Consider the following 144,179-nt stretch of genomic DNA (forward strand, 5'->3'; position numbering starts at 1 on the left):
TCTGGGGGCTTCTTTTCTTTTTTCGGGGTGGTGTCTGGTAAGAGGAGGGTCCCGCCACTGGAGAAGTTCTTCTCTTTGGGGACCTTGTCTTTTTCTTCTTGGGGCTTCGTTGAACTTTTGTCTTAGGGATAACTTTGGGGGCATTAGGATCCCATCTTAAGAGTGAGCGAATGATGACCCCTCCTAGAGTACCGCTCCCTCCAGGTTTCAAAATGATTTGTTTTTTGGTTTGAGTGTCGATGCGGGGATCGGCCAGTTGGACCAAAGCAACTTTGTTTCGATCGAAAAAGCGTTGGGTTTGATGAGGAATCTGAATGATTCCTTGGAGTAATTGACGTGCCGTCACCGTAAACCATCGTAAGACTTCTTTGAGACTAGCTTCTAAGACACGAGCTCGTGTTTGTGGATCTTTTTCTCGACTGATGCCATACAAGGCACGAATCAATTTGACGGGAAGATGCGACTGAAGGGACGTCATGTTCGCACTGAGTGTGAGACAGACGAAAAAGGGTCTGAGTTTTTTATAGATTTTTTGATGGGGAGTGAAATGAAGTCGAGGACGGAGACGAGTACAGGACAGGCCCTCCGTCTTGGCACCAGTGGTGAAACAAGTGGGTACGAAATCGCAAATCCTCGGGAGTGGTAGGTTTCAAATCGACGAGTAAATAGGCGTGTGGCGTTTGAGTGGCATCGTCGTACGCCTGAGTCAGCCAAGGCATTCCTAACTGTTTGGCTAAGACTTGCACTTGCAATTTATCTCGAGGGCTTTTAAACAAGACCACGTAATGCGCATTGAGACTGATGGTGCGATGGGCTTTACTTTGTTGAAACAAATTTTGGGTGATGTAAACGACACTGGCATTACGGTGATGCTCTTTGCGCGTGAACCACAATTTAATTTCTTCTTCGTCTTCTCCTAACATGTCGTCGAAAATGACCAAATGGGTTTGACGGGAGTCAGAGACGATGCCGTCGTCTTCTTTAGGAATGCCTTCCACAAACACGATGGAATTGCCTTGACTTTCTCGCAAGAGGCTGTACGCCGATTGCCACTCTTTGTAACACCACACGATCCGTTGAGGGGGTCGATCGATCAAATGATGTTTATGTTCGATCAAACGTTTGACGAATTCGGTTTTGCCTGAACCGCTAGGTCCAGCAATGAGCATGTTAAAGGGATGGCGAAGATACAAAGCCTCCCAACTGGCACGATCTAAGTGTTCGTCGATGACTTTGACAGTAGAGGAAGAGGGAGCAGAGACAGTAGAGGTAGCCATGGTGTGAGAAATGTCACTTGTGACACGAAAACGAACAAGACAAGAGTTTATATACTTTTTCAGAACACGTTTATTGAATGTTTTTTTCAAACATGAATACGAAAGACAAAAATACATAAAAGCCAAAGGCTTAAGTACAAGGATAAAAGGCACATGATAACGATGAACGTGGAATAAACACAAGTGTCTGTACAACATGTTTTGGGTAATGTTCTAACCAGTTCTATAGTAGGGGGTAAGGTCACACAAGTGTCCTCCCGAAAGGGTCTTTCAGGTCTGTCCACGACAGTCCTGTCCTGGGTGACGGGTTCTTCTGGCACCGTCACTAACACGGGTTGAAAAGTAACTTTTTTCCTTGAACAACTCTCGTGCATACTGGGCCACTTCTTGGGTCCAAGTCTCAAAATCCCATTCTTTCCAGGCACGGACATCTGTCCAATGGGGATGTAAGTCACAAGCTACACACACATCGTCATACACGTCTTGGGTAGCTAAAAGTTGACGAATCTTTTTTTCCCGTAGAGGTCGAGAAGTATCCAGATGAAAACGCAAGGCTTTGAGCAAAAGGAGTTTTTCGTGACCATTTAAGGCCATTGAGGTGGTAAGTACTGATCGTAAAGAGTCCACAAAGAATCGGCTGGTAAACGAAATCCCAGAAAACAAGTCACTAAGACACACACCACTTGTCGTCCCAAATTGAATGGATACAGTTGTTGTAATAATTGATGGTAATGATCCACGGTTTGAATATGGTCATTGAGTTCCTTCCACGGAATCTGTTGGATGACATGTGACATAAGTCGTGGCATGGCAGCCTGTTTTTATAGTCTCTTTGTTTCGGAAACAATACACGTACTTTCTAGCCAGAGATCTTCGTTCTCCAGTAGGGAATCTAAATCTTGCATACTGTAACCGAAACTTCAGAGTTCGTTTAGCAGTTTCCTCTTCCGCTAAGTAGATTCCACGTAAAATATGTTGATAATCCTTTAACTTGTCTTCCTCAATGTATTGCTGTAGGTGAATCTCGAAGTAACCAAAATAATGAACATTTCGATCATTCACTAACTCAAAGTGTTGAACAAGGTCTGACCACTGAAACAATTTCTGACGAATCAGTTCTCTTATACCATTCAGGTACCAGTGGTTAAAGATCTGGTGACGTAACGGATGCAATTGTTCTTTACGTTTGACTTGTATTTTCACCAGCTCTCGGTAAATGCGTTCTCTCAACTCCACAGGCAAAGTACGAATGTTCTCTAGCAAAGTATCCATGAATAGGTCATACTAAATCCTCTTTGGTCTGACACAAGAAATGTACTCTTTGCACAAACATGGTTTCACTTCAGTGTCAAATTTAAATCGTTGAGTCACTAATCTACACATTACAATTCGTTCAGAAGTTTCCTCTTTCACTAAGTTGACATTGTGTTCAAGATGTTGGTAATTCGTTAACTCTTCCTCTGGAATTCGATGCAGTACGTTTACAATGATGTAACTACAATCGTCCATACCAAACCAATCCTTTTTAAAACTAGAGGATCGTTGATCAATGTCCGTCCGATGGAACACTTTCAATTGAATCAATCCTTGTATAGCCTTCAGGTACCAGTGGTTCAAACACCGGTGACGTAACGGATGCAATTGTTCTTTACGTTTCACTTGTATTTTGACCAGCTCTCGGTAAATGCGTTCTCTCAACTCCACAGGCAAAGCACGAATGTTCTCTTGTAAAGTATCCATGAACAGATTATTATAGTAAGAAGTTACTTCAATGTCTCGGTCCCACTAAGGGTAAGTAATGGCAATTCGGTGACCATCGAGCATGTTCAACGTAGGCCGAATCTTGCGGTTCCCAGTGGTGAAGTGTCACATCGCAACTGAAGCACCTGACTTTATCTCCTTCGCCCAAGTAGAAAAATCCGGCTCTGGCTAATTCTTCGGGGGTCGGTCCTCCCAGATACTTAGGCCATTTTCCTTTGAACGATTGAAGACGATTTTCAAAGTCGCAGTATTCCGACAAACGCACAGGAAACGAATATTCGTCTTTCACAGGTTCGTTTCGATGAGGGTTGAGTGACATGGGCAGGAGTTTGCTCAGGGCTGGATGACATCCGTAGGGAGGTAAACGTGAAGGTCGACATTCCCCTTTAAACCCGGTAAAATGTCTAAGAGGACGAGCGGCATCGCTTTCGCATCCCTCAGGTTTGACACGCACAGCATCACTTTCCATGACAGGGGCAGTGAGAACAAAGTTCCCATGATGCTTTACGGCATCGCTCAGGTCACAAGGTACAGCATCGTATCCATCGCAAGGCTCACAATCGCACTCGTCTGCAAACTCCGTTACGCAATTACAATGGTAACCACATGGACAATCGCAGTTTCCTTCCGGACATTTTCCGTCGCAATGCCTGGGTCTTATCCATCCAGTATTAGTCACACTAGAGGAAGATACAACTTTTTTACAATCGCCAAACTGGAACGATGTCTCTTTCAAAGTATTCATCTTGTTCGTTCGGTCTTGGTAGTCCCAATGAACTATCGATCTTGTCTAGGGTTCCTTTTTATATACAGACCAATACCGACGTGACCGTACGGTAAGGTGAAATGATTGGGAAGACGCACTCGCTTCTGGTACACGATTTGATAGACTTTTTCCAAGGGTCGACTGACGATGTGGTGAGTGGGTAAACGTACAATCTTGTTCGGTTGATAGGTGGTCACTTTAAAGTTTCCATCCTCTCGCGATTGCAAGGCTTCTTTCAATACCCCAAAGTTGACCACTCGACTGGTACGATAATTCAGAGTCAGTCCTTTCACTTTGCACGTCGTGTGCACTTCTCCTTGTTTGTCCCGGTATTCGTAGCCGTAATTTTTGGGACCGCCACTGACGAAACTTAGAATCTTGTCGTCGGGATGCTCGTCTGTCCAGGCTCCTAAACGGTCTCCTTCGATGTTAGGGTGATGTTGAATCGGGTGATGGATGTAAATGCAACTGTCCGTGTCAAAGTACAGGACGCGTTCTTCTAACAGTTCTAAAGCTTCGTACAATTTTAAGCGAGCATGAGCTGTCACGTAAGCCGCAATGATGACATTTCCAAAAGGGTCGTCTTGTACAAACTCCAGATCTTCTTCGTAATTGACCAAGATTAAATTCTCTCGAACGACGTCCACGTATTTCATGTATTTGGTTTTGTCGTGAATCATCTGGAAGTAGCGGGAAGGTTCTGTCAAATATTCCGTCTTGGGTAAACACGGTCGTTGTGCCATTTTACCCCACAAGCAATTTAACATCACTTTGGCAAACGATCGCCTGCCTTCGTTTTTCTCGATGTGGTCTAAAGTGATGCCTTCTTGTTCGTAGTATTTCTCTTTGAATTTTATTTGGTGTTCGGGAGTGTGACACCAGGAAGGATAGCCGCTGGCTTCTTGCTTCAGTTTCAAAAAGGCATCCACGTAGTCTGCGAAAATTCCTTTCTGCGTCGGGTCACCCTTGTGGTATTGTTGTGTCTTGGGAAAGTGGCAAATTTCGTACACTTCTAACAGTTGGTATCCCATGTCCATAGCTTTGAACAATTCTACGCTGACCCAGGTTCCCGTCAAGGCCCGTTCTTCCTGGCTGTGATAGCAAGGTTGGTCTTGGTTGCACGTTTCGGCACAAGTACGGCACAAAGGAAACATCAGTTTGCCTTGACAATGGTGAGGTAAGACGGGATGGTATAGGTTCGTGGGAGGCAAAACTTTACACTTGATCAAGCCTTCGTATTGTCGAATGTTTTTCAGGTCGATGTGTTCCGTCAGCAATTGCGGGTGCCCTACAGGAAAGCGACAATATTTGCACACGTAGGGATACAGCGAACACACGTCCAAGTATTTGATTTCTTCTCCTTTCTCTTCGTCGGCTTGGTACAGCAAACAGGTGGCATTGGTCCTTCCTCCGTACAAACTATCCCTCGGGTTCAACGGGTCCATGAACTGGTAACTTTCCACGAGGCGTTTAAACTCGGGATCGGTTTTCATACGGTGATCGTACTCGTGTTCCCACATTTCCACCACTTGGTATCCTTGCTGTTCTAACTTTAGGCGTCGCTGACAAGTGTCCTGGTACAAGTCTTCCATGGTTCGTTGCAAAAACTGATTTTTAGTGCCACGGTCAGGGTAACAAACAGGACATCCGTGAAATAAGCAACCGTTAAACTCGTACACGATCTTGGGGTTTTCTAAGTCCCAGCCATCGACCGAATACGTTCCGATGGTCTTTTCGCCCCCTCCGTTGCGGGCATGCTGAATCCACTTGTCTTCCTTGTCGCACAAGTAATGTAACCAACGTAGGGCTTTGACCGAGTATTGACGTTTGACAAAGTGGGTCGTTTGAGGACTGATGACAGCCACGGTCTTTTCAGGCATGAATCGTTGTCGATACACTAAGGAACACGCTTTGGCAATGGTGCAAGCTTCTTTCAAAGGATCGACCCCTCCGTGTTCCATGAACAGTTCTCGAAATTTTCCACAGCAACGCCGTAAAATGTCCACGTCGGAACGACAATACTTTAGCATTTCTTCCTGAAAGTCGAAAGGGTCCGAGGCGTGAATCTGGTACCAAGCGTAGAAAGCTTCTCGTTGTTCGGTACGCATGTTGTCGGGGTCGTAATAGTGAGCCTCGGGCAAATGGGGTAGAACGGCATGTTGATTGACTTCCGTATTGAAAAAGTGTGGAAAGTACCCTTTAGCCATTTCTGTCATTCCAAACGTTTTAGGCATTCGACTCAAAGGCATGGCCAAGTAACTCATCGAATCTTTAAACTGCACTTGTCCCACTTGCATGAAAATGATTTTGGCTCCGTTCAAAGTCACTTTAGGACGCTCGGTACCTTGTTCCGTATAGTATCTGAGAAGAAACTGTCCATCGTATCCGGAGAAATTGTGAGCCATCACCGTGGCATGACGATGACAATCTCGGTAACGCTCGATGTCCTCTTGGCTCCACGTCTTGTCGATGGGGTCTAAGACCCATTGGGCAAAATCGGCTAACGTGTTCGGTCCCCAAAAGATTTTTTCACGTCCTCCAGGAATCTTGCTGCAGTGAGGGCAATGACTGAAGATAGGTTCTTGAATGCACTTCTCGCACGCTCGATGAGCCACGCAGAAATTAGGAGTGTGAATGCCGGTCTCTTGCATGCATTCGAAATCGAAAAAGATGAAATTGCCTGTCTTCTTGTGACCGTCCTCTTTCTCTGGTGGGGGTTGGTATTTTTGCACGTAACATTCGTGTTCCAAGTCCACGATGTGGTGACAAATGTGACATTTTTTCTTTCCTGAACATATGTGTGCCTTGGTATTATTGGTACGTATGCCTTGTCCACACACCGGGCACAATCTCAGCAGTTGACAAGCGCATTTTTTCTGTGAACCTTGCGTCTTCAAATGTTGTTGGTAACAGGTAGGGCTGACAAACGTGCGCAGACAAGTTGAACAAGGCACTGGTTCTTCGCTCAGACAGGGTTGAGAGGCCAAACATCCTGAGCATTTCCATCCATAATGTTTGTGTTGCTCTCGATTATTATAACCATAGTCACATTTCTCACAGTAATATCTGTATCCCAGGAATCCAGTGATACTGGTAATGGTATCGAAATGGTCATCGTGATGATAAAGGTGAATGTATTTTCCGTCCTTAAAATCTTGGCCTCGAAACAATAGAGGCCCGCGCATTTCTTGAGGGTGCACTTTCAAGGTGTAGCGTGGAGCTAGGACATCTTGCAATTTTTGCATCTCGGGAATGCCACAGGGTGTGTCTTTGGGCAATCCGGCTTGTTGTAACAGGAGTTCTGCTTCGTTTAGTTGTTTGGCTCGCTCGGAACGTTGAATAGTGTTCCAGGTTCTTTTCCATTCTACCGTGTCGTTCTTGTTGGCATAGGTTCGTCCCACCACGATGGCACGGGCTAAACACATCTGGTCATGAGGGTTGTTAATTCGGACGAGACTCGTTTTGGTGTTGCGAAGATCGTCCACCAATAACATCTTTTTGCGTCCTGTCCCTTGAGGAGGAGAGACGTGGGTCATGTCCAGTGTGGCTTTACCATCGGTGATGTCAAACTGATCATTAGATTGTTGTACGTGTTGAATCTTGTCCATGACTTTGGAAGCAGTCAATTCTGCAGGGGTGCTAAACTCGATCCAAACAGGGGATTTCAAACCGTCGTGTTGTATGGAAAGTCTCAAGCGATCGTCTTCTTTGGGTTGACATTGTCGCTTGAGTGCAGTGAGCAAAGAATCCCACACCTCAGTGATGAACACTTCTGCTTTCTCTAACGGTACTTCAGCCTTGAAATCTTTAAACTTCACCGTGTATTTGTAAGCCGTGGTTCTAAATTTTCTAGAGGAGCGCTTTTCTGTCTCTCGAATGGAATAGTATTTTTCAGGGTTAACTAAGGGTGGTGAACTTGGTTTAGAGGTTTCGGATTCTGGTTCACTCATGTCCTCTTCAAAATCACTGGCATGAATTTGTGCCAAGATTTCAGCCCTGGCACGAGGCGATAGATCACGTTTCTGCCTCTTACTTTCTTCTTCTTTCTTCTCGAATGAATGGGATCGTTTCATCTTGAAAGCAAAAAGTCAAATGACTCAAGTTCAAACACCATAAACTACTTTATAGTCATAGCAGACCAGCGTATATAAAAGGGTGTGTGTCTTGTCCTTTCACTATTCATTTCACTCTCAAGCCGAGCACAACGATGGAAGAGACTAACCAGATGGAACGTTTCGTCAGAGCTTTGCGAGGGGTCATTAGAAAATTCTCTTCAGACCAGCCTACGGACTACTCTCCTTCCTTTAGAGATAAAAGTCAAGATACTTGCTATATCTGTCAGAAGAAAGGGCATTGGTCTTCAGAGTGTCCAGACCGTCAAAAAAGAACAAAAACAGGGACTAAAAAAGACAAAAGTCAAGATACCTGTTATTATTGTAAAGAAAAAGGACATTGGTCTCCAGATTGCCCAAAAAAGAAACAAGAGGAGTCAGAAGAAAAGAGGAATTCTTCAGAAGAGAGGGATTCTTCGGAGGAAAAGAAGGATTCTTTGAGGAAGAAAGAAGACAGGTGAAGAAAAAGAAACAGGAGAAAAAAAGAAGAAGGGAAGAAAGCGAGGAGGAAGAAGAAGAGGAAAAGAGTGTGACGGTGAAGAAATTCAAAAAACAGAGAGACTAAACAAGGAGAAAGAAGAAGTCAATGAACTTTTTATTAAAGTGTTGTGTTGTGAATTGTGAATTGGATTGTAAAAAATGGAGAAAAGAATAAATTAATGATATAAGGTAAGTGTCTTTGAGTTTTGATTTTAAAATAAGAAGCTACACTCACGCACTCATACACAGACACGTACTATAAGGTAAAATGGGTGGGATTTTTTGAGTTATTGGCAAATTGAAATTGTATTTCTTTTCGAGAAATGTGGGTGGCCCTGAAAAGGGCCTTTTTTCTTTATGGTGCAGGGGTGAGTTTAAGCAATCAACTTTAACTGCCTTATGCCTTTGCCACGGCCAAGGCCTACTTCTGGACTGCGTAATGTTGATGATGATGATAATGATTGGGTTGAAATCACTAAGGGTGGTACGGTAGGCTTAGTCACAGGGTTGACGTGTTTAGCTCGGGAAGGTCGTATTCTCTTCGGTCGTGATAAAGAAGTCTGATACATTTGTTTCAGACTTCTTAACTCCGCTAAAATGTCCAACAGTACCGTGACCGTTTGATTTTCACCCTCTTGTTTCTTTGCTGCTGCTGCTGCTACTTCTTCTTGCTGTTGCTGCTGTTGTTTTTTTCTTACCTCTTCTTCTTGTTGCTGTTGCTGCAGGAGAAAAGCCTGTTCCGCTTCCTTTTGTCGTTGTATAAATTTCTCCAATTCTTCTTTCTGTCTCTGTCTAAAATTTTCCACTTGCGGTAATGAAGAAGGTAACGAAGGTTCCGGAACAAATTCTTGCGAGGAGAGAAAATCCACAAAATCCCAATTCACCTCTTCTGAAAGTAAGTCCGGGTTCCCTTGGGCGGTCTCCCCTGTTTGTGCACCCCATTGGATCGTTTTCTGAGTTTCCGTCATGTTGAATCACTGTCGCATAGATTGACTGCACACAAGCGCTAGCGAATCTATATAGACTAAGTGACGTCACAGACTGCTCTCTTCGGATTGGATGCGGGCTGACTGAATTCTGTAACGCGTGTTCGGATTGGTGAATGAACTCAATCCGTTTCAATCCTTTCTGTCCCTATAAATAAGCGCAGTTCACTGCATTGATTCACCTATTGTCGGAGCCTCAACATGTGGACCGACGTTGAATCTTCAACCCTTGTGTCAACAATGATGTTCAGGACGGACATGCTCATGTATGTCCGATCCAAGTGGACCGTTGTCCACAGGACCAACAGCAGCCTGTGGATAAGAAGAGTCTATATAGAGAGACAAGGTTGCCTCAAGAGGACTCTGATGTATGGCCCTGCTGTAAGACGAAGTTTGAGGAAAAGAAGATGTCGCAAATGCCCTTTATGCTAAGGGCATATTAACATAAACCAAAGGCCCTTTTCAGGGCCAGCCATATATCTCGAAAAGAGATAGCCTTTGAATTGCCTACCCCTTTTTTTAAAAAAAATTTTTAAAAAAAATCCCATGTTCCATTCCCTTTGTCCCTAAACAAGCCCAAACTCTATTCCCCATGTTAAATTCCCCTTGTACGTAGAGTGGCCCACGATTTATTGCCATGTTAAATTCCCCTTGTACGTAGAGTGGCCCACGATTTTTTGCCATGTTAAATTTCCATTGTACGTAGAGTGGCCCAGGGGTCCCTGTAATGCTAATTCCCATTGTACGTAGGGTGGCCCCTTTCACTACTACCCTCCCTTTCCTTTCATTTATAATAAGAACACTGTGACCTTGAGACTGTTCATGCACAATATGGCTGTTGGAAAGAATATGGAATTTGTCTCCTGAGTCTAGTTGAAGGCGTTCGCTGGAAGATAAATGAATATAGCGTTTGATGTAGTGCATGAGCCCTGGCATAGGTGTGGTTGATTCCATACGTGGAGGACGAAGATTCATTATGATTCTTTGCTGTGATCAGGATCACTAACGATAGAAAATGAGTGAAAACAGTGTTTGCCGGTGTTATCACCACAGCGTTTGTCCGGGTATTTATATTACTCTCCTGTAAAATTTGTATTGATTAAGTCTGGGTCTAAACATTAAAAGCTACGCTCATTGTACATACACATTTACTAATGCATCAAGCACCATTCGGCTATCCACTGGTTTGCAAATGACGACCTCTCTTTTTGACCGTGACTGAAATGTATTTTTGGAAGAATTTTTTTTTTATAAAGCTAACAATTAAGATAAAATTAATCTAATTATATCAACTTATTTTGCTAGATGTTCGTAATGCTATTGGATGTTGAGTAACAAATCAGGGTCAATTTAAGATCTTTCGTAATTTTCGGCGTTGGTGGGTATATTAATCAGTTTGTGATAAGAAACTGTACCCTTTCTCCCACATTCCCTTTCAGTGAATAAGTTCACCAATACCTTACTTAATACTGTAAACCCTTTTCCAGAAAGAGTTATTTTGTCATATATAAATATATCTCATGTACTAACTGCTTGTTTATCATGACAAAACATAATATTAACGCTTTGAATTGGTGTTTATCACCTACCAGCGTATCAGTTGGTTTCAGTTTCATTATGAAAAAAAACCCAAAGAAATCATATCTCAAAGTTTTCCTCAAAACCAGTGTTCAATTCACACAGTTGCAGCAATGGTAGAAGCAGCGACCCATTCAACCAATCCACAAAGCAATGAATCATGGCAGACGTTGCTTGGTGAATCGCAAGTAAGGAATCATTCCCCAATTCTCTACATCGTCTATTATTTTAGAGAACAAAGACGATTCCCAAATTTTGTACCATATGAAATAAATGAGTACGTGTTTTTTTTTCATGAAAAGAGATTTTGAGATTCTGAAACTAAAATCAGAAGTCTCTTTGATGAAGTTGGAACAATAGACAAGGGCATCATACTCAGATTAAAGGGTGTATGAGAAAGCGTGCATACGTTTGAAAAGGTCAAACGCTGCAAGAGAACATGACGATCGAATATATTTAATGAAGATCATGCAGCTAAGAGCCGACGAAAGGCTTCTTATGTAAGCGGTCAGGAAAAGCGATGCACATATTTCAGAGGTTACTATTTGGGATATAGTGATTTCAGATGCACATTGCCAGTCACCATGCTATAAGAAGCCTCAACAAGTTTAAACGAAAAGTTGAAGAGAAAGCAAGTAGAAGGAGAGACGATCTAATCTGATGCTTACTACGAAATCATGGAAAAGTGAACTTGAATTGCTTCAGTACATTATAACTGCTATCTTCCTTAACCAAGAGGTTGTAAAGGTAACTAACCTGACAGAAATGCTTGAAACGCTCATGAAATCTAGAGGGATCCTAGGACTGAAAGCATCAGCCAAGAATCATGTCTTTGGAAAACAGAAATCTGGGCTAGGTTACAGCCTTCACATATTCCCAGACATAAAGACAACATATTAAACAAAGTGTTCATTTGCACTCTTACAATAAGGGGTATCTTCTGGTATTATTACCAACACACATGTTTACAATGTAACAATAAGGGGTATGATATGATATGATTACCAACACAAATGTTTACAATGTAACAATAAAGGGTATGATATGATATGATTACCAACACAAATGTTTACAATGTAACAATAAGGGGTATGATGTGATATGATTATCAACACACATGTTTACAATGTAACAAAAAGGGGTATGATATGATATGATTACCAAAACACATGTTTACGATGTAACAATAAGGAGTATGATGTGATATGATTACCAAAACACGTTTACAATGTAACAATAAGGAGTATGATATGATATGATTACTAACACACATGTTTACAATGTAACAAAAAGGGGTATGATATGATATGATTACCAACACACATGTTTACAATGTAACAATAAGAGGTATGATATAATATGATTACCAACACACATGTTTACAATTTAACAATAAGGGGTATGATGTGATATGATTATCAACACAAATGTTTACAATATAACAATAAGGGGTATGATGTGATATGATTATCAACACACATGTTTACAATGTAACAATAAGGAGTATGATGTGATATGATTACCAAAACACGTTTACAATGTAACAATAAGGGGTATGATCTGATTACCAATACACATGTTTACAATGTAACAATAAAGGGTATGATATGCTATGATTACCAACACAAATGTTTACAATGTAACAATAAGGGGTATGATATGATATGATTACCAACACACATGTTTACGATGTAACAATAAGGAGTATGATGTGATATGATTACCAAAACATGTTTACAATGTAACAATAAGGGGTATGATCTGATTACCAATACACATGTTTACAATGTAACAATAAAGGGTATGCTATGATTTGATTACCAACACACATATTTACAATGTATCAATAAAGGGTATGATATGCTATGATTACCAACACACAAGTTTACAGTGTAACAAAAAGGGGTATGATGTGATAACTAACACTTATGCTTACAAATCAACACTCACAGTCTTAAAACGTAATGTTAACGTTCAAATTAATAAGATAATCACAGCAGTTGTCGTTATCATTTCATGTCACTATTATTAAAGCGCCACACTTGTCACTCACAACACTCACAAACTCACAAAATCACTAACAAACATGGATGAATGAGGAAAATGGAAACTAATCAGACAATGTATGAATATGAGGTTTATTAGTATAGTGACACATTTTCTATAGCCTATGTATCGAGTCAATTTTTGCTATTGTTGTGGATGAACATGCTCCTGTCTATTTAGATATTGGTCTGTTCGAATGAGTGTTGATGTGCATGTGTCGGTTTGTAGGAACCAGTTTTCTTCACCATATCATATCCATTGCTTTATAAAGTAATCTCTAAGAATGGTTGTTGAAATATAAATGTTTGTTTTGTAGCAATCATCATGCCACTTTTAACGTCAACACACTGTATGTATTTTTGTGTATGTGTTTGGTTTTAACAATGTGTGTTAGTACTCGTACCATAAAATAACCCTTGAACTCTTTACAATAGTTTTTTTTTAAGTTTGTGTGTGCGTGTGTGTGTGTGTGTGTGTGTGTGTGTGTGTGTGTAATTACGAATCTGTGTTAACATCAAGCGATATAACTTTCCTTGGTAATATACATTAGCTTGTAACAATGAATGTTGGATTAATTGCATGGGTATTTGTTTATTATTTTGTAAGAGTTGGCTTAGCAATTTTATTCCGATCCCGTTTGAGAGTGTTTATTTGAAAGAATGCGTGTTAGTCCTTATAACATAACATATCATGCTCTACCTATCCATAACTATTCGCTGTATTAAAGCTAATCAGTCCAATCGTCCTATCACTATATACATATTGTCAATGCGGAATTCCAGAGTAGAGTCCTCGTATCATGAAACAGTAAATGTTGAGAATGCGTGATTCTGTAAAGAAATGAATTCAAATCATAGATGTGACTAAAAACGAGATAATGTTTTTATTTAAAAACTGCAGGTACTTTACTCTAGGTTTATAAATATATATACTATAGAGGACATAATTCCCCTTACGTTCTAAAATATTTTTAGAGTCCATTGTTGTGCATCAGTAAGCAAGCTGACGTATACAGCAGTCAAATGGCGATATTAATTAGTGATATTTGAACATGCGTAGTGTCTATACAGACAATGATGTATGCACATGTGCAATAATTAAAACTGATTACGATTCTATGTGCTTTTATCGTGACGTCTAGGCGTCCAATTTGTCATGCCTATGAACGGAGTCATAATCATCGCAGTCTTGGCACTGGTCATACTAGTTATCCTCATCATCGTCGTTTTCGATAAATCTGCTCCGTCTACTGCGTTTTTGATTCAGTTTCGAATTATGTACATTAAAATATTGCCGTCTATATACTTTTTGTTTGTCGTATTTTGCACTCAGTTTGTTTATAGTGAGACAGCGCGGAACTGCTACACCATTGGGCCAAAGGTTTCGCTTTCTATTATTTGTGTTTCTTATTTACCCTTGCTATTAAATTTCGTCCATTCCTAATATATAAAGATTATTTGTGAAACAAAATTCTGGTATGGACGAGCTGTTAACTACGAAAACTGGGCTCTTGAGAGGAGTATCAGTTTGATCTTGTACTTTCTCGCTCTGTGGTAAATGCGTTTGTCGTTTAGTTGATGTTTGTTACACGTTGTCAACTTTGTGGCATTGGCTTCAGTAGCATCGAGTCGAGACATTATCAAAATTGTCAGTAGTGTGAATTCTGCTTGATGCAAACATTTAAAAAGCTTCAAGCACCATGAATTAAGCTTCAACATCCGAAACAAGTATTTTTTTAGAGTAGATTGCAAGGTGGTGTTTTTCTTTTCTTGTTTATCAAATTTATCATCTTTCAACTGAAATAGTTCGATCTTTATTTCGTTAACGTTTGTTGTTATGTTGTGCATATCAGCTTTGCATTTCGGCCAATGTAAATTAATTTGAAGTGGCATCACCACTGTCTTTACGCATCGGCTTGAAGTAGCATCACCGCTGTCTTAACACATCGGCTTGAAGTAGCATCACCACTGTCTTTACACATCGGCTTGAAGTAGCATCACCACTGTCTTTACACATCGGCTTGAAGTAGCATCACCACTGTCTTAACACATCGGCTTGAAGTAGCATCACCACTGTTTTTACACATCGGCTTGAAGTGGCATCACCACTGTCTTTGCACATCGGAGTAATGGTGTTCTTGCTGTTGTTGATCTACAGAAAATGTGTTCTATTTCAGATCGATCTCCATTAGTAGTGAAGTGGGATACTATAGGGTCTATGGGATTTATCATTAAAAAGACCCCTGGGACAATATAGGGTCTATGTAAATTTAACATGGAGAAAAATCGTGGGACAATATAGGGTCTATGGGAATTAACATGGCCAAAAAACCCTGGGACTATATAGGGTCTATGTAATTTTAACATTAACCACCCTGGGACAATATAGGGTCTATGTAAATTTAACATGGCCAAAAAACCCTGGGACTATATAGGGTCTATGTAATTTTAACATTAACCACCCTGGGACAATATAGGGTCTATGTAAATTTAACATGGTCAAAAACCCCTGGGACTATATAGGGTCTATGTAAAATTGAAACAGGGAGGGTCTCTATTTTTTTAAAATAAAAAATAAAATATAAGAAGGGGTAGGCAATGGAAAGACTATCTCTTTTCGAGAAATATGGCTGGCCCTGAAAAGGGCCTTTGGTTTATGTTAATATGCCCTTAACATAAAGGGCATTTGCGACATCTTCTTGTCCTCAAACTTCGTCTTACAGCAGGGCCATACATCAGAGTCCTCTTGAGGCAACCTTGTCTCTCTATATAGACTCTTCTTATCCACAGGCTGCTGTTGGTCCTGTGGACAACGGTCCACTTGGATCGGACATACATGAGCATGTCCGTCCTGAACATCATTGTTGACACAAGGGTTGAAGATTCAACGTCTGTCCACATGTTGAGGCTCCGACAATAGGTGAATCAATGCAGTGAACTGCGCTTATTTATAGGGACAGAAAGGATTGAAACGGATTGAGTTCATTCACCAATCCGAACACGCGTTACAGAATTCAGTCAGCCCGCATCCAATCCGAAGAGAGCAGTCTGTGACGTCACGTAGTCTATATAGATTCGCTAGCGCTTGTGTGCAGTCAATCTATGCGACAGTGATTCAACATGACGGAAACTCAGAAAACGATCCAATGGGGTGCACAAACAGGGGAGACCGCCCAAGGGAACCCGGACTTACTTTCAGAAGAGGTGAATTGGGATTTTGTGGATTTTCTCTCCTCGCAAGAATTTGTTCCGGAACCTTCGTTACCTTCTTCATTACCGCAAGTGGAAAATTTTAGACAGAGACAGAAAGAAGAATTGGAGAAATTTATACAACGACAAAAGGAAGTGGAACAGGCTTTTCTCCTACAGCAACAGCAACAAGAAGAAGAGGTAAGAAAAAAACAACAGCAGCAACAGCAAGAAGAAGTAGCAGCAAAGAAACAAGAGGGTGAGAATCAAACGGTCACGGTACTGTTGGACATTTTAGCGGAGTTAAGAAGTCTGAAACAAATGTATCAGACTTCTTTATCACGACCGAAGAGAATACGACCTTCCCGAGCTAAACACGTCAACCCTGTGACTAAGCCTACCGTACCACCCTTAGTGATTTCAACCCAATCATTATCATCATCATCAACATTACGCAGTCCAGAAGTAGGCCTTGGCCGTGGCAAAGGCATAAGGCAGTTAAAGTTGATTGCTTAAACTCACCCCTACACCAAAAAAGGCCCTTTTCAGGGCCACCCACATTTCTCGAAAAGAAATACAATTTCAATTTGCCAATAACTCAAAAAACCCCACCCATTTTACCTTATAGTACGTGTCTGTGTATGAGTGCGTGAGTGTAGCTTCTTATTTTAAAATCAAAACTCAAAGACACTTACCTTATATCATTAATTTATTCTTTTCTCCATTTTTTACAATCCAATTCACAATTCACAACACAACACTTTAATAAAAAGTTCATTGACTTCTTCTTTCTCCTTGTTTAGTCTCTCTGTTTTTTGAATTTCTTCACCGTCACACTCTTTTCCTCTTCTTCCTCCTCTCTTTCTTCCCTTCTTCTTTTTTTCTCCTGTTTCTTTTTCTTCACCTGTCTTCTTTCTTCCTCACAAGAATCCCTCTCTTCCTCTGAAGAATCCCTCTCTTCTTCTGAAGAATCCCTCTTTTCTTCTGACTCCTCTTGTTTCTTTTTGGGGCAATCTGGAGACCAATGTCCTTTTTCTTTACAATAATAACAGGTATCTTGACTTTTGTCTCTTTTAGTCCCTGTTTTTGTTCTTGTTTGACGGTCTGGACACTCTGAAGACCAATGCCCTTTCTTCTGACAGATATAGCAAGTATCTTGACTTTTATCTCTAAAGGAAGGAGAGTAGTCCGTAGGCTGGTCTGAAGAGAATTTTCTAATGACCCCTCGCAAAGCTCTGACGAAACGTTCCATCTGGTTAGTCTCTTCCATCGTTGTACTCGGCTTGAGAGTGAAATGAATAGTGAAAGGACAAGACACGCACCCTTTTATATACGCTGGTCTGCTATGACTATAAAGAAGCTCATGGTGTTTGAACTTGAGTCATTTGACTTTTTACTTTCAAGATGAAACGATCTAATTCATTCGAGAAGAAAGAAGAAGAAAGTAAGAGGCAGAAACGTGATCTATCGCCTCGAACCAGGGCTGAAATCTTGGCACAAATTCATGCCAGTGATTTTGAAGAGGACATGAGTGAACCAGAATTTGAAACCTCTAAACCAATTTCACCACCCTTAGTCAACCCTGAAAAATACTATTCCATTCGAGAGACAGAAAAGCGCTCCTCTAGAAAATTTAGAACCACGGCTTACAAATATACAGTGAAGTTTAAAGATTTCAAGTCCGAAGTACCGTTAGAGAAAGCAGAAGGGTTCATCACCGGAGTGTGGGATTCTCTGCTCACTGCACTCAAGCGACAATGTCAACCCAAAGAAGACGATCGCTTGAGACTTTCCATACAACACGACGGTTTGAAATCCCCTGTTTGGATCGAGTTTAGCACCCCTGCAGAATTGACCGCTTCCAAAGTCATGGACAAGATTCAACACGTGCAACAATCTAATGACCAGTTTGACATCACCGATGGAAAAGCCACATTGGACATGACCCACGTCTCTCCTCCTCAAGGGACCGGACGCAAAAAGATGTTATTGGTGAACGACCTCCGCAGCATTAAGCGTAGCCTTGTCCAAATTCACAATCCTCATGACCAGATGTGTTTAGCCCGTGCCATCGTGGTGGGACGAACCTATGCCAACAAGAACGACACGACAGAATGGAAAAGAGACTGGGAGAACATTCGACAATCGGACCGAGCCAAACAACGAAGTGAAGCAGAACTCCTGTTACGACAAGCTGGCATGTCCAAAGACACACCCTGTGGCATTCCTGAGATGCAAAAATTGCAAGATGCCCTAGCTCCAGGCAACACTTTGAAAGTGCACCCTCAAGAAATGCGCGGGTTTCTGTTGTTTCGAGGCCAATACTTTAAGGACGGAAAATACATTCATGTCTATCATCACGATGACCATTTCGATACCATTACCAGTATCACTGGATTCCTGGGATACGGTTATTATTGTGAGAAATGTGATTATGGTTATAACAATCGAGAGCAACACAAGCATTGTGGATTGAAATGCCCAGGATGTTTGGCCTCTCCACCCTGTCTGAGCGAAGAACCAGTGCCTTGTTCGACTTGTCTGCGCACGTTTGTCAGCCCTACCTGTTACCAGCAACATCTGAAGACGCAAGGTTCACAGCAGAAATGTGCTTGCCAACTCTTGAGATTGTGCCCTACCTGTGGACAAGGCATACTTACCAACAATGCCAAGGCACACGTATGTCGAGGAAAGAAAAAATGTCACATTTGTCACCACATCGTGGACTTGGAACACAAATGCTACGTGCAAAAATACCAACCCCCACCAGAGAAAGAGGACGGTCACAAGAAGAAAGGCAATTTCATCTTTTTCGATTTCGAATGCATGCAAGAGACTGGCATTCACATCCCTAATTTCTGCGTGGCTCATCGAGCGTGCGAGAAGTGCATTCAAGAACCTATCTTCAGTCATTGCCCTCATTGCAGCAAGATTCCTGGGGGACGAACACGTTAGCCGATTTTGCCCAATGGGTCTTAGACCCCGTCGACAAGACGTGGAGCCAAGAGGATATCGAACGTTAAGGAGATTGTCATCGTCATGCCACGGTGATGGCTCACAATTTCTCCGGATACGATGGACAGTTTCTTTTGAGGTATTATACGGAACAAGGCACCGAGCGTCCTAAAGTGACTTTGAACGGAGCCAAAATCATTTTCATGCAAGTGGGACAAGTACAGTTTAAAGATTCGATGAGTTACTTGGCCATGCCTTTGAGTCGAATGCCTAAAACGTTTGGAATGACAGAAATGGCTAAAGGGTACTTTCCACACTTTTTCAATACGGAAGCCAATCAACACGCCGTTCTACCCCATTTGCCTGAGGCTCACTATTACGACCCCGACAACATGCGTACCGAACAACGAGAAGCTTTCTAAGCTTGGTACCAGGCTCACGCCTCGGACCCTTTTGACTTTCAGGAAGAAATGCTAAAGTATTGTCGTTCCGACGTGGACATTTTACGGCGTTGCTGTGGAAAATTTCGAGAACTGTTCATGGAACACGGAGGGGTCGATCCTTTGAAAGAAGCTTGCACCATTGCCAAAGCGTGTTCCTTAGTGTATCGACAACGATTCATGCCTGAAAACACCGTGGCTGTCATCAGTCCTCAAACGACCCACTTTGTCAAACGTCAATACTCAGTCAAAGCCCTACGTTGGTTACATTACTTGTGCGACAAGGAAGACAAGTGGATTCAACATGCCCGCAACGGAGGGGGCGAAAAGACCATCGGAACGTATTCGGTCGATGGCTGGGACTTAGAAAACCCCAAGATCGTGTACGAGTTTAACGGTTGCTTATTTCACGGATGTCCCGTCTGTTGCCCTGACCGTGGCACCAAGAATCAGTTTTTGCAACGAACCATGGAAGACTTGTACCAGGACACTTGTCAGCGACGCCTAAAGTTAGAACAGGAAGGATACCAAGTGGTGGAAATGTGGGAACACGAGTACGATCACCGTATGAAAACCGATCCCGAGTTTAAACGCCTCGTGGAAAGTTACCAGTTCATGGACCCGCTGAACCCGAGGGATAGTTTGTACGGAGGAAGGACCAATGCCACCTGTTTGCTGTACCAAGCCGACGAAGAGAAAGGAGAAGAAATCAAATACTTGGACGTGTGTTCGCTGTATCCCTACGTGTGCAAATATTGTCGCTTTCCTGTAGGGTACCCGCAATTGTTCACGGAACACATCGACCTGAAAAACATTCGACAATACGAAGGCTTGATCAAGTGTAAAGTTTTGCCTCCCACGAACCTATACCATCCCGTCTTACCTCACCATTCTCAAGGCAAACTGATGTTTCCCTTGTGCCGTACTTGTGCCGAAACGTGCAACCAAGACCAACCTTGTCAGCACAGCCAGGAAGAACGGGCCTTGACGGGAACCTGGGTCAGCGTAGAATTGTTCAAAGCTCTGGACATGGGATACCAACTGTTAGAAGTGTACGAAGTTTGCCACTTTCCCAAGACACAACAATACCACAAGGGTGACCCTACTCAGAAAGGCATTTTCGCCGACTACGTGGATGCCTTTTTGAAACTGAAGCAAGAAGCCAGCGGCTATCCTTCCTGGTGTCACACTCCCGAAGACCAAATACAATTCAAAGAGAAATATTACGAACAAGAAGGCATCACTTTAGACCACATCGAGAAAAACGAAGGCAGGCGATCGTTTGCCAAAGTGATGTTAAATTGCTTGTGGGGTAAAATGGCACAACGGCCGTGTTTACCCAAGACGGAATATTTGACAGAACCTTCCCGCTACTTCCAGATGATTCACGACAAAACCAAATACATGAAACACGTGGACGTCGTTCGAGAGAATTTAATCTTGGTCAATTACGAAGAAGATCTGGACTTTGCACAAGACGACCCTTTTGGAAATGTCATCATTGCGGCTTACGTGACAGCCCATGCTCGCTTAAAATTGTACGAAGCTTTAGAACTGTTAGAAGAACGCGTCCTGTACTTTGACACGGACAGTTGCATTTACATCCATCACCCGATTCAACATCACCCTAACATCGAAGGAGACCGTTTAGGAGCCTGGACAGACGAGCATCCCGACGACAAGATTCTAAGTTTCGTCAGTGGCGGTCCCAAAAATTACGGCAACGAATACCGGGACAAACAAGGAGAAGTGCACACGACGTGCAAAGTGAAAGGACTGACTCTGAATTATCGTACCAGTCGAGTGGTCAACTTTGGGGTATTGAAAGAAGCCTTGCAATCGGGAGAGGATGGAAACTTTAAAGTGACCACCTATCAACCGAACAAGATTGTACGTTTACCCACTCACCACATCGTCAGTCGACCCTTGGAAAAAGTCTATCAAATCGTGTACCAGAAGCGAGTGCGACTTCCCAATCATTTCACCTTACCGTACGGTCACGTTGGTATTGGTCTGTATATAAAAAGGAACCCTAGGCAAGATCGATAGTTCATTGGGACTACCAAGACCGAGCGAACAAGATGAATACTTTGAAAGAGACATCGTTCCAGTTTGGCGATTGTAAAAAAGTTGTATCTTCCTCTAGTGTGACTAATACTGGATGGATAAGACCCAGGCATTGCGACGGAAAATGTCCGGAAGGAAACTGCGATTGTCCATGTGGTTACCATTGTAATTGCGTAACGGAGTTTGCAGACGAGTGCGATTGTGAGCCTTGCGATGTGTACGATGCTGTACGTTGTGACCTGAGCGATGCCGTAAAGCATCATGGGAACTTTAGTGTCCCTACCCCTATCATGGAAAGCGATGCTGTGCGTGTCAAACCTGTGGGATGCGAAAGTGATGCCGCTCGTCCTCTTGGACATTTTACTGGGTTTCGTTTTAAAGGGGAATGTCCACCTTCACGTCTACCCCCCTACGGATGTCATCCAGCCCTGAGCAAACTCCTACCTATGTCACTTAACCCTCATCGAAACGAACCTGTGAAAGACGAATATTCGTTCCCTGTGCGTTTGTCGGAATACTGCGACTTTGAAAATCGTCTTCAATCGTTCAAAGGAAAATGGCCAAAGTATCTGGGAGGACCGACCCCCGAAGAATTAGCCAGAGCCGGATTTTTCTACTTGGGTGAAGGAGATAAAGTCAAGTGCTTCAGTTGCGGTGTGTCACTTCACCACTGGGAACCGCAAGATTCGGCCTACGTAGAACATGCTCGATGGTCACCGAATTGTCATTACTTACCCTTAGTGGGACCGAGACATTGAAGTAACTTCTTACCATAATAATCTGTTCATGGATACTTTACAAGAGAACATTTCTGCTTTGCCTGTGGAGTTGAGAGAACGCATTTACCGAGAACTAGTTAAAATACAAGTGAAACGTAAAGAACAATTGCATCCGTTACGTCACCGGTGTTTGAACCACTGGTACCTGAAGGCTATACAAGGACTGATTCAATTGAAAGTGTTCCATCGGACGGACATTGATCAACGATCCTCTAGTTTTAAAAAGGATTGGTTTGGTATGGACGATTCTATCTACTACATCACTGTAAACTTACTGCATCGAATTCCAGAGGAAGAGTTAACGAATTACCAACATCTTGAACACAATGTGAACTTATTGAAAGAGGAAACTTCTGAACGAATTGTAATGTGTAGATTAGTGACTCAACGATTTAAATTCGACACTGAAGTAAAACCATGTTTGTGCAAAGAGTACATTTCTTGTGTCAGACCAAAGAGGATTTAGTATGACCTATTCATGGATACTTTGCTAGAGAACATTCGTGCTTTGCCTGTGGAGTTGAGAGAACGTATTTACCGAGAGCTAGTAAAAATACAAGTGAAACGTAAAGAACAATTGCATCCGTTACGTCACCAGATCTTTAACCACTGGTACCTGAATGGTATAAGAGAACTGATTCGTCAGAAATTCTTTCAATGGTCAGACATTGTTCGAAACTTTGAGGTCGCTAATGATCGACATGTTCATGATTATGGTTACTTCGAGATTCACCTAGTGCAACGCATTGAGGAAGACAAGTTAAAGGATTACAAACATATTTTACGTGGAATCTGCTTAGCGGAAGAGGAAACACCTAATCGAACTCTGACGTTTCGGTTACAGTATGCAAGATTTAGATTCCCTACTGGAGAACGAAGATCTCTGGCTAGAAAGTACGTGTATTGCATCCGAAAAAAAGAGAATATAAAAACAGGCTGCCATGCCACGGTTTATGTCACATGTCATCCAACAGATTCCGTGGAAGGAACTCAATGACCATATTCAAACCGTGGATCATTACCATCGATTATTACAAGAACTGTATCCATTCAATTTGGGACGACAAGTGGTGTGTGTCTTAGTGACTTGTTTTCTGGGATTTCGTTTACCAGCCGATTCTTTGTAGACTCTTTACGATCAGTACTTACCACCTCCATGGCCTTAAATGGTCACGAAAAACTCCTTTTGCTCAAAGCCTTGCGGTTTCATCTGGATACTTCTCGACCTCAACAGGAAAAAAAGATTCGTCAACTTTTAGCTACCCAAGACGTGTATGACGATGTGTGTGTAGCTTGTGACTTACACCCTCATTGGACAGATGTTCGTGACTGGAAAAAGGGGGGTTTTGAGGCTTGGACCCAAGAAGTGGCCCAGTATGCACAAGAGTTGTTCAAGGAAAAAAGTTACTTTTCAACCTGTGTTAGTGACGGTGCCAGAAGAACCCGTCACCGAGAACAACCACTCGCTTCAGGACAGGACTGTCATGGACATTCCTGAAAGGTCATTCCGGGAGGACACTTGTGTGACAATACCTCATGTAGAGACTGTAAGAACATTACACACTGTCCCTAGGACATCTTGGTTACACAAAACATGTTGTACATACACTTGTTTATATTCCACTTTGATCGCTTTGCTGTGTTTTATATTCCTGTACATCACTATTTGGGTTGTATGTATTTTTGTCTTTCGTGCTCATATTTGAAACATTCAATAAACGTGTTCTGAAAAAAGTATATAAACTCTTGTCTTGTTTGTTTTTCGTGTCACAAGTGACATTTCTCACACCATGGCTACCTCTGCTGTCTCTGCTCCCTCTTCCTCTACTGTCAAAGTCATCGACGAACACTTAGATCGTGCCAGTTGGGAGGCTTTGTATCTTCGCCATCCCTTTAACATGCTCATTGCTGGACCTAGCGGTTCAGGCAAAACCGAATTCGTCAAACGTTTGATCGAACATAAACATCATTTGATCGATCGACCCCCTCAACGGATCGTGTGGTGTTACAAAGAGTGGCAATCGGCGTACAGCCTCTTGCGAGAAAGTCAAGGCGATTCCATCGTGTTTGTGGAAGGCATTCCTAAAGAACACGACGGCATCGTCTCTGACTCCCGTCAAACCCATTTGGTCATTTTCGACGACATGTTAGGAGAAGACGAAGAAGAAATTAAATTGTGGTTCACGCGCAAAGGGCATCACCGTAATGCCAGTGTCGTTTACATCACCCAAAATTTGTTTCAACAAAGTAAAGCCCATCGCACCATCAGTCTCAATGCACATTACGTGGTCTTGTTTAAAAGCCCTCGAGATAAATCGCAAGTGCAAGTCTTAGCCAAACAGTTAGGAACACCTTGGCTGACTCAGGCGTACGACGATGCCACTCAAACGCCACACGCCTATTTACTCGTCGATTTGAAACCTACGACCCCCGAGGATTTGCGATTTTGTACCCACTTGTTTCACCACTGGTGCCAAGACGGAGGGCCTGTCCTGTACACGTCTCCGTCCTCGACTTCATTTCACTCCCCATGAAAAAATCTATAAAAACCTCAGACCCTTTTTCGTCTGTCTCACACAGTGTGAACATGACGTCCCTTCAGTCGCATCTTCCCGTCAAATTGATTCGTGCCTTGTATGGCATCAGTCGAGAAAAAGATCCGCAAACACGAGCTCGTGTCTTAGAAGCTAGTCTCAAAGAAGTCTTACGATGGTTTACGGTGACGGCACGTCAATTACTCCAAGGAATCATTCAGATTCCTCATCAAACCCAACGCTTTTTCGATCGAAACAAAGTCGCTTTGGTCCAACTGGCCGATCCCCGCATCGACACTCAAACCAAAAAACAAATCATTTTGAAACCTGGAGGGAGCGGTACTCTAGGAGGGGTCATCATTCGCTCACTCTTAAGATGGGATCCTAATGCCCCCCAAAGTTATCCCTAAGACAAAAGTTCAACGAAGCCCCAAGAAGAAAAAGAAAAAGACCAGGTCCCCAAAGAGAAGAACTTCTCCAGTGGCGCGACCCTCCTCTTACCAGACACCACCCCGAAAAAAGAAAAGAAGCCCCCAGAAAAAGAAACAGAGAAAAAGTCCTCAGAAAAAGAAAAGTCCACAGAAGAAAACTAGTTGCAAGAGAGGCACTGCGGCCAGGACGCAGCCTTACACTCGCAAACCACGACCTGCCACAGCGGTGACTGTGTCTCCGACAGCCTCACGTTTATCCACTTCTCCGTTGATGTCACCAGGAACTGAAGAGTACTTGGAGACGTTAATCACACCAAGAACTTCTCCGTTGATGACCCCCAAAAGAACTTCCCCAGTGGCAGGACCTTCCAATTTAGCGGCAGTGGCTGCTGCTCACAAATTACCTTCTCCCAAAATCAAAGTCCATGAAAGATCGGGCATGTTACAAAGTTTACTGGATTTGTCCAAGCAAGAACTGACTCGATTTAGTCCGTTACGTACCCCTGCACGACGTGTCATGCCTGTCATGAAGTTGATACTCCGTAAAGACAATCAGTGGCGACGCGTTCCAGTATAAAAAAGGCCTGTGACCAAGTAGGGTATCAGTGTTCTTTTGGTGCTCCTAAAGACTCAAAGATGTCACCCTCCAGAAAACCCCAAGGAAAGAAAAGGAAAGGACTGCCACCACGTTTAGCCAAACATGGGGACCTGTTATCTGTCCTGTCCAAAGCTTCTCCACCCCTACGAAAAAAACTCATTCAAACGGCCTCCAAAGAGGTCATCGATACCGTGTGCGAATGTTGTTTGAACGTTTTGAAAGGCACGATTCCTTTGTCCAAACACCAGAAACAATACTTAAGCAAACATCGTCACGTTCTTCGCCAAATGGTTCGAAAGAAAATTCCCATTCGTCAAAAAAAGAAGATGTTAGTGCAACGTGGAGGCATTTTGCCTCTCTTGTTAGGCCCCATACTGAAAGGAGTCTTGGGAACCATGTTGGGAGGACTGATGGGAGCAAGATAAAAAGGCCTTCGAAAGTCCCAAGATCTCAGAATCGACCCCTGACAACCCCATGGAAGGACGAAAACTAGCTTTAGTGCCTTACAAACGATGGATGGAATACCATCGGTGGCAAGAACAACGCAGCCCGCATTTACCTCCCAATCCCAATTTGAGCGAGATGTCCCAGTTACAACACGAATTGCAGTCCTTGATGGATCGCCAAGATTTGTCCGAAACAGAAAAATCGCAAAAGTACGGTCAACTCTTGCAACGACTGCAACTCTTTCACCAGAAAGCTTTAGACGAAACAGCTTTACCCACTCTAAAAGATTTTAAGACCTTGATGAAAAGTCCAGCACCATCACCAGTACCAGTACCAGTGACCAAGACAGAAAAAGGAAAAGAAGAAGAAGAAGAAGGGTTTCAAACTCCACCAGGAAAAGTACGCAAGTTAACAACACCACCTACCTCCAGAATTGGATGGATTAAAAAGATGATGGCCACCCCTTCTTCATCACAAGAGAAAAAGAAAGTGAAGACAGAAGTGAAGACAGAAGTGAAACAAGAACCGATATCCCCCGCTCAGACATCCTTCTCCTCTTCGACACCTATTGCTGGCCGCACACGCAAAGCATTGCAATCCAAGAAAATACCCCAAGAGAAAAAGAGTAGCATCCTCCAAGACTGGGTGTCTTATTAACACATCAACCAACACAAAAAATAAAAAATGGAAAAAGTCTTAGCCAGCATTTACTACGATCCCTCCCATCCTGCAGGTTACGCAGGAGTTCAAAAATTGTATCGTGCTGCCAAAACGCGACTGAAAAGTCTCCGTTTACCTCAAGTGCAACGATGGTTACAAGAACAAGCTACCTACACTTTACACAAACCCATTCGACGCAAGTTTGCCAGAAGTCGCACCCGAGTGGAAGGCATCGATCATCAATGGCAAGCCGATTTAGCCGATGTCTCTCATTTGGCCAGCTACAATCGTGGCTACAAATATTTGTTTTGTGTCATCGACGTCTTTTCCAAATTTGCCTGGGTCGTGCCCTTGACTTCCAAATCCAGCAGCGAGTTAGTGCGAGCCCTGCAACGGGTGTTGAAACAAAGCGGTCGTCACCCTCTTCGATGGCAAACGGACAAAGGCACCGAATTTCTAAACCAAGCTATCCAAAAAGAATTAAAGAAACGTGACATTCATTTTTTTACCACCGAGAATCCCGAAACCAAAGCCAGCATCGTGGAACGTTTTCAACGCACTTTGAAAGAACGCATGTGGAAATATTTTACGCATCACCACACTCTGAAGTACATCGACATCTTACCACACCTGGTGCAAGCGTACAACCAATCTTACCATCGAAGCATCCGACGTGCCCCGCAGGACGTGACTCCCGACAACGAAGTGCTGGTGTTTGAACGCCTGTTCGGTACGTCCCCGACGAGGGCTGTCCCCAAGAAAAGTGGAGAGTTGGCCGTAGGAGATTGGGTGCGCATTGGCAAAACCAAACGCACTTTCGACAAAGGTTACTTACCTAACTGGACGACCGAATTGTTTCGCGTCACTGGACGAGTGCATGGCCGTCATCCTGCCGTCTATAAATTGAAAGACATGAACGGAGAAGTACTCAAAGGAACGTTTTATTTGCCCGAGTTACAACGTGTCACCAAAAAAGAAGACGACGTGTACGACATCGAAAGCATTCTCGAACGCAGAACCCGTAAAGTGGGCAAACGACGTGTCAAAGAAGTCAAAGTACGTTGGAAAGGATATCCACCCAGTTTCGATTCTTGGATCGACGCTTCGCAAGTCATCGACTATAAAAAGAAGAAGTGACCATCATGCCCTTTCACACAGCAGACGCAGCTACGTCGACCAGTACTTCTTCACCCAGTTCTTCTGTGCAAGATTTACAAAAACAACCCTTGTGGGTGTGGTGTGGAGAACGTGTGCCTAAAACGCAAATCGTCTTTTTCTGCCAAATCTTCGTGGTGTATTGTGTCATCGGGGCAGCCATTGCCAATTTGAGTTTGCAACAAGGAGACAAACAATTGTGGACCATTTTATTGAGCAGTTGCATCGGTTACCTGCTTCCCAATCCCTCCCTGAAATTCTCCTCGAACGGGAACGTTGTGTCCAGTGCCAGTGCCAGTCACCACTCCAACCACAATCAGGACCCCATTTTGGGCGGAGACACGCCTCTGACGTCCATTAATAACCCCTCGGACAGCCACAGAACTCTGGAATTATGAGTCACCAAAACCAATTTTACTTAACCTTACCCAGTGACAGTTCCATGGAGGTGTTTCCCCACAACACCTTGTGCTGTTACACGGCCAAATTACCTCAGACCATCCCCTTAGATCACGAAGCCCATTGGGAAGTGGCTTTAGTGGAAATGATTCACCCGACCCAAGTCCTCAATGTCCTTCCCAATCAAAATGTTTTTGATGTGGAAGTTCATGACGAACAATTGCAACAGTACTTGGATACCCATAGCAAATATGACAAGAAAACCCCTGGCACAAAAAATCAAAAGTACACCACCTATCACTTGTTCATTCCCCCAGGGTATTATTTTAGTGGTCAACATTTGGTGAGCACCATTACCTCCAGGTTTAATGTCGTGTTTCTGAAAGCTTTGGAAAGTGTCAAAAAAAGTGTCACCATGGAATACCACAAAACAGCTCGTCGCTTCTTGATGAAATTTGACGGGAGTAAAATCCTGTCCATTTTATTTTGTCCTGAATTGTTTGACATGTTGGGCGGAGACATGGACATGAGAATGGTGATGATGAAGAAAAACGAATCACCCATCGTTTACGACAACGAGTCTTTTAGCAAGTTATTTCGTGCCCCGGTAGAACTGAACCAAGGACTGAATTTGATGTTCGTGTACTCCGATGTGGTGGAGTATAACGTGGTGGGACACACCGCTGTACCGTTACTGCGTGTCATTCCTTTCAAAGTGGATTCTGCCACGAACGCTGACGAGGAAGGTGGAAACACTATTTGCCTGTCAGCAAGTCGTATTTGGACACGGTCAACATTACTATAAAAGGAGATTTGGGACAAAATATTCCATTCACCAAAGGAAAAGTCACGGTGAAACTCCATTTTCGAAAACGGTTCTCTCACGATTCGTAAGTAAGTCATGTATCCAGTGTACCGAGGGGTTGCACGACAGCGAGGACACGGTTTAGGAGACATGCTGAAATCGGCCTTTCGTTCGGTGGCTCCAGTGTTGAAACCGATGGCGACACGCGGATTGCACGCCTTGAAAGATGCGGCACTGACGCAAGGCAAAGAATTTCTCCAAAATGTCATCATCGACAAACAAAACCCTAAAGAAGCCTTCATGAGGGCAGGCAAAAATGTCTTGCTGCAAACGGGCAAAGACATTTTGGGCCGACGAGACACACCTATAAATGCCCTGCACGCTACCGAGTCAGGCATTCAGCAAGGACAAGGCAGAAAGAGACGACGAAGAAAACACCCTTTCACCAGACTTCAAGCGAGAAAGGCCAAGAAAAGAAGAACCGTTCGAGACTTAGACGTTTTCGATTATTGAGAAAGAGAAAAAAATGATGCACCGAGAGTCTTGCGCTTGTTCCAAGACGGAACTGGACCTGTTTGCCATGCCCCCCACCATGATGACCATGCAAGAATCCCAGTGGGTGGAATTTCATCCCGTCTCCTCTTTGACGGAATCAGCTCCCATCGAGTTTGAAATCAAAGGACAACCCGAAGATTACATCGATCTGAATAGCAGTTACCTGTATTTGAAAGTGAAAGTGATCAAAACGGACAACACCAATCCAGGAGGCGATGCTAGAGTAGCTCCTGTCAACAATTTCATGCATTCCTTATTGAGCGAAGTGGACTTGTACTTGAATAACAAACTGGTCAGCAGCAGCATGGATACTTACCCATATCGTGCCTACTTGGAAAATCTCTTGACGTACGGAAAAGAAGCCAAGAATACTCATCTGGATGCTTGCGTGGTATGGAAACCTGACACAGCAGGTGTAGGCACGTTTAGCGACACAGTCCTGACAGAAGATGACAATCCTCACAATGTGGGTGTTTAACGACCGTCGTAAGAAAATTCTGCAAGGGCGAAGTTTAGAACTGATGGATCGTTTGCATTTGGACATGTGGTTACAAGAAAAGTATTTGCTCAACGGGGTGGATATCCGTCTGAGACTGAATCGTAGCAGTGCCACTTTCCATTTGATGGCCCATGCCAACGAATACAAAACTATCATTCAAGAAGCCCGACTTTACGTGCGTCGTGTGGAAGTGTTACCTAAAGTGGGAAACGACGTCAGTCAGACGTTGAGCAGAACGACTGCCAAGTATCCGATACGACGCGTAGAAGTGAAAACGTTCACCATTCCTGCTGGACAGCGATCTATGATCGAAGATCATCTGTTCCAAGGACAGTTACCCAAACGTTTGATTGTTGGTATCGTCAGGAATTCAGCCTTCAACGGAACCCACGATCAAAATCCTTTTGAGTTTCAACATTACAATGTGTCCAAGATCGAAGTCAGTCGCGACTGCAAGACCTTGTGTACCCGACCCTTTGAGCCCAACTTTGGTGTCGCAAAGAATTATTTGAGATCGTACTTGTCCCTGTACGAAGCCACGGGGCAGTTAGGAACCAACACCAGTCACGGTATTTCGTACGACGATTATGCAGGAGGCTATGCTTTGTGGGGTTTTGATTTCACTCCAGTCCAAGGCAGCGACGAGGGACATTTCCACCCTATAAAATCAGGCCAGATTCGTGTGGAACTTCAGTTTGCAAATCCACCTCCAGATCACACAGTGAACGTCATCCTGTATGCAGAATTTGACAATACCATAGAAATCAACAGTTTGAGAGAAGTTATTCTAGATTACTAGAAGTCATGGAAGACTGTTATCCCTCTTTACCTAGTGGAGAAACTTTGGACATGAAATGTGAGGAGACTGTGGAAGAAGAAGTGATCATAATGAAGTCGAGATGGCCAGAACAAGAAGCCCATTTAGTCTCCTGTTTTGCCAAACACTTGGTCGATAAAATGACGGAATTGATCAAGAAAGATTGCTATGGATGTCAAAACGATCATCCCAGTCAAATTCAACACGATAAATGCCTAATGTTAAGTCAAGAAGAAAAATTGGACGAGTATCTGGACGAAGCTTGGAGTCTCATCTCGAACAAAGACGTGTTGCACCAGTGGTATAAAGACTTGCGTGAACATTCTTGTCCAGCATTAACCACTCAAGAGATCCATCGTATCGAAGCTCTCCTGAATCAGAGTGAGGAAACAGAACGAATAACCGTTTATTCGTCAGACATTTTCAAGCAAAAAGTCAGGATCGAATTGACGACTTATTATTACCTGTGAAGAAGAAAACACAAAACAATGGATACCTGGGAACTTTATTACCTTTTGAACCACAGTTCGTATACGGCTTCTTGGAATCCTGTCGTCTGTGCTAAAGATGAACTCCCTCATCGCAAACCTAAAGACCATCAAGCTTACGTGATCAACACGGACGACAGTCATCTCCCAGGAACCCACTGGGTAGCCGTCTACTTTCCTCAAGAAGGATGTGTGGAATATTTCGATTCGTACGGATTGCCCCCTTTGGAAAACGATATCATCGACTTTATGAGAAGAAATGCTCAAACCACCCGATTCAATAATGTGAAATTACAAGGCACAGATTCCTTGGTGTGTGGACAGTACTGTGTGTATTTTCTGCATCATCGCAGCCTGGGCTATTCCTTAGAACATTTAGTGACTCATTTCGATCCTCGTTCTTCTGCTAGAAACGATGTGAAAGTAGATCGATGGTTTTGTGACCATTATGCTTATCTTTTGTCTCAAGCTAGGAAACGTAGTGTCCATCAATGGCCTAATGATTTCCAACAGTGGAAATCACAATTTCATTCACAACGTTGTCAGCCCTGTTTAAAGTAGATTGTCAATTGAGAAAAAAATGTTTGTGATTTGAAAAAATTGTTAGATGTTATAGTGTTGGATTATTGTTAAAAAATGTTAGAGTTGTTGTTTAGTGTTAAGTGATTTTTGAATAAAAAATGTTGTGTTTTGAAAAAAATGCCTTTGTGGTTTGTTTAGCTATAAGAATGTTGGATTGATGCTCTTTGATTTCTTACTATCCCTCTCATGACACTCACTGAACGTTGCGGGTCGAAAACCGTGTGGGGGATGTTTTCCTTCACGTCCGCGCTTTCACTTTAAGAACCGGGGTTGTTTCCAGTCTAACCATCCATTGTCGACTCATCCTCCTACGAAGATGTGCTCCAAACTAGCTAAGCTCAGCGAAGCCTACGTGAATTTGCATAGGGTCAGACACAGTCTGATACCGAAGCCAGAAGAAATAGAGAATGTGAGAATGTTAAAAATCACTGAAGACCTAATAGAAGAGCTCTTCAGAGAAGAAGTGAACAGGGAAAAAGAAGAATGGACAGAGAAGTACAGACTTCAGAGACAGCAGCAACAGCAGCAACAACAGCAACAACAACAACAGCAGCAGCAGCAACCTGAAGCTGACAGAGGCTTTGTCGATTGCCGTATCGACACCAAAGAGTTCTTCTTCTCTTTCCGAAGAAGCAGACCTATCGCCAGAAAGTCTATAATCAGAGGACATCGCATTCTTAGAAACTAAAAAAAGAATGCCATAGCAAACAAAAAAACAGCCCTTTTCAGGGCTACCCCAATACTCTAGAAAAGAAGTAACGATCGATTTGCCAATGTGTGTGTGTGTGTGTGTGTGTGTGTGTGTGTGTGTGTAGGTAGAGTAGTGTGAAAATAAACACTAACTCTTTTTAAAAATGTGAGGGTATGTGTTGGTGTGTTTGTGTTAGTAAGTGATAAAGTAAGTTGGTATGGATCGTAGATTAAAATGATGTCTTTTTGGTGTTTGAGGTGTATATTTGGAGTTAGATTGGATTGCTTTGAGTATGTGAATAGTGGATTGAAGTGATTCAAAAAATTTAAAATAGTGATGGGTAGCATAAAAAAGTGAGTGAGTGTTTCTTTTAGGTCCGCGCGTTGTTGTTGTTTTTTATTGGTTATGATCTAGGTAAGATGAATTTTATGTTATTAGGGGGATGTTTTCCTTCACGTTCGCGCTTTCAGTATAAATTGAAACTCGCTGAACAGTCTAGCTACCCTTGTTGATTGATCAACAATAAAAATGAGTAGCAGACTTGAAAAACTTTTTGAACTCCAGATGCACCTGGAATATGCCAGATGCCTCCTGAACGAGCTGGCTGCGGAGGCCCTTGTGGAAGAAGCCAGGATAGAACAGGAGGAGGAAGAGAGAAAAATGAAAGAAGAGGAGGAAAGAAAGAGAGAAATCAGGTGTCACCCAATGATGAACCCTATGTGCAAGGTGACACCTAAGGCAAGAACATCTCCCCAACCTGTAGCTACACCACATTTACAACAGGAGGTTAGGATGCCAATTCATCCTAGAATAAGAAATAGAAGAAGAGAAAGGGAAGTATTCACTATTCCAGAGACAGAAGATTGGAATAGTGAAGCCACTCAACCCGCCTCTGCGCTTACAGCAACAAGGGTGAATTGGCAAGGAGACTGGAGTCGAAGATGTGTGTGTGGTGCCAGACCAGGAAGGTGCCAGCATTAGATAGGTGCCTCTGGAGTTAAAAAACAGCCCTTTTCAGGGATACCCCAATCTCTAGAAAAGATATAACAATCGATTTGCCAATGTGTGTAGGTAGAGTAGTGTGAATATAAACACTAACTCTTTTTTTGTTGTGTGTGTATGTGTGTGTGTGTGTGTGTCTGTGTGTTAGTTTGTAAGCGCTCACGTATGTTAGTGTGGATAGTAGATTTGGGTTTGTTTATTGTTTCTTAGCGTATGTGGAGAGTATAGTTTGGGTTTGATTATATGAAATGAGAAAAGTGGGGGATGTTTTCCTTCACGTCCGCGCGTTGTTGGGTCATGATCTAGGTAAGATCAATTTTATGTTTTAGGGGGATGTTTTCCTTCACGTCTGCGCTTTTCGTATAAGAACCCACAGTATTCTTCGTTCAAACCATTCTACGGAATAACAGATACAAGATGGAAGTGTCGGCGTTGTTCAATGACTTAAGAAATGTTTACTTTTGGATGATGGATGGAGAGTACACTATTGAAAGGATAGAAAGAGAATGGAGGTTGAGAAAAAGTCTTGACTATGTCAATGAACTACAATTAGCGAGGAAGATGATAGAGGAGATGATAGAGGAAGAAGTTAAGAGATTGAGAGGATTGATTAAACCAGAGTATGTAAGAGTGGGGACTATAAAAGAGTCTATGGACAAAGTAAAAGCAGTGAGATGCTATTTAGAAGAACTAGAGAAATGGTCAGAGTGGAAGTTCGTGAAAAGGGGCATTGAACAACTAAAGAAAGCGGAAGAAAAGATGAAAAAGATAATAGAGGAAGAAGTGCAGAAAATTAAGGACAGGTGGGCAAAAGATAGAAAAGAACAAGAGAATAGAAAGAAAAAAGAAGAATATGAGAGACTGAACAATAACTGGATAAAAATCCAACAGAAGTTCCGAGCCATGGGTCACCCGGACTGGATACCGGAAAATGAAAAGAAGAAGAAAAAAGGAATTTGGGGAAAGATTAGGGGCTGGATGAGAAGATGGAGGAAATAGAAGAAGAAGAAAGCCAAAGGCCCTTTTCAGGGCCAGCCATATTTCTCAAAAAGAGATAGTCTTTCCATTGCCTACCCCTTCTTATATTTTATTTTTTATTTTAAAAAAATAGAGACCCTCCCTGTTTCAATTTTACATAGACCCTATATAGTCCCAGGGGTTTTTGACCATGTTAAATTTACATAGACCCTATATTGTCCCAGGGTGGTTAATGTTAAAATTACATAGACCCTATATAGTCCCAGGGTTTTTTGGCCATGTTAAATTTACATAGACCCTATATTGTCCCAGGGTGGTTAATGCTAAAATTACATAGACCCTATATAGTCCCAGGGTTTTTTGGCCATGTTAATTCCCATAGACCCTATATTGTCCCACGATTTTTCTCCATGTTAAATTTACATAGACCCTATATTGTCCCAGGGGTCTTTTTAATGATAAATCCCATAGACCCTATAGTATCCCACTTCACTACTTCCATTTATATATATATATACACAAGAATACCAATCTTTTGGTATTTTTAGACATATGTACCCTGTTTTTTAGATTTCCTTACGACAAGTTTTTTATTTGGATAGAACGGGATCTTGCTAGACCTGTTGGCTAAGACAGCTCTGTACCAGGACACCACGTCCTCCTTTCTATTCGAAAGATTAGACAGTTTCTCAGTTTATCACTGTTTAGAAAGATCATTGAGTTCATGGTCAAACCGGGATATTGTCTCTTGGCTCCAGATTTGAGAGCATGGTCTACTGTATTAATAACCATAGGATTGGCTATATCTGTCTTCCTTGAGAATTGGAGCATGGCATTGATGGGGTCGATGATAGGGTTAATTCAATCTTCCTGTGAGCTGTTAAGTATCATCACCCTGAGTATTTTCGTCTGATGAAGACTCATAGCTGCACTCTCTGAGATCTCGCAAACAATCATATACAGTTAACACTAAAAGTACATTGAAATGTCTAGCTCATTTGTGTCAGGGCTTGTTTATTGAATAAACATTAAACTAAGATGGATTCACTAGGGTCATTTCTTATTTCGTTTGGATATGATAAATCACGGTCGAACTGAGTTCAGTGTTTAGACTTGTATCACACGTCGCTTTCAAGTTTCATGCAGATTAAAAATTGTTCCATTAAATTCCAATCGTTTTGTATAAATGGCCTTTTCTTTTGCTTCAAGAAATGCGCTTGTCGCCAAACATATCCTGTATCTAGCAATAATGAAGACAAGATGACGGTTGTGCGCTGACAAGCTAGCTGTGTTCTAAAGAGATCATTTTAACTTAATACACTCACGAGAACAGCATGCAATATTTCAGGTTTCAGTGCCTTCTTTGTATCTCTCGCCGTGCTGTGTTGTAGTTCTTTGGACAAAATACATGTGAAGTCCAATGCATCAAATACACATGGCGTCATAGAGACTAAATGCATGTGAAGTCATATGGACAAAATACATGTGAAGTCATATGGACAAAATACATGTGAAGTCATATGGACAAAATACATGTGAAGTCATATGGACAAAACAGATGTGAAGTAATGACCTCTTGAACATTAAAGGACAACATTTCATAGACCACTGATAATTATTTGTATGCAGCTCTACCTGTATTTTAGTAGGACCGCGTGAAAAAAGAATGGTGGCAATTTCACAACGTTAATTACTTCTATTAACATAACATTATTCACTGGTGTCAAATTGTCACCTCATAAATGTCATATTGCACGCTGTGACATAACAAACAAATTAATTGAGAAAGAAAAGGGCAATGTGATAAATAAAATTTCTATATAGTTTTGAATACTGCTTTATATATATCATTTATTCTTCATTAATTAAACATTGTCGGTACTGTGCAACAAACTGCAGAACACACGAAACAATATACTACCACGTTTACGGTACTACGCGCAGTAACAAAGACCTTACATTTAGTAACGTATATGTTCTGTATATTTCATTTGTACTGTGTGCTTGACCGTTGTACCCGCCTGAGGATAGAGCTTTGGTGTGTACCTGCTTCAGTCATGTTTGTAATTTATAAGTAGGTTTTTAATAATATTTGAATTCAAGGTATAGATATTTTTAGAAACTTATTCTTTTTTCTGAAAGATAACTTCTGACCCACATTCTCGTAATTTTAATGTGTCTTATGTTTTTTCCATAAGGTTGTGGTCAACACGTTTATTCATTCCTATCTTAAGACCAGTCTCTGGAATAATTTTCAGTTGTGTTCAGATATAATTTGAGAGGAAGTTTGGATTTAAAATTATTCGTTGCAATTACAAGCTGCTCATTGATACTTGGGACAAAATCACTAATTTTGAATTCTCGTGAATTATTTAAAGATATTCGGGATTACATCATTGTGATACATCAAGACTGTTGACATATCAACATATTCGCGACTATGGTACAGCAGAACATTTAATATTGGAAGTCTTTCGGAAAACTCTATGCTTTGGGACTTGTTATTAAACAATTAAGCGAGATGTTTATTTGTAACAGGGAAATGCGCCCCACTTCCATATATAAGCGAGAACGCTCAGCAAGCTTCACATGTTGCATTATTCAAGGATTGTGGTGTATCTAATGAGGCAAGACCTTCCCATGTTATACTACTCAATGTGTTGTAGGGAATGAGTCAAGGCTAGGTGTATTAAATCAAGACCTTCATATGTTGTATTATTCTTTCTGTGTGGTATATGAACTGAGTCAAGGCTATGTGTATTCAATCAAGACCTCCCCATGTTGCATCATTAAGATAATATTTTGTATCGAACGAGTCAAGACTAGGTGTGTTAAATGCATTCCTGAAAATGCGGAAACTATCTCAGCTTGTAAATCCTTTGCTTGCCATGACATTTTCTTGATTTTGGAAACTTCCAACGTGCTATTTAATCTTCATTTTTAGGAGCAGAATCGAGCATATTGAACTCTATTATATGCACTTGACTACCTGCAATCGTTTTTAATGGATGTGCTAAGATCCGAAGCTTCATGCAGATCTATTCAACCGAATATGTCATAGGGCTTTCACTAATATTCTTTCAGCATTTTCACATTACTTTTGGAAGACATGAATATATGAAAGGTGATATTTTGAAACTATTTTCATTACAATTTTATCTGTAGCTGATTGAAGGATTTGTTCTAAAAAGTATAATGCTCGATTAAAAGCTATATTGTGAATCATTAAAAATATGATCATAGGAGAAGAACAAAGAGGGTCCATGGACGCATGAAGAAAACTGGGTTTCACACTCACATGACCGCTCAAATTTGTATTGTTCTAAATTATTATCACCATTACCTTATTCATATGTACTACACTTGACATCAAGGTTTAAACTTAGATGTAACGACATATATACTAATTCTAAACCTTCTACGACATAAAATTATATGACATCATCAGGCAATTATGACCGATTGTCTGCCAAAAGGTAGTCAGTGCATATAGCTGAATAATTACAATCACATAAATAGGATACAACGTTTTATCCATCCCAGACAATCAAGTAACTATCCTAAATCCAGTGGATGTACAAAGCTCTAATACATTGTACCCATTTTGATTGGATTCTCTTGTATCCATGTTTGGCATATTTAGATGGTTGGGTACCCTTGCATCCATGATTGGCATACTTAGATGGTTGGGTTCCCTTGTATCCATGATTGGCATACTTAGATGGTTGGGTACCCTTGTATCCTTGTTTGGCATACTTAGATGGTTGGGTACCCTTGTATCCTTGTTTGGCATACTTAGAGGTACACTGTCAGCAACATAATTTATATTATAAAGCAACTAAAACGTTTGACCAAAGTGGGTGTCATCTTTTTCTTGTGTTGTATTAAGCATAAGACACGAATATCTGGATCCAAAGGATTTAAACCTGCCATTTCATTTTCATCTATAGATAATGTCTGTTTATCTGAGCGCTCCGCTAAATTTGCACGAAAATTTTCGATCTCGTCTCGTCCTATATCTCTCTATTTCAATTGTCAAGTACAGTTCATTAGCTTCCCGTCTTTTGTTGGAGCGATACATTTTTCTATCAATTAAGTAAATGTTTCAATCGTTTTCTTGTTGGTTTTGCTTCATTGATTATACCAAAAATAAGTTGTCGGATATAAACGTCTGTATTGTATGTCTCTGTCTTTGTCTTAAATCCTATTGAATGTCAATCTGCATTTCTTTGTTTCTACGTTGACTGATTTGTTAAAGACTTAGGCTAACTAGAGTCTATGTTATGCATTGAGTACGATTCCCGTTTCTGACCTAACCTGGGCAACCACACATTAACAGAAACTTGTCTGTCGTTTTCCAGGACATTATTACTTAAAAATAGCCTTTGTTTATTAATCTGGACATTATGGTCGTTGCCCTACTCCCATGAACTAGGTTTGGTTCATTTTCATAACTATGATAAGTTTCAGGAAGAAACAAAGTCTTGTGACTAATGACACCCTGCCTGCCTGGTCCTATGCTATGTAACAGAAGTATATTAGATTTGATTGGCTGAGCTAATCACTTACTCAAGCATCTCGTCTGATTAACATCAGTGCCTTGATCGGGATTCTTGAGGTATATCATTGCTCACACAAAATGACTAATACTTTGTATTTCAAATGGCTGAATACTCTACATTTAGCATATATAATGTTACTACTAACTGACCACCACAATGGAAGATACTATATGTTGTAAGTGTATTTTTGACAGAAATGAAAACGAACAAAACACGAGACATCCCTCGAGCTCAAATTGACTCTTAATGCATCTTATTCCTTCAGCTAGTTTTGAAAACAGGTTATTAATACAAAAGTGCACTGCCGATGCCGTAGAAAGGAGCTGTTTTGTCTCAACACGAAGAGACAAACGATATGGTCAATGTATCTCAGGTATATATAATATCATTTTCATTATATATTTTACCATTGAATTATCAGTAACATTCCACATGCACATGTAAATAATAATAATAATAATAATACCCAAATTACATTTTGTTAAATCGTTAAATCTTAAAGATCACCAAAATGTGATAACTAAGCTAAATTATATGGTAAAGTTACTTTTTTTTACAGTGCATTACCTCTCAATGTTTTGTATGTAAAAGGAAATTGTAAAACACTCTACGTTCTACTTACGCGATATTTGAAGACTCAGAATTTGTTCACTGTGGCAACTTCTAAACTTTGTTTTAATTGTCACCACTGTAACAGTAGCGTTCTTGTACATGCATAATATAATGCACATAATAGCGTGCAACGTCATTTCTCCAGATTGCAAATGTTTGCGCAGACGGTGTATGTTATGGTACGGACCATAAAGTAATTAAACATTTACACTGTAATTGTGACAGGTATTTACATTTCAAAACTCAAGGTATAGCACACGCAGATTATGTTTGGCCATACGCATTAACTCTCCATGCACAGGCAACTGCAGTACCACAAAGACAATCTTGATTTGTCACAAATATTGTAACAAGCTCTTAAGAAATGAGTATCGTCCCTGTAATATCATATAATTGTGTACAATGAAAAAAAATGTCTGAACTAAATTGATAATTGTTATGTTATGTATCATAATTTTGAATGATTTCCTGAGACGGCTATGAAAGTATCTAGGATCCTTTGTCCGTCCATCTGTCTGAATGACTGGTAAATATTTGTAGGTATATACATCCTTCATGCTTTTTTCTCTTTTAGCCTCTGGAGGATTTGCACAAAAACTTGGATATCTTACTTTCCTACCAGAGGTAAATGATTTGTGCCTCCACAACTTGGGACTGTTATGAAAGGGTAAAAGTTCACATGTCATAGTTTATTCATGGACAAGAGTAGTAGAGGTTTCGTAGCCTATGATATTTCTTTTCTCCCAACCAACCCCGTTTGGTTTTCAAACAACATGCCATGAACGACGTTGAGAAAGTTTGCAGCAATCCTGAATATACGTAATAACGATTTACGATATAAATAGTTCTTCCGTTTGTAAATTAGAGTTAGATCTTTTAGCATTAGTAAAATTATCCTGCCTTAAAATAAAACCCAAACATTTCAACCAACATTTAAACATTAGAAATACAATGTCAGAATAATAAGTTTTCTCTGACATTGAAATCTCAATAAACAGAACCTTGCATGAAAAAAATCAATTTCCAGTAATTCATAATGTACTAATTTGACAGTTTCATTTACCATACTTATTAATAAAAAAAGTATCCGTGCGTAACAGTTAAGAGTCTGTAATATGTGATGTCTACTATTTGTCTTGTCCATCCACAAATTTAGAACAAAGCAGCATCTTCATCTTCTTGATGCTTTTAAATATACTTTATGTTATCGTCTAGTGAATTACAATATGCTTGGAAAGATGGGGGAAAATTATTTCAATTTATTGCTTTGCTCTCTACAAAGCTCCTGATTTTCCGATAAATGCCGAAAACTATTTTTAAGGCTGAAAATGCAAATCACACATTTACAATGTCATCATCTACAATAACACATGGAAAGATTACACTGGACAACAAATTTTTACAAAAGTCATGTTACTGAAATAAAATTAGTCAATTCTTATCAATTTTTATGTGCTGAACACGAATATGACAGTCAAATTGCAAAATTGGCTCCAGTTTTTTTGTAATCTGCAAGAAATTAATGTTTACATAACGAAATGCATTCCAATAGTAAAAGGTCAACTGTAATAGCCTACCTATAAAAAATCAAGTCATTGACTACATCTTAGATTTCTTCGCCTGTCTCTTGTACAGCTGTTCGGGAGCATCTCTGAGGAGTGTCCAGCAGTAGTCAGCCAGCATTGTAGTGGACCATTTTCCCTGGTATCTTTGTTCCATTGTTGCGATATCTTGATGAAAACGTTCGCCGTGTTCATCACTAACAATACCACAGTTGCTAGAAAAGAAATCCAAATGGGAATGAAGGAAGTGAATCTTTAGAGACATATTGCAGCCAAGTTTCTTATACTTTATCAACATGTCTTCTACTAGTTCCTTATAGTTTTCTGCCCTAACATTTCCGAGGAAGTTTGTAGAAACTAGGCGAAAAGCATTCCATGCTTGTTTCGCGTCACCTTCCAGCAAGTTGTTGAACCGGTCATCTTTGAAAAGCTCTCGAATCTGAGGACCCACAAAAACTCCCTCTTTAATCTTTGCTTCGCTGAGTCGAGGGAATTTTTCATGCAGGTATCGGAATGCTGGCAAAGTCCGGTCAATGGCTTTCACGAAGTTCTTCATCAAACCTAGTTTGATGTGAAGGGGTGGTAGCAAGATTTTCTGAGCCTCAACCAGAGCTGGGTGTTGGATATTCTTCTCTCCAATGGCTACATTCTGCCTGTGAGTCCATTCCTTCCTCATGTAGTGCATTTCCCTTGCTCGGCTATCCCACTCGCATAAGAAACACATGTATTTTGTATATCCTTGCTGCAGTCCCATTAAAAGGGCAACTACCTTCAAATCACCACAGAGGTGCCAGCTGTACTTGTTATACTCAATGGAATTCAGTAGCTGCCTTAAGTTATCGTATGTCTCTTTCATGTGGACAGCATACGCTACTGGAATAGATGGAAGAATGTTTCCATTGTGCAAAAGCACAGCCTTGAGACTCAGTTTCGAAGAGTCCACAAATAGTCTCCATTCTTGTGGGTCATGAGTGATTTTTAAAGCATTCATGAGGCCCTCAATATCGGAACAGAATATCAGATTACTTTCCTTTCTGAAGAAAGGCTCCAATTGCTGGTGGCGCTTTCGATATGCAGTAATTGTGACATCTTCTTCTAGAAGATTCCATTGTTGGAGTCTTGATCCTAGCAATTCTGCCTTGTTCTTTGATAAGTCCAAATCACGAATCAGGTCATTTAGTTCTTCCTGTGTTATTCTGTGTGGGGTTGATGATGCACCACAGTGAAAATCTGGATCACTGCATGCTGATGGACCAGGAGAAGAAGAGGTCGACTCACCTTTGTCTTCGTCAGATGAATCAAGAGAATATTCTGCTGGAGGTTCTGGAATAGGAAGTCCCTCACCATGTGGAACTGGTCTCAATGCAGACGGAATGTTTGGGTAGACTATTCTCGACTTCTTTCGCTTCGTTATTCCGCCGGAAAGAGGAGGAACCAAGCAGAAGTAACAGTCATTTAGGTGGTTGCTTGGCTCCCTCCACACCATTGGGACTGCAAACGGCATTGATGACCTTTTGCAATTCAACCACTGTGAAAGCTGTGTTGTACATGTAGCACAGCATATATGCGGAGCCCAAGGCTTGTCTTGGTCACCAACCTTGCATCCGAAGTAAAGATGATATGCCTTCTTCACTTGAGAATTGATACTTTTCTTCTGGTTGGCAAATGTCACTTGCCCACAAATATAGCAAAAATTGTCCGCGGTATTAACACACTTTCGAGGCATTACTGTTCTTTATTGTACGTAAATGGATAAAATAATAAGTTTTATGTAACAGTAGCTTGAACTGTCTCGCACAACGTCTAAAATATTTTAAATGCTGAACCTATCTGATTGGGCTTTATATAGTACACTGCTTACGTCAGCTTCAGCAGCCGCCTGGCATTAGTATAATAGGCCTACACATGTATAGTACACTGCTGACGTCAACTTACTTCAGCAGCCGCATGGCATTAGTATTGCATTGCATCAGAAAATGATGCAATCAACTGTGGATGATGTGAGCATGATGGTATTATGCAATGTTACATCATTATTCCGGATGTTGCTGCAGTCCTACTGGAGAAATTTACACAGTGAAACATAGAAAATGAGGTATATGAATATCTTCAAAACGAGAGCCAATACAAATTTTTCACGGTTATATTCGTGTTCGGCACACCAAAATACTACAGATTAGGGCCTTTCAAGTCAGTAATGATTTCACTGTTGACCAGTGTTATTTAGCACAATTCGGAAATTCTTTGACAAACTCACTGATGCAAGATAAGAATGAATTTATCCAAAAGTTAGTTTTGCCGTGCTTGTGTACCATTTCTAGGACATATCGTGGGACATTGACAAGTTAAACCTTTGGATGGTAAGGTCAAGGATATCACTGAATTCCCTGTGCCTATCACTAAAAAGCAACTGATGCCATTTTTGGGTATGACAGGATACTATCGAAAATTTTGTTCCAATTTTTCCATAATTGATGGACCCTTGATAAATTTATTGAGCAAGAATAGTAAGTTTCATTGGTTTGTAAAACGTTGTTGTTGTATAGTTTAACGCCATTTTTCAGCACACGATAGGCTTTACATGGTGGCCAGTATTAATGGTGGAGGAAGAACCTGGGAAAAACCCCGGAAAGAACGATCGACCCACGAGAAGCTACTGGCATGCTTTCTCACATACCCACGTTGGCTGAATCCGAGACTCGAACCCACACAGACAGACGTGAGATGGCAGTGATCCGTAACGGAGAGCGCTTTAGACCACTCGGCCACTCGGAGGCTTTTGATAAGTTAAAGGTCATATTTAAGAGTACACCATTTATTACAGCTCCAAATTTCATTTAAACAACTAATAATAGCTTCATTATTACCTGTGTATGACCTTATTATCAGGAGTATTATTCAGGTAAGCAAAGATGGAGTAAATATGTTGATCAGAGTCAGGGTTTGGAGATTCCTATGTGAAATGTTAAGATTATTGTGTTGTAAATAAACAAGGCTCATTAGATCATTCAAGAAGTTTTTTTCCATTAGGTAATGGTTGTTTCTAGAAAATTTTAATAGTGACCCGAGATCAAGCGGAGAACTATATTATCTTGTGAGTGTGAAGATTTTACTAGTCGTGCTTTAACATCTAGCACTTTAAGTTGTATTTTCTTGTGACTAGTTTGGGCTGAATTTCATTTTCTTCAAATTAATGAATTCAAGCGATTATTTTCTCTTGAAATACAAAGGTGCTTTTATAAAATTCTTGGATAAAGACAGTCACTGGAATTTATACTGGATTCAAACTTGAAATAATATTTCTGTGATTCAGCAGGAAACTGTTGACACATCAGTACCTCGTAGGCTATAAGATACACGTCATTACCTTCAAATTTGATTATCTTTGTGACTTGAACTGAGTTTCACTCAATGTGTTTTATTACTAGGATTTGTGTCTTTAATTCTTGGATTATATTTGGTTTAATTCGCAATACCGGAAGTTCTTTATTCTCATTTTCACTTTGTATTCTAGGCATATAAATTCTTTATTATATTTTACAAAGCTTGTTGTCTTCACTCTTTTCTGTTACTTATTTTAAGAGCATAGACTCGTAACACACTCTATAAAAGTTTTTTAAAATATCAAATATGTTATTGTTTCGCTCGTATTAAGTGTGTGTGTGAGAGAGAGAGAGAGAGAGAGAGAGAGAGAGAGAGAGAGAGAGCATATAAATGGATGTTCCCTTGTAGACATCAACTGGCTGTGCATCGATCTTTGCGTAATCAGACGGAATGTACAGCTAACATAGCCTAGCGGACGCCGCTATGTACTTTGTATGTATGTAATTCGACTAAGACGAAATGGTATGAATTCATAATTAGTTGTGGAACCTAGGTGAAGGTCGAAGCAAATTGCAGGTAAAATATAATATTTTCTCGCTTCTTGCTAAAGGACGAGATAAAGTGACTAGTTGATTTGCATAAACTTTTCATTCAGCTCGCAATTAAATGAAGACGATGATACATGCCGAGAATCTAATGAAATCGTTAAGATTTATTTGCTAAATTTGGTCATTACAAAGTAGAATTTGGCTAGATGACAAACAGCAAAAATTTTATCTTGTAATTTTATTCTAACTAATGTGAGTATCTAGATTACCTTATTGTAATTACAATGTACTTACATCAGTTAAAATCAATAACAATGTACTCACATCAGTTAAAATCAATAACAATGTACTCACATCAGTTAAAATCAATAACATAGACTCACATCAGTTAAAATTGATTACAATGTACTAACATCAGTTAAAATTGATTACAATATACACAAATCAGTTCAAAATCAATAACAATGCATTCGCATCAGTTAAAATTGATTACAATGTACTCACATCAGCTAAAATTGATTACAATGTACTCACATCAGTTAAAATTAATTACAATGTATAGTTTATGTTTTGTTTATTGAAAGCCCATACAGTCTAAATTCATGGTGTAAGACATATAAAGACATATAAACCTTGAAATAAGCAGGGTCGGTTTTATTCTTTGAATTGATAATTTTTCTAAAACTGGAAAAGAAAAATCATAAAAATGGCCATAAGCGTCCAAATCGTCCCGTTTTCGAAACATTCAGCCATGCTGGTTTGTGCATTGGATTGATAAATTTGTTTTTATTTTTTTATTTTAAACTGTTGACTGAAGCGGCAACTCGATAGAGCTTCCTCCGTCTTTGAATTTTCTGGTTATGGTTGTAAAGTTTCAGGAATTTTCACTCATGTAAAGGCAAACGAAAAATAAATAGCAAACACAAATCAGCCAAAAGTCAAGGAGAAATGAAGTTCGGTCTAAACGTCATCCAGAGAATGCACATAGGTCGCCTGACCAAGGACAATTATCTGACGCACAATTTACACGATCTCATCACGTCATAAACATCAATCATTTCACAGTTTTCTCAGTTACAGTACACCAGTAACCCTCGTTTGGTTTTGTTACGTACTCTCGTCATATTTACAGTGAAACTGTTTCAGCAAAACATCAATTGATGGAAAAGATTAAGCGAAGTAGAACCGACATTCATTTCACATATTTATTATGATTCACGAAGGATTTCACATACTACATTTTGAAGTATACGCTTTGTTACATAGTTTTAAAAGGAAATTATGCAGATCATATGTGATAAAGAAACTTGAACACTTTTATTTCCTTTTGTCTCTTTTGATTTTTCTTTTCTACCAAATTTTATGATATTCAGTATGCTACGTAAATAATTTTGAAGAACGTAAACTTCATCTTGCTGGAACTATTGATCAATTTCCTTCCTGCTTGTGGGATTTAGCGCCATTTTAAGCACAATAAAGGCCAAACATGGCGTCCAACATATTTGATGGAGAAAGAATCACTTCCATTTACCATTTCAACTGTACTTAGAAAAATGATAATTCCCTTATAAACAACAACCACTTTATATCGAGTTTATGGTTGAGTTTTCCAAATCTAATCTTCTACCTCAAAACCAACGTGAATCGTTCTAATTAATAAAGATGGATTTTAAGGAAGGTGTTAAGGTTTATAAGGGACTTGATAATTTAAGAACAAGAAACGCATGGTAAACATCAATAATTTGAGTACAAAGAAATGCATTCTAAACATCAATAATTCCAATTCCATGAATTTGTTACGTATATATTCTGTTACATACGTTTATTTTGACATTGACTTTATCCGTAAATTACTATCTTTGGATTACTTTAATGCAGCATTATTTGTTTGGTGTATGTTTTAAGGCACAGCAACATATAAAATTTGTCTGTGTGTGGAGATGGGGTGGCACATAATCTTAATTGTTTTAGTATGGGTATGCTAGAACAACTGATTCAGTACTACCAATACAAGGGGAGTAAAGAGCATATGGTTGAGCAGCACTGGTGAAGAAACAGAAAAAATAACGAAAATAGAAGGATATTAAGAGACTCGTCTATTTGCTGCTGAAATGGTATTAGAAATACTTATACTCGTGAACCCTTGTAACAGTGTCAACTTTGCAGATGTTTATGAATTCTGACAGTGTTATTGCAACACATAGCAATGTTGACTTCATGTACATGATTTGGTACTGAATGAAATGCACGTCACGTTTGAGGACGCCCGTACCAATACATCTGGTATGACATGATTTATCCTAAATGAAGTTTCATTTCATGACTGTGTCAGGCGAAACTGGTCAGCGGATAAACCTCTCGTTTTCTTTATCGAAAATGTCAAGGGTGTGAATGTTGCAGAAACGACATTGTACTTGCTGACACATTTGTCACAAGTTAAAACTTTGCAAAGATCGTTTATAAATGGAAGCGGGAAATATTTTAAAGTTTCCAACTCTGGAGGGGCGTGCGTTAATGATGTCGGTTAGATAAACCTGAATTCTGATTGGACAAGTTAATCGCTTGGGGTGGGTTTCCCAGACTAAGTCAGTGTTTTATAACTGTCTTACACCCGAACATTTATGAGTTTAAGTCTTTTTGCGTTAAGCGAGTAAGTTCTGGCTACAAGGGTAGTAAAGGCATGCTCCCATGTAACGATTGTCCAGGAGAAGTTGTGTTGGAAGTCTTTGATTGACAAGTAACCAGAGGTGTAAAGAGACGATTCTGCTAAAGGGAAAAGTGGGTGAATCTCAGGGCAAGGAAATAGCTTCCACGGCTCAGCGAAAGAGGGGCAACTGGAATAACATTGAACGACTCTACGAGGCTCGACGCGACAGAGAGGTCATTATATACAGCATCGCGTGAGGAAGACAGAAGGAACAAGTAAACCCCAACCTATTAGTTGGCTTGAATCTGGAGGTGACCCGCAACCAGTTATCCGATCATGCAGACATGCCCGACAATTTAATTCCAGATGTTCACTCGATTTCATGATGCATTTTGCAGTATCTGTGTTGACGAAAATGCAAATTACATGTTTAGGCCTATGTGTTAATTTATTTTTAAAGTGGAAATGTGTCCAACAATTGGTCTTGTGCAATTTTATTTTGTTTATCTAATTAATTGAACTGTTATATTCTGTATACGAGGGCTCAGGTTTCTCTCTCTCTCTCTCTCTCTCTCTCTCTCTCTCTCTCTCTCTGTGATCAGATTTATATTTATTTCATTAAATAATTGCATATTTTATTGATCCTGGTTATAACTCCGTGGTCGATCATCCTCTAGACGTCGATAGCCATCATTTGAAGGTAATAAGCCACATCAACGCTTTTTGTCCTACCAATAATGAATTCCTGTTTGAGTTGCAAGATGCGGCATATCAGTTTAGTTATTTTCTCTCTGATAGTTTTAAATTTTCCACATAACCGTGAACAATATTTTCTTAAGGTAGAAACTGCATAATCTCTAATACACCCCAAACGGTTGTTAAATATCGAATGTGCCATTATAGTGTTCTCAAATTTTAACAAATTATAATCACTGTTAATTTCAATTCCATGATACAATCACTGTAAACGACGAGAGAGAGAGAGAGACAGAGAGAGAGAAAGAAGGAAGGAGAGAGAGAGAGAGAGCATGCCAGTTGTCTGGTCCCTTCTAGACATCAGCTGACTGTGCATAGGTCTTTGGGTAATTAGGAAGGAACAGCCTAATCGCACTGATACATTTAAGTCAGTGCCGTCCAACCCGCATGTGGCCCGCGGGCTGATTTTAAATGGCCCAGAGCTTGAGCAGCTATATAGTCGTTGCTTTTCAGTTTTCTGCTGCGGCGCTCGGCTTCAAGAAAAACATTTTTCAGTCGCTCATGGTGTCAAAACAGTTGGACTTCACTGCTTTAAGTAATCTAAAAAGCTAAAGAATATGAATTTACAAGTAGACATTAAGAACTGTCATGGTCTATGCAGACTAGTTGTTACTATGAGACTTGACCGGTAAATATGTCCTAATAGCAATATTTCTATTGGCATGGTAGTTATTGGAGTCATATATGGACATATAGGTTGTCTGTGGGAGAAATATTTTTAATACGGTACTTTTTCACCGGTACTTTGTTAATTTATGTCAGTAAGGAATGTACGGAAATTCCCAGTCTTGTTACGAATTAAATTATATCAACAGCATGTTTTCATTTGTAGGACAAATAATTATACAAAATACATTATTTTTACAAAACAGTTGTATTAGCCATACATTAATTTTATGTATAAGTATCCCTCAATCAATCAAATGCTTGTCATATGCTATGTTGGCCAAAGTGGTGACCAAATGGCATCTCTGAAAGATACTCGGGCCAAACACAACTCTTGAGAAGAAAAATATATATTTTAAAAGATAGTTTTATTTTTAATTATTTATTAGCGTATGTTAATGTGTAAACCAAACTTATTCCTTTGCAAGTTTGTAAACCATCGTAAGATGTCTAGCGGGGCATTTATTTTCTTTCTAAATTTTATGTAATTTCACAAGCCCACTAAGTATTTTCTGGCTTCTTGAGTATGTGTGTTTTATGACAGTCTAAAAATATTTTACCCGCGTGTTCCCACAGCCTATTATAACAATAATGCAACAAGTAAATGTAGGTTTAGTGCCAACAGTTCATAGTTTTATCAACACGCTCTCTAATGTCAGTACAATGCCTCTTGCAGATGTCACCTACAGCGTAAGCTTGATGATACAACTGTTGTTATAGTCTGTAGATTAAATCGTAATCAACAGGTAACATACACATAGCAAATCCATTTAAATTCATGTACTATAAGGTACTGCTCATCTTTCCGGGGGAGGGGGAGTTTCGAGTTTCTTTGGAACCGAGATATTTTAGTTTCTTTTAACTCTAGATAATTTTTTTATCTGCAAATAATATAATGGATTAAATATGGTGGTATTTTGCACTAAATCAGTGCAAGATATGTTTTCAGCTATTGACCGACGGAAATTTAAAAAAGTGGTAAGTCAATGATCCAGAACAGGAAACTGTTAGTTACAGTTGAGGTATATATAATATAAGTATTTAATGCACACAACAAAGTGGAATCGATGAAGTAGAGAGAAAAAGAGATAATAATAATAATAAGTACAATAAAGTACCAGTCTTGAGAGACAGAAAAACAGAATAATAATTATAATGACGTATTTAATCATCATCTAAGAATCTTGACTGCAGTAATGACAGTTATAAAACCATCATCATCATCATCATCATCATCATCATCATCATTATAATGATACTGGAATTGTATACCTAGTTTATCACAAATGAACATTTATGACAAATATAGTTTTCCTATGAGTAATATCGGTGACGATTCTTTCTTTCAGATCAAAGACTCTTCCTTTCTGTATTTTGAGCTTCTGTCTTAAACAAAACTTGTTATTGCGATTTGGTGCTACGAAGCTTTGTCTACAAAATGAACATTTATCTTACAACTTTTACATTTAACAACGCGTGATTGAAGGTGCCTCTATTACGTATGTGACTGTTTATCTTGTAGTTGTTTATCTCGAGACAGTTAACGTTGTTTTTCTTCAGAGACTGATGTATATAACTGCAATCTTGAAAATTATGCGTCAGAAAACTGTTCCTAGGTCAATAAACATCGGTACAACATGACCACTAAACAGAGTTTTCTCTGTCCTTGACCTTTGCGTTTTTCATTAATTGCTTTTATAAGTGCGAAATGTTCTGAATTTGTTATAAAAAGAAAGTTAAAAGACGAAGAAATGCTCTATTAGCAGGAACCTGTTAAAACAAATTCGGTAACCATTTAACCAATCCACGCGCCCAACCCACCCCATCCCCTCGGCCCCACCCCATCCCCTCGGCCCCTTTCCGTAGCACCAGGCATATTTAACAGATAGTTGAATAAAAGTAGATACACCTTGAAAATGTCAATAAAAATGTTTATTCTGAGCATCTTCGTCAAAGATAAACTTTGCATATAATTGTTGTTGTTGTTGTTGTTGTTGTAGGGTTTAACGTCATTTTTCAGCACACGATAGGCTATACATGGCGGCCAGTATTATTGGTACAGGAAGATCCCTTTAAAACCCCGGAAAGAACAACCGACCCACGAGAAGCTACTAGCAAGCTTTCTCACATACCCACATTGGCCGAATCCGAGACTCGAACCCACGCAGACAGAGGTGAGATGGCAGTGATCTGTAACGGAGAGCGCTTTAGACCACTCGACCACTCGGGGCCCTGCATATAAATTGAAACAGTGCAACGCATCTGCCACAGATGCTGCCCAGTGCTACACGTGTGCGGTAATATGCCATTAGAATATGCCATTCTAAAATAGGACACAGAACAAGAACACAATTGGTACATCAGACAAATGCATGCGAAGACGCGAGTAAACTAGGTCATGAATAAGCTCTTATTGTATTTCCAAATTACGAAATTAACCAATCAGAGAGTGTTCCCTTCTTTCAGGCTGATACAGGATTGGTAGTCGTCTATGGTACGAATGCAGCAATAAGTATTCTGAAACATCCTCTCTCGCCTGTTACACCAGTGAAGCACATATTCCAAAATCGTAACATAGCAAGTATGGCGTGAAAAGCAGATGATCGTTACAGCCATAATGTACTTTTAATATGTGTTAACCAAAGTGATAAAGGTGAATGCACATATCAATTTGCAGGACGATGTTTAGGAACCCGAGTGAGGTAGATTATTTCGTTTTGGTGGTTATCGATATCTAGATGATCGACCACGGTCTTATAGCCCAGATCGAAGACTATTAAAATATGAAATTAATAAATTTAATTAGTGGAGATCTGACCAGTGAAACATAAAAGACAATTTAATTAATTAGATAAACAAAATTGAATTGTGCCAGACCAATTGTAGGATGCCCCTCTACTAGAAAATAAATTAATTAAATGTTCTAAAATGAAATTAGTAATTCCGTTACATAAATTCAGCAAATTTCATCACGGAATTGATTGTTTCGAACTTTAAATGTCAGGCATGTCTTCATAACCCGATAACTAGTTGCTGGTCGCCCTCTAGAAAAACCTAGCTTGTCAGTTGGAGTCGACTTGCACAGGAACACGCTTGTTCCGTATGGCTCACTCTTTGTTCATCGCCTTTATTGGCCTCACTCAGCTCTTTCAGTACCGTCTTTCACTCTTATATCAGTCATGGAAGCTATTTTCCTTTCAAAAATAAAATAAATGCAACCTAAATTTGTTTTCGTTGCTCTATTTTCTAAACCTAACATACACACCCCACTCTGTTACTCTCTGAATAGCCTGTGTTACAATTCACAACAGACATTTCACTGCTAATTCGCCTTATGTCATAACCTTACATCCAATGCAAACAAATGCAGTATTTGTTTATATACACTCAAATTTCTCTCTTTCCAGATATCATTAAAATGGTACGGAGAAATTACTGTATTTCTCCAATAAAACCAGTTACCTATTCTAATTCATCCATGGCATAGTCTGCGATAGCTCAATGGCAATTAAGCCCCTGTTTACGAACTAATAATCACTATTTTGACCATATGTCGGGCACATGCACACATATGGTCGATCGATAAATAAGTGTATATAACGCCATGCTGTTCAAACGTTAATGCAACCGATGCATAGTTAAACGAATTCACATCGTTGTAAAGCAAATAGGTCAAACAAAATTAACTTCTTAGCTTAACTACAATATTGCTAACTAACAATTCATCGGCATAAAAAAAATCACACGAACCTAATACTAATCAATTCTTAGCATACATGCTTCATATAACATTCAAGAAAAATCAATTCAAACACTTAAGACTAATATCAGGAAAACTTATGTATGAAATTAAGACACCAGTACAGTGATTTGTGATTCGATCGTTTCCTTTTAACAGAACCGTCTCATTAAACCCCTAGTTACGTGTATCTCATTGACTCTTAACTACATGAACCTTTGACCTTTCGCCTCGCGCAAAACTTAGTATGCCTAATCTTGTGCTGTGTAAGACATTTTACCAGTTGTGCTTTAACATCTAGCACTGTAAGTTGTATTATGTTGTGTCCAGTTTGGGCTGAATTTTATTTTCTTCATTTTATTGAATTCAAGTGAATATTTTCTCTGGAAATACAGAAGCGCTCTGACTAAATTCTTGGATAAAGTCATTCATTAAAATTTATACTGAATTCAAACCTGGAATAATATTTATGTGATTCAACAAGAGACGTTTGACACATCGCTACTTCCCTGACCATAACAGCCACGTAATCGCCTTCAATTTTGCATCTCATTGGGATTTGAACTCAGTTTCATTTAGGATATTTTATTATTAGGACTTTTGTTTTTAATTCTTGGATTATTTTGGACTTAATTCGCAACACCGTAACTTATTTTTTCTCATTTTTCACTTTGTATTCTAAGGAAATAAATTATTTGTTAAATGTTACAAAGCTTGCTGTCTTCACTCTTTTCTGTTACTTATTTTAAGAGCATAGACTCGTAAAGATTTGTCATAAATGTTCAGCTGTGATAAGCGAGGTATACAATTCCCGTAAAGATAAGAATTATGATGATGATGATGATGATGATGATGATGGTGGTGGTGGTGGTGGTGGTGGTGTTCTAACTGTGATTACTGTAGTGATTCTTAGATAATGATTAAATGCATCATTATAATTATCATTTTCTTTTTCTCTCTATCATGATTTTTTCTTTATTGTGATTGTTGTTATTATCATTATTATTATTATTATTATTATTATTATTATTATTATCTTCTCTCTCTCTTCTTGCAGTTAACTGACACGAGTTTTGTTTATGTATTAACTCTAAATGTAAAAATTCCACCTTAGTTATTGTTTCATATTCTTCCACACTGAGTCCAGTAGTCGGAATCAATCAGGTTGATTGTCAAAATAACTCAAACACTAAGTTATCCACTAGTGTTCTGATAGGCTTAACAATAATCTGCCTCATATCGGAGGTCACATTAAATTTAAAGCTGTCATAGGATGTGGATTCGTGCGCTGTGAATGAGTATGTAAAGTTTGAGTAAGGACGGAATTAATACTTTTAGAGCTGGCATGTTACTATACGGGCATTTTGGAGCTGTTTTTATTTTCGGAAGGAGAAGAGTACCCAGCTCTCATGATGTAAATGAAACAGTGTATTGTGCAAACCAGCAGTTTTATAACAAAAGTAAGTTCTAAAACCAAATAATTGTTTTCTTCCAATAAATACGTCCAATTTGCACCTGGATACCTTTCATAAGTCAGCATGGAAGCAATGGAGTCTGAGCAAATACATCCGACAATTTATTTGTTTCATTCCCAGTGACGCTGAAGCAAAATAAATTTTTCGAACATATTGTATTTAGATATATCAAGCAACCTTATTAACATTTTCAATCTATGACAGACATCTGTTGTAGCTAAATATACATACATCGGTGTAAGAGAGTTAATTTTGCAGATGTTATCGTAACATATAACAATGTGAATTTTACAAATGTCATTGTAACACATAACAGAGTGAATTTTGAAGATGTCATTGTAGCACATCCCAAATTTAAATTTATGTATGCGATGTTGCATGGGATTAAATCCATGGCATGTTTGAGGATGATAGCACCTTAATACATCTGTTAGGGTCTTGATTGATTCCTAACGAGGTTCCGTTTAATAAATATGTCAGGCGAACTGTACAATGGTGAAAAATGGTTCTTTTTTTAAATGCCAAGGGTTGAAAGGTTGCAGAAACAGCCACTGTACTTGTTGAAAAGCTTGTCTTAAGTTGAAACCTTACAGAGAAAGATATAATAAGTGAAGCGGGAAAATTGAAAAAAATTTAAAGATGGAGCGGCGTATCCTAATAATTGCATTTAGATAAACATGATCTTTATTAGATTGGATAGCTTTTCCAGGCGAAAACGTGTGTTTTATAAGTGTCTTAGACAGCAAAACATTATGCATTTTAAGTTTTGCGCGAGGCGAAATGTCTTGATTCCAAGAGACATTTAATTAAGAGTCTATGAGAGATACGTAACTAGGAGTTGGAGAGGACCGTTCTGTTAAAAGGAAACGAGAGAACTCAAAGCAAGGTACTGATATCTTAATTTTATAGAAAAAATAAACAGTGTTCGTGCGTATGTGTTTGCATAAAGTTTTATTAAGGATGGCGTAATAGTACTGCTCTTCTTATTAGATTTAGCTTGTTGCTATACAAGTAGTTTGAGGCTGTTTTTATTTCCTAAAGTAGTAACTACTTGCCTGTTGTGCCATTTTTATCCCATTAGTACGACAAAGGGTACCATTGCCGTAATGGGACAACAGTGTACCCAACACGCTCGATGAAAACAGAACAGTGATCCAGACAATATTCGACTGATTTTCCCACCTTTAAGAGCAAAATGGACTAGAATGTGACAATGGTAGTACTCGGCACTTAAGATGTAATAATTCCACTTTTTTAAAAACTGACCCCGTTTTCAGCAATCTAAATGAATGTAAACGGTCAAGTGATACTGATCTGGAATATTTTACGCATGGACAAATTATGTGGACTATTTTGATCCTTTGTTTAAACATCAACAGCCATTTTTTATTTTTAATTAACAGAATGAACATAACAACCTCCTTAGATCACTGTCATGACCCGCTCTGACACTCTACCCAATATTACAATATAAAGAATCGACGGCTATTGGCTAACAAAGATGGGTTTTATATATTCTGTCGCAGGCTAATGAAAGAAAACTCCGAGCTACTGCTTTGTTGATGAAATCGGCTGATATGATAAGAGAAGGGAAATAAATTGGAATTATAAGGATTAAATGATCATGGTTCAGTATATATCGATGTGTAAACATAATCACTCTCAAATTGAGTGATTAGTTAGTAACATAAAGACCTTCGGACCTTATTTACTTTGTGAGTCATTAGGTAAAACGTACATATCGATAAATAACCAACCATGATCATTTATTCCTATAATGATATTCGTGTTCATTAAACAAACTGTTTTTATGGAGTATATCATATCCATTTCCGCTTCCTGTGCGTACATGGTAATCACTAGTAGGGATGATGTTGTCGGCGGTATCATGCTAAACAGCAGATTCAAAAAAATTATAATCTACAAATAAACTAACAATGCGTTTCATAAACTAAATTCTTCATATCTGCTCCTTAGACACCCTTCATAAGGATAAGATGGTATTATATTATCTGGCAATTACATCCGACATTTTAAAGGTTTCGTTTTGGGTTCAACACAAAACAGATCAGTTGCAATTTTCATTATTAATGTCAGTAAATAAACTTCGGGGCGACGCTGAATTGATCATAATTGCATTTTCAATCTACGCCAGGCACCAATTTATAGCTAAATATACGTAGCTCAGGTTCTTAGACACTGTCATGCAAATTGATATGTGCGTTCACCTTCAGCACCCATTTTAACACGCATTAAAAGAAAATTATGGTTGTAATGACCCAATATTTTACAAACTAAACTGGCTATGTTAAGATTTAGGATTATGTACTTCACTGGCGAAGCAGGCATTATTTACTGTCGGTTCATTTGAAGCACATACTCCCTTCACACTTTTATCTACTTATCATCGTGAAGAAAGAGAAAGCTCTTCATTTGAATTTATTTCATAAATTGAAAATGCAGTTGAAACTCTGTTTGGTTCATTATTCCACTCGCGTCCTCTCTTGGAAGTGTCTGCTGTACCAATGTTGTCTTTGTTCTGTGTCATATCTAAGAATCAAAGATTACGGTACGCGTGTATTATTGGGCTGCATCTTGGTCAGATGTCTTGCACTATTTTAATTTGCGTGTAAAATTGTCTTTGATGGAATTACTGTGCATGATACATATTTTTGACATCTTAATTTTGCTTGTAGATTTGTTCAGCTTTCTGCTAAATATGCCTGGCGTTACAAAGTTGGTTAACATGTTAGAAAATTTTGTAACCGGTTAGTTAATATTCAAACTGTCAAAGTTTTTTTTCGAATAATGGCTAGGGACAATTAGAGAGAACAGCGAAGGTTTGGGAAGGAGAAAAATCTGTCTATGAGTCATATAGTACCGTTGTCTATTGACCTAGGAATAGGTTTCTGAAGCAACAGTTGCAAGAGTTTGGTCATACACATCAATCTCTGGAAAAACACAACGTTAAGAGTTACGAGATAAACACCAAGAAGATAAACAGTTACAAAATAAACAGAAAATAAACCTCCGATACAAATGAAAACTCAGATCTAGTAAATAATAATTCACGTTAAAAGAAAATACCTAAGCATATATTTACTGTATGGTACAGGAGTAACCCGAATGCAGGAAGTTTTGGCTCATCTGAAGACAATAGTTGAAGCCGCACCCTTGTGGCAGCAAACCGTTGAGGCTCCTAAGACTAATAAACAGAAAGAAAGAAAGAAAATACACTATTTATCTCTTTACTCGTGTAATTGTATCTGATACGTCTTCATTTTTTTAGCCCCACGTTCCGGCTTTTTCCAATTTATCATTTAGAAATGAGACGACCGTCACTCAAAGAAAGGTGCGTCTCGATGCAAATACTGTGTTGGGGTCATACTGGTATAGTGGATTATCTTCTCTTGTTTGTCCACAAATGCTGCTACTAACGCCGCTGCTAAAATCTGCTGCTATAACTTCATCTACGTCTCCTGTTACTACTACTACGACTACTACTAAAATCGGCCAAAAATATCTAAATATCTGATACGTATCGATGCATCGCTATATTCCAACTATTTACAGATATCACAAATGTATTTTTTTTTAAAATGCTGCAACAAAATATTTTCCTTGAACTATCAAATAATGCCTGCTCTGTACATTTTATTCCATTAGAATTTGTAAGCCTATATAGTGCTGGAAAAAACATGGACTTTTCGGATCAGTTTAGGAGAAAGTAGGGAACCAGTCTGACTAACAATGAATGATGGGTAGTTTTTAAGCGTTATCCGGAATAAAGCCAGGCAGTTTCCTTAACCGTCTAGAGTATAAAGATATAAAGTTTCTGTAGCGTTGACGGGAACTCAAATATTCATCGTTTGAGTTGATTCCCAGCAGACATATTACAGTCTTTAAATCCTTCTAATGCAAGGCATGGTGAGAAAATATACTGAAGAGTTATGCTAATGCGTGATATCTAGTGTGCAAATAAAACATTTAAAATAATGGATCTTTCGTTCGTTCACCTTAGCCAGCTAGTCTCCATATACAAGACATGTGTAAATAAAAAAAATTATTTCTACGTCATGAAAGATATTCTATGACAGTCAGATATTGGGGGCAGATCCAGGAATATCGTTTATGGCGGACGCAAGCAAGTAGGCAGAGGGTCTGGGGACAGGATGTCCTGACGGTTGCCAAAGAGGGGTGAGCCCAGGAGGTTCCAGTATTTTAAGCGTTTGTAATTTGATCTTAATTTAGTAGTGCCATATCAATAACACGACAAGACACAGCTGTAGACGTGATCATCCTGTATGATATTTACTACAACCTTACAACACTGGTTGATGAAAAAAGCTTGCCTTTACTGATATGTTATGTAGATGAGGATTTGAAGCACAGTATCCTTTACAATCTGCAAAGTCATGTAGATTTCGTGGCAAGTAAAACAAATTATTCCAGACGTTGCATGAATTTTACAAGAAATGAGCCACAATCACAATTCAGTTTATCACACGGTAAAATACTACAATACTTTGCTCAATAAAGCATTGAAAATGTTCATAGATTTAGTGTCAATTACAATTAGACTCCCAAATCTTTACGATTATAAAAGCAATTTTCTTACATCATCAAAATATGCCACGAATGATTAATATGGAAATCAGGAGATAGAAGTATGAATTGGTTTATGTAATTTCTCACGTGATATGATCTATATGACGTTATTTCGACTCATTTAAGACTTATTATATCAGATTCTGAAATATGGCTTATATATGGGTCAGTGAATGTGTACTAAAATATGGCTTATATGTGGGTCATTGAATGTGTACTGATAATTATTAACATTTATAGCGTGTTTAGGCAGTAGCCCACCAGCATGCGAGTTGGCCCGCTAAAACAATTTATCCGCACAGATAAGTTTAATTATAAACTCAGTAACCTATTCAGTATGTATTTTGGATCATAATATTGCAAAGAAAGATTATGTTCTTGTTTTGTACAACCGTCGTTGAAAATTAAACCGAAACTAAACATTTAAAACTTGCAAGAAAATAATTTTCTAGAAGCAAATGAATTTACAGACCCTAGAAATAGTAAATTCTCTATGACTGATTCTACTTCTTTATGACCTTCATTATGCTTCTTTATGACCTTCATTATACTTCTTTATGACGTTCATGCTACTTCTTTATGACCTTCATTATACTTCTTTATGACCTTCATTCTACTTCTTTATGACCTTCATTCTACTTCTTTATGACGTTCATACTACTTCTTTATGACCTTCATTATACTTCTTTATGACCTTCATTATACTTCTTTATGACCTTCATTATACTTCTTTATGACGTTCATGCTACTTCTTTATGACCTTCATTATACTTCTTTATGACCTTCATTATACTTCTTTATGACGTTCATACTACTTCTTTATGCCCTTCATTATACTTCTTTATGACGTTCATACTACTTCTTTATGACCTTCATTCTACTTCTTTATAACGTTCATGCTACTTCTTTATGACCTTCATTATACTTCTTTATGACCTTCATTCTACTTCTTTATGACGTTCATGCTACTTCTTTATGACGTTCATGCTACTTCTTTATGACCTTCATTATACTTCTTTATGACCTTCATTCTACTTCTTTATGACGTTCATGCTACTTCTTTATGACCTTCATTCTACTTCTTTATGACGTTCATTCTACTTCTTTATGACCTTCATTATACTTCTTTATGACGTTCATTCTATTTCTTTATGACCTTCATTATACTTCTTTATGACCTTCATTATACTTCTTTATGACCTTCATGCTACTTCTTTATGACCTTCATTATACTTCTTTATGACGTTCATTCTACTTCTTTATGACCTTCATTATACTTCTTTATGACCTTCATTATACTTCTTTATGACCTTCATTCTACTTCTTTATGACCTTCATTATACTTCTTTATGACCTTCATTATACTTCTTTATGACCTTCATTGTACTTCTTTATGACCTTTATTATACTTCTTTATGACGTTCATGTTACTTCTTTATGACCTTCATTATACTTCTTTATGACGTTCATTCTACTTCTTTATGACCTTCATTATACTTCTTTATGACGTTCATACTACTTCTTTATGACCTTCATTCTACTTCTTTATGACCTTCATTATACTTCTTTATGAGGTTCATTCTACTTCTTTATGACGTTTATGCTACTTCTTTATGAGGTTCATACTATTTCTATTTTAATACATTTTATGCCGTTCATACATCTGTTCAACATTTGTACTGCTTCTTTATGACGTTCATATCAGATCTTTACATTTTTCATACTATTTATTACGACGTTCATATTTTGTTTTATTTGAATAATTCATTATTACGTTCATGTTACTCTATTGTGACCGTCATATTAATTCTTTATGACGTTTATATTACTTCGTTATGACGTTCATACTTCTTCTTTATGGCGGTCATACTACTTCTGTATGACATAATATGATAGCAGTGACTAGTAATGACTATTTAAAATGGTCACTTTGCAGAAATGAACATTTCTTCTCAACTTCTAGGATCTGAAATACGCAATATTTGCCATTCTGCTATCGCGTCTCTCACGGCCATTATTTAGTTTTACAAAAATGCACCTCTGCGTCACATGGAAGTCTAATGGCGCGTGCAAAATTTCACCTACAATAAAACCTAATCCATGTCCAGTACTGGACATATCGAACGGTAACAATAATACACAATGAATGGATTTTTTTATATAAAAGTTTATAATTTATATAACATAAGTACGTTTTTCTAAAATTAGTCATAAGGAAATATTGTGCAGTGGACGCCACGAGCAACAATAAACAAAGTTTTCACTTCACGAGTGAAATATCGACGTAGATCTACGCATAAAAACGTAGATTTTTAAAACTTTAATGGCAAGAAGAACGCTTTTTTAAATGGAATTTCTTCGGTGCCAATACATTACTACATCGTTTAAATATTCCGATATTTTACTTTAATTTTAGGAGAGCCACTTTTTCCAAATGTAACTGGAAAGTATAATGCTTTCAGTTCGATACTTTATCACTTAGAAACAATGAAGAAATTTTTATTTAATCTGCGGAGTAATACCATAAGCCTTGTGTGGTTGGGGATAGTGTATACAGATCGCAGAGCTGTTATACTAATCACTTTAGAGCATACAATCTATAAAAAAGCCCTTATTGATTATAAGTTGCCAATTAGGATTTTGGTTCTTTATTTTGTTCATTACTGCCTTCAAACTTGAAATCTGTGGCCTTGGCATGCATGGAATCTAGGTCTGTAACAGACGCTGTACCCATATTTTGACTGTTATTTAATTTCGGATAGCATTCAATATTAATCTATCCCCGTTTTCTCAATAGTTATCAGAACATGAGTATAATTATTATCTCTACTTAAACAATTTTATTCCTTAATTTAAAAACTGAGCTTTTTCCTGAAAACCTTATATCGTTTGTCGAAGGGTTTACCAGCCGTTTGATGATGTGTGGATGACACCGAATATTCAATAGAAACAGGTCATCTAAGTCATTGACGATGTGTACAATTCGTGTGGAAAACAATTTTAAAGTCGAGAACACGTTCAGACTATTTTCCTCTACAATGAGTCTGTATGGCATCTCATTGATTAAGCCTTGGCATATTTTAGAATACGTGCATGCAGAGAGAGAGAGAGAGAGAGAGAGAATAAATTAACATATGAAGAAAAATATAAAATGGGTCTAAATATGGAAATACAAATTTCAATAACATACACAAGGTCACATTTTCTTCCTGCAGATGACAAGAAAGTAGTTCGAAAGTGATATCGTGATGAAAGTGATATCGCCACTATCGTGATATCAATTTTCTCCGACTAACTAAGAGAAGGATATATGCGTTTTTTGTGTATATATAAAGAAATATTTCAGTAGTGAAAAAGTTCCTACTATTTACTCACAAAACAGATTTTATTCTCGTTATATATTTGCATAATCTATTTTGAGGCAAACACTTTCGATTTGCATGGATTTTTCTCCATTCTATGTTCTGAGGTAGGGGAATTTAGAAACATGACAGAACTGTAAACACATCAGAGTATAACAACATTAAACAGCAGATTTGTATGATTTATCTATAAGAATTTCGGTTTCGGTTTTTTTTTAAATATTTCTCCATTAAATGTGAATTTATGTGTGTTGACTAGCTTGCGGTACATTTCGGTAACAAATGACGAACTCAGATTTCAATTGTCATTTAAATTATTCGACTACAATAAACCTTAATGAATGTATGATTTCGCCATCATTTTCATACGTGATTATGTTTGTGAATACAGTTAAAACTGCTACAATGTTATTACTGTGTAATCAACAGTTGTTCTACACAATTTGTACCGCTTGTCGTTGAATGTTGCTACTATTTACTCACAAAACAATTAAAACTTTAATGGCAAGAAGAACGATCGATTTAAATGGAATTTGTTCGATACTGTATGGGAGACAGAGAATATCAAATAGTAAAGAGGTCATGTAAGTACAGTCAATGACTATTCGCATGATTTATGCGGAAAAGATATCATAACAAAGTTATGACTACGAGTCAGCTATTCTTTCATTCATGGTTATTGCGTACGAAATTCGTGAAACTTGTTAAAAGAATATCATCGTTACCCTAGGCAATCAATATAAAGAAATCATTTCTTTTAATAAATTTAATTTAAAATGGGCATTCACTTAAGATTACGTATAAATTATCCTAGTGCACATGGGTTGCTGCTTATAGATGCCAAAAGACTGCAACAAAACTAACGATGTTTACTACATTTTATTACGTAGCAAAGGTGCAACCTGTCGCAGCAAATTAAGCCTGTTTACCACGGCATCGTGTTAAAAATGCTAATGCAGAATGGTAAAACAAAACTAATTGCGTGATGCATTTCGTGACAGGTTACGAATGTAATGAATTATAAAAATACTAATTAATTTGTAAAATCTAGGTGTCTGATTTAAAATGTAGAGTAGCGAATTTTCAAGCAAATTCGCGATGATTTATTTGGTAATGCGTCGGACTCGTAATCCAACAGTCGCGGGTTTGATACCCGTTCATGCTGTACTAGGTTAGCTGCCTCGTTGTGTCCTTGGGAAAGACAATATCAGCTCCCATACTGTCAGTATGATACAGACAATAATGTGGTAAAATTGCCATTAAAGGCAGCAACTGACCAATCCTCCCACACCTCTTTACCTCTACACTTCTCAATTCAACGGGTCCATCTATGAACAGACTAGAGACCCGTTGGTTTAATTAAATTAGTCAGAATTTTAATGGGTTTTCTGTTACGGGAGAGTTGACTGCAATAGACTACTTGTTCCCACGAGTTAAATTGTGCATTAGGTATGATCACACAACTCTTTTATTTCTCAAATCAAATTTTTATTTCTAAATTATGTCGAGAATTGTAGGAATACTCTCTATATGTCTTAAAGCTAAAGTAAAAACATCATTAGTAAATAAACAATGTCCGACTTGACATTGATTGAAATTATTTTATAACATTGTGAACACAGACAATTAATACCATGAAAAAGTTACAGAGACTAGGATGAGATCAACAGACACAAATAGTAAAATTTAGCAATATCAGCTAATAACTAAACCAAAATTTTTAGAAATATACAAACAAATCCCTCACAAACAAGCAAATAAAAGGTCAATAATTTTCTTTTATAATAAATTGATTAGATTTGAAATTGTATTTTTCATTCATAAAAGCAAAGGCCTTTATAACTCGTGAGATAGTGCAAGAAACTTCCTGTTTATTTTGTTCTAACTTTTAAAACCTTCTGTTTTGAAATGATTATTTTGTTGAGGGCACAGACTTTCCTAACAGTAAAGGGTCATTTTACATATGAATTCAAAACAGCATTTAGGTGTTGACAAGCAATACAACTAAAGCCGTACCCATCACGTGCTGAAAGAATTATCATTACATATTAAGACGAAGTTTCCTACCGTATAAATGACATAGCGATGACAATATCGTTTCCAATATAAAACTTCGCTGAAGTTGTTATCGTGTTATATGGAATCATGTTTAAAGAATTTTCTAGGATTTGTTTTATTCAATCACAAAGTTTCTTCATATACCTTCTCATTGGATTTGTTTTTAAATAGTAAACTGTATAAAAGCCATCTCTTACGGGAAATTTTCAGAGAACTTTGTTTTACAAGGCTACACAGAATAGACCGATATGATTGCACATAATTACGTCAAATAATGTATACTTCCGAAGATATAATTTATCAGCCACGAGCGTGAAGTAAGCATCAAGTGACACCAAGTTAACTTAGCCGACTATATATACACCAAAGAAACTTTATTTTTGATCATCAATTCAGTTCGTGCTGAAGGTTGTGCAGCAAAACGTGTGGGCTACAGGAGTGATCAAAATATGGCCTCTCAAGGAATCTTGTTTATGTCTTTTCTAGTCTATGGATTATTACTGGACGTTTCGAAAGGTGGGTATTTTACTGTATTAGTAAATACTAATATGTACCAGTTTCATAATCGATTCGATATAACTGAAGTGGGAACTGAACGTTTGTTTCAAGCAGTGTACTACTGATGTTACAATTTTATGGTTTGCATCAAATTCATTTAAAGAATGAGGGAATGTTTGCTATTGACAAGACTGTTAATGTAAGAATAATACGTTTATTCGGAAATAATTTTCAGAGTAAAGCACGATATACTCTAGATTTTATGCATTATCAATGTTTCAAAAGTCAGTGACATCATTGAATGTCGAACTATGAAGCGAAACCGGTAGACGTTATTTTTATTGTAAATATTGGATTAAACAAACGTCGTAAGAAATCAACATCTGTTTTAAACTACACAGTCTTTACATACAATGCATACTGCATGTTGGCAATTGGCCCACTTTCAGTAATTTGGTCATTTTCAGCATCTTTTGATTGATTTTGTAAATATATCCAAGCCACTTCTAATGAGTCTAGCCTGAAACCGAACACCATCATCATCATACAAACTGTTATGTGTCTCCATCATCATCATACAAACTGTTATGTGGCTCCGAATGTAATTGTTACTGTGCAAATATAAAGGATATAACTTATGTCATTAATCAGTAGAAAACCTTTTAAGGTAATCCAATACTGTCTTGCACTTTTTATTTTCCTTGAGTTCGCCACTGAATTTACACACACACACACACACACACACACAAACACACAAACACACACACACACACGCACGCACGCACGCGTCTGCAGAAAGGCTATTTTGTAATTCAATATGTTCCAAATATGCTGGTGATACCTCCAAAAAACAGTAAACTATAATTATGCAGTAGTATTGTTCAAATATGCTCCAAATTCATTAACTCGGAAATGATTAAATATTCCGCAAAATGCATGAAAATACAACAGGGTGTTCTCCCTACATAGATAGAAACTCATTCGACTCCTTGAATAATACGCTTTGATCAGGAAATATTGATTTAATGTCAATGTTATAACTTTCAAAACCTTTCACTTTAGATAATAGAAAGAAAAAAATACAACGTATATTCATAATGTTGTGGGCAACGTTCACAAGTAAAACACTAATTAATTTAGCAGAAGTTAGACAGAAATACCTAAGACATTCTAACATTGTAAACAATAATACATAACAGAACGTTAAGGGAACATAATTAATTCACAAACGTTTAAAGGGAAAAAATGTAGCATTTGACGATAACCTTAAAATACGTAAAGGATCGTGGACAGTTAAAGCTTTCTTCTTCATTACCTTGTGAGTAGTTAATGGGGATCTTATAGGGTCTATGGGATTTATCATTACAAACACCCTTGGGAACATATAGGGTCTATGTAAATTTAACATGGAGAAAAATCGTGGGAACATATAGGGTCTATGGGAATTAACATGGCCAAAAACCCTGGGACAATATAGGGTCTATGTAAATTTAACATGGACAAAAAACCCTTGGGACTGTATAGGGTCTATGTAAAATTGAAACAGGGAGGGTCTCTATTTTTTTTTAAAAAAATAAAATAAAAAATAAAATAAAAAAAGGGGTAGGCAATTCAAAGACTATCTCTTTTCGAGAAATATGGCTGGCCCTGAAAAGGGCCTTTGGGTTTTCTTCTTCTTCTTCTTCTTCTTCTAATTTCTTCTTTTCCTCCACCAAGTTCTTATTTTATCTCCTACACTCTTCTTCTCTTTCTTTTTTTTCTTCTCCTCCTCTTCTTTCTTCTTCTCTTCCTCCTCTTCTTTCTTCCTCTTTTCATTTTCTTCTTCTTTTTCAATCTTTTCGTTCCATTTGCTTATTCTTATTCCTTCCTCTTCATCCTCCTTCTCCTCCTTGATCTCTTTCATGACACCACTAATCTTGTCCTTTGCTTTCCTTAAGTTATTAATTTCCATCTTCACACGATGGGGACTATAGGAATAATGGTCTTCAACCAGTCTTATTAGCATCTGTTCCATTATTCCTAAGTTGTCTAAAACGTCTTGCAAGGTTTGAATTTTGTCGATTTGGTTTGACGCCATCTTCTTTTTATTCTTTGCAGAATGGTTTGAACAACGAACACTGTGGGTTATTATAGTGAAAGCGCGGACGTGATGGAAAACATCCCCCTAAAAAACATAAAATCGATCTTACCTAGATCATGACCCAACAACGCGCGAACGTGAAGGAAAACATCCCCACTTTTCTCATTTCATATAATATAACCCAAACTATACTCTCCACATACGCTAAGAAACAATAAAGAAACCCATAATCTACTATTCACACAAACTTACTTTATTAGTTACTAACACACAATCACATACACTCCCACTATTAATAAAGAGTTAGTGTTTATTTTCACACTACTCTACCTACACACATTGGCAAATCGATCGTGATTTCTTTTCTAGAGTATTGGGTAGCCCTGAAAAGGGCTGTTTTGTTTGGAACTTCATGGACACCTGGTTAATGGTGGCACCTTCCAGGCCTGGCGCCACATACACATCTTATCCCCCAGTTACTTTTTACCTTTTGGGGGGAGAGAGCAGAGACAGGATATGTCGCTTCAGAATCCCAATTTTCGCTCTCTGGGATTTTGAAATTTCTTCTCTCCTTTTCCTCCTCCTCTTCTTTGTTTCTTCTTTCCTCTTTATATCTTCTTTCTTCTTCTTCTTTATATCTTCTCTCCTCCTCTTCTTTGTTTCTTCTTTCCTCCTCTCTTATCCTTCCCTCCTCGACAATGGCTTCCGCGGCCAGTTCATTTAATATGCGCCTGGCATATTCCAGATGCACATGAAGCTCCAACAGTTTCTCAAGTCTCGTGTTCATTTTTTGGTGTTGATCAATCAACAAGGGTAGCTGGACTGCCGAACGAGTTTCAATTTATACTGAAAGCGCGGACGTGAAGGAAAACATCCCCCTAATAACATAAAATTCATCTTACCTAGATCATGACCAAAAAAAACAACAACGCGCGGACCTAAAAGAAACACTCACTCACTTTTTATGCTACCCATCACTATTTTAAATTTTTTTATAAATCACTTCAATAGACTATCCACATACACAAAGCAATTCAATCTAACTCCAACTATACACCTCAAACACTAAGAAAAGATATCATTTTAATCTACTATCCACACCAACTTACTTGAGCTCTTACAAACACAAACACACCAACACATACCCTCACATTTTTAAAAAGAGTTAGTGTTTATTTTCACACTACTCTACCTACACACATTGGCAAATCGATCGTTACTTCTTTTCTAGAGTATTGGGGTAGCCCTGAAAAGGGCTGGTTTTTTTTTGTTTGCTATGGCATTCTTTTTTAGTTTCTAAGAATGCGATGTCCTCTGAGGATAGACTTTCTGGCGATAGGTCTGCTTCTTCGGAAAGAGAAGAAGAACTCTTTGGTGTCGATACGACAATCGACAAAGCCTCTGTCAGCTTCAGGTTGTTGCTGCTGTTGCTGTTGTTGCTGCTGTTGCTGCTGTCTCTGAAGTCTGTACTTCTCCGTCCATTCTTCTTTTTCCCTGTTCACTTCTTCTCTGAAGAGCTCTTCTATCAGGTCTTCAGTGATTTTTAACATTCTCACATTCTCTATTTCTTCTGGCTTCGGTATCAGACTGTGTCTGACCCTATGCAAATTCACGTAGGCTTCGTTGAGCTTAGCTAGTTTGGAGCACATCTTCTTAGGAGGATGAGTCGACAATGGATGGCTAGACTGGAAACAACCCCGGTTATTATAGTGAAAGCGCGGACGTGAAGGAAAACATCCTCACACGATTTTCGATTCGCAACGTTCAGTGATTGTCATGAGAGGGATAGTAAGAAATGAAAGAGCATCAATTCAACATTCTTATAGCTAAACAAAAGACAAAAGCATTTTTTCAAAACACAACATTTTTTATTCAAAAATCACTTAACACTAAACAACAACTCTAACATTTTTTAACAATAATCCAACACTATAACATCAAACCATTTTTTTTTCAAATCACTAACATTTTTTTCTCAATGGACAATCTACTTTAAACAAGGCTGACAACGTTGTGAATGAAATTGTGATTTCCACTGTTGGAAATCATTAGGCCATTGATGGACACTACGTTTCCTAGCTTGAGACAAAAGATAAGCATAATGGTCACAAAACCATCGATCTACTTTCACATCATTTCTAGAAGAAGAACGAGGATCAAAATGAGTCACTAAATGTTCTAAGGAATAGCCCAGGCTGCGATGATGCAGAAAATACACACAATACTGTCCACACACCAAGGAATCTGTGCCTTGTAATTTCACGTTATTGAATCGGGTGGTTTGAGCATTTCTTCTCATAAAGTCGATGATATCGTCTTCCAAAGGGGGCAATCCGTACGAATCGAAATATTCCACACATCCTTCTTGAGGAAAGTAGACGGCTACCCAGTGGGTTCCTGGGAGATGACTGTCGTCCGTGTTGATCACGTAAGCTTGATGGTCTTTAGGTTTGCGATGAGGGAGTTCATCTTTAGCACAGACGACGGGATTCCAAGAAGACGTATACGAACTGTGGTTCAAAAGGTAATAAAGTTCCCAGGTATCCATTGTTTTGTGTTTTTTCTTCACAGGTAATAATAAGTCGTCAATTCGATCCTGACTTTTTGCTTGAAAATGTCTGACGAATAAACGGTTATTCGTTCTGTTTCCTCACTCTGATTCAGGAGAGTTTCGATACGATGGATCTCTTGAGTGGTTAATGGTGGACAAGAATGTTCACGCAAGTCTTTATACCACTGGTGCAACACGTCTTTGTTCGAGATGAGACTCCAAGCTTCGTCCAGATACTCGTCCAATTTTTCTTCTTGACTTAACATCAGGCATTTATCGTGTTGAATTTGACTGGGATGATCGTTTTGACATCCATAACAATTTTTCTTGATCAATTCCGTCATTTTGTCGACCAAGTGTTTGGCAAAACAGGAGACTAAATGGGCTTCTTGTTCTGGCCATCTCGACTTCATCATGATTACTTCTTCTTTTTCCAGGGTCTCCTCACATTCCATGTCCAAAGTTTCTCCACTAGGTAAAGAGGGATAACAGTCTTCCATGGTTTCTAGTAATCTAGAATGACTTCTCTCAAACTGTTGATTTCTATGGTATTATCAAATTCTGCATACAGGATGACGTTCACTGTATCGTCCAGTGGCTTTGCAAACTGAAGTTCCACACGAATCTGGCCGGATTTTATAGGGTGGAAATGTCCTTCGTCGCTGCCTTGGTCTGGAGTGAAATCGAAAGCCCACAAAGCATAGCCTCCTGCATAATCGTCGTACGTAATGCCGTGACTGGTGTTGGTTCCTAACTGGCCCGTGGCTTCGTACAAGGACAAGTACGATCTCAAGTAATTGTTCTTGGTAAAGTCAGGTTCGAAAGGTCGGGTACACAAGGTCTTGCCATCACGACTGACTTCGATTTTCTTCACGTTGAAGTGCTGAAAGTTGAAAGGATTTTTAGCGAAGTGTCCGTTGAAGGTTGAATTCTCGACCATGCCAAGGATTAAACGTTTGGGTAACTGTCCTTGAAACAGATGATCTTCGATCATGGAATGATGGTTAGCGGGAATGGTGAACGTTTTCACTTCCACACGTCGTATGGGATACTTGGCGGTTGTTCTGCTCAACGTTTGACTGATGTCGTTACCTACTTTGGGTAACACTTCCACGCGTCGTACGTAGAGTTTGGCCTCTTCGATTTTGCTTTTAGGAGCCTTAGTAGCATCAGCCAACAAATGGAAAGCGGTACTGCTTCGATTCAGTCTGAGGCGGACATTGACCCCGTTCAGCAAATACTTCTCTTGCAACCACATGTCCAAATGCAAACGATCCATCAGTTCTAAACTCCTCTTGTCTAAGATTTTGATTTCTCTTTGCTCAAAGCCACTATTGGTTCCATCTACAAGGTCGAACTTGCCCGCTTCGTCAGGTTCCCACAGCACACAGGCATTGAGATGGGTATCCTTGGCATCTATTCCGTACGTCAAGAGATTTTCCAGGTAGGCACGGTAAGGGTAAGTATCCATGCTGCTGCTGACCACTTTGTTATTCAAGTACAAGTCCACTGAGCTGAACAAGGAATGCATGAAATTGTTGACGGGAGCTATATTCTCAGTGTCATCTATTCCACCATCATCCTTATCTAGAACTTTGACTTTCAAGTACAAGTAACTGCTATTCAAATCGATGTAATCTTCGGGTTGTCCTTTGATTTCAAACTCGATGGGAGCGGAATCGGTCAATGAGGAGACGGGATGAAATTCCACCCACTGGGATTCTTGCATCGTCATCATGGTGGGGGGCATGGTAAACAGATCCAGTTCCGTTTTGGAACAAGCGGAAGACTCTCGGTGCATCATTTTGTTCTGTTCTTTCTCAATAATCGAAAACGTCTAAGTCTCGAACGGTTCTTCTTTTCTTGGCCTTTCTCGCTTGAAGTCTGGTGAAAGGGTGTTTTCTTCGTCGTCTTTCTGCCTTGTCCTTGCTGAATGCCTGACTCGGTAGCGTGCAGGGCATTTATAGGTGTGTCTCGTCGACCTAAAATGTCTTTGCCCGTTTGCAGCAAGACATTTTTGCCAGCCCTCATGAAGGCTTCTTTAGGGTTTTGTTTGTCGATGATGACATTTTGGAGAAATTCTTTGCCTTGCGTCAGTCCCGCATCTTTCAAGGCGTGCAATCCGCGTGTCACCATCGGTTTCAACACCGGGGCCACCGAACGAAAGGCCGATTTTAACATGTCTCCTAAGCCGTGTCCTCGCTGTCGAGCCACCCCTCGGTACACTGGATACATGACTTACTTACGAGTCGTGAGAGAACCGTTTTCGAAAATGGAGTTTCTCCGTGACTTTTCCTTTGGTGAATGGAATATTTTGTCCCAAATCTCCTTTTATAGTAATGTTGACCGTGTCCAAATACGACTTGCTGACCGGCAAATAGTGAGGATGGACAAATTCGCGGTGAACGTGGTAAGTGTTTCCACCTTCCTCGTCAGCGTTCGCGGCAGAATCCACTTTGAAAGGAATGACACGCAGTAACGGCACGGAGGTGTGTCCCACCACGTTGTACTCCACCACATCGGAGTACACGAACATCAAATTCAGTCCTTGGTTCAGTTCTACCGGGGTACGAAATAACTTGCTAAAAGACTCGTTGTCGTAAACGCTGGGTAATTCGTTGTTCTTGAGTATGGTCATTCTCAGGTTCATGTCTCCGCCCAACATGTCAAACAATTCAGGACAAAATAAAATGGACAGGACTTTACTCCGTTCAAATTTCATCAAGAAGCGACGAGCTACTTTGTGGTACTCCATGGTGACACTTTTGTTCTTGACAATGTCAAAAGCTTTCCCAAACACGCCATTAAACTTGGTAGCTATGGTGTTGACCAAATGTTGACCACTAAAATAATAGCCTGGGAGAATGGACAAGTGGTAGGTCGACTTTTGAGTTTTCTCATTATAGGTTTTAATGTCAGATATGGTAACTCTCTTATCCAACTCCTGTTGCAATTGCTCGTCAAGAACTTCCACATCAAATTTATTTTGATTGGGAAGGACATTGAAGACTTGGGTTGGGTGAATCATTTCTACTAAAGCCACTTCCCAATGGGCTTCGTGATCTAAGGGGATGGCTTGAGGTAATTTGGCCGTGTAACAGCACAACGTGTTGTTGGGAAACACCTCCATGGAACTGTCACTGGGTAAGGTTAAGTAAAATTGGTTTTGGTGACTCATAATTCTAGAGTTCTGTGGCTGTCCGAGGGGATATTACTGGACGTCAGAGGTGTGTCTCCGCCCAAAATGGGGTTCTGGTTGTGGTTGTTGGAGTGGTGACTGGCACTGGCACTGGACACAAGGTTCCCGGGGTTCCCGTTCGAGGTGAATTTCAGGGAGGGATTAGGAAGCAGGTAACCGATGGAACTGCTCAATAAAATGGTCCACAATTGTTTGTCTCCTTGTTGCAAACTCAAATTGGCGATGGCTGCCCCGATGACACAATACACCACGAAGATTTGGCAGAAAAAGACGATTTGCGTTTTAGGCACACGTTCTCCACACCACACCCACAAGGGTTGTTTTTGTAAATCTTGCACAGAAGAACTAGGGGAAGGAGGAGTGGTCGACGTAGCTGCGTCTGCTGCTGTGTGAAAGGGCATGATGGTCACTTCTTCTTTTTATAGTCGATGACTTGCGAAGCGTCGATCCAAGAATCGAAACTGGGTGGATATCCTTTCCAACGTACTTTGACTTCTTTGACACGTCGTTTGCCCACTTTACGGGTTCTGCGTTCGAGAATGCTTTCGATGTCGTACACGTCGTCTTCTTTTTTGGTGACACGTTGTAACTCGGGCAAATAAAACGTTCCTTTGAGTACTTCTCCGTTCATGTCTTCCAATTTATAGACGGCAGGATGACGGCCATGTACTCGTCCAGTGACGCGAAACAATTCGGTTGTCCAGTTAGGTAAGTAACCTTTGTCGAAAGTGCGTTTGGTTTTGCCAATGCGCACCCAATCTCCTACGGTCAACTCTCCACTTTTCTTGGGGACAGCCCTCGTCGGGGACGTACCGAACAGACGCTCAAACACCAACACTTCATTGTCGGGAGTCACGTCTTGCGGAGCACGTCCGATGCTTCGATGGTAAGATTGGTTGTACGCTTGCACCAGGTGCGGTAAGATGTCGATGTACTTCAGAGTGTGGTGATGCGTAAAATATTTCCACATGCGTTCTTTCAAAGTGCGTTGAAAACGCTCCACGATGCTGGCTTTGGTTTCGGGATTCTCGGTGGTAAAAAAATGAATGTCACGTTTCTTTAATTCTTTTTGGAAAGCTTGGTTCAGAAATTCGGTGCCTTTGTCCGTTTGCCATCGAAGAGGGTGACGGCCACTTTGTTTCAACACTCGTTGCAGGGCTCGCACTAACTCGCTGCTGGATTTGGAAGTCAAGGGCACGACCCAGGCAAATTTGGAAAAGACGTCGATGACACAAAACAGATATTTGTAGCCACGATTGTAGCTGGCCAAATGAGAGACATCGGCTAAATCGGCTTGCCATTGATGATCGATGCCTTCCACTCGGGTGCGACTTCTGGCAAACTTGCGTCGAATGGGTTTGTGCAAAGTGTAGGTAGCTTGTTCTTGTAACCATCGTTGCACTTGAGGTAAACGGAGACTTTTCATTCGCGTTTTGGCAGCACGATACAATTTTTGAACTCCTGCGTAACCTGCAGGATGCGAGGGATCGTAGTAAATGCTAGCTAAGACTTTTTCCATTTTTTTGTGTTGATTGGTGTCTTAATAAGGCACCCACTCCTGGAAGAGGCTACTCTTTTTCTCTTGGGGTATTTTCTTGGATTGCAAGGCTTTGCGTGTGCGACCGGCAATAGGTGTCGAAGAGGAGGATGTCTGAGCAGGGGATATCGGTTCTTGTTTCACTTCTGTCTTCACTTTCTTTTTCTCTTGTGAGGAAGAAGGGGTGGCCATCATCTTTTTAATCCATCCAATTCTGGAGGTAGGTGGTGTTGTTAACTTGCGTACTTTTTCTGGTGGAGTTTGAAACCCTTCTTCTTCTTCTTCTTTTCCTTTTTCTGTCTTGACCACTGGTACCGGTACTGGTACTGGTACTGGTGATGGTGCTGGACTTTTCATCAAGGTCTTAAAATCTTTCAAAGTGGGTAGAGCTGTTTCGTCTAAAGCTTTCTGGTGAAAGAGTTGCAGTCGTTGCAAGAGTTGACCGTACTTTTGCGATTTTTCTGTTTCGGACAAATCTTGGCGATCCATCAAGGATTGCAATTCGTGTTGTAACTGGGACATCTCGCTCAAATGGGGATTGGGAGGTAAATGCGGGGTGCGTTGTTCTTGCCACCGATGGTATTCCATCCATCGTTTGTAAGGCACTAAAGCTAGTTTTCGTCCTTCCATGGGGTTGTCAGGGGTCGATTCTGAGATCTTGGAACTTCCGAGGCCTTTTTATCTTGCTCCCACCAGTCCTCCCAACATGGTTCCCAAGACTCCTTTCAGTATGGGGCCTAACAAGAGAGGTAAAATGCCTCCACGTTGGACCAACATCTTCTTTTTTTGACGAATGGGAATTTTCTTTTGAACCATTTGGCGAAGAACGTGACGATGTTTGCCTAAGCATTGTTTCTGGTGTTTGGACAAAGGGATCGTGCCTTTCAAAACGTTCAAACAACATTCGCACACGGTATCGATGACCTCTTTGGAGGCCGTTTGAATGAGTTTTTTTCGTAGGGGTGAAGAAGCTTTGGACAGGACAGATAACAGGTCCCCATGTTTAGCTAAACGTGGTGGCAGTCCTTTCCTTTTCTTTCCTTGGGGTTTTCTGGAGGGTGACATTTTTTGCTTGTGGGTTCCGGGACATTCACCGAACAGACACTAACGTCGATGACTTAACGCACGCCCTTTTATCTTTTTTTTGGGACTATCGCTTTGTCATAAAGGTGACAATGTTTTTCCCAAAATCACCAAGGAATCCTCCCCTTTGTTGACGTCTCTTTTTCTTGGAACGACTGTGTCTTTTCTTAGGGTAATGTCGATGCTTGGCTAAGCGCTTTGTCGGATGACGCGTCTGCCTTTGTCTCTTTCTTTTGTGGCTTCTTGGAGGTGACATCTTTTTTACAAGTTCACTGATACCCCGACTTGGTCACAGGCTCTTTTTATACTGGAACGCGTCGCCACTGATTGTCTTTACGTTTTATCAGTTTGAGGACAGGCATGACACGTCGTGCAGGGGTACGCAACGGACTAAATCGAGCCAGTTCTTGCTTGGACAAATCCAGTAAACTTTGTAACATGCCCGATCTTTCTTGGACTTTGATTTTGGGAGAAGGTACTTTGTGAGCAGCAGCCACTGCCACTAAATTGGAGGGTCCTGCCACTGGGGAAGTTCTTTTGGGGGTCATCAACGGAGATGTTCTTGGTGTGATCAACGTCTCCAAGTACTCTTCAGTTCTGGGTGTCATCCACGGAGAAGTGGATGAACGTGAGGATGCCGGAGACGCAGTCACTGCCGTGGCAGGTCGTGGTTTGCGAGTGTAAGGTTGCGTCCTGGCCGAAGTGCCTCTCTTGCGACTAGTTTTCTTCTGTGGACTTTTCTTTTTCTGGGGACTTTTTCTCTGTTTCTTTTTCTGGGGGCTTCTTTTCTTTTTCCGGGGTGGTGGTGTCTGGTAAGAGGAGGGTCCTGCCACTGGAGAAGTTATTCTTCTTGGGGACCTGGTCTTTTTCTTTTTCTTCTTGGGGCTTCGTTGGACTTTTGTCTTGGGGATAACTTTGGGGGCATTAGGATCCCATCTTAAGAGTGAGCGAATGATGACCCCTCCTAGAGTACCGCTCCCTCCAGGTTTCAAAATGATTTGTTTTTTGGTTTGAGTGTCGATGCGGGGATCGGCCAGTTGGACCAAAGCGACTTTGTTTCGATCGAAAAAGCGTTTGGTTTGATGAGGAATCTGAATGATTCCTTGGAGTAATTGACGTGCCGTCACCGTGAACCGTCGTAAGACTTCTTTGAGACTAGCTTCTAAGACACGGGCTCGTGTTTGTGGATCTTTTTCTCGACTGATGCCATACAAGGCACGAATCAATTTGACGGGAAGATGCGACTGAAGGGACGTCATGTTCACACTGTGTGAGACAGACGAAAAAGGGTCTGAGGTTTTTATAGATTTTTTGATGGGGAGTGAAATGAAGTCGAGGACGGAGACGTGTACAGGACAGGCCCTCCGTCTTGGCACCAGTGGTGAAACAAGTGGGTACGAAATCGCAAATCCTCGGGGGTCGTAGGTTTCAAATCGACGAGTGAATAGGCGTGTGGCGTTTGAGTGGCATCGTCGTACGCCTGAGTCAGCCAAGGCGTTCCTAACTGTTTGGCTAAGACTTGCACTTGCGATTTATCTCGAGGGCTTTTAAACAAGACCACGTAATGTGCATTGAGACTGATGGTGCGATGGGCTTTACTTTGTTGAAACAAATTTTGGGTGATGTAAATGACACTGGCATTACGGTGATGCCCTTTGCGCGTGAACCACAATTTAATTTCTTCTTCGTCTTCTCCTAACATGTCGTCGAAAATGACCAAATGGGTTTGACGGGAGTCAGAGACGATGCCGTCGTCTTCTTTAGGAATGCCTTCCACAAACACGATGGAATCGCCTTGACTTTCTCGCAAGAGGCTGTACGCCGATTGCCACTCTTTGTAACACCACACGATCCGTTGAGGTGGCCGATCGATCAAATGATGTTTATGTTCGATCAAACGTTTGACGAATTCGGTTTTGCCTGAACCGCTAGGTCCAGCAATGAGCATGTTAAAGGGATGGCGAAGATACAAAGCCTCCCAACTGGCACGATCTAAGTGTTCGTCGATGACTTTGACAGTAGAGGAAGAGGGAGCAGAGACAGCAGAGGTAGCCATGGTGTGAGAAATGTCACTTGTGACACGAAAACGAACAAGACAAGAGTTTATATACTTTTTCAGAACACGTTTATTGAATGTTTTTTTATCAAACATGAATACGAAAGACAAAAATACATAAAAGCCAAAGGCTTAAGTACAAGGATAAAAGGCACATGATAACGATGAACGTGGAATAAACACAAGTGTCTGTACAACAATCACATCTTTTGGGTAATGTTCTAACCAGTTCAACAGGGGGTAAGGTCACACAAGTGTCCTCCCGAAAGGGTCTTTCAGGTCTGTCCACGACAGTCCTGTCCTGGGTGACGGGTTCTTCTGGCACCGTCACTAACACGGGTTGAAAAGTAACTTTTTTCCTTGAACAACTCTCGTGCATACTGGGCCACTTCTTGGGTCCAAGCCTGAAAATCCCATTCTTTCCAGGCACGGACATCTGTCCAATGGGGATGTAAGTCACAAGCTACACACACATCGTCATACACGTCTTGGGTAGCTAAAAGTTGACGAATCTTTTTTTCCCGTAGAGGTCGAGAAGTATCCAGATGAAAACGCAAGGCTTTGAGCAAAAGGAGTTTTTCGTGACCATTTAAGGCCATGGAGGTGGTAAGTACTGATCGTAAAGAGTCCACAAAGAATCGGCTGGTAAACGAAATCCCAAAAAACAAGTCACTAAGACACACACCACTTGTCGTCCCAAATTGAATGGATACAGTTCTTGTAATAATCGATGGTAATGATCCACGGTTTGAATATGGTCATTGAGTTCCTTCCACGGAATCTGTTGGATGACATGTGACATAAGTCGTGGCATGGCAGCCTGTTTTTATAGTCTCTTTGTTTCGGAAACAATACACGTACTTTCTAGCCAGAGATCTTCGTTCTCCAGTAGGGAATCTAAATCTTGCATACTGTAACCGAAACTTCAGAGTTCGTTTAGAAGTTTCCTCTTCCTCTAAGTAGATTCCACGTAAAATATGTTGATAATCCTTTAACTTGTCTTCCTCAATGTATTGCTGTAGGTGAATCTCGAAGTAACCAAAATAATGAACATTTCGATCATTCACTAACTCAAAGTGTTGAACAAGGTCTGACCACTGAAACAATTTCTGACGAATCAGTTCTCTTATACCATTCAGGTACCAGTGGTTAAAGATCTGGTGACGTAACGGATGCAATTGTTCTTTACGTTTGACTTGTATTTTCACCAGCTCTCGGTAAATGCGTTCTCTCAACTCCACAGGCAAAGCACGAATGTTCTCTAGCAAAGTATCCATGAATAGGTCATACTAAATCCTCTTTGGTCTGACACAATAAATGTACTCTTTGCACAAACATGGTTTCACTTCAGTGTCAAATTTAAATCGTTGAGTCACTAATCTACACATTACAATTCGTTCAGAAGTTTCCTCTTTCACTAAGTTGACATTGTGTTCAAGATGTTGGTAATTCGTTAACTCTTCCTCTGGAATTCGATGCAGTACGTTTACAATGATGTAGGTAGAATCGTCCATACCAAACCAATCCTTTTTAAAACTAGAGGATCGTTGATCAATGTCTGTCCGATGGAACACTTTCAATTGAATCAATCCTTGTATAGCCTTCAGGTACCAGTGGTTCAAACACCGGTGACGTAACGGATGCAATTGTTCTTTACGTTTCACTTGTATTTTGACCAGCTCTCGGTAAATGCGTTCTCTCAACTCCACAGGCAAAGCACGAATGTTCTCTTGTAAAGTATCCATGAACAGATTATTATGGTAAGAAGTTACTTCAATGTCTCGGTCCCACTAAGGGTAAGTAATGACAATTCGGTGACCATCGAGCATGTTCTACGTAGGCCGAATCTTGCGGTTCCCAGTGGTGAAGTGTCACATCGCAACTGAAGCACCTGACTTTATCTCCTTCGCCCAAGTAGAAAAATCCGGCTCTGGCTAATTCTTCGGGGGTCGGTCCTCCCAGATACTTTGGCCATTTTCCTTTGAACGATTGAAGACGATTTTCAAAGTCGCAGTATTCCGACAAACGCACAGGAAACGAATATTCGTTTTTCACAGGTTCGTTTCGATGAGGGTTGAGTGACATGGGTAGGAGTTTGCTCAAGGCTGGATGACATCCGTAGGGGGGTAGACGTGAAGGTGAACATTCCCCTTTAAAACGAAACCCAGTAAAATGTCCAAGAGGACGAGCGGCATCACTTTCGCATCCGACAGGTTTGACACGCACAGCATCACTTTCCATGATAGGGGTAGGGGCACTAAAGTTCCCATGATGCTTTACGGCATCGCTCAGGTCACAACGTACAGCATCGTATCCATCGCAAGGCTCACAATCGCACTCGTCTGCAAACTCCGTTACGCAATTACAATGGTAACCACATGGACAATCGCAGTTTCCTTCCGGACATTTTCCGTCGCAATGCATGGGTCTTATCCATCCAATATTAGTCACACTAGAGGAAGATACAACTTTTTTACAATCCCCAAACTGGAACGATGTCTCTTTCAAAGTATTCATCTTGTTTGCTCGGTCTTGGTAGTCACAATGAACTATCGATCTTGCCTAGGGTTCCTTTTTATATACAGACCAATACCGACGTGACCGTACGGTAAGGTGAAATGATTGGGAAGTCGAACTCGCTTCTGGTACACGATTTGATAAACTTTTTCCAAAGGTCGACTGACGATGTGGTGAGTGGGTAAACGTACAATCTTGTTCGGTTGGTAAGTGGTCACTTTAAAGTTTCCATCCTCTTCCGATTGCAAGGCTTCTTTCAATACCCCAAAGTTGACCACACGACTGGTACGATGATTCAGAGTCAGTCCTTTCACTTTGCACGTCGTGTGCACTTCTCCTTGTTTGTCCCGGTATTCGTAGCCGTAATTTTTGGGACCGCCACTGACGAAACTTAGAATCTTGTCGTCGGGATGCTCGTCTGTCCAGGCTCCTAAACGGTCTCCTTCGATGTCAGGGTGATGTTGAATCGGGTGATGGATGTAAATGCAACTGTCCGTGTCAAAGTACAGGACGCGTTCTTCTAACAGTTCTAAAGCTTCGTACAATTTTAAGCGAGCATGGGCTGTCACGTAAGCCGCAATGATGACATTTCCAAAGGGGTCGTCTTGTACAAAGTCCAGATCTTCTTCGTAATTGACTAAGATCAAATCCTCGCGAACGACGTCCACGTGTTTCATGAATTTGGTTTTGTCGTGAATCATCTGAAAGTAGCGGGAAGGTTCTGTCAAATATTCCGTCTTGGGTAAACACGGGCGTTGTGCCATTTTACCCCACAAGCAATTTAACATCACTTTGGCAAACGATCGCCTGCCTTCGTTTTTCTCGATGTGGTCTAAAGTGATGCCTTCTTGTTCGTAGTATTTCTCTTTGAATTGTATTTGGTCTTCGGGAGTGTGACACCAGGAAGGATAGCCGCTGGCTTCTTGCTTCAGTTTCAAAAAGGCATCCACGTAGTCTGCGAAAATGCTTTTCTGAGTAGGGTCACCCTTGTGGTATTGTTGTGTCTTGGGAAAGTGGCAAATTTCGTACACTTCTAACAGTTGGTATCCCATGTCCATAGCTTTGAACAATTCTACGCTGACCCAGGTTCCCGTCAAGGCCCGTTCTTCCTGGCTGTGATGACAAGGCTCGTCTTGGTTGCACGTTTCGGCACAAGTACGGCACAAAGGAAACATCAGTTTGCCTTGACAATGGTGAGGTAAGACGGGATGGTATAGGTTCGTGGGAGGCAAAACTTTACACTTGATCAAGCCTTCGTATTGTCGAATGTTGACCAGGTCGATGTGTTCCGTGAACAATTGCGGGTGCCCTACAGGAAAGCGACAATATTTGCACACGTAGGGATACAGCGAACACACGTCCAAGTATTTGATTTCTTCTCCGTTCTCTTCGTCGGCTTGGTACAGCAAACAGGTGGCATTGGTCCTTCCTCCGTACAAACTATCCCTCGGGTTCAGCGGGTCCATGAACTGGTAACTTTCCACGAGGCGTTTAAACTCGGGATCGGTTTTCATACGGTGATCGTACTCGTGTTCCCACATTTCCACCACTTGGTATCCTTGCTGTTCTAACTTTAGGCGTCGCTGACAAGTGTCCTGGTACAAGTCTTCCATGGTTCGTTGCAAAAACTGATTTTTAGTGCCACGGTCAGGATAACAAACGGGACATCCGTGAAATAAGCAACCGTTAAACTCGTACACGATCTTGGGGTTTTCTAAGTCCCAGCCATCGACCGAATACGTTCCGATGGTCTTTTCGCCCCCTCCGTTGCGGGCATGCTGAATCCACTTGTCTTCCTTGTCGCACAAGTAATGTAACCAACGTAGGGCTTTGACCGAGTATTGACGCTTGACATAGTGGGTCGTTTGAGGACTGATGACAGCCACGGTGTTTTCAGGCATGAATCGTTGTCGATACACTAAGGAACACGCTTTGGCAATGGTGCAAGCTTCTTTCAAAGGATCGACCCCTCCGTGTTCCATGAACAGTTCTCGAAATTTTCCACAGCAACGTCGTAAAATGTCCACGTCGGAACGACAATACTTTAGCATTTCTTCCTGAAAGTCGAAGGGGTCAGAGGCATGAGCCTGGTACCAAGCGTAGAAAGCTTCTCGTTGTTCGGTACGCATGTTGTCGGGGTCGTAATAGTGAGCCTCAGGTAAATGGGGTAGAACGGCGTGTTGATTGGCTTCCGTATTGAAAAAGTGTGGAAAGTACCCTTTAGCCATTTCTGTCATTCCAAACGTTTTAGGCATTCGACTCAAAGGCATGGCCAAATAGCTCATCGAATCTTTAAACTGTACTTGTCCCACTTGCATGAAAATGATTTTGGCTCCGTTCAAAGTCACTTTAGGACGTTCGGTGCCATGTTCCGTATAGTATCTGAGAAGAAACTGTCCATCGTATCCGGAGAAATTGTGAGCCATCACCGTGGCATGACGATGACAATCTCCGTAAAGTCCGATGTCCTCTTGGCTCCACGTCTTGTCGATGGGGTCTAAGACCCATTGGGCAAAATCGGCTAACGTGTTTGGCCCCCGAAAGATTTTTTCACGCCCTCCAGGAATCTTGCTGCAGTGAGGGCAATGACTGAAGATAGGTTCTTGAATGCACTTCTCGCACGCTCGATGAGCCACGCAGAAATTAGGAATGTGAATGCCAGTCTCTTGCATGCATTCGAAATCGAAAAAGATGAAATTGCCTTTCTTCTTGTGACCGTCCTCTTTCTCTGGTGGGGGTTGGTATTTTTGCACGTAACATTGGTGTTCCAAGTCCACGATGTGGTGACAAATGTGACATTTCTTTTTTCCTGAACATACGTGTGCCTTGGTACTATTGGTACGTATGCCTTGTCCACACGTAGGGCACAATCTCAGCAGTTGACAAGCACATTTCTGCTGTGAACCTTGCGTTTTCAGATGTTGTTGGTAACAGGTAGGGCTGACAAACGTGCGCAGACAAGTTGAACAAGGCACTGGTTCTTCGCTCAGACAGGGTGAAGAGGCCAAACATCCTGAGCATTTCGATCCACAATGCTTGTGTTGCTCTCGATTATTATAACCATGGTCACATTTCTCACAGTAATAACCGTATCCCAGGAATCCGGTGATACTGGTAATGGTATCGAAATGGTCATCGTGATGATAAACATGAATGTATTTTCCGTCCTTAAAATCTTGACCTCGAAACAACAGAGACCCGCGCACTTCTTGAGGGTGCACTTTCAAAGTGTATCGTGGAGCTAGGGCATCTTGCAATTTTTGCATCTCAGGAATGCCACAGGGTGTGTCTTTGGACATGCCAGCTTTTCGTAACAGGAGTTCTGCTTCACTTCGTTGTTTGGCTCGGTCCGATTGTCGAATGTTCTCCCAGTCTCTTTTCCATTCTACCGTGTCGTTCTTGTTGGCATAGGTTCGTCCCACCACGATGGCACGGGCTAAACACATCTGGTCATGAGGATTGTGAATTTGGACAAGGCTACGCTTAATGCTGCGAAGGTCGTTCACCAATAACATCTTTTTGCGTCCGGTCCCTTGAGGAGGAGAGACGTGGGTCATGTCCAATGTGGCTTTTCCATCGGTGATGTCAAACTGGTCATTAGATTGTTGCACGTGTTGAATCTTGTCCATGACTTTGGAAGCGGTCAATTCTGCAGGGGTGCTAAACTCGATCCAAACAGAGGATTTCAAACCGTCGTGTTGTATGGAAAGTCTCAAGCGATCGTCTTCTTTGGGTTGACATTGTCGCTTGAGTGCAGTGAGCAGAGAATCCCACACTCCGGTGATGAACCCTTCTGCTTTCTCTAACGGTACTTCGGACTTGAAATCTTTAAACTTCACCGTGTATTTGTAAGCCGTGGTTCTAAATTTTCTAGAGGAGCGCTTTTCCGTCTCTCGAATGGAATAGTACTTTTCAGGGTTGACAAAGGGTGGTGGACTTGGTTTAGAGGGTTCGGATTCTGGTTCACTCATGTCCTCTTCAAAATCACTGGCATGAATTTGTGCCAATATTTCAGCCCTGGTACGAGGCGATAGATCACGTTTCTGCCTCTTACTTTCTTCTTTTTTCTCGAATGAATGGGATCGTTTCATCTTGAAAGCAAAAAGTCAAATGACTCAAGTTCAAACACCATGAACTACTTTATAGTCATAGCAGACCAGCGTATATAAAAGGGTGTGTGTCTTGTCCTTTCACTATTCATTTCACTCTCAAGCCGAGCACAACGATGGAAGAGACTAACCAGATGGAACGTTTCGTCAGAGCTTTGCGAGGGGTCATTAGAAAATTCTCTTCAGACCAGCCTACGGACTACTCTGCTTCCTTTCGAGATAAAAGTCAAGATACTTGCTATATCTGTCAGAAGAAAGGGCATTGGTCTTCAGAGTGTCCAGACCGTCAAAAAACAGGAGCTAAAAAAGACAAAAGTAAAGATACCTGTTATTATTGTAAAGAAAAAGGACATTGGTCTCCAGATTGCCCAAAAAAGAAACAAGAGGAGTCAGAAGAAAAGAAGGATTCTTCAGAGGAAGAGAGGGATTCTTCTGAGGAAGAAAGAAGACAGGTGAAGAAAAAGAAACAGGAGAAAAAAAGAAGGGAAGAAAGCGAGGAGGAAGAAGAGGAAAAGAGTGTGACGGTGAAGAAATTCAAAAAACAGAGAGACTAAACAAGGAGAAAAGAAGAAATCAATGAACTTTTTATTAAAGTGTTGTGTTGTGAATTGTGAATTGGATTGTAAAAAATGGAGAAAAGAATAAATGAATGATATAAGGTAAGAGTCTTTGAGTTTTGATTTTAAAATAAGAAGCTACACTCACGCACTCATACACAGACACGTACTATAAGGGTAAAATGGGTGGGGTTTATTTTTGAGTTATTGGCAAATTGAAATTGTATTTCTTTTCGAGAAATGTGGGTGGCCCTGAAAAGGGCCTTTTTTCTTTATGGTGCAGGGGTGAGTTTAAGCAATCAATTTTAACTGCCTTAAGCCTTTGCCACGGCCAAGGCCTACTTCTGGACTGCGTAATGATGATAATGATTGGGTTGAAATCACTAAGGGTGGTACGGTAGGCTTAGTCACAGGGTTGACGTGTTTAGCTCGGGAAGGTCGTATTCTCTTCGGTCGTGATAAAGAAGTCTGATACATTTGTTTCAGACTTCTTAACTCCGCTAAAATGTCCAACAGTACCGTGACCGTTTGATTTTCACCCTCTTGTTTCTTTGCTGCTACTTCTTCTTGCTGTTGTTTTTGTCTTACCTCTTCTTCTTGTTGCTGTTGCTGTAAGAGAAAAGCCTGTTCCGCTTCCCTTTGTCGTTGTATAAATTTCTCCAATTCTTCTTTCTGTCTCTGTCTAAAATTCTCCACTTGCGGTAATGAAGAAGGTAACGAAGGTTCCGGAACAAATTCTTGCGAGGAGAGAAAATCGACAAAATCCCAATTCACCTCTTCTGAAAGTAAGTCCGGGTTCCCTTGGGCGGTCTCCCCTGCTGGTGCACCCCATTGGATCGTTTTCTGAGTTTCCGTCATGTTGAATCACTGTCGCATAGATTGACTGCACACAAGCGCTAGCGAATCTATATAGACTACGTGACGTCACAGACTGCTCTCTTCGGATTGGATGCGGGCTGACTGAATTCTGTAACGCGTGTTCGGATTGGTGAATGAACTCAATCCGTTTCAATCCTTTCTGTCCCTATAAATAAGCGCAGTTCACTGCATTGATTCACCTATTGTAGGAGCCTCAACATGTGGACCGACGTTGAATCTTCAACCCTTGTGTCAACAATGATGTTCAGGACGGACATGCTCATGTATGTCCGATCCAAGTGGACCGTTGTCCACAGGACCAGCAGCAGCCTGTGGATAAGAAGAGTCTATATAGAGAGACAAGGTTGCCTCAAGAGGACTCTGATGTATGGCCCTGCTGTAAGACGAAGTTTGAGGACAAGAAGATGTCGCAAATGCCCTTTATGTTAAGGGTATATTAACATAAACCAAAGGCCCTTTTCAGGGCCAGCCATATTTCTCGAAAAGAGATAGTCTTTGAATTGCCTACCCCTTTTTTTATTTTATTTTTTATTTTATTTTTTTAAAAAAAAATAGAGACCCTCCCTGTTTCAATTTTACATAGACCCTATACAGTCCCAAGGGTTTTTTTGTCCATGTTAAATTTACATAGACCCTATATTGTCCCAGGGTTTTTGGCCATGTTAATTCCCATAGACCCTATATGTTCCCACGATTTTTCTCCATGTTAAATTTACATAGACCCTATATGTTCCCAAGGGTGTTTGTAATGATAAATCCCATAGACCCTATAAGATCCCCATTAACTACTCTTGTGGGCTAATTGGAAAGGCTGAAAATTGCATAAAAGGAAGTGCACAAAGTATAAATTGCTGATAATTTTAATGAATAATTCAAAGGTAATCACATGCCCGCGATGTGACTCTTTTTCAGTTTCTGGGCGTATGGAACTACAATTATATTCGAGGTACATTATTTACCCAAGAATCCGTTCTATAAATAGAATACCAGATATAAACTGCTTATTAGATATTCTTACATGGGTTATCTTCATTTGTAATTACAGTTTTAAAAGTTACAAACAGAATGTCCATGAAATCATTCACCCACCACAATCGGACTACCACCTACTGCAATCAGATTTGTGTAATATCTGCCTCATTTATAGTGTGTTACTCCACCGTAGATCAAAATTTAAAGTATTGACCCTCGAACTGTAATCGAAATCAATATAGGTAAGACAAAACAATAGAGCCTCTCGTGGGGTCTTTTACAGCAAACATTACAGATACTCTGGAGGAGTTCGATCCGGTTACTAACACTAGTGGCATTGTCATAAACAGGCCTCTCTCTGGGCTTGAAACCTATCGTGATGTCATTTCTGCAGGTATAGACCTGTTCAAAGTGAACACTGACAAAATGTATGACGGGTTGTTTAAAACTGGGTTTGATCAAGTTTTATTTTAGCTTAAAAATATTCTATTTTGCAAATCAGAATGATTTGTTTCATTAATAAACGTCATTCAAGCATTTAATTTATTCAAACCCTAATGACTAGAAAATAGATGAACCCCAAAACATTGACATTCATTTGAAACTTCGCTTACCATAGTGTTTAAGTCACCATCAATATTTAAATTAATGAGTATACTAGTCCAGGTAAGATTTCAAAGCAGAAATTTTGTATATCGTATTTGACTACTGAATGCTTCCAATGGAACATTAAGTCTTGTTTGGTGTGACAGTATTCAAGCCCAAGGTGAAGGCCGTGTATTCCAGCAAACCAACCGTAAGATGACGGTTTGAACTAAAACAGGCAATAATACAGTATATGACATCATGCTAAACAATGTCAGATGTGGTCAGCATGTTGTAATAAGACAAGTGAAATGGACATTACCAGGTATAATATTACGGAGTCAAATAAAGTGTGTTCTGTCCTAAAACAAATCCGTGTAATTGGTAACATGAACTAAATACCTTATCATATCTTGTATTAGCAGAAAATAACAAGTAGCGTCAATATTCTGTACGCATAGTGTGCATGAATGCTTGGGGATGTCTAATATTTACACAAATATTTATTTTTTTAGTTTAAGAGTATGCAGACAGCTTATTCAAAATTTACGTTACTGGACTATTTCTAAAAGACTATAAAGAAAACCTTAATTTTTTATATGTTCTTAATTTACTGCATATAATGCAGAATCATCATAAATACTGAGAGACTTCGTGTTCATGTCAACTGTGTATGGATGAATATAGCGGATATTTAGATGAACAACATTACCTTATTTTGCCAATCCTGTACCTTTTACTAACATATCCGTATTTGACCCACTATCAGAACGTATAGTTAGTAACTCTGATAAGGTTCGTAGTAATTCTTGGGTAAACATTCGGGCTTCACACCAGACCACTACAGAAACTAATCATGGGGTCCTTGACAAAATCACTGTAACTGACGTAATCGAGCTGTCAACACAAATGTGCTTATATTGATTTTCTTTAAAAACGTATAAATGAACGACTAAACTAAATAGTATTCCCCTCTTCATTTCTGTTGCTATAGAAGTTGTGAAAGCTGGGTTACTTTGTCTATGGAACTCACCATATCAAACATAACAGTATCATCTGTGATACAGTCATATGACAAGGAAACATTAAAATGCGGAAAACATCATTTCAGTGTTGTTTCATTTCATTGGAATTCTTCTTGTCCATTTCCAGGCTATTCGATAACAATTCCTGCTTTGTCTTTCACTGTTAACAGTAGGAATATCGTCCGTGACGACAACATATTGTTCCGACATCAGTGTAACTTCTTGTAAAAATGACATATTTGATTGAAAATGTCACTTAAAATATCATCGGATATTGCATGTCAATATAAACCACAAGTAAGTTATTACGTGGACAGGAGGAAAAAACTTTGTGTTTGAGAAAAGTATCATAATTATTCAAATTACATATCTCACTGCCGCAAATTAGAGTGGAGATTGATATTTAGAAAATCACCATAACACTCACAAACATTGTAGTGTCCTGTTCTAATCCTTCTTTTTCACTGGCACAAAAACGAAATTCTTTTCATCCTTTAAAATTTGTTGCTAACTCACACGGTCTCGACTGACAAATGTCCAACACAGGAAAACTGAGAAGGCATGAACAAAAAGTCTGACTAATTAGTGAATGAGATAAGGAAGCTGATTGGAAGGTCAGAAACCAATTCATATCAGTCGGACATAGTTACCTGATCTCATCGTAATAACAACCCATTTGGTATGTCAAGACATATTAGTTATAATTAGTTCCGAACTCAAGATATAACATATTATGCAATATAACGAAATATTGACAAACACGTTTATGTGATAATTAACTAAGAAGAAAGAGGATAACATTTTTATATTATTGAATTCTTTAGCAGATTTCAAAATTTACACGCAGTGGCATACTATAAGCCATCAAAATTAAATATTCTAATTAAACAGCGAAGTTTATTTAATACAACATGTGCCAATCCAGTCGTGAAACAAGAGGTCTGCCATAGAGACAAACACACTGACCTGAAATGAAATTATACGCCTCACGAACAGTAAACATCACAACAAGTTGTTACTTACTACCCTTAGACACGGTATAATGAGAGAATTCCTAGATTCTATTCCTCTTGACAAACTCTCATTGATTTAGGTTTATGCAAGTCTTAAATGCAACGAGTCCTTTTGAATATATATATATATATATATATATATATATATATATATATATATATATATATATATATATATATATATATATATATATATATATATAAACAAAGCCCGTTTTGCATGCTGTATCATTTGTGCTTTATTCGTTTTGTCAGGGCAGAATATTGTCAATGGAGATAAGGTCAGTGATGCTTCCTTGCTCCAAACTCTGGCCCAGTCGACAATAGAGCCTCGCTTGGAAGTCTTTGAGCCAGAAACAAGTTCTACAGGAGTAATTATCAACCAGTCAATATATGGACAAGAAATCCAGAATGATACATTAAAATCGGGTAAGGGAGGCATCCAGAAATGCGTGTATAATTGTTTCCATGTATTAAAAAGAGAACAACCAATGTGTATTTGACTATGTTTTTACGTTATAGAAATGGTAGACTATGCTACGTTACTAAGGTAATTTACCTTGTATGGCATATAATTATATTGTTCTCCTGAAAAACAATATTAAGGAATGAAGTAAACTATGAGCTGTTTTTCCTTTCGTGAATATTGTGGTTTATTTTAATAGTATATAATGACAAATATGGCCCCAGCGATCACTGTGCACGGAAGTGTCGTTGATCGTGCGTCAATAGATGGTTCCGACATGTCGATCAACACTTCATAGCATTCCATATTTAAGTAATTACGCACTACCAAAGATGGGTGCTTTTATCTGGGGTTTAATGTGAGCAGAATATAGTCCTGAGTGAAATTCTTCTCCCACAAAATCGACGAGACGATATTAACATCATGGTGTAATAACTCAGCAGCTATTAATTTGATTTGAAGAAATGTTTTTCAAATTTAGCATCTATTTTTTTGTTATGCAAGTAAGCGTAGAGGTTGTAGACAATTGTGATACTGAGACTAAGGATCCCTGTAATTATAATAATACCGGTATGCTATATTTAGTTCTTTATTTTGCGTATCTCAGACGGTGCCCTTTCAGACATTTTTATCTTTTGACAAATTTAACTGCAGACAATTGAAGTGACTACTCTAGCTGGAATATAAGATCTCGCATCAGAAAATATTAACCTTATGTCTTTTATTATATTCAAATTGTTTTCCACATTAAAAGTGTCGCAAGACATCCTGACAGCGATTTCGTGCACATGTTTCATGGTGCAAATTCCTACGCTTCCAGGCTCAAATTTCCATTAATGATTCTAATACTGACACGCTTAATAAAATCCGACCCACAAGGTAAAACTAATCTGTCTTTCTACAGGTGAATTCTCTGTAGCAACAGCATAACTAGCTGGCTGAAGAAGGTTTCTCTATTTCATTGCATCTTGATACTTTCACACAAGCTCAGCATTAATTCAGCTTCTCAACTTAAATTCATGATCAAACTCAGTGTTTGATATTCTATAATGGGTAAACGGATTTACAAACAAGAGATTTGAAACAGAACTTAGTTATGATTAAAAACTGTGTTAAATATCATCTAAAAGTTATATACACCAATAAACAATATTTGAGTTGAGAGCACGTTAGCTTCATATTGTGTCGACAACTTTTCATGAATACTGGATCAAGTATATATATATATATATATATATATATATATATATATATATATATATATATATATATATATATATATATATATATGCCAAGCAAAAGAATACTTACTGAAAAGCTATATCTTTTCTAACCGTTTGGGACAAGTTTGTATTCCAAATCAGTTCATTAGAATCAAATGAAAATAATCATAAGAAATCGATTGATAATATATGAAATTATATTTCAATGTACATATACTATATATATATATATATATATATATATATATATATATATATATATATATATATATATATCGCAAGCGTAATTGTACAAAGTTCACTATATATCAGATTCAATGTAAAGTGTGAGGAAATTTTGTTTAGTTGTCAAACACATATTGAAATTCAGAAATGTGAAGTTTCATATTTCAAGATACTAATATGCGATTGACAAAGATTATTTTCAAATATCAAGTAGCGAACCTTGTCCACTTATATGGGTTATTTTATTGTTGTTTAGCTGTTAAAAAATAATTGTGAAATATCTGATAAGTAATTTAAAATCATGTAATATTTTTCAACGTCATGTAATAGCTTGATATCTTAAGAAACAAGAAACAAAATGAAGTATGGTATATATGACTTTTAAAGTGTATTATTCAGTTAGGTAAAATATCATATGTAGTGTTTGAAAGGTGAGTTACTTATACGATTCCCAAATGACATTTGTATGCCGAGACCGTATAACGTTTATGAAATATTTTAGAAATTCTATGATATAATATTTTCTTGAAATAAGTCTTAAATATCAAAATGGGAAAATAAGCATAATATTAAAATGAATAAGACAGTTGTAACAGTCTGCAAAGTCGTGGTCCAAACTCAATTGTTCGCAACGTTTTTTTCCATTTAGGGAAAGGAAAAAAAAGGATATTGATTAAACAAAGAGTCACAAACTTGCAAGCAAACGAGAACAGAGCCAAACCACAGAATAAACTTGTCATACGAGCACATGCATTAGCCATGAAAGGAAAGGACTCCAAGGGTCAAGTGCAGTTATATTCGTTAATCAGAGAAACAAACGAAATAAATCTTAGAAAGGCAAGAAAGAGCAGAAAACGAGGTGAACATATAGGTACGTACAAAGAGACGAGCAAAAAGTTGACAAATATAGACGAGGAAATTTTTCAAGCTTTAGCAAAGAGAAGAATACTAATTGTACAGTTGCGGAGATGAAAAATGCTAATTCGAGTACGTTTGCTTGATTCACTAGAAATCAAAATGTTTGATCTAATTTCCGCCTGGTTAGCCTCTTCTCGGTGCTGGTCACACTTTCTATAATGCATCCGAACAGGCAAAGGAGGTTAGAATTGGTTTTACAACGCAACGTGTAACTGTTGTTCCATTCTTATTACAAAGGACATTAAGGATGAGTTGCAATTATAATAATGTCGGCATCATCTTTTTCGCGTTTAAAGATCCATGGTCATAACGGACGATCTATTGTAAAAAATAATCCTTAAGAAACAAATTTTCAGATCAATGTAATGTGTACAAGCATTGTTATCTACCTGTATTATCTTAGGATAGACTAGATATATATAAATTTCCCCTCATAGCACATAAGAATAAGCATTATTACTTTTGAAACAAACAAAGAGAGGGTGCAATTAAAGCTGTAGAAATGTTTCCACTCATGAAACAATCCCAAATTAAAGATTTCTGTTTCACCCTGATTAGTGTTAAAATCTGATGTTCCGTGATGGCAATGAACCAACATGAAATTGTATAAAATGCTATGTCTCGCCAGCTTCACAGAGTCATAATCACTTTGCAAATAAAAGTTAGTAATTTACCTAGTTTTCTTTTTAATGGGTGTTAACAAAAAGTACAAGGCTGAATGCATACACCATGTTTCATGACCATACATACAACAGTCTGCAGAAAAATACTAAAAAAAATAGAGAAAATATTCAACAGAGCTTGAAAAGTACGTGCAACTCACGTCTGATCTGAATATGTACGTTCTCCATACGCAAACAAGCCCATTAAAATTTCATGGTTATATATACAATAGTGCAAATGATTACTATGACCTTCTTTTGCCGATAGTTAATGGTACCCAACAAGGCGGACATACTATTCAGGGATAACTCGAGAAGATATTTTGGGGGAACTCGAGAAGATATTTTGGGGGTTACAGTGGAAATTCACACATGCAATACTGTTCAGTCCGATCTTTCTATGTACCTGAGAGTGTTTAACGTACCTTGCATTAGAAATTATTATCGCTGATTAAATATAACTGCAATATGTTTGAAAACTGTATTTTGCTGCGCTATCCCCCACCCACCTAGGTACAACCGCTAATATTCAGAATTTAAAACAAAATACTTTCAATGAACACTGTTGCATGTCCTCTCAAACCTATAGTGTCCAATGTATGTGCGGAAGCAATATACAATTTATATCTGACTTGAGAAGAGAAGCATGTCCAAAGAATATATATTATGGACGAAATTAATTTTACTTTCCTTTCAGATCGGGAATTTTGTTTCAGTTGATTTGTTCCACTCCCGCTCCCTTACCAAACTCCGTAAGGATGCAGGGAAAGCAGAATGGCACGATATCTTCAAAAATATATTCTTTTGTGTACACTCTTCTCTTTATCTCATGCGAACTTGGTTATCCATTGTCCTATTGCGAACCTCTCAATTTTATTTAGTTAACAAATAGAGTCAATTAATTTCGGAGACTGTGTCCTATTTACACCGTGCATGCCGGGTATACGATTATCCCATTATAGTCCACATTTCTTCTATGATCTCCGATATGCAATCCAAAAGATTAAATATGTTTTGGTTCAATACGTAATAACCCGTGTGCGGTGGCCTCTGTTAAATACATTCTGTTGCCCATGATACCCTGCTAGAGGCACAATGTTCATTATTTATTTTAACGACGCAAGCTGAAAATTCATCAGATATAACATGATATTATACATTTCAAGATTCTTCAAGCCATAAACAATAGCGGAAACTGTTCTGGACTTGAGAAAAAGTGAATGTCAGATAAAATGTGAATAACATCTCTTTATACAGGATACGTCGTCACTGATGGCGAGAGAGTTGATAGAAATTACATGCCTGTGGACGAGACTCAAAACCAGACAAGAGAACCACATTTACTGGTCTTTGAAAAAATCAATATCACGGACGATTCCGAAGAGAATGAGCCAGTAACAAACAGCCAACTTCAAACCCAAACAACAGAGGCTCCAACAGGGGTCTTCAACGGAATCAATACCACGGACGTACCAGAGGAGTTGGAGCCAGTAACAAATATTCAGCCTCAAAACCAAACAATAACAGAGCCGCAAATAGGGATCTTTGACAGAATGAATACCACTGACGTACCCGAGAAGCTTCAGCCAGTAACAAACTATACAGGCACGGTCATCAACGAGCCGGTACAAGGACAGGAGATGTATAATGACATCTTGACTCAAGGTAGAATACATTTGTTTGGGTTTCTTTTTCTCTCAATAAAGTATACATATCTGGGAATTCCAGCGATACAACTAGAAAACAAAACGACAATTAATCAATATTCAAAGTTGAGAACCCTTACCAGCTCATGAATTTAAACGTCACGTTTAATCATGTGTAAATCTAAATGATTTACAATAAATCCCAGAAGATATAATTAGTAGAAACAGAAACAAAATCGCTTACTTGGATTAACGTCTAAAGTCAAAGTGTATAAGTCACAACCAAATCTCAAGATAGAGATTATGTTAACCCTGATAAGATTTCTATAAATAACACATATGTAATATTTTACTATTACCTCCTTCCAATGGAACATGCAATGTTCTATAATATTGCTTGCTGTGGTATAGTGCTTAAGTCCAAAGTGACGTCACTATACTCCACGATGCATACCAGAAGATGACAGTTCTCAATGAAAAAGTCAATAGTATGGTACATCACATGACATCATAAGATGTCTTATAAGGTCAGAGTATCTCAGTAGTACCTACTGAGACATGCGCAAAGAGTCAAATGGAAATATGTACTATCCTAAACAAAATCTCTGTAGGTTGCAATAGAAACTAAGACCTTACCAGGTTATATAGTAGAATAAAATAACAAACGTTTTACACATTTTTCCATGAATGCTTGGAAATATCTCTTTTCACAAATCTATTACATATTTTCAAGTCAAGTGTATGCCATCACTTCATTCACAACAAACGTTATGGGAATCTATTTCTAAATAGCTACAAAGAAAACTCTGCTTTATTTATCAGTACATATTTTATTTCACATACTTACATAAGTATTATACATACTGAGTGACTTAATGTTGATGGCAATTGTGAATGGATGAATCCAGTTGATATTTAGCTTATTACGTCAAACCCCTACGTATTACCAACATTTTGGTGTTTGTCTCACTGTTAGAACATTCCGTGTTCAATTCTGATAGTGTCAGTAATACATCTGATAAAAACCGGTCTCAACACCAGACAACTACAGAAACTACCCTTAGGGCCTTTGACACAATCACTACAACTGATATACCCAAGCAGTTTGGGCCTATAAGCAATTCTGCAGGAGTGGTTATCAACCAACTGAGCAAGAAATTCATAATAATACCTTGATCTTGGGTAGTAAAAAGAGATAAGCCAACATATATCGCCAAATAAGTATTTACTTTAGCATTTTCCATTGTTATATAAACTGAACAAGAGTGTCAGTCCATCTATGGAAATAGCTCATTATAAATATGGCCGTCAGAAAAAAAATTCAAAAAAGACAATTGAAGTATTAATTATTGTCAGACCATTAGGCGACAATTTTGGCTTTGTCATTCCTTGTTAACAGCAGGGTCGTCGTTCATGGTGATCAATCCAGAGCTCTGACATGTCATTTATACCTAGTACTTCCTTTATAATTACACACAGCCATATTAAAGGCAGCTATTCAACTGTGTAACAAAATAGTCATTTTTTTAATTTCCTGTCTGGTAAAAATTACATCTTTGGTAATATATGAAACTCATAACATAAGGCATGGAGTGAAAATATTGTGTATTTGAGGAAAATAAGTCGTATACAAAATTCAAATTTCGTCTCTCACTGCATCAATTAGAGTGGAAACTGCATATTTAGACACTCACTCTAATACTGAGAAAATGGGGCCATCATTCATTATAATGCCATGAAGGCGGGAAAGAAATGATTGTCTAATCAGTGTATATGTTGAGGAAGTTGATGCAATGGTCAGAAACCAATTCATATCGGATGTACATAGCTGAAGAATATTTCCTGTTTGTATATCATAATCATATGTCATTGTAATAATTACCATTGTGAGAGTTAAATGCTGTCAATTATAATTAGTTCCGAACGTAAGTTATAAAAAAACATGCTAAGGTGAGATTTCGACAAGCGAGACTATGTGATAAAACTAAGACAACTCAGGAAAATATTTTGTTTTGACACGTATCATTAAAGTCTTTGACGGAAATACATATTTACAAGCAATGACAAGATATCAAAATTTCGTTCCACATTACAATACATTTAATATTCTGATCATACAGCGAAGTTAACTAATACAACATGACCCAAATGTCGCCGTCAAACAAGAGGTCTTCCAAAACGGCAAATACACTAGCCTTAAATGAGATTGTACACCTCACGAACGGTAAATCTTATAAAACGTTGTTACGTACCACTCCACGAGACTGTATAAAGGGAGATTTTCAAGATTATGTTCATCATTGACAAAACTCTCATTAATTCATGCTAGTTTTGAATGCAGTGATGTATTTTGATGATTTAACCCTTTATGCGTGATTTATCAACATTTTGTATTTTTATTGCTCTCAGGACACACTACTACCAAACGTGATAAGGTCAGTGATGTTTCTTTGCTCCAAACTCTAATCTGGACGACAATAGAACCTCACCTGGAAGTCTTTGATAGCGCAAATGCAACTGATGTTCCCAAGGAGTTTGAGCTAGAAACAAATTTTACAGGATTAAATATCTATCAACCAGTATCTGGACAAGACATTCCTAATGATACATTAAAATCGGGTAGGTGATTCATCCAAAAGTATGTGTACATTTGTTTCCATTTAGAACAAAAAGAAAAACCAATATATATATATATATATATATATATATATATATATATATATATATATATATATATATATATATATATATATATATCACTATATTTTTACGTTATAGAAATTGTAAAATGTCCTAATTTACCAATATCATTTACCTTGTTTGTCTTAAAATTCTATTGTTTGTCTTGCACAAAAATATTAAGGAATGAACGCGAAATGCGATCTCGTGCAATTTTGTCTATTTTGTGGTTGGTTTGAAGACTATTTAATACAATTATGGTCTCAGCATTCACTGTTCATAGAAGCGTTGTCTTTCGTAAGTCAATAGATAGTTCCGGTATGTCAATCAGCACTTCATAGCGTCTCCATATTTAATTACGCTCACCCAACGGTGGGTGCATTTATCTCATGCTTAATGTGAGCAATTACCCAAGTTTACAAAATGTAATTTGGGTCGATAATTTCTCCCACAAATTGACTAGATGATAGTAACTTTAGTGCCCAATAACCAATAGGTTATTTATTTGCTTCAAAGTAATATGTCCTTCAAATTTATTATTTATTATTTGTTATGGAAATGAGTGTGCGTGGAGTTTGGAGATATTTTTGGCACTTTGGAAAAGAGAATTAGGTTCCCTTTAATTATAAAGATTTCAGTATGTTACATTGAGATCTTTTTTTTTTTTTTGGTTTCCCAGACGTTGCCATTTCATGATTTTCTATCTTTTGACAAATTTAATTATAGGTAATTAAAGTAGCAATTCTAAATGTAATTTAACGTCTCTCATAGGAAAATGTTAATCTAAGTCTTTGATTTTATTCATATTGTTTTCCCATTAATAGTATCACGAGACATTCTAACATCGCTTCTGAGCATCAGTTGTATTGTATAAATTACTACTTTTACTAATCTTAGAAATATCATGAACTACTAATCTTATAAATATCATGAACTACTAATCTTAGAAATATCATGACCTACTAACCTTAAAAATATCATGAACTACTAATCTTAGAAATGTCATGACCTACTAACCTTAGAAATATCATGAACTACTAATCCTAGAAATATCGTGACCTACTACCCTTAGAAATATCATGATCTTAGAAATATCATGAACTACTAATCTTAGAAATATCATGACCTACTAATCTTAGAAATATCATGACCTACTAATCTTAGAAATATAATGAACTACTAATCTTAGAAATGTCATGACCTACTAATCTTAGAAATATCTTGAATTACTAATCTTAGAAATATCATGACCTACTAATCTTAGTAATATCATGAACTACTAATGTTAGAAATATCATGACCTACTAATCTTAGAAATATCTTGAACTACTAATCTTAGAAATGTCATAACCTACTAATCTTAGAAATATCATGAACTACTAATCTTAGAAATATCATGACCTACTAATCTTAGAAATATCATGAACTACGGTCTAGAGCACACAATATAATTAATGATTCTACTAATTACACGCTTAGTAAGAACCATAATGAATTACTGTATCCTTCTACAGATGAATTCCTTGTAAAACAGCATGGCTGAATAAGGCTTGTCTGTTAAATTGCATCTTGAAAGTTAGACACAGGCTCAGCATTAATTCTACTTCTCAACATAAGTACAATCTCTAACTCAGATTTTCATATTCCTCAACGGAAACACCGATTTATCAACAAGATATTGAAACTCAAACTTGACTCTGATAAATAATTCTGTTAAATATGCTTTAAAGTATATAATACAAAAAGGGAAGCAACTTTTGCATTTCAGGGTGCAGCTATGTGTCATAGTGTGTCAACGAGTTTCCTGAATATTGGATCATATTTATCTTTAAAAAGAATCTTTACTCAAAAACTGTATATATTAAAAACCTTTAGTGAAATATATGATCCAATCATCTTAAATTTAAACCAATATAATATATATATATATATATATATATATATATATATATATATATATATATATATATATAGATAGATAGAGAGAGAGAGAGAGAGAGAGAGAGAGAGAGAGAGAGTTAATGCGATGCTCTGTAACTTATATAAGCCAGGTTACAAATTAACTAATTTTACAGGATCAAAAATAGCTAAGAAACCTTTCATATCAAATTCAAATTTACTGTAACTAGCAAGAATCATGTTCTTTCCCACGTACTAAAAATATGTCATATATTTGATGCGAGAAGGTTATACCTATTTATCATATACTTCTCGAAATAAAGTTGTTGTTTTTTCAAGATATAATATGCAATTTACAAAAACAATTTTCAGTTATTAAATAACATACTTTTCCAAAATATGTGGCATATTTTCTCAAGTTGTAACTGTCTTACAATAATTGTAAAACATCTGAAAAAAACATAGAGCGTTTAAACTCAAAGTAAAACACTATATCTAATGAAACAAAATGAAGTAGCGTATGAAAATGCAAAGTATATTACACAATTTGTTAAGCATATTCTATGCAATCTTTTAAAATAAATTCAAACTATTTATTCGATCCTCGACATATTTTTTGTATGAAGAGCTCTTATCAATGGTGTAAGATATATTATAAAATCTACTATCTTACAGTTTCATGGAATACATATTGAATATTATTTTCAAATAATATGAACATACTAAAATAATATAAACATCTTATTAATATGAATGTGACAATGATGATAGCCTGCGAGGTCGTGGTCCAATATTAATTGTTGGTCACTTTTTTCTACACTTTAGAAAATGGAAACATGAGCAGATTGGTTAAAGAAGGAGTTTCGAAAGTGCAAGCGTCCGAGAGCAGAGGCAAGGCACATAATACGATCGTCATGAGAGCACGTGCTTTAGCCATGAAAGGAAAGGACTCGAAGGGCCAAGTGAAGTTATATTCACGTATTGGAAATAATGAAGGAAAAGAAATGATAAAGTCAAGAAATAGCAGAAAAGGTGGTGAACATAAAGTTTCGGACAAAGAGAGAGGCAAGAAGTTGAAGCAATACAGATGAAGACAAGTAACACAATTAAATAACGAAGGAACACCAATTGTGTAGACATGTACTTATATGTGAAGACAGAAATGTTAATTCGAGTATGTGTATTTGATTCATCAAGTGTTTTAAACAGTGCCGGTCGAATAACTTCTTTTTTTTTTTTCTACTATGCAACGGAAAAGGCAACGTGTGTTCCAATTGGTTTTTACGTTCCATCCGTATGATGAAGGATATTAACGATGACTTACAATCGTAATGATACCGGCATCATCTTTTTCATGTAACGCACGTTTAAAGATCGATGGACTTTACGGACGATGTATAGTAGTTAGTATTCCTTGATGAAAAGAAATACATTCGTATCAATGTAATGTGTACAAGCCTTGATATATACCTATATAATCTTAGGATACACTATCTCATATAAATACCCTTGAATAACATACAAGAATATCATAGGTACTTTAAATAAGTACGGAGAGAGAATGAATTGAAATATGAAACAGAGTTTGTACAGTGTTTCTCTTCCATGAAATCATCCCAATTTAAAGATTTCTCTTTCACACTTATTATTGATAAACTCTAAAGTTTTGTTCTAGCAATGAAGTCACAAGAAATTCAGAATAATGCTATGTCTCGTTAACTTCTCAGAGACATAATCTCTTTGAAAGGAAAGCAGATGATATAACCAGTTTTCCTTTTAATGGTTGCTATCAAAACTGACATAGACGAATGATCACATCATGTTTGATGATCATGCATGCAACATTGTGCAGGAAAACACAACAATAAAAACAGAAAATATTTTCAATAGAGCCTGAAAAGTACGTGTATCTCACCTCTGATTTATCAACAGGTACCTTCTCCATATACGAATGCATACATCACAGTTTCATAGCTACAATTATAATATTTAAGAACGTAGAAAAAATCTTCCTCCAACTTATGAAATCACATCATGTCTAAAGATAACGACATCTAACTAACGTTACCATTTCATTTCATAATAAACAGTTTAATTTATTTACCTCAAGGAATGACCTTCATTTCTACGAACCTTAATTAATAGGATATGGTAAGAAGTTATAGATATATTCGTCCACTTCAAATCCTTAAAACCTTATTTTAAATGCCGACCCAAAATATATTTTTTTAATGCGAAAATGTTGCAAAAGTACATGGGTTTGGTCTACGCATTGCCTTTGTTTGTTTGGTTTGGCAGTTTACGGTGAAGCAGTATATTAAGCTTATAACCTGACATGACAATTGGAGTAAAGTGCCTGGTCCAGGGATATACCATTCTTGCCAGTCTGGCTCATAAGACGAATAAATAGAAAGAAGGAGAGAAAATACATGAATTATATCCTTAATCGTGACATTCTTTTCAAAGCGCGTTTATTCGTCAATGCTTTTTCTACCTTATGTTTTTGTTTACAGCTTTCCCCAATTTATCATTCGGAACTGAGTTGACTGTCAGTCAAGGGAAGGTTTTAGTTCGTCTCTATATAAAAACGGTGTTGGTGTAATACTAGTATACTGGATTATCTGCTCTTAGTTTCTATTACTACTATTACTACTACTGCTACTACTGTTACTTCGTCTGCCTCTACTGTTACTGTTGTTACTAATAATAATATTAGTGCTACTAATACTACAACCACTACTACCAATACTACTACTGATACTACTACTGAATATCGACCGCTCCTGTGGCCTAGTGGTTAAAGCGTTCGCCTCGGATGCGGGAGGTCGCGGGTTCGATCCCCGACCGAGTCATACCAAAGACTTATATAAATGGTACTAACAGCTGCCTCGCTTGGCGCTCAGCATTAAGAGGTTAGTGGTAGGACTGGTCGGCCTGGTGTCAGGATAATGTGACTGGATGGGACATCATGCTACATGTCTGCGGCATGATGTCCCTGTGCTAGACATCACTATACACTGTCACACTGCAGACATCGTAACGATATGACTGAAAAAGTGTTAAAGCTACGTTAAAAATCCAAATCACACAGAGAGAGAGAGACACACACACACACTGAATATCGAATCATCAAGAACATATCTCAATATTCGATATGTATTGATGTATCGCTACATTCCAAATAAGTACATGTATTAGAGATCACGTGAACTCCATTATTTGAAATTAACCACAAACACCAACTATTAAAATACTGAAACAAATAATTACTTTGATACTATCTGGTTTTTCTTATATAGTATATTTAATTTCATTACAGTTTTTAATAAGACATAATGTTGAATAATAAAACACGGAATTTAATCGTCGGTTTATGAGAAAAAAGGAACTAGTCTGGCTAAACTGTAACCTTCATGGAGAATCATTTAATGTCTCTTCGTGGCTGGAAGTTTTCTCTGGATTATCAGAAGAAAAAAAACACTCAGACCATTTTCTTAACTTTCGTGATTCTAAACGACATCGCCTGAACTATACAATCAGTCGAATATGTTAATTCCTAGTATACGTATTATAGCCATTCAACCCACTCCCTTGTGGAATCTATAGTGGAAAAAATATATTGAATAAAATGCACAGTCAATGCATACTATCTTGTGTGCTAATGTATTTAAGATATTGCTCCTTTTGTTTGTTCACCTTAGCCAACCTGTCTCCTCTAGTCCTTTTGACTCAAACTCGTCCATGTCTTTAATCTGGGCCATAATTCTTCGATGGTTTCATACCCAAAGCGTAAATAAAAAAGTTTGATTTAAACGTCAGAATCGACACGACAGCTAGATACCTGGGTTGGATACAGAAGGATCGTTTAGGTTGGGCGTAACAAAGGTAAGTGATGGGTCTGTGGGACGACTCAATAAAGGAGGCACGCGCCCGGAATATCTTGCATTTTAAGCATTACAAGGACAAAACGAGAGAACAAGAACAAGATAACTGTAAAAAAAACAACCTACTCTAGGAAACGGTCGCACTCTTTTTATTTGACTGGGGGATCGGTGGTTTCACTCACTCCTCATTCCAATCCGACCCTGGATATGGTAGAAGGGGCAGTTAAGTTGCGGTTGCTTTATCGCTAATAAACACAAATAACAATTATCTTCGAAGAGACTACCGACAATGTTAACTTCTCCCCTTTGCCACTACTTCGTCTAGCATGAAGTCAGTCTACACGCAGGTTCACCTTAATTAAGCAGTACCACATCAATAACACCACAAGAAAGCACTTATAGACCTGATCATATGCTATTATATTTACTATGCCATATAATGCTGAATGACGAGAGTAGTTTGCGTTATTTTAAATTAAATGATGTTTGTTCCCACATGATGTCCTCGTATTGATTTCTTTGATGCATTTGTGTATAAAGTGTGTTACATTTTTAACAGACAAACCAAACAGCGATACTGTCCACGGTGGCTGTGATATGTGTATACAAATATAAAATAAATACATGAAATAAGGTCGTAGTATTACTGATATTTTATGTACAATGAGGTTGTATTATTACTGATATTTTATGTACAATGAGGTCATATTATTACTGATATTTTATGTACAAAGAGGTCGTATTATTACTGATATTTTATGTACAATAAGGTCGTATTATTACTGATATTTTATGTACAATGAGGTCTTATTATTACTGATTTTTTATGTACAATGAGGTCGTATTATTACTGATATTTTATGTACAATGAGGTCGTATTATTACTGATATTTTATGTACAATGAGGTCGTGATTTTACTGATATTTTATGTACAATCAATGTCATTTATATTCTTATTCAGATATCCCATGAAATCTGCAATGCCATGTATGTTTCGTGGCTGGTTCATTTCATAGAAAAAATTGCTAAATAATCAGTTTCAAATGACATGAGCTAGAATGACGATTCCATCTATTACATTCTAAATTCCTCTAATAATTTTCTCGGTAAAACTTTGAAACATTCATTGAATTTAGTGAGTTACATCTGGACGCGAAAACTCTATGACTGCAATTTTTTTATGGCAAAACAAGACGTCACAAAGGGTTAATAATAAACTGAAATATACATTTTGAATTTTTAAAAAAAATAATTATTATCTGAATGCAATAAACTTACAGACCCTGAAACTTAAAAATTCATCTATGTTCACTCCTTATTCATACCTTCCTCTTTATGATGTTTACAATCAACCCCAATCAACGGACTATTTATCCTTCATTTTCAAAAACGGATGTAATGCAATTTATAATCATTACTTTTCAATGTTTATTACTACATGTAATCACGATTGTTTTCTTGAACACCTGTACCGTTTGTCATAGAGTATAACAGTCATACAATTCTGTATGGGTGACACACAACAACATCTCATGTACGTTCAGTCGCTGACAGTTTTACCATTCATGGAAATTAATTATAAACAGTTAATATTAAAGTTTACATTTACTGCTTGGTGGGTTTTTTTAAGGCTTTTTCTTGATGACATCCCATTGATTTCATATACGTATATCAAAAGGCGTACAGAAGATAAATATTAAGATCTGTACATGTTGAGAGAGAGACAGAGAGGGTGGGGGCAGAGAGAAAGAGAAGAAGAAGAAAAATGGAATAGGCTTAATTATGGAAATATAGATTTGAAGAACATTCGTAAAGGAAGGTATATGTTTTAAATGGAATAACAAAGTAATTCCAAAAGTAAGCTCGCTACCGCGGCGAGAAAAGTAGCATCGCCACTATGACACTGTCATTTTTGCTCACTTAGATACATTCAGTATCTCACGATGAAACATATAATAAATAGAGAATATCTAAGTTTCTTGAGTAGATACAAGGAAATATTACACCAGTGGAACGATTTTATTGTCCCTTTTTATCCTTCGCATAGTAAACGTAGTTCTCTTTGTATTACCATTACGAAGATTCAAATCTTGTTACGGCTACGTTATAGTGGAGGAATGAGAGTTTTAGAATTGGAAATATTGTTGAGCATTTCACAAGCAATATCCAGACGATAAAACCAAACCTGTATACAAAACCTACAAAAAAAATTATAACTGAATATGAAGACCGCATATTCGTACTGTATCAAGGACAAAGTGAAGACATAATTGTTTCTAATATTTAACCATGTTAAACTTGTTACAATGTTATCTCGAGTAATGTTTCAGGAGTTTTTAATGTTATATTCGGTGTGTCTTCACATTCGTTCAAAAATGTATTTATGTAACCACAATGTATTTCAGCTACATTTTCAATGAATATTTAATATTTATTAAATTAGTTAACTGAATAAAATTAATTTCTTAGAAGAAACAACCAGACATCTTAGGATGGTATAAACAGAGTAGATTGATATGATCGTGCGGAGCTAGGTCAAATAATATTTACTTCAGCAATTATAATTTATCAATCACAGTCGTGAAGTCAGCATCGAGTGACATCATGTTTACTTGGCCAATAATATAAGAACAAGACAACTTCCTTTTTGCGCATCAATTCAGAACGTTGACTACAGGAAGACTTGAAAGATGGCCTCTCAAGGAATGTGGTTTATGTATTTTCTAGTTTGTGGATTATTGCTTGACGTTTCGCAAGGTGGGTATTTTACTGTATTTGCGTATATTAATATGTACCAGTTTCGTAATCATTTCGATATAAATGAAGTGGGAACTGGGCGTTTGCTTCAGGTTATTTGCCGTTTATGCTAAAATTATCATCAAAGTCTTTATGACAAAATTTAATTCAAGAATACCATATTCACATGTAGGTGAAAATAATTTTAAAAATGCAAAGAATTTTAAATATTTACTCTAAACGTTGGGTATTATAAATATTTCCTAACGTCAGCAGCCTAACTAAAGCTCGTACCATGACGCGAAAGAATTACATATTTTTAATAATGCAAAAGATTACCCAGCAGTTTGAACGATTTACTGTATGGTGATATTTGGCTCGCTTTCAGTAATTCGGATATGTTCGGCATCTTTCGATTGTTTTGTAAATGTACTGTGTTCCCAGTCCATTATACCATGTCTGTCCTAAGGATTAACTACTTCAACGGCCATTATTATCATGCAAACTGCTCTGTGATTCCGAGTATGATTGTTATTTTGGGAAAGTAACGGATATTACTTTTTAAAAAAAAATCTTATTCAGCAGTACAGATGTTTTCCCTAGGTAGAAAAAATCTAGTACTTTGCTGTCAGATCAGCCATATGTTCTCCTTGAGTTTTCTAATGCTCTTACACACACACACACACACACACACACACACACACACACACACACACACACAAACACACTTATCTGTAGAAAAATATATTTTTTAATATAGTATGTTGAAAAATTCTTAGACGCAACCAAATAACTATACTAGTATTCCAAAAACATAACTAGTAAAATATATGTATGGATGACGATGTCAATAATTTGTTTATTTAAAAAAATCTACAAATATGACTATCATTTTTTAAACCCGAGAAGGATTCAGATTTCAGGAATTTGCCGGGCTTGGGGGGATCGTAGGACATTATGTTTTTATTCGTGAATATTGATTTAATGTCAAGTGTGATTACTTTTTCATCTTATTACAATTTTACTCTTACATCAGGCAATATTAAAAAGGGACAATGTATGAGTATCACGTTTAACGCTAAAATACTGTTTAAATCAGCAGAAATTCGAAGAAAATAACTGAAACGTTTTAACACACGAAGCTCTGCGTAACATAAATTCAAGCGAACAAACTAAATTCACAAAACATCAGATGGAAAGAAAACTTTACAATTATAACAAGCATGCATGCCTCAAACATTGTAACCGGTAAATATCTTCTCTTGTGGGTTAATCTGAATCAATGCAAATTGGTTGAAAAAATGGACATAAAAGTATAAATGGTTGACAGATATTAATGAACAATTTAAATGTAGGGATATGTTAGTACATGCGACTTTTTCTGTTTCTAGTTAAATGCAGCTATGGTAATATTTGGTATGCAAAATTTACGCCATAAAACCGTTCTACAGTAGAAAACCAGATACACACGGTATATTTCTCATTATTATTACAATAGTTTTCTAAATAGTAATGTTAATTATAGAGGTAAAAGAAACAAACCAAAAAAAAAACAAACCATGGAGTCATCCTCCACAAATCTAAACTTCCCACTACAGATTCAAACCCATCATCCCTGAAATTACCAGCCATACAACTCCAATGTCACTAAATATAATAGTAAATAAGTTTCACACTGAACATAATACTAGAACATGTCCACACCGAATATAATGGTAAAACATTTCTAATTGGTCTTATATATAGAGATTGTTTATTGCCACTACAATTACATGTTAAAAGCCATGCATGACAGCTTGCGCTTCAGCTGACATCGTCAGAGCTGTAAGTTATGTTTGTAGGTTTTCAAAACAGTCTAATTAATGAACGTAATTACAGTGGTAGGATTAGGGTCCGTACTCTTGTGTGTGTATAAAATACATATTTGACAAATACGACAATTTAGCAGTGAAAGGTTATTTCCCTTAGCACAGGGTAATGTGTGTGTGTGTGTGTGTGTGCGTGTGCGTGTGTGTTTGATTTTTAACGTAGCTTTAACAATTTGTATTCATGTTGCTACGATGTCTGCAGTGTGACAGTTGAAGGTGATGTCTAACACTGGTGCATGATGCCGCAGACATGTATCATCATGTCCCACCCAGTCACATTTTCCTGACACCAGGCCGACCAGTCCTAACACTAACCTCTTAATGCTGAGCGCCTAGCAGCTAGAAAGCTGTTTGTACCATTTTTATAAGTCTTTGGTATGACTCGACTAGGATTTGAACCCACGACCTCCCGCATCCGAGGTGGACGCTCTCACCGCTAGGCCACCGGAGCGGGCAGCGCAAGGAAAAAATTGGAAACTTGAAATAGAGTAAATCATAAGATGTGCGACTTTCAAAATTTCCATAACTATTTACTTTAAAAATAAAATGCCTGTGAGGTCAGCTTTTGTGAATTATTGAAAGACAAACAGTTCCAATGGCGTGTTTAGGCTTATGAGTATCTGTTTTAAATAACTTGCCGGGACGAAAATGTATTTTCATTCAAATTGATCAGTTTTAACCACTACGTTACTTTTCATTGTTGGTGAGTATTAAGTGTAAGTTACCTTAATGCATTACGATAGATCTTCTTCAATCATGTCTTCATCAAATAAGTAGACATATGCCGTTCTTAAAGAGTAGCTTGCAGTAAAGAGGCATATCGCATGTCTGTTATGCGTTTGCTCATGTAGTAAAAGTTGACGTTTATATGCAAAATTATATTTTAATGACAAGCCATGAAATTAAGTTCCCATAAAAATGTAATATTTTTTCGCAACCCAACAAAACTATTTTAATGCCTACGACTTTGCAGTCACTGTCGGTGGATACACGCGTGTGCCATCAAGGTGAAGGTAACGTACGATGATACTAGTTGAGAGAGAGAGAGAGAGAGAGAGAGAGAGAGAGAGAGAGAGAGATGGGTGGGGTAGAGTGGGGGAGGTAAGGCTTTCGGTATACGTACCATAACATTATTTCCCTTATGTTTCGTATACTGTTCCCTACAACAAGTGACGATAACAATAAGGCATTACAAATAAAAAAGAACAAATATCACACATTATGTGCATTATGTGCTAAATGAAAAACATGGTACAAAAGTGGTGGCTTGAAATACGATTAACCCAACAAATATTCGAACATTTGTTTACCTTTTAATTTGTAAGGCAAGGAGTATCCCGACGTTTGACACTTTAGAGTAAAAACAATAAGGATAATTAAAGTTTCTTCGTGCCTAATTATACATAGAAATGCCCCATGCTTTATCTATTATCCTTTTTCATTCTCTTTCTCTCTCCATCTCTGATGAAAATGAGACAGAAATAAGTGTATGCATGTTGCGTGAGAGAGGAAAATAATATGAGGTTGATTAATCATTTGAAGTTGAACTTACACCACGTTACACGCAAGCACATGGGTCGTCGTAATTGTATGTGTCCACTTTCCATGGGAATTATCCACAGTACTAACAATACTAATCATACAAAGTTGCAATAGCCTGTTAAAGTTCTTGGTTAAGAGGCAAACACATACCATAATTTATTATTTTGCAACTTGTAATAAGGTCCTGAAACAGAATATATATTTAAATATAATAATATCCGAATGGCACTCTCCCTTCCTCTTCCTTTTTCTCTCTTACTCTGTTTTATGGGCAGGCAGCAGACTAATTCTTCAGTAGAGAAACATAGGGGAAATAATGTTATGGTAAGCCCACTCTACCCCACCCACCTCTCTCTCTCTCTCTCTCTCTCTCTCTCTGACCATCGTCGCACGCAACGGACGAAAATTCGTGAATAAACGAGCGCTGTGGATATTAGCTTGTGTTATGCGACAATGTCTTTGAATTTACCGAGCTGTTAATGACGATTAAATTTACAGACCAACAAACAAACTGGTATGGGAAAGAGAGAGTTGAAGGATAACAACAATCTTCGGGTTGGTAATAAAGTTATTTAAAGCATAGTGATTACATATATGAACTGTAAAACAATTAAATCTCTGAACTACATCTAGTTGGTTCGTTATTTCGTTTAAGATATAGTCCCTGCTAGATTTAATCAATTCGCCGGTGATTGAATGGCTGCGCTTTGAGTACTCAAGTGGCTAACCATTCTGTTTTCTAGTACTGTACTTTCTTCATTTAAATCAATTTCCAAGCTTTAATAATACGTTTGTTTAATTCATTATGAATATGAATGAGCATAGAAGCTCAGAGAGAGAAGAAACCAATTATCTCATTGTAAAGAGAATGATGAACAGATGATATTGGTACAGAACTACATTATGAAGCGCACACATTTCCCAGGAATGTGCAGAGCACAATCGCTTCGTCAATCTACAATTTCCTGTACTAAGTCTTAACTTGTTTGTAAAATCAATACGATTTATCTGTATATGAGGAAAGTAAAATATTTTTAGAGTATGAAGGCTGTAATTCTGATACACCACTCGATGTGTACATATTATATTCAAAGAAACTCTGAAAGCTAATTTCCTATTAATCGAACGCAGAGGCATCAATATATAAGGTCTACGAAGCCATCGTTCTGCCACTCTCATGTATGCTTGCAAAACCTGTACGTGTGTGTGTGTGTGTGTGTGTGTGTGTGTGATTTGGATTTTTAACGTAGCTTTAACAATTTTTCAGTCATATCGCTACGATGTCTGCAGTGTGGCAGTTTATAGTGATGTCTAGCACTGGGGCATAATGCCGCAGACATGTAGCATGATGTCCCACCCAGTTACATTATCCTGACACCAGGCCAACGAGTCCTAACACTAACCTCTTAATGCTGAGCGCCAAGCGAGGTAGCTATTAGTACCATTTTTGTAAGTCTTTGGTATGACTCGACCGGGGATCGAAACCTCGACGGTGTATAGACGCCATGTCAAGAAACTGAACAATTTTAAATGGGCTGCCAGGGGAAACTGCTAAAGATTGAATGGCACAATAGGGTCCCGGACTCTAAGCTTCTCACACAAGCAGATATTCATAACAATCACTATGAAATAACATTTGAGGTGAACAGGCTACGTCACCAGGATGACAGAAGATCAAAAGAAACGCTTCAAAAATTACCTCAAGTCATCCTTGAAACGCTTCAACATTGACCACGAGACTTGGTAAGATCGCACACAGGATCAGACTCGTCCATATTGAAGCTACAGATAATCAATGCAAGAGAATTACCGAGGCAGCGCGGAAGCGCAAGCAGCGCAAATCTCAAAACTGCAGTTGTCCTCTATTGATGAATCAAAACCAAGCGGCACCCCCACTCAAGTATGCAACTGACAGCTCTCAGCAAAAAAAATCCTGCTCAGCCACTCACATACTTACATAAAACAAAATAGTGATGTGATGGTCATCTTTGAATTCGAATCAGGAACAACAGAGTTATTATTATTATTATTATTATTATTATTATTATTATTATTATTATCCCTTTTTCAGTACTATTTTAAAACATTCCATGACACATTTCTTTTGATACCTTCTACCCGCATAACTTTACAGATATAGGTTTCAGTACAGGCTACATTTTCAAGTCCTAGATGTCGTCCTTTGTCTTTAGGTTAGAATTAGGTCAGACCAACCTGGTTTTCCAAAGGATAACACACATTTATACGGATCACTACTACATTGTTTGCGACAAAACGTTCGTTATTCTGAGTTTAACACAATTATTCACGTAGTTTACAACTTTTAATGATCGTTTTACTTCTTGTTGGTTATTTTAAATTTTCCAACTTTATTGGTTGACAACTTCAAATCTCATTGAATCGGGTAAATAGTTTAGGTTTATTGAAAATTTGTTTGATCTCCTGGCGAATAGTTTGATTAGCCCGAGACGCTGGGATAACGGCTTCTAAATCCGTAGTTGCAACTTTTGTTGGTTGGTAGTTGTATGAATATATGCATACATAGGTCACATTTTTAAAACTCGTTTTAAGTATATGTACAGTTGTATTAAAGAACATCACGTTAAAACGAGAGAAATATTTCACATATTTTACTGCATCTGCTTACACTGTATGGATTAAAATTCATAAGGGAGACAAATGTACATGGAATAAGATATGACTAAGAAAATGGCGTTCATAGAGTCACCCTAATTTATTATATAACGAATATAACTGTTATGTAATTACGATCTATCAAATATCAAACATTACTTAACTGGATTGCAGGTCTGTCTTCAGTTAACCAATTTACACTCATATTGGAAATGTTGTATATTTTTATTCTCGTAATGCTCTTATGACATACTTGCCTTATATTTAATTTGTTGCTGTTCCTTAGGTCAAAATGCAGAATATGGCTCTTCGAATTACGCAATGAATGCTAAAGACGTCCCCGAAGAGTTCCAGACGGTTACTTACACTAGACGGGTTCTCATAAACAAGACAGGGTCTTGGCAGGAAATGCACCGTGATGTCTTGAATTCAGGTATGAACTTAGTTCAAACTGGACACTTAAAATGTTTAAAATTAGTATAAGACTTTCAGCAGAATATAGGAAAATCAGTATGTTTAGCAAACATCGCGGCATTGATGTGTGAAAGTTAATTAATACTTAGTTTGATAACGTTTCCTTTAAGTTTGAAAATGTCTTTATTTACAAAGTAGAGTGATCTGTGATACAATACAACTTTATTCTAGCATTAATATGAGATGGCATAGTAGCTATATGTAACATTTACTAATCAGCCATTTAATCACCTATAAAATACATGGCTCATAATGTGAAAAGCGCTTCGGATAATATCGCAAAAGCAATATTATTGAAAGACAGTGTTGCCATTATATTTAGATAAAAATAATTCTAAGTTTTCGTTTTTGTATGAATGCTATAAGTAATTGAAAATACCTTTGAAATTCATAAAGTACAACATAATAACATTCTAAAAGGCAACCGTTTTGGACTTAAGAACAATCAATTTTAGATTTAACGCCAATAACATCTCTCCCGACAGGAAACATTGTCACAGACGGTGCGAGACTAAGTGAAAATGATATGCCTGAAGAGAAGTCTCAAAACCGGACAACGACAGAGCCTCGATTTTGGATCTTTGACAGAACAAATAGAACTTACTCATCAGAAGTGTTTGTGCCAATAACAAATACTCAGCTTCAAAACAGGACAACAACAGAGCCTAATTTTTGGATCTTTGACAGTACCAATACAACTTACTCATCTGAAGAGTTTGTGCCAATAACAAATACTCAGCCTCAAAACAGCACAGCAACGGAGATTAATTTTTGGATCTTTGACAGTACCAATTCAACTTACTCATCAGAAGTGTTTGTGACAATAGCAAATACTCAACCTCAAAACAGGACAAGTGATCCTCAATTTGGGATGTTTGACAGAACCAATACAACTTACCCATCAGAAGAGTTTGGGCCAGTAACAAATACTCAGCCTCAAAACAGGACAACATCATGGCCTCAATTATGGGCCTTTGATAGAATAAATACAACTGACGTTTTTGAACATTTTGTTCCGGAAACAAACATTCAAGCTCAGAATAAGACAAAAACAGATCGTCTATTAGTGGTGTTTGATAGAATCAATACAACTGCGACAGAGACAAATACTCAACCCCAAAAGAGGACATCAACAGAGGCTCAATTAAGGGTTTTTGACAGAAAAAATACAACTGACGAACCCGAAGAGTTTGAGACAATAACAATCAGTCAGCATCCAAACCCGACAACACTAGAGCCTCAACTAGGGGTCTCTGATAGAATAAACACAACTGACGATTCCGAAGAGTTGGAGCCAGTAACAAACAATCAGCTTCAAAACACGTCAACAATAGAACCTCATCTAGGGACCGACGATTCCGAAAAGATTGAGACTGAACAAAATACTCAACCTCACAGCCGCGATAAAATAGAGGCTCAGTTATGGGTCTTTGACGGAAAAAACACAACTGACGATTCCAAAGAGGAACAACAAATAACTGATACAGTTCATACCCTTCCTCACAACCACACAACAACAGAATCTTCATTAAGGGTCTTTGACAGAATAAACACAACAGACGATTCCGAAGAGTTTCAGCCAGTAACAAACAGTCAGCCGCAAAACCCGACAACAATAGAGACACCACTAGAGGTCTTTGATAGAATAAATACAACTGGCGATTCCGAAGAGTTTGAGACAGAAACAAATACGCAGCCTCAAAACCGCACAACAACAGAGGCTCAGTTAGGGGTCTTTGACAGAATAAACACAACAGACTAATCCGAAAAATTTGAGCCAGTAACCAACAGCCAGCCTCAAAACCCGAGTACAATAGAACCTCCACAAGGGGTCTTTGATAGAATAAATACAACTGACGATTCCGAAGAGTCTGAGCCAGTAACTAATACCATAGTTCAACACCGCACAACAACAGGGTCCCAGTTAGGGCTCTTTGACAGAATAAATACAACTGACGATTCCGAAGAGTTTGAGCCAGTAACTAATACCATAGTTCAACACCGCACAACAACAGGGTCCCAGTTAGGGCTCTTTGACAGAATAAATACAACTGACGATTCCGAAGAATTTGAGCCTGTAACTAATACCATTGTTCAAAACCGCACAACAACAGAGTCCCAATTAGGGCTCTTTGACAGAATAAATACAACAGGCGATTTCGAAGAGTTTGAGACAGTAACAAACAATCAGCCTCATAATCCGACAACAGAAGAGCCTCAGCTAAATGTCTTTGATAGAATCAATAAAACTGATGATTCCGAAGAGTTTGAGACAGAGACAAATACTCAGCCTCAAAACCGCACAACAATAGAAGCTCAGTTAGGGGTCTTTAACAGAATAAATACAACAACTGACGATTCCGAAGAGTATGAGCCAGTAACCAATGCCATTGTTCATAACCGCACAACAGAGGCTCAGTTAGGAGACTTGAACAGAATGAACACAACAGACGATTTCGAAGAGTTTGAGCCAGTAACAAACAATCAGCCTAAAAACCCGACAACAATAGAGCCTCAACTGGGGGCCTTTGAAATAAACAATACTACTGACGATTCCAAAGAGTTTGAAACAGAAACGAATACTCAGCCTCAAAACCGCACAACAGAGGCTCAATTGGGGGTCTTTAACAAAATAAATACAACTGACGATTCCGAAGAGTTTCAGCCAGCAACAAACAGTCAACCGCAAAACCCGACAACAATAGAAACTCCACTAGAGGTCTTTGATAGAATACATACAACTGGCGATTCCGAAGAGTTTGAGTCAGTGAACAATACCATTGTTCAATACCGCACAACAACAGAGGCTCAAATGGGGGTCTTTAACAGAATAAAAACAACAGACGATTTCGAAGCGTTTGAGCCAGTAACAAACAGTCAGCCTCAAAACTCGACAACAATAGAACCTCAACTAGGAGTGTTTGATAGAATAAATGCAACTGACGATTCCGAACAATTGGAGACAGAAACAAATATTCAGCCCCAAAACCGCACAACAACAGAGGCTCAAATAGGGGTCTTGAACAGAATAAACAGAAGAGACGATTTCAAAGCGTTTGAGCCAGCAACAAACAATCAGTCTCATAACCGGACATCAAAAGAGGCTCAATTGTTGATGTTTGACAGAATCAATGCCACTGAGGAGTATGAACCAATAACAAAGTATAAAAGCATTATTGCCAGCACGCCGCTCCAAGGACATGAGGTGCACAATGACATCATGGTTCCAGGTACAGTAAAAAATATTTTTATTTTGGAAAATATATTATATTACAGTTAGAAACCAAAGGATCATTCATGAAAAAGAAAACTTACCGACGCAGGTATTTCATAGTCACGTACAATAATATTTACATCAAAATCTAAATGATTTTTTAGTAACTCCAATGAATTGTACTTAGCAGAAAACTAAACAGAACCCATTTATGCAAAGTAAACATTTCCCTAGGTGGAGTATATAATTCACAATTATTTTCAAAACAACTATTATATTAGTCCAGATCAAGTTCGAAAGAAATATATAAGTATATAATAGTTTACCACTGCTTTCTAACACAATTTTACCATTTACTTTTCTAGGTGGAACTTTTGTTTTTTGTCCTTGGTGTATAGTGCTCAAGCCCAAGGTGTGGACACTAAAATCCACGAGGCACACCATACGATGACAGTTTACCTTGTATCAAACATGACACATAGTGACATCTGTTAAACAATCTTCAAAAAAAAATGTTTTCAAAAAATATTAAAATAAAATACAATTAGCATCAGTTTTTTCTCTCAATGCATCTGCATACTTCTGGTCCAAGTCCAGTCGCTCCAGTGACACTATTGGCTTTGTCATTCTCTTTTAACATTAATCGTGTACAAAATTAAATATAGTTTCGACATGTGATTTACGTCAACCTAGAAACTAATTATATCATTGCCAACAGCATTAAAATGGTCGGCTCAAAATGTCCGTATGTAAATGTAAAGGCAGTTGTTCAACTATGTATTGAAATGGTAAGTATGACATATAAGTCAACACACAAACCTAAAATAAAATTATACAACTTTATATCTTAATGTTACGTATCACTCCAGGAGGGTGTAACACTCCACACCAAGATTGTGTTAAAGATAAACTTTCAAGATTCTTTTGCCCTTGACATTCTCATAGTATTAGTGTTCATGTCAATTTTAAAGGAAAGGAGACCTTTTGAATATATACCACAGTATAATAATTTTATGGTGATAAAAGAGTATCCATTACATTCTGGGCAAAGAATTTAAGCAATATGCCCATTAAAATGTATTACGTATTGTTTGTTGGATACGAGTGTGTACGGATGTTATATACATGTTTTATAATTTCTCTATTTGAATAATACAATCAATGGTCACTTTAATTGGAAAATATAACTGTTTTTCTTTATTTCTTTAATTTTGTTAATACATAAGTTATCATATCAGCTATTGTATCTTTGTATCTTCTAACAAATTTAAGTCTTAAAACAAATTTAGCCATTACTCTAGTTCTGTTACGATCAGAAAATATTAACCCCGTGTCTTTGATTCTGGTCATATTGTTTTCCGTGAAAGTATCGCAAGATTTTATAACAGTAATTTTGTGCACCAGTTATATAGTGTAAATTCAGAACGATTAAACTATATTATAAAAAACTTGAACTACGTTCTGAAACTCAAAATATAATTATGTTTCTACTACTGAGAGGCTTAAAAAAACCCAGTTTATACAAGTAGAACTGCTTCATCCTTCTACAAATGTATTCATATCCCTGTGTAACAGCATAGCTTGTGACTGTTCTCTCTGGCTTTTTTGTTTCGTTACCCGTTGTATCTTTCACACAGCATTAATATCAATTGAACTTCTAAACTCAAACACATTTTGTATTATCTAATGGCGGAAAATAAAAATTTACAATGAGTAAATATGGTGCTGAATGTGAAATAAAATGGACAGTATCATGATAAATAATAATTGAGTTTCCGAGTGAATTATGTTTCATAGCATGGCGAGAAGTGTCATTAATACAAGCCTAGCCTATATGCTCTTCTATGCATTTATCTACCAGATGATTCGCATATCATTAAGATACAGAACTGAAGACAAATCTATGAAATTGTCGTTTTCCTTAGCTGAGGAGAGTGGAAGGCAGAGAGAATATTTACTGCGAAGTATATGTGTTTCAAGCGTTTGACCAATTTTATCTTCCAATCAACTCCGTTGATTTGTATCAATATAATCAAATGAATTCGCTTTTAAAACTAAATTTCAAATAATAATTGATAAGCTACAGGCTTATGGAGATATCTCAAATGCTTGAGCTCTAAAATATTATTTCACAAACCCTCAATTTTTTAAAGTTGAAATAAATTATCTATAGCTCACAAAATATATACTTTCTTTTTCAACATATACAATATATCCAATACAACAGACAGTGTGAAGATTATTTATCAAATTTATAATATATTTCTCTAAACTTATACATTTTATGTTGCATGTTTCAAGGTACCTTGTAGAAAATTTACAAGTGATATTTTGAGCTTTTAAGTAACAAAACAATGACAAATTTTGTGGGATATTATATCAAGTTTTTTGATCTGTCACACTACTTGTAAAATATATGACAATATTATAATAGCTCACAATAATTTTAAACTCAAAGTAATACCATGATATCTTATGAATTAAAGTAAAGTAAAGTATATAAAACAACAATTTAAATGTTTTCCAGCGATTTCAAAATGCATGAGTTACCTCTATCAAAATATCTTACGAATGTTATAGTTCAGAAAAGGTATGCACATTTTATGGAACGGAAATTAAACATAATATTAATCTGAGTGAGACCAAATATATTTGTTGAAAGGTCATGGTCTAAAATTACTGGTTAATAACTTTTTCCACCTTACAGGAACAGGAAAAATGATCAGATTGGTTCCCGAAGGAGTCAGAAACGTGGAAGCGGCCGAGAGCAGAATTAAGACAGAGGATTCAGTAAATGCATTTACCACGAAAGAAAACGACACAAAGGGACAAGTAAGATCGTTATATTCGATCATACAAAGAAACAGAGAAATGAGCTTACAAACGCAACGAACAGAAGAAAACGAGGTGAACATCAATGATCGGAGAAAGAGAGAGGCAAGAAGTTGAAGAAAACCATATGCGGAAATGTAGCAACTATTATAAAGGGAGGACCGCTTTATATATGTATTTATAGATGACAAACGTTAATAAGAGTATTTGTGTATGAAAATCATATTTTAGAGATCTTCCGCCTCATTGTTCCTTGCCAATTCACGTCGAACAACTACTCTTGTTGAACTCTGCAATGGAAAAGGCAATGACCGATCCAATTAGTTCTACCTCAAGACATTTAAAGGTTGTTCAATCAATTTGATGAAGGGTATATGCTATGATTTTTATTCAAAATAATCATAATAATTTCGGCATCATCTGTTTTATGTAGTTTACATTGAACGATCCATGAATTTTACGGACTCCAAGCGATGACATACATCTACATTATACATATATTAGAATTAGGCAATTTAATAAGTTTTATTTTTATTGGATGATAACAAATCTGAATGCGCACATGTTTCACTAGCATACCTTCAACGTGTATAGAAACCGCAGTCAAAAAGGAGAATATGTAACAGAACCTTAAACGTACACGCATCTCGCCTCGGATCTAACTATTTGGTATCTTCGGCATATATGAACACACCCATCAACATTTCACGACAATATACAAACTTGTCTATGATCACTATATTCTACTTTTGGCGATTATTTTGCTGTACCCTTCAAGGATAAACGTACCATTCAGGGATTATTACTGCAGAATAAATATAACTAGAATATTTTTAAAAACTGTCTAGCGCTATGGAAGCGCTCCTAACGTAAGTTGCTAACATTCCAATAAAACCTACACGGTTCAACTTTGAATGAATACCCACCCATGTCTCGTCAAAGCTACTGTATCAGATGCATTGGTTTAGCACTATAAAATCCATATTGGAAATAAAGAAACCAAAATTATCCGAATCCAATAAACAAAGTCTATATAAAGAGGACTCTCTCCTCTAATGAATGCCATATCTTGTCAGTGATACACTTTTAAAACAGCAGGTTTCTGAAAGAAAAGTTTTTAGTATCAATCTTACCCATTATACTCCTGCCTTGAGTTTAAGGACAATAACATGGAACAAATATAGAATAGTTTTAAAACCCGTATCGTCGTGTTAGACATATATTGTAAGTGCATTCTAGACATATGCAATGTATTATAGTTTTAATATATATTACACATCTATGGATATCAATAGGATCACTGGAAAAGATTGAACATTACAAAAGTGACCGTATGGTCATGGGTACGTGAAAATAACTTTGGAAAGTTCAAATTAATGTTCTAATATGCATGACCCATTTCTGTCTGACTTAACAATGATTATGTGTTTTTCTTCTGATACATACAATGACAACAGATGTAGCTTAGAATGGTCAGGAGGGGCATTATATATTCAGTGGTCTGTAGTCAGCAGACCCTCCCTCCCGCAACACGTTGTCCTCTACTAAGTAAAATCAAACACTGTCAACGTTGAAATCATCCACACATTGTCTTTAACATACTAAGACATGGGGTTGCACTCTCACAGATGGATGACAATGACATATCTTTGTGCCTCTAGAAACGTGCAACTACAATGAAGCGGTAAAAGGTTCTCCCAGACTCATGTTTTCACAAACCAAGCATGGAACAAATATTGATAGGCTGCAAGAGATTGCGATTAGCAAGGGGACTAATCGTCGAGTCAATGATTTGCCGAACAGGCCAGAAGATTCCTCCTTCCAACCGGTAACAACTTAAACAAAGAACTATTACCACAGAACATGAACACATGGTATTAATGTTGCTGGTGAATGGGTTGTTCCCCACTCACTTACGACAATCACTGCAGAAATACCACAGGGATGCAAAGACAAAGTTAGTGTTCTTCAGAGCAAATCCTGGTCTGGCTAACCGCAAGGCAGGCAGATATATTTAAGAACTAAAATCCAATGCTAGACAGGATTAAAACATCAGTACGACGGATTTAGTGTCTCGCAAGACGCCATTGGCAGCACAATAAATGCTTAGGCTACTGACTAGATTGTACGAAATTTAGAACCAGTCAGAATGTATCTGGGAGGCATTACAATCACGAAAGTAGTGATAGTCACGAATCAAGGTCTGCATGCAAAAGCAGCAGAAATTGTCAGGAAACAAAAATAATAATTGATACATTTTAGAGAGCAATAGGCATTTCGAGATAAAAACCTGTCATCGAATAGAATATGTCTGTTATCCACAGAGTTCAGAGGAAAGCGACATAAAATATGCTTAATCTTTCAAAACAATGATTGCACCCAGTGGCATCTTTCTGTGTAATTCAGTGGTCATAGGTATTATAAAAAATAGTTTAAAAAAAAAGAAAATTAAGAAAACAAAACAAACAAATTTGATGTTAATATTCCGTTCCTTATATCATCGTGCTTTCTCATCACCTGTAAAGTGATATGATAGCTTCATCATATCTATGCATTGATACATTTTTATCGTTCGATTATTGTTTGTTGTCGACTTAACTGCAATAAATTCTATGTACTTTTGTTCTGGTCGTTGCAATTTTTTTTCTTCTTCAAACATTCGATCTTACATTGTAAGGGATGCACATTAGGTAAGATAATTTGAAGTAGAAACTTCAAAAACGACAAAGCACTATTGAATAACTACAATATGACGTAAGCAATTTACTTAACTACAATTTAAATGATGTTAATTGGTTCAGGAGAAGACATATATCATTGCAAAGTTACTGTTAAATAAAGTTTCGTTTCTGTTTATTCTGCTTCTTGACCAGAGCTACTGGAATCAAGGGGAATAAATGGTAAACTTCACCAGCTCCATAGCAGTTTTATCATTAATGTTCATTCCTTTTGCGGGGCATGTATATGAAGCGATATATTTATGAATTAACAAATTAACAGCAAAGGAAATATATTGTTAAACAAAACCTAATTAAAGAAGAGATGGGTTATTGAATGTTCACTAGTGCATATACAATTCAACACACATCCTTACAACTAGTTGAAAGTGGAAGATGGTACGGTAATGCCATTATGACTAACAAACAAACATCCACGATTGCAAACTAAAATATGATGTTAATTATATGTTATCTCATAAGAACTAAGATGCATACTAGCAAACAGACAGCTACTAATTCTAATGAGCTTAGGGAAAATGCTGACTCTTACAAATATACTATAATCCAAAGCCCATTCTTCCAAATCACTCAAAAATATACTAACTCAATCTCTAACAAAGTTGGAAGAAAGAGAAAACTAGAAACTAATCAGACGATTTTGAACATTGATTTAATTAATACCGTAACATTTTGTCTTCTATCTACAGTTGATTCGCAGAATCAATTTTGGCTTTTATATAAGATGGCTTTTGTTTTGCTGTTCATTCTCCTGGCTACCTAGAAGTTGTTGGTTTATACGAATCTGTCTTGAGTTACAACTTTTGGTTTTCAAAAACCAGTTTCATCTCGTACATCATGCCTCATACGTTAGTGTTAAAGAATGAGTGTTGGAATGAATGCATATGAGTGTTTGCTTGTAACAATCAGCGTATCACCTTTATCAGCAATACATTGATATGGATGTTTGTGTGTGTAAGATTTTAAGGATGTGTGTTAGTACTCATAATATGCGATAAGCATACGATTTCATTCCCTTCCAAATATACGTTAATTTCTAAGAGTTCTAGATGGGTTGAAGCACGGTTGCATGTTTTGTAAAAGTCGGATTGCACCTTTACTTCGATACCATGGTTAGCATGTACTGGTATTTTGCAATAATGCGTGTTAGCCTTGTTACCGTAATATAACCCTTCTCTTCCTAGTCATAACGTTATAAGGAGGAGTGTTAGATCATATGATACGAGTGGAAAAGAGTAAGTGCATTCTACTAACGTTCATCAGCCCAACCTTTCTAAAATTCCAGTTGTTTATCAAATAATATTCCTGTAATTAAGATATAGTTTAATTTGAAAGACAAGGACAAACGATGTTGAGACGAGATATTCCCATTTGTTACATTACAATAAGCAGATTTTTTTGCAATTACAGACCGTACGCATATATTGTCTTGTCATATAGTATAAAACACACAAAAATTCGAAAGTAGGAGAAAATACATAAAAGTTTCCCTCTTTGCGCTTCTCTGCTCCCCCCCCCCCCACCCCGATATCAATAACAACTATGAAAATACAGTTTGAGAAAGAGTATGATTTTAAAGAATATGATTGGCAACAACTAGTGACATTGTTGAGTTTAAAATGACTAAATAATCAACACTTTTGTACACAGAATGTTAGTGCAAAGCGACCACTAGATATCTTTTTAGCGTGATTTTTACTGAAATGAGTACAAACACAACACGAGTAGTTCTTGGAGATGACAGCTACCATCAATGCAGCTGACTGAGTATAGCTTGTTTAGGAGACAACGATAGTATATGAGTAAATTGTCGATGCTGTGTTGTTGCTTCAACTTATTTGTTCGTGGAAGAACGTCTGGAATAAATTTCTCATATTCAAATAGTAACGGTTTTAGTTCACTCTTTTCTTCTCGCTACAGATGTGGAAGTTTCTGCTCCAGATTCTATTTCTGAATCCCGAAGATTCGTTACACCAAGAAGTCTGATTTCATTCCATCACTCAGTTGACTCCATGTTTAATAGGGCTATCACTATCAACATACTCTTTAACATATTTATGTGACAAACGTTTTGCCTCACTGGATTATCAGTGATATAAATGAAATTATTTACTTTCTTTTCAAATATGTAATGACAAATAGGACGTAGGCGGGAGAGAAATTTTACGGAAGGCAAGAGAACAATAGCTGTGACCAGGATGAAAACTTTCTACTTTTGTTATAACTTAACTTTCTACTTTTGTTATAACTTAACTTTCTACTTTTGTTATAACTTAACTTTCTACTTTTGTTATAACTTAATTTCATGTTTGACAGAGTAGAGTGCATATTTAGTTCTAGCAACCTCACAAGACTTTGACAGCTTATATTTAAAATCAGAAAAGTAGTCGAGAAGATTAATTTTTGTATCTTCATTGGAAAGACGTGTCTATTTTAACAATGTCAATGGTCCACGGACTCTATGTCCAAAAACTAGTTCAAAAGGACTTAATTATAAATATTATTACATGATATAGTTTGTGTATGTTAACAATTGAAGGAGTGCATGCGCCTTAGCTGATATTGTCAGAGATATAAATTATGATTGCAGCATTTCAAAACACTGACAAAATAATTAATGAGGATAATTACAGCAGTATGATTAAGGTCTTATTCGTATGTGTGTGGAATGCGTATTTGGGCAAATAGCATAATGTTTGCGATGAAAGTTTATTTCCTTTTTCCCTGGGCACCATTTTCTACGCGAGTAAGAAAAATGCATTTTGTGGCAGGTCCAGTATTTACTTTTACACCGTGAATTATTATTCTTTTGAGCGCACATTAGGAAACTGGAGATAAGGTCATGCATGAAATGTGCGACTTTCATCATTTCCATGTTTATTTGTTTAAAAATAAAAGGCCTGCCTGGTCGACGTTTGTGATTTATTGAAAGACATGAATTTTCTTTTGGGTTTTATGAATGTTTCGTTTAAAAATCTTGCTAGGAAGAAAATGTATTTCAATTCAAAATAATGAATTATAGTAACTAACATAGTTAGCCTCCACATAAATGTAAAGTATATATTAGATTAATGTGCAGTAAATGAATTATAATCCTGCATTCCCGTACCTGGCCAGACTTAAACTGTTCTCCAAAATTGAAGAGTAGTTTGCACAAAAGTTGGATATTGGATGTCGGTTCTGCGATTGACCAATTAATCAAAATTTGACGCTATTTTTAAAACTACTTTTAATGACGAACAAACAAATTAAACATCCATGAAAATGTTATTTTCATTTCTGCACCAAAACGAAGAATGTTCAGTACCGAAGAATTTGAAGTGATTCAACAGGGATATTAATACATGCCATCGAGGTCAAGGTCAGTTACAATGATACTCATTTAACATTCTACATATGGCAAAGAGCTACCCGTCCACGACAAGTGTGTGAGGTTTGATGTAATAAAATGAAGATAACAATGAAGAGAATCTAATTTTAAAATGAAGAATAAAAATCATATACTAAATTGAAAATGTCACGGATAGGTTGGAAATATTAGAAAAAGTGACGATTTGAAATACAATTGTCCCAGCCAATATTCGAGCACTTACCTTGATAATAGGCACGTAACGGGATCACCAATTTGTTATGTTAATAAAATATGAAAATTTATAACAAAAAAGGAAATTATATAAACATTAATAATTTTGAACATATGCTAGGGTAGACCAAAAGTATCTTACCATTCCTATGGAAAAAGATCCACTTTTATTCTAAATTGTGCAATTTTAAATATCGTGACATTCGATGTTACACTTGTACTTCAGGATGTGTACATTCACGTTTCTGGTTTTCCACGAACGTTATTTATTAACTTTAACAGTATGAAAACTAATGTTTTAACTTTACTGTCATTTTCTTGTATAAACACTTAGCATTGCCAAAAGCATAATATGGGACTTCAAAACGTATGATAATACAGCAATTGTCACTTACACCGTATTGTCATGCAATCTCCTGGTATTGGGCTTATGACAAAGTGAACTATGCAAGCTACTTGTCTTCGTACAATGATGTAATACAAGACGTGCTTTCTTATAGCCTTAGCTTTTGCCTTCATTGTTAGCGTAGTGAATAGGCTTGCCTTGTATTCGAACTACCTACAGTTTCGTACCAATGGTTTGGTTTTCTGACGCCGCAACCAAGATTCTTTGCGAAGAACAAGCTGTTATCGACGGGTAACCATAATAGTTCCTGTAATGCTCTCAAATTCTATTTTTAACGTACGAAGAACATCCAGACCAGACGCATAAAGGCAAGATATAACCCAACAAGCAGATTAGATAGTTATTAAGTCTACATTATCTAAGTTTTCACAGGACCAAGTGCGACCAAGTGCGACTTATGAAGAGTCTGACCCATGAGAGTGGGGGCACTAGATGGCACGCTCAGTCTTTTGTCTGTGGGTTGTACCTACGTGATATGGGATCTCAAAAAGCAGAGCTAAATATTGTTCTGCTTCTTGTTACTGCCACAACAGTCACGTTACCCCGCAAAGAACAGCACAATCGCTTTTCGAGTTATGACCAATACTTTTACTATTAAGCCCTCTCACCTATACTCAGAATGCTATCACCCTGCCTCATGTAGCGTTTAAACTGAAGTTACGGGTCTCCACCTAGCGGGATAGGGGATGTAATTGGTAAGAGCTGCTTCCCCTTGTCTATATGAGATATAGACAGAAAGAGATTTTCTATCTGAAACAGGGGTGGATTTCGGAAGTAGCAGAAGCATCATTCATAACGTTCTTTACCTCCCTCGAAGATAGGATTAGCTCGTTAGATCAATTAAAAAAATAATTGTTAGTTAATTATTAACATGATTATTGATCACAAATATTATTATTTGAAAATTAATTGTGTTTCTTTGCTTATGTGGTGACTTATGAAAATTTATCATGGGTTTGACAGTATATAGTCCAGTGTGAATTTAAAATGATGGTAAGACATAAATATGCATGTTTAATTCTGGATTTTCTATTATACAGCAATTGATAAGAACATATTCACAGAGTCTGGATAGCGAATGAATATCTGATAATCTTGTCTTTTAGTACAATATTAAAATGATTATTATTATTGTTTTAACTTCACATTTAAAGAAATCACAGTCTTGTAAAGTGAAATCAACTGCCTCAAAGTACACTAAAAATGTTACCATTTGTCGTTTAAAAACTGTAAAGTCCAATCATTTTCTTTCTATTGTTTTAAAATTGTTTTGAATTATATATGCAAGTTTTTCTTTTCTTTATAGTATCGTGTTATATCAGCGCTCGACACTTGATGATAGGAGGAGTCCTCTATAACATTCTTTAATACATTTATACATATGAATAGTAAGACAGTTGGTAGATGGACATTTGTCCATTTCATCTGTTATGTTTCTCTTCTGAGTTAGCAATCAGTCGAAAATAAATTATATTTAAATTGAAATTAACTACTAAGACCCTAAAACAGAATTTCATGAGAAAAGTGTTAGCGAAGTACATGTATTTTTCCCCTTTTATATCTCCTTTTGGGCAACGTCCACACAGTTTCTTCACATTTCTTTATAGCTCGGTGCCTTCTTATGCCATGTTATTTGATAATACATAGGTACGCTATATAATTCCGTATGCACACAGTTATATAGATGGAAAGGAAGAAGTTTATTCTAGTGCAAATAATCTATTCTACTTCTCAAAAAAGAACTAATATTGAACGCATGGTCATGACTTGTAACTTTTGTCGAAAAACAAGACGTGCGTGTATATATATATATATATATATATATATATATATATATATATATATATATATATATATATATATATATATATATATATATATATATATATGTGGGGGGGGGTGTGGGTGTGGGGGTGTGGGTGTGGGTGTGGGTGTGTGTGTATTTCCGTACTTATAAAAAGAGGCAGTTTGGGCTTATGAACACTTTTTAATGCATTATGTATCTTCTGCCTGTGAAACTAAGGATTGCGCTCCCCGACAATTTCCTATATAATTCAGTACTTTTAATTGTTAGAGTCACCGAAATAGAAAAGGAGAGATACGTATACTTAAGTACAGCTGACGTAATTCTCGACATTTAATGCATACAAAATATCATTTAGCAATACATACATTGTATCATTTAGCAATGCATACATTGTATAATTTAGCAATGCATACATTGTATCATTTAGCAATGCATATTTTGTATCATTTAGCAATGCATACATAGTATCATTTAGCAATGCATACATATTATCATTTAGCAATGCATACATTGTATCATTTAGCAATGCATACATTGTATAATTTAGCAATGCATATTTTGTATCATTTAGCAATGCATACATAGTATTATTTAGCAATGCATACATAGTATCATTTAGCAATGCATGCATTGTATCATTTAGCAATGCATATATTGTATCAACAATGAATACTTTGTATCATTTTGCAGGAAAAGTTATGTGCAAAATCTGGAATAGCCAACAAATTCAATGAAGAATTCGTCCTCTAATAATTGGGAACATATCTTCGGAAAGGTATTATCATCATCCTTATAAAATCGCTTGCAACTAAATTCTTTTCAAAATTAAATCTAACCTGCTCTAAAAGGAACCTAACTACCAGGTACACATATTAAAAAGAAAATAACTTATATTAAAACTATATATTTAAAACCCAAATAGTTTATGATGTTATTTCGTATTTGTTCCATTTATTGATGAGCCCGCTAAAATGTTCCGTATTGCTACATTTTTCTGAAGTACGATAAGTAGATTTGTTTGCGAATTTCTTGCTAGATAATATATGTAATGTTTTTAGTTGTTGCTGAAATATTTTAGTATTTTTAAAAACTTTCGATTCTTTCTATTTCTACGTTTGCAGCATTAAAAGAGAAAATTTCAAAAACAAATTTCAAGAATAACGCCGATTTATTGGATAAAAACATTTTCAAACAAGACATTTAGTTGAACGTTAAAATCTGAACTGAGGTAAATTGATTCAGGAATAAAGAAAACAAAAACACTGTAAATTTAAGGCTAGGCGAGGTTTTGTTTATAGTATCTTATGTTCTGCTTCTTGGCTAAACTACTGAAAAATACGACAACAGCATCGCTTCATTTTGTCTAGACATGGTAGCACATTATAAATTCGCTGTAACATTTTTTGTCTTTTAATTTTGATCAACGGTACATTTGATTTTTTTCAACACCATGCAAAATTACAATGCAGTTTTTAGGATTATAATAGTTTAGGATAGTGTCTGTACTCGTTAAAAAGAATTTTTTCATCCCTAGATGGGAACAAGGAGAATAAACCATTAATATTTCCATTTCGCTAGCAGTGTTAGCAATATTAATGTATCGACGACAAAAAGAGCAAGTAAAAATGGTGTATTGTGTAATTAAAACTATTCAAAGGAAAGATAAGGTTTAACAGGCTAACATACTTACAATTCAACATTCGCCCTTCCGCACTAACGTAAAGTGGAAAGCAGTAGATTATGGTATTATAACCAACACATATCATTAGAAACAAACATCCACAATTACAAACTAATGTATGGGGTTAAAGATGAGATTAAAAATGATACTAATAGACAAACACTCACTCGTTAAATTAATATAATGGGGTTGAAGGATATGTTATGGCATGATAACTAACTGTTACGTATATTTCATTTGCTTTGTGTGTCATTTAGTTTTGTTTAAAATTTTGATGACATTACATGCTATTGTAATGTAACGTTGTATGTTAGACTTAACCTTGTCTAAAATCGAGTTCATTTCTGTTTGACCCAAATTGATTTTTATTTTATTTTATTCATTGTCAACAACTAATACATAGCTAAATTATTTTCTATGTGTGTGGATTTAAAATCATTATTATTATCATTAAAAGAAGTAAATATGTTTACTTAAGTCCAGAATTAGGTGTTTGAATTTCCTATATGAATTTTACATAATCCAGGTTATGGTTTGTATTTTGCAAAAATCAGGAGCGTTCTAGAAGGTTATTTTCCATTAGGAATCGGTTTGTTTTAGAAAATGCTAATTGTGACCTGAGGTCAGGTAGAAAACTATATCATCTTGTAACTGGGAGGATTTATCAGTTGTGCATTAAGCTCTAGAACTTTGAAGTTGTATTATATGTTGTGTCCAGATGGGCTGAATTTTATTTCTTCATCTTTCTGAATTGAAGTGATTATTTGATGTGGAAATACAAAAGTGCTCTGATAAAATTCTTTGATAAAGACATACAATGCAATGTATAGTGAATTCAAGCCTGGAATTACATTACTGTGATTCAACAAAAGACTTTGACAAATCAACACTTTATAAGCTACCACAGACATATGATCAGTTATTGGATATATTCTGGACTTCTACCGAACTGTATTAAGGACTTTAAATTACTAGGACTTGTTCTGTAATTCCCGGATTATTTCGGGATTAGATTCGCCATACCGTCAGCTTTTTTTTTCCTCTCATGTTCACTTTATATTCTAGGGAAATAAATTATTTGTTGAATTTTACAAAGCTTGATGCCTTTAACTCTTTAATGTTACTCATTTTTTGAGAGCATAGACGCGTAACATAACACACGTCTTTACAATCCAATTAATTCCTTAAAAATTAATATATTCGGTATGGTATGATACGATATCATAATTTCATATCAGACTTCACATTCTTATAACCTAATATTTAGATATTGTTTAGACGATGCAATAGGAGAAAGTTAAATATAAAAAGGCATAATCACAAAAATGGAGTTTTTGTTTTCATTTCAAATTGATATTTTAATTTGCTATGCAAGAACAGCTCAATCAATAACTCAAGCAATCACTAACAAACACATCTTCGCTAACCAAGGTTCCGATGTGTAACCCTGTTTACGCCTTGGCGGATCAAACAGACATATTTGTGTTTGTCCTAACGATACATATTAGATTTAATGAGTTGCCTCCCTTAGTATGTAATGCCAACTAACCAATAGCGTGGTGAATTGTACATCGGCGGAAAATATTCTAGGCAAATTAACCTAAAAAGGATACATCTTAGGTTTAACTTCGAAAGCATGACTATGTACCAGAGAGAAGCCATTACAGGTCTATTTGAGTGAAAGGCATTTGTGCAAACAGGGACCGGCAGTGGAAAATTGCTGATTCAATAGTCCATGCAAGTTGTGCGCTCCCTCCTGTCACTATCATGTAGTAACAGTTTTCAAATTTGAACAACTTATTTTGTTTGGATGAGGTGGCTTGCCGCCGCATCCAGTGACATTCACAGACCCGAAACACAGAATTGTCTGCTCGATACGCCAAGGTGTATATAGTTCGATCAAATCGGAACCTTGCCTAGAGAAGATGTAACAAACCTGACATACTGAGGATTCTTGCAGTCCCGCATTTACATATACAATGCTTCCGATCCAAATGTGTTATGAGCGGAGATGCAACGTAAAATACAATGAAAACCTGAAAAGGGTTTGTACATAGTTATTATACCATTACAGTTTTTTCTTGTCACCATCGTAAACTGCAGTGTGGAGCTGAATAAGGGAGTTATTGGTAATAATCACATAAACACAACTATTCGGTTTTAATCTGTTCTAGAACAATGATGTCGAAAATAAATGGATACAAATAAGTTAAATGCTGATTTAGCAAAGGAGTTTTCAAAAAATAACTTTTTTTTTCTACTACGAACTTTATACTGAAGAAAACATTATTTTGCAATCAAATATTTGAAATAAATAACTGAAACTTATGACCAAGGAAAAACGTATCCTCAGAATAACTGCATATCATCTGATAAATTCATGATTCCTTGCATGTAATCATGTTGAAGGTTATACTACCGAGATGTAAATTGGGGTTGCGTACCCTTATGCTTTTGGCGTTCCATTGCATCGCTGGTAACATTTCAGCTCATGTATGAAAATTAGATGTATTAATACAGTGATAAATTTTCCTCCGTCTATAGTGGAATACGTAGTGTGAGTGTTTCGCCATAATATATTTGATTCTGTTCTGGATGATCGCATTCCTGACTACCTAGACAATGGTCTGTTCGAGTAAGTGTTGGTGTTTAGTAACCAGTTATTGGCAACATATCATACCACTTGCCTTATAAGTTACTTCGTTAAATGAGTGTTGGACAGTCTGGGTGTTTGTAACAATCAGCATAACGCATTTATCAGCGATACACAGTGACATTTACTTGTATTCAAAACAACTGAATAATTTTCACATATGCATACAAGCTATGAATCTGTGAATGCTAAACTAGTACTACATGTTTATTTTTTGTGTGTTTCTAACAAAAATGAAGACGAACATGACACAAGTCATTCTTGGAGACGAAAGTGATTCTCGGTGTAGTTGAGTGACAGTGTAGTTGAGTGATAACAGCCTGCTTTTGGTGACAGGTTATTAGTATATGAGTTCATTGCCGATGCCGTAGAAACGCCCTGTTTTGCTTCAACGCGCAGAGGGCAAAGTCAAACGCTAGCGACAATGAATCTCACTAGTAATTATGATAATATTTTAATTAACACTTAGATTCCAAGATGCATTTATTCATAGTTCCCTCCGTCTTCGATAATAATAATAATAATAATAATAATAATAATAATCACGCTAAATTGGCCATGTTAAGATTTCGGATTATGTTCTGCATAGGAGAAGCATACAAGATATCTTGCTTCAGAATTTCCTTTTGGTTCATCCGTAACACAGAAGACCCTTTTACATCTGAATACAAATATCAGCGTGATAGAAAAGACGCTCTTTAATTTGGGTCTATTCCATAAATTAGAAAAAAGTAACTTTTATTCACGACTTCGCTATCGTCCTCTTTTTCACCTTTCTGACTTACAAAGTTCATTCTTGTTCTGCATCATAAGGAACATCTTTATTGACATTTTTATTGACATTTTCATTTCATTTCTTGGTTTGTTCAGCCTTCAACTAAATACACCAGGTGTTACAAATAGGTTAACCCGTTAGAAAATGCCATAACCGGTGACTGGTAATATTCGAACAGTCAACGTTTTTTCGGGTAATATTTAGGAGAAATTGTAAAAAGCGAAGGCCGACGACAAACAAAAATCGGTCTAGAGTCATATTGCATTGATGTCGGTTGACCTAGGAACAGGTGTCTGACGCAGCAGTTGCAAGATATTAGTCATAGGCATACATATTCAAAAAGATACGACGTTAACAGTTACAAGATAAACACCTAGTAGATTAACATTTACAAACTCAACAGAAAAACAAATCCTAGATACAAATGAAACCTCCCCTGAAGTAAATGATAATTGACAGTAAAAGAAACAAGACATATGCATGTATTTATTGCATTGTACGGCACTAACCCTAATTCAAGAAGTCTAGTCTGATCGGCTGACAATATTTGAAATCTGCACCCTTGTGGCAGCGAACCAATCAGGCTTCTAAGACGAATAAACAGAAAGAGAGAAAATGCACTATTTATCCAGTTACTGGTGTAATTGTATCTGAAGCGGATTCACTCCTTAGCACCAATTCGTCCTTCCATTAGTTCAAACTTTCCCCAATTTATCGTTCAGAACCGAGATGAATGTGACTGAAAGCGAAAAAAAAACCAGCAATCCCACTGACCAATGAGATCAAATACTTGTTACGATTTTATTGCCTTAAACTCACAGAAAAGAGCGAAAACAAACCATTTTGTACCATTCAACAAATAATTTTTTTCCTAAGGACATAAAGTTAAAATTTACAACGAATTGTGAACTAAAATCCAAATAGTCATAAATTTTGTATTATAATTTCAAATGTATGAAGTTTCAGTTGAATTCCAGTGGTGTTCTGAATACATTCCAATATTGATGTTGATATTCCTGGGGTCTTGAACATTATAATGTGCCAATGACATGCAATGTGGCCATGTGTTTCAAGCTTTTTGATGTATCACAATAGCATAATCCAAAGCGTTCTTGTCTGAATTCACCATAATACCAATTTAATGTTTTAGTCCAAGAATATTGTCGAGCACTTTGTAATTCCAGTGAATGATATTTTGAATAATTAAATCCATCGAAATTAAAAACTGAACACAAAAGTAAGACTGGTCCCCCTTCAGATGCTAAGGAAAAAGTTAATAATTTAAGCAAACAGGTTTATATACACCTCTACTTGACATAGGTCACAATTACCGTTTTCTAGAAATATTCTTTTCTGGAATCATCAAAGATCAGAATCAAGACTGTAGCAAAAAAGTTTTCAGTTAATAATGCTCTTAATATTTAGTGCATAATCATGGATAAATATTGGCTTTGTATTATGTTGTTTACACAATAAATGTCACTGATCAGGTAGCCAATGAACATGATTTGAACCAATGTCAGTTGGAAAATACAGATAAATATCACCATATAATCATTGAAAAAATCCCACAAGCAAATGCTTTAGACCACTCGGCCCTCCGGGACCCCCTCCTTGCTTGTAATGTGGGCCATAATTGTTTTAAGTTTTTATACATAGTATGTAAGCAAAGGTTTTACTCCAGCGTGTGAAATGATGTTTCATGACAATTATAGACCAGATGCCAATTGAGAAATATCATTTAGGTGGGGCGTAACAAGTAGGCAAATGATGTGATCATATTTGCCATTTTGTAAACGTATGTGTCTGGAAGGTTTTCACATAGTACATTACGATTGCTTTATATTCTGCTAACCATGCCATTTCTAACCTAGTAACACATTTTAATGAAAATGACCATGCAGACACTGATAAAAGATAAGGAATCATGAACAATCAAATTATATAGGCCGTTCCACACTTACAATAGTACATTTCACGTCCAACCAAAGCGCAGCAGAATGCTTCATAGGTGTCGCTCTTATTTTAACAGTTTATAAAAATTCTCTGTGGATCAGTTGGGGATAGTAGGTGTCACTGTTTCTGTCGTCAGGAAATTTCCCTATATGGTATAATTTATCTGCAGTATTAGTTAATACTCTCCCTTTGCACTTTTTAGGATAGGTCTTATATTGCTCTAACATGTAAACACGTCTCTTGTCAAATGCTTATTTAAGCCATGACAAAGAATTCCCCCTCTCTGCAGTAATTTTATATAGAATAAGAATGTTAGATGCACAGGAGAAGACGGCAGTCCTTTTTAGAGTGACATCCATCTAACAATTGATTAATAGTAGATCACTAGCTCATAATTAATTAATTAATTAATTAATTAATTAATTAATTAATTAATTAATTAATTAATTAATGAACTGATAGATCCCTAGCTCATAATACCCAAGGTATTTAATTAAGTAAACGTGTAATGTGTTGCTTCTTTGTTTGTTGGTTAGCTTTCTTTGCTTTTTTTTTCTTTTGCGTTTTTAATAGATCAAAGAAACATTTGTCATTCGTGTAACCGAAACTTCAGCAACAAAAATAGTGTAAAATATGGCATAGACAAATTTAAAAACAACTCTTTTGTGTCCAAGTTTAAATTTAACCCGTTTGAGAATGGTATTATTACATAACATGTGTAGGTTAACAATTAAACATTTAGAATAAGAAGAACTGAATGAATACGTTAAATATACGACATGCCTCCGTTCTATTTAACAGTCGGTATGTCATTGATTAATCCGTTACCTTTATCACAGTCTGTGATGACTATAATTTTCAGTACCTGTGTGATGGCAGTATAACTATCAGTCCTTGAGGGCAGTAAAACTGTTAGATTTGAATACACAAAAATCAGTGTAAACGTTAATTTCGCTTTTCAATTAGTCCATTCACATTGTCTTCTTCGCACGTTAAAACGTGATTTTTGGAACTGCCATTACAAAAAATCGATCCTGTTGTAGATTCGCTATGACGGAAGGACGAGAGCTTGGGATTTTGAAACATTGTTCAGGTTTGGACAAGCAGCATCCTTACAAGTTAACGAAAGCTGTATCCAAAACGTTAAGAAAGAATTATAGTATTATGATATAACACATCGGTTGAAGTTGTTATCATGTTATCGGACTGATGTATTAAGATTTCTCAATGTTATATTCAGTCAGAAACACTTTTGAGTAGTCGGAATGTCCTTCAGTTACAATTTTCTTAATGTTTGACTTTCTAAATGGTAAACTGAATAACCCAAATCTCCTACACAAAATCCTAAGTTGTCTGAATATAGTCCACACAGAATAGATTTATATGATCGTGCAGAACAAGTCCAACAATAAAACTTATCAGTCACAGCGTAAAGCGACAGTTTACTTGCCCGATAAGAATAATGTAACTTCATATTTATGCATTAAACGCAGTTCGTGCTGAAGGCTGTGCAGCGAAAGCGTGTACTACAAGATTAATCAAAAGATGGCCTCTCAAGGAATCTGGTTTGGTTCTTTTCTAGTATGTGGATTATTACTCCAAGCTTCCAAAGGTATGTATTTTCATGCATTTTAAAACAATAATCTGTACAATTTTCATTATCGATTGGATATGACTTAAGGTGCAACCGAACCTTTGTTTCAAGCAGTTTACCACTGATACAAACATTTTATGATTTGCAGCAAAGTAATGTAATGAATGGGGATTTTATGAATGGGGATTTTATGAATGGAGATTTTATCGTTAACGTAAGACTGATACGTTTACATTTGTACGAAAATAGTTTACAAGGGAAGATTTTGAAATATACTCTAGATTTTATGCATTATAAATATTTCGATAAGTCAGCGGCATAATTGAGATCACACCATGGTGCGAAACTAGAAAAACGTTATTTATATCGCAAATATTAGATTGTTTTTAAAAGGTTTAAGTGCACCCAAGCCGTTTAAAACTATGGTTTGTATTGTACATATGATGTAGTATAGGTTTTTATTTGGATCGCTTATAATCATTTAAACATATTCCCTTTCTTTTGATTGTTTATATATACAAAACGCAACCCCTCTCGAACAGCCATCGTCATAATCATCATTGTTCTATGGCTATGAATGTACCATTCCATCTGAAATTGTCATTGTGATAAAATAAAGGTTGTAAAGGTTGTATCTGGCCAAGTGGTTTTCTTATCCAGCACTACTGAAAATTCAGTACTGTGTTATACTTTCAGTTCGCCACTGCAAAGACACACACACACATACACACTTTAATTCTTTTCTGTAGAACGACTATTATTGGGGATATAACGTTGAAAATCTTCAGCCGCGACATAATAAATTATACTTGTGAACAGAAACAAAAAAGTAAAATGTATTTATGGGGTAGGATGTCAGTATTCCAAAATCCACAAAAATGAATTCCTGCTTTTTATCTGGAGAGGGATTAAAGATTATGCAATTGCAAGAATATGCGATTGCTTGGTCTGGCTGCAGAGATTAAGACTCGTTCTTCTCACTCTGTAATAATTTCATGTTAATTTTGTTACTTTTTAAAAACTGTTTTACATTAGGGAATAGAAATTCAACAATCGACAAAAATACCTGAAAAGTTCTAATACTCGAAACTATAATATGTAGCAGAAAACAAAGCATACAACATTAATTCTAAAAACATGAATGGAAAGAATACATTGAGACTGATGCCGACGAGAACTTTGATGAACATTTCTGACTAATAATTTTAACAAGTAAATGCCGTCCCTTTCAATACCCTGCGGGCCAGTTGTAATCAACGCAACTTGTTTAAAATGAAGCGAAAAGGTGTGAAATTGTTGACTGATATTCAGGAATAATGTAAATGCAGAAAAATGCCCGCTATGTGACTCATTATCAGATTTAGGGCGTATGGAACTACGATTAGACTTCCTGTACATAATTTACCCAAGAAATCGTTCAATAAATAGACACCAAAATCATAATCTTTCTTTTTTATTATCACACGAGATATCTTAATTTAAGAGATACAACAATAAAAAAGTGATAATGAAGCCACTTCCTCACCCCCATCTCTCGCCTAAAAACAACTGTGTCAGAGAATATACAAGAAAAGCATTTTTACATGAATATATTAGTAGATCATTATCCATGCGTGAGATCGTGCGCCTTAGTTGACATTGTCAGAAATGTAAGTTATGTTAGCAGCATTTCAGAACTCTAACTAATTAATACTCATAATTACGTTAGCATAGTTAAGGTATCTGCCCGTGTGTGAGTGGAACACGTATTTAGGCCCGTTTGGTTGATTTTTAAGATAGGACATTGAACCAATTGTTTCTTATCGATATATGCCTGTGTTATTTTATCGAAGATTGTAATTTTCTAAGCGAAAATTGTTAAGCTGGGGTGACAGTTATTCTTGAAATTCTGGCTTTCGTTGTTTCTAAAAAAAATTTCAAGCCATATCCCTTGAGGCGACGTGTGTTTAAGTTGCAGAAAAACATGCATTTTAAACAGCTTCTTGCAAACTTATGAATGTTAAATTTAAAGACTTAGGTCGGAAGACAATATCTTTTAAGTAAAAAATAATAGCTTCAAGACCGACGTTACTCCTCAATGTTGATGAATTTTAAACTTGTATAAGTTAGCTTCATGTGCAGTACGACAAAACATCTTCAGTCCTACATCCAGTACCTGACCAAACCTTAGGAGTTGCGTCAAGCAAAGATGAATATTAAATGTCAGTTCTCTCTTTAATCGTGTAATAAAAACTGTTGAGTCTTTTTCAAATTCTTTTTAAATGATGAGCCACAAAAATTAGCACCAATCAAAATTTTACTTTTATTAACTATGGTATCTTTTAAGCAATGAAACAGATCTGTGTATACCCACGAATTTATAGTGATTACTAGTATAAGCCACCAGAAGAAGGTAATGTACGAGGATACTCGTTTAACCTTTTACATGTGGCAACGAACTACCTCTCAACGGCATGCATAACGATGACCATACGATTATGTTTTGTTGTCCATTCATTTGTTTCTCCGTTATTCGATTAGTCTGTAGGTTTTCCCATCATGTGTCCAGAGATAAAGAGACAGAAACGGAATGGGATCTGGATCAGTTGAAGTAAAACTGTCATGCTGCCCAACCGACCAACACAGTGAGCGAGAAAGAAAGAGCAAGGGAGAAAACCTTTCAGCCATTTTCATATTTAATAATGATCTGTTTATGGTTTTTAAAAAATAAACACATCATTAAAAAGATTACAGGGTATGCGTGCATTCTAACCAGGGAATTTACTGTACAACCCTCTCGACAGGCTCATGAAACTACTCATCATTGTACACTTTACACAAATTCAATGGAACGTGTCGGGAACATATACTATATCAACCCAGTCTTTTGGGGACTAATATGCGTAAGGTTAATTGCAAGGTTTTCATACAGTTCAAATTCTTTTTTCTGCCTCCTACACATATTATCGTCCCTTGCACATGAGTGAGAGAGAGAACCAGGCAGACAGAAATAAAAAAGGGAAATCATGCGCACCTGTTCAATTTTTTGAGAAAACGAGGATAATAAGTTTATCCTATTTATTTTCTTAGTTTCAATAATGGATACTATGTAGAAATTCATAACTGATTTAGAGAATATAGAGGCAATAGTCTACTGTTGAAACTATACATATATGGAAATTCATACGCCGTGGGCGAATCACAATTTCAATATCAGCAGTAGTGGTATATCAAATTGCTTTATTAGCCGTTTAAAAGCCATTGTATTTTCATGCATTTACAATGAATGAATATATATATATATATATATATATATATATATATATATATATATATATATATATATATATATATATATATATCCACCATAAACGATCAAGCACAGCCTATGCTGAAGTCACACAATTTCTAATCTTTGCGTGTTAATAAAATACGAAAAAATAGTATATAAAAGAAGCAAATTATATCAACATTAGTTGTTTTAAAATACCAAAGGGTAGGCCAACATTGTATTACAATATATATGCAGAGACAACCCTGTTTCGTAAAGTTTTCAGTTTTAGGTTTGATGCTAAACAATAGTGCTTCATGGTGCTTACATACGTTGTGTGGCTGTAACATCTTGGATTAACGTGGTTTTAAATTTGATATAATTTTCTGATATAAAGATTTTCTGAAGACAAAATTATAGTTCAAACTTTGACAGACAAAACAGTAATATCCTTGTGCACTGCTACACTTTTGATGTTGAGAGCCCCACATTGTCATAATGTAGTTGTCAGTTTGTATCCATTATTGTACATTAAAGCACCTGCATTAATTTGTGGTGCGTAATATGATATCTAGGCATGGAAAGGTATATGCTTTCCTCTGCACGATATAATGTTGAAGATTTAAAAACAAACATCATATTTACAGGTTGCTACTTCTGCGTGAGAACATATGAACAAGTTTTCTTCTGCGCGATAATAGACCGCATTAGGAGAGAAAATTCGTTCAGTGAAAATGAGTTCATCATTCCCTACCAAAATGTATAACCTTATTTTAATATAATCGTCTTTACACCTAGAATTAGTTCAGGAAAAAAACTTATATGAAAAACCTTTATGTCACGATGCAATCCATGGCGAAACTAGGTACTTATTTTTTGCACAAAAAATGCCTAGATATAAAGCCTGCATTAGTTAGCAACAGCAATCATCATTATTATATACCATTTCAACGTCATAATAGACATTTTAGGAGATTGCTTTTCTGAATTTCAGCATAGAAACAACAATTGTTTTCTGGACACACGTGTCTTTTAATATAAGTCATTGCAATATGGAGAAATCAGGACAATATAAAATTAACGGAAAATGAATATATAATAAGGATATTTACTCGTTAATATCTTTCAGCCCATTTCCATGTAGTTCTTTAACACACTTATATTGGCGTGATGTATATTACAACTGTATGGTTTTCATGTACCATGGAATAAAACAGAGAAAGCAAATATACAATTCTTCTTCATTTGCCCATTCGTCTGCGAGAAAACAATTGATTTTGAATGTGCAGTCCGATTTTGCATCACTACGTGTACTGTATTATCATTATTTAATATCCTTCACTTTTGTATTTGTCGGTTTCATACCTCGATTGTAACTTTACAGAAATATTTCTAATTTCTAACTGTTTTAGCCTGTATAATGTGTCCTGGATGTTGAATTATTCATTTGCATATGGTATAGCCTACAGAACAAATGCATAAAATAACATGGTCGTATATAAACATGTTTGATAGGACCCACATAATTATCTCATAACGATCATACAATATATAAGCTTCTGAATGAACAACGACATCAGCCAGGCGCACAGAAACACCTATCTTAAGAGTCGACAAGGCGACAAACAGCATGCGAATGGCTGGGTAACTTTGGTAGATCAGTATATGTTGAATCATCTTCATTTAACCCAATTCATATGTGGTCTTTCTATAATCAAAGGTGGCTTCGTCGGATATCACCTTATAACCAATGGGGAACAACTGTATCAGGCTCAACATCAGCAAAAGATAACACAGTCTCAATTGGGATTACTTGACGGACTTAGTACAACTGACTCTTCCAAAAAGTTGAATACGGCAAGCACTACTAAAGGAATGTTTATCAGTAAATTGATTCCTGGACTGGAGGGATACACAAGTATGAACGGTACATATTTATACATTGCTTCATCTTCTTACCACACTTCAGGTGTCTCTAGAATTTATAAAAACAAAACGAACCAAACAACGCATCATCAGGTTTGAAATTTGAATAAATTATTTGTCTCCCTGTAATAAATGTGTCCCTCAATTTTATGTGTATGTTTTTTGATCAGTTTTATCGTGAGATGTAGTGACTCTAAGTTTCTCGTCCTATGTATATTGTCTCCATTAGATAACTTATGTCAATGAATATCTCTTACCAACAAAATGCAATAGTGATTGACATTCCTTCTGAGACCAGTATATACTAACACACACACACACACACACACACACACACACATATATATATATATATATATATATATATATATATATATATATATATATATATATAGAGAGAGAGAGAGAGATTAATAGACAGATATATAGATAGCGAGAGAGAGAGATAGATAGATAGATATAATGAAGACTTCGACAGAACTCAAAAGAGCATTTCGTCTAACAAGAACTAAATTTAACCTTTCAAATGCAGTATTGTTCAGGTTTCACTTAGACATTAGTTTATGACATGTACGCAGATTTTTAGCCATGTAAATACGCTTTCACACTAAAATATCATTTGTCTCTTTCCCAGTACCTCCCTATAGCATTTTATGGCACTTTCCGTTTATATCTTCTTCACGCACATATTTAAATGATGTAAATTTTAGAATACATAACATATTTTATCCTACATCGAGTTGTTTCTCGCTTTGCATGGATTCCGTTCTTTTATCTTTGAGACAGAATTAGGTCATGCTGCTGACTAAAGTTATGTTGTTCTGACTCCAATGCAAAATATATACTGTAGTTTACAAATTTTGATGTTGCTTACCTTCTGATATCTATGTCATTATATAAAAAGTTTTTGCTTTAAAATTCCCAATTTATTCATTATTGTGAATAACTCTCTCGGCATTTGTGTTACGTATATTGTTTTTCTACGTTATTACTTTCCTGGTGAAGGGCTAGATTAGCTTCAAAAGTTTTATAACTCCTCCGTTACCAGTTGTTTGCTTGATAATCTTATGAATGCAAACAGCTATGCATCAAAAAAGTTGATTTCTAAACGTTTGTACATTGGTATTAAAGAACTGCACGTTAAACTGGAATAGATAAATATATTTCACATACTTTACTGTACACGCTTTTCGGATGAGAATTCATAAGAAAAAGAAATATTGCTTGATCATGTTATGATTGTTTTCATATATTCGCCACAAGTATTAGATAACGGACATATATGACATGAAGTTATAATATGTCGAACACATATCTTCTGGATTTCAATAATCTCTTAATTTAACATACTAGCGATATTACCATACGGTCATTTTATATTGCAAATATTCTTATTTTCATGATGCTCGTTTATGTCATATCTCCCATATTTCTAATTTTGTAACTGTGTCGTAGGTCAAAATGCAGAGTATAAGACTTCAAGTTGGAATCAAAATCAGTATAAAAACCTGACAACAACGGAGCCTACACTTGGTGAATCTGACCGACTGAATACCACAAACGTAACCGGGGACGTCGAGCCGGTTGCTAAATCTACAGGCGCTCCAGTAGGCAAATCAGTGCTAGGACAGGATATCAACGATGTCATTAATCCAGGTATGCATCTAGTTCAAAGCAGACAATAACAAAATATTGATAAGTGTTACAAGATTAACAACACAACATGCGGAAACAAGCTATAATTAAAACATCCTTCTTGTATTCTTAATAAACAAACTAAATTAAGGAACTAGCGCAATATGACCGCTTGTTTAGGGATAGGTTTCATCAAATTGAATTTTACCCTGAAAATTGTCTTTATTTACAAAGTAGAATGATACGTTTGATTAACTTATGATATATACTGATTAGTTATTTATCAGCCTATAAAACGTGGAGTCATAACACAACCCAAAAAATGCAAAAGTTGTAAAGTCGTCTGGACAATATTACAACAATAGCAATTATCAAATAAGCCATTATATTTACAAAAATAGCAATTCTAAGGTTTTGGTCTTGTAGAAACGTCATGTTTGAATGAAAGGTGTAAACTTAAAGCTCATCAGATGCAACATAATAAGATGCATTTCAAGAACACCATAGTCAAAGGCTATGGGGTAACCCGTTTTGGACTTGAGCATACTTAATGTTAGATATAAAGCCAATCTCTCCCTGCAGGATACGAGGTCACTGATGGCGGGAGAGTGAGTCCAAAGCATATGCCTTTAAACCAGCATCAGAACCTAACAACATCAGAGCCACAATTTGGAGCATTTGACAGAATCAATGCAACTGATGTATCAGATGCGTTTCATCCAGCAGCAAACAACCAGTCTCAAAATCGGACAACAACAGAGCCTCAAATGGAAATCGTTGAAAAAATCAATACAACTGATGCATTCGAAAAGTTTGATTCAGCATCAGACATTCAGGCTCAAAATAGGACAGCAACAGAAACTCGATTAGGGGTCTTAGACGTACTCAATACGACTGAGACTGAGCCAGAAACATACAACCAGACACAAACCGGGACACAAACAGAGTCTCAGTTAGTGGTCATTGACAGAATTATTACAAATAACGTATCAATAGTGCTTGGGCCAGGAATAAAGAACCAGCCTCAAAACTGGACACGAACAGAGCCTCAATTAAGGGATTTTGACAGAATCAATACAACCGACGCATACGAAGAGTCTGAGCCAGCAGATAAACGTCAAGTTCAAAAATTGACAGCAACGGAACCCCAGTTAGAGGGTTTTGACAAAACCAATGCAACTGACGTATTCGAAGAGTTTGAGACAGAAACAAACAACGAGGCTCAAAATCAGACAGCAACAGATCTTCAGATAGGGGTATTTGAGAGAATCAATACAACTGACGTATCCAAAGAGTTTGAGCCAGAAAAGAATAACCGGGATCAAAATCGGACACAACAAATACTTCAATTTGGGGTCGTTGACAAAATCAATACAAATGACGTATACGAAGCGTTTGAGCAAGAAACAAACAACCAGGGTCAAAATCGGACAAAAACAGATCCTCCTCTTGGGGTCTTTGAGAGAATCAATACAACTGAAGTATCCGAAGATTTTGAGCCAGCAAGAAACAATCAGGCTCAAAACCGAACAGGTATCTTTGACATAATAAACACAACAGACGTACGCGAAGAGTCTGCACCAGAAGGAAACATTCATACTGAGCAACGGAAAATA

General features: G+C 37.6%; 4 protein-coding genes across 9 annotated transcripts in view; all 4 read left to right on the plus strand.

Moving 5' to 3' along the window:
• The first annotated feature begins 65,315 nt into the window (after positions 1–65,315).
• On the plus strand, positions 65,316–101,991 carry LOC149792478 (uncharacterized). Its single transcript, XM_089971065.1, has 6 exons — positions 65,316–65,511; positions 89,912–90,085; positions 92,220–92,441; positions 94,408–94,815; positions 97,206–97,415; positions 100,200–101,991. Exons 1-6 carry the CDS (start codon positions 65,445–65,447, stop codon positions 100,463–100,465), a joined length of 1,347 nt encoding a protein of 448 aa, XP_089827191.1. The 5' UTR covers positions 65,316–65,444; the 3' UTR covers positions 100,466–101,991.
• A 3,857-nt stretch (positions 101,992–105,848) lies between these two features.
• On the plus strand, positions 105,849–114,278 carry LOC149792479 (uncharacterized). The gene is made up of 3 exons (XM_089971063.1): positions 105,849–106,016; positions 112,326–112,472; positions 112,999–114,278. The coding sequence occupies exons 1-3, from the start codon at positions 105,950–105,952 to the stop codon at positions 114,273–114,275; spliced, it is 1,491 nt and encodes a 496-aa protein (XP_089827189.1). The 5' UTR covers positions 105,849–105,949; the 3' UTR covers positions 114,276–114,278.
• Positions 114,278–121,181, plus strand: LOC149792480 (uncharacterized). Its single transcript, XM_089971066.1, has 2 exons — positions 114,278–115,743; positions 118,435–121,181. The coding sequence occupies exons 1-2, from the start codon at positions 114,951–114,953 to the stop codon at positions 118,674–118,676; spliced, it is 1,035 nt and encodes a 344-aa protein (XP_089827192.1). The 5' UTR covers positions 114,278–114,950; the 3' UTR covers positions 118,677–121,181.
• A 14,399-nt stretch (positions 121,182–135,580) lies between these two features.
• Positions 135,581–144,179, plus strand: part of LOC149792481 (uncharacterized) — a 35,163-nt gene continuing 26,564 nt past the window's right edge. For 3 of the 6 annotated variants that reach the window (XM_089971067.1, XM_089971070.1, XM_089971071.1), the window contains exons 1-4: positions 135,581–135,770; positions 140,723–140,929; positions 142,384–142,584; positions 143,146–144,179. The exon at positions 143,146–144,179 is cut by the window's right edge and continues 142 nt beyond it. In XM_089971067.1, the coding sequence (XP_089827193.1) occupies positions 135,704–135,770; positions 140,723–140,929; positions 142,384–142,584; positions 143,146–144,179 (1,509 nt within the window). In that variant the 5' untranslated portion in view covers positions 135,581–135,703. The remainder of the gene's footprint in view (positions 135,771–140,722; positions 140,930–142,383; positions 142,585–143,145) is intronic. The other 3 variants (XM_089971068.1, XM_089971069.1, XM_089971072.1) reach the window with 3 other exon arrangements.

Source organism: Sinohyriopsis cumingii, chromosome 9 (genome assembly GCF_028554795.1).
Source record: "Sinohyriopsis cumingii isolate HCF-2022 chromosome 9, ASM2855479v2, whole genome shotgun sequence".
In the NCBI taxonomy this organism is placed as follows: Eukaryota; Metazoa; Mollusca; class Bivalvia; order Unionida; family Unionidae; genus Sinohyriopsis; species Sinohyriopsis cumingii.

Coding starts and splice junctions, on each gene's coding strand:
- LOC149792478 (XM_089971065.1), top strand. CDS start 65,445: ATGGCCTCTCAAGGAATCTTGTTTATGTCTTTTCTAGTCTATGGATTA. Junction 65,512..89,911: donor ATTACTGGACGTTTCGAAAG/GTGGGTATTTTA, acceptor TCGTTTTGTCAG/GGCAGAATATTGTCAATGGA. Junction 90,086..92,219: donor GAATGATACATTAAAATCGG/GTAAGGGAGGCA, acceptor TTTTCCATTTAG/GGAAAGGAAAAAAAAGGATA.
- LOC149792479 (XM_089971063.1), top strand. CDS start 105,950: ATGGCCTCTCAAGGAATGTGGTTTATGTATTTTCTAGTTTGTGGATTA. Junction 106,017..112,325: donor ATTGCTTGACGTTTCGCAAG/GTGGGTATTTTA, acceptor GCTGTTCCTTAG/GTCAAAATGCAGAATATGGC. Junction 112,473..112,998: donor CCGTGATGTCTTGAATTCAG/GTATGAACTTAG, acceptor CTCTCCCGACAG/GAAACATTGTCACAGACGGT.
- LOC149792480 (XM_089971066.1), top strand. CDS start 114,951: ATGAACACAACAGACGATTTCGAAGAGTTTGAGCCAGTAACAAACAAT. Junction 115,744..118,434: donor CAATGACATCATGGTTCCAG/GTACAGTAAAAA, acceptor TCCACCTTACAG/GAACAGGAAAAATGATCAGA.